Source organism: Staurois parvus, unplaced genomic scaffold (genome assembly GCF_062004578.1).
Source record: "Staurois parvus isolate SC_StPar_1 unplaced genomic scaffold, SC_StPar_1.0 ptg002447l, whole genome shotgun sequence".
Lineage (NCBI taxonomy): Eukaryota > Metazoa > Chordata > Amphibia > Anura > Ranidae > Staurois > Staurois parvus.
Genome location: NW_028320243.1, coordinates 51,025 through 180,662, shown reverse-complemented (window position 1 = coordinate 180,662; position 129,638 = coordinate 51,025). Strand labels below are relative to the sequence as shown.

Here is a 129,638-nt window from a genome sequence, read left to right as displayed (position 1 = left end):
CCACTGATACCAATGATGGGGCACTATTCCTCCCACTGATACCAATGATGGGGCACTATTCCTCCCACTGACACCAATGATGAGGCACTATTCCTCCCACTGATACCAATGATGGGGCACTATTCCTCCCACTGATACCAATGATGGGGCACTATTCCTCCCACTGACACCAATGATGAGGCACTATTCCCCCCACTGACACCAATAATGGGGCACTATTCCTCCCACTGATACCAATGATGGGGCACTATTCCTCCCACTGACACCAATGATGGGGCACTATTTCTCCCACTGATACCAATGATGGGGCACTATTCCTCCCACTGATACCAATGATGGGGCACTATCCCTCCCACTGACACCAATGACGGGGCACTATTCCTCCCACTGACACCAATGATGGGGCACTATTCCTCCCACTGATACCAATGATGGGGCACTATCCCTCCCACTGACACCAATGACGGGGCACTATTCCTCCCACTGACACCAATGATGGGGCACTATTCCTCCCACTGACACCAATGATGGGGCACTATTCCTCCCACTGATACCAATGACGGGGCACTATTCCTCCCACTGACACCAATGACGGGGCACTATTCCTCCCACTGACACCAATGATGGGGCACTATTCCTCCCACTGACACCAATGACGGGGCACTATTCCTCCCACTGACACCAATGACGGGGCACTATTCCTCCCACTGACACCACTGATGGGGCACTATTCCTTCCCCCACTGATACCAATGATGGGACACTATTCCTCCCACTGATACCAATGATGGGACACTATTCCTCCCACTGATACCAATGATGGGGCACTATTCCTCCCACTGACACCAATGATGGGACACTATTCCTCCCACTGACACCAATGATGGGGCATTATTCCTCCCACTGACGCCAATGATGGGGCACTATTCCTCCCACTGACACCAATGATGGGGCACTATTCCTCCCACTGACGCCAATGATGGGGCACTATTCCTCCCACTGACACCAATGATGGGGCACTATTCCTCCCACTGATACCAATGATGGGGCACTATTCCTCCCACTGACACCAATGATGGGGCACTATTCTTCCCACTGACACCAATGATGGGGCACTATTCCTCCCACTGACGCCAATGATGGGGCACTATTCCTCCCACTGACACCAATGATGGGGCACTATTCCTCCCACTGACACCAATGATGGGGCACTATTCCTCCCACTGATACCAATGATGGGGCACTATTCCTCCCACTGACACCAATGATGGGGCACTATTCCTCCCACTGATACCAATGATGGGGCACTATTCCTCCCACTGACACCAATGATGGGGCACTATTCCTCCCACTGATACCAATGATGATGGCCTTACTGTCATAAACCTCTACAGGAAACCTAAGGGGGGGTGTTGAGGTGATGCAACAGATGGTAAGTAAGGTGCAGGAATCGAGCCCCCTATCAGAAGTTCACAATAATATTAAAAATTATTGTAGGCCCAAAATAGCCATCACAATACCAGCCCTGGTTTCTTCTGCAGCCCGATTTCCACAAAAGATGAAGTAAAAACATGGGCAGAGGGTTTATGAGCATCTCCGATGGTCCCGGTGTCCTGGTGAAGGAGATCCATAAACCTCTATCCAAATGTTATTACACAAACCCCGCATCCACAGAATCCTAAACCCGAAGGTAACCCAGAAGAAGGTAGAAACTCTTACATAGCGTGGACCAAAATGATCAAGAAAAAACATCGTTCCTGATCCTCTGGGGCAGAGGTCTCCTTACAATAATCGGTCTTCTGATTATTTTTCAGTTTTTGCAAAAGAAATTATACTGTCTAAGGTATCTCTGTCCAGTAAGAAGAACAGCACTGAGGTGAAGCAAACAGAAGATCCAACCAAGTGTGCCGTAACCGAAGAGGAGTATGAGCCGTGGTGGAGGGCCGAACTGCGTACAACCTTTAAAATTCACTCCGTGGCACTGACCAATAGAGGTGGCTCCGATCTCAGGGGGGCAGAGATTCGTGTTGGACACAATGGCTCAGACTGGAGGAATAGCAGCATGTAAGAACCTGTTTTTTGCTTGGTTTAGTACATTCAATGACCAGAATACATGGAGCCGTGGGGCTCGTTTACACTTGCTTCAAAATATGGCATTGGACACGCTTTGTTAAAGCGCTCTGAATGCCAGTCAAAGCTCCTGTCTCTAAATAAAATAGTTACCTTACAGCAGTGTTTCTCAACTCCAGTCCTCATGGACCCCCAACAGGTCATGTTTTCAGGATTTCCCTCAGATGAAACAGCTGTGGTAATTACTAAGGCAGTGAAACTGATCAAATCACCTGTGCAAAATAATGGAAATCCTGAAAACATGACCTGTTGGGGGTCCATGAGGACTGGAGTTGAGAAACACTGCCTTACAGTCTTATTCACATGTTGCATTTGCTTTGCTTCAAAATTATCCCCCATGTTCCTTTCTTGGTGCTTCAAAGCATCTCCAAAGCCTCCACAGAAGTCTATGACAACGGTCACTAACAGCACTTGCAGCATTTGAGAGGCTTTTATTCATCTTTAGCGGAGCTTTGTTTTGGAGGCATTGCAGACGTCACATCTGGTGTGCAGCGTGGAGCAGCAGGAAGGTCAGTGGGACCTTCCGGACCAGAGCAGAGCAACTAGCAGACGGCACACGTGGTGTGCAACATGGGAACGCTATAATGGAAGGTGAGTGGGGACTGGAGAAAGAGGACTGAGAGGCAGAAGATCAGCAGAGCTGGGGGACCGGAGCAGGAGAAACTAGCAATGTCTCACATGGTGCGCAGCATGGGAGCAATATAGCGGGAACCAGATAGAGAGGAGGATCATCAAACCACAGGATCAGCAGAGCTGGGACTTCCTACTGATGGAGAGATCAGCAGAGCTGGGACTTCCTACTGATGGAGAGATCAGCAGAGCTGGGGGTTACTACTGATGGAGAGATTTATTTATTTATTTATTTCAGGTACTTATATATAGCGCCATCAATTTACGCAGCGCTTTTACACACACATATATATATTGTACATTCACATCAGTCCCTAACCCTCAAGGGGCGTACAATCTAAGGTCCCTAACTCACATTCATACATACACATAGTAGGGCCAATTTAGACAGGAGCCAATTAACCTACCAGCATGTCTTTGGAGTGTGGGAGGAAACCAGAGTACTCGGAGGAAACCCACGCAGGCACAGGGAGAACATGCAAACTCCAGGCAGGTGGTGCCATGGCTGGGATTCTAACCAACGAGCCGAGTACTGCCAGGCGGAAGTGCTAACCATTTAGCCACTGTGCTGAGAGATCAGCAGAGCTGGGGGTTACTACTGATTGAGAGATCAGCAGAACTGAGGGTTACTACTGAGTGGGGGATCAGCAGAACTGAGGGTTACTACTGAGTGGGGGATCAGCAGAACTGAGGGTTACTACTGAGTGGGGGATCAGCAGAGCTGGGGGTTACTGCTCATGGAGAGATCAGCAGAGCTGGGGGTTACTACTGATTTAGAGATCAGCAGAACTGGAGGTTACTACTGAGTGGGGGATCAGCAGAGCTGGGGGTTACTGCTCATGGAGAGATCAGCAGAGCTGGGGATTACTACTGAGTGGGGGATCAGCAGAGCTGGGGGTTACTACTGAGCAGGGGATCAGCAGAACTGGGGGTAACTACTGAGTGGGGGATCAGCAGAGCTGGGGGTTACTAATAAGTTGGGGATCAGCAGAGCTGGGGGTTACTACTGAGCAGGGGATCAGTAGAGCTGGGGGTTACTACTGAGCAGGGGATCAGTAGAGCTGGGGGTTACTACTGATGGAGAGATCAGCAGAACTGGGGGTTACTACTGAGTGGGAGATCAGCAGAGCTGGGGCTACTACTGAGCAGGGGATCTGCTGAAGGAGGATACCAATGAGCGGGGGATCTTCCAAACAGGGGTACTAATGAGCTGAGGATCTGCTGAGTGGGGGTACTGCTGAGTTGAGGTTCTACTGGGTCCCTTTAAAACAAATAGAAAATTAACACACACATCGGGCATTTGCCAAGCATCATTAAAGCTTCAAAAAAGCATCAGGGAAGCTTCAGAAAACCGTCAAAAAAGCATGTTAAAGCCAAAGGAGTTTTTATGTGTGTTGAAGTCAAAGCAAATGTGAATGAGCCCTTATGCATTAAAATGGTGGACACTGGGTAGGAGCACGTATGGGTTACAATTGGTTGCTGACCAATAATATTGATAAATAAATAAAATTTCTTCTAAAGCAGTGTTTCTCAAGCTAGTCTTCAGAAGATATTTATAGGTGGCAACCCCTCAAGTATGACATGGGCATTCAGGGGGTTCCTGGGAAAAGCAAGTCCAGTTCTACATTTCCATGCACATATAATCAGAATACTTGGTGCTGTCATGAAGGATTCCTGAAAGGGTTTTAGGGAACCATATCTATCGGATTCTAAAATGTCAGTTGCAAGAGTGACCTGCAGAATCATTTTTGACCCTTTTTACACTTTGACTTGCTTGTTGTATCAGATTTTGTACAACTTATAGTTTTACATACAAAGCAACCATTCTCAACCAAGGCTCTGTGGAACCCTCAAGGCTCCTTAAGAGTTTGCTAGGGGTAGTGAATTGTCCATGGACCCTTCACCAATGACCACCAATGTAAAGGGGCCTTTCTCCAGTGACCACATTAAAGGGGCCCTTCTCCACTGATCAGAAATGTAAGGGGACCCTTCTTTGCTGAGCACCAATGTAATGGGGCACTTCTACACTATACACCTAGCAAAGGAATCCCTTCCCATACACCTCCACAATACCAAGAGAGACTTTCCCCTCTGACTGCTAGGGTTGAGCTTTGAGGTCGTGTCAACCATGAGATCGAACTAAGCGCAAGCTGAATGGGTGAACTTAATGGACAGATTTGGCCAGCTTGCCCACCTTCCTGAAATCTCCGGCTACTCCAACTGGTAGTCATTCATTGAGTGGTGATATTACTATGGCCACTAATTTAGGTTTCTGGCCACCCATCCGCCATCTTGTTTAAAATTGTAAACAAGCCGGTGAGCGTCCAGGGTAACATCACTGGTCAATGGCTTCAACTGGATGGTTTGTTGACATTCAGCTCCTGGCCAGTGAGAGTCCAGCAAGAGAGTATTGCCCACAAGGAGGGCTTGAGTTTGTGTAGGCGAATCAACGGAGCATCGTTCATTGCGATTGAAGAAGGATCTACATTGCTGGATGATGCGATTGATGTTGGGTTTGCGTTAAACATTGTGGACTTTTTTTTATTATATGGTGTCTTGAAACATTTTTGTGAAAAGGTAACAGCCCTGCACTCATTCACATGAGTGTAGGGGGGGGGGTTATCTGAGTGCACCGTTACCTCAGGGCAGGGGCAGACTGACCATTCTAGCACTCGGGCACTGCCCGAGGGCCCGGAGTCAGTAGGCGGGTCCCATAAAATGCCCCTGGTACCTTTTTATAGGTTTTTTTGGGTATGTTTTGAGTGTGGGCAAGGACACAGGGGCCCCATGATCCCCAACTGCCTGGGGGCCCCATGAGTTGTCAGTCCGCCCCTGCTCAGGGGGCTTCCAGATTCTGATGTTTCCTTTCACAGATTTGCATATCAGCCAGGTCCCATCCTTTCCTGGATGCCCAGATAAGGAGGTTGTATAGATTTTGGGAGGGGTATGCCATTTTTTTTTCTTTGCCTAGACAAATAATTTTAGTTGCCTCCCCTTTCCAGCTGCAGCACAGTCTCCTCCATTGGACTTGCTGAAACCTACTTATTTACGTGTCATTTGCTGGAAGGAAAATTCATCACCATAGTTATCCCAGACAAGATGGCATCACTTGCCCTGTGTGAAGTCCAGGTCTTTGTTCAAGAAGCTGAAGGATCCGGTAAGTTCATGGGACATTTTGGTGCTCACCCCAAATAATGTCAGAATCGAGTATCGCAAGTTATATACTATGTGTCACGTACCTGGTCGAAGGCCGAAGTAATGAGGGCTCCCCTTGAAGATGGTGACAGTAGGAGCTGCGCCCAAAGAAGCACAGGTTGCCAGCTACGTGGTTGCCCAACGGTCTTGGAGGGACTCCTTATGAAGCTGGACCACAATCACTGTAGGCCAGATGACCCTTGGATGAGAAGGCGGGTCTGAGCAACAGGCTACAACAGAAGGCTTAGTCAGGAGTCAGTGCCAGGGTCATATACAGAGGATCAGTGAGGAACAGATGCAAAAGCAAAGTCGGGCACCAGCTAGGGTAATACACTGGGAGCAAGAAGAAGCAGAGTCTGTGAGAGCGAGCCGAGGTCAGAGCCAGGAGAGGACCTGAAGACAGGTCCAGGGAACAGGTAATCCAAGAGTATAGAGCACGCAGCAAAACAGGATACAGGAAGCTGATGATAAACCAGCAACTTCTGAGCAAGATTATAGTCTTTATAAAGGCCATTGGGCGCCAGTAACTAGTGCACGCTGTTGCGCATGAACGCTAGCCACGCATTCCTGCGCATATTCGAATGGACATGTTGAAGATTGGCACATCTGCCAGGTCTACGACTATTCAGGTTAGACCTTTGACACAAAGGGGGACCTTTACTATAACTGGAGCACTCAGAATCTGGGGCAGCTGTGCATGGCAGCCAATCAGCTTCTAACTTCAACTTGTTCAAATAAGCTACAACAACGAAATCTGGAAACTGATTGGCTCCCATGCACAGCTGCCCCAGATTTTGGACAGTTGGCAACTTCTGCGCACTGTGCGCTCTGTCATGTGACGTGGCCTACCACTTGGTGGCTGAGTGGCTGTTGTTCCCAGTTGCTTCCACTTTGTTATAATCCCACTAACAGTTGAGCGTGGAATATTTAGTAGCCAGGAAATGTCACGGATGGACTTATTGCCCAGGTGGCCACCTATCACGGGACCACGCTTGGAGTCACTGAGCTTCTGAGAGTGACCCATTCTTTCACCAATGTTTGTAGAAGCCGTCTGCATGCCTAGGGGCATGATTGTATACACCTGTGTCCATGGAGGGGATTGGAACACCTGAATCACATGATTGGGAGGGGATTGGAACACCTGAATCACATGATATGGAGGGGATTGGAGCACCTGAATCACATGATAAGGAGGGGATTGGAACACCTGAATCACATGATATGGAGGGGATTGGAACACCTGAATCACATGATTGGGAGGGGATTGGAACACCTGAATCACATGATATGGAGGGGATTGGAACACCTGAATCACATGATATGGAGGGGATTGGAACACCTGAATCACATGATATGGAGGGGATTGGAACACCTGAATCACATGATTTGGAGGGCGGGCCCAATACTTTTGGCAATATACTGTAAATATCTGCCCGGTTCTTTATATATATCATAAACTTTAAATATTTACAGATTCATTGTTAAGCCTGGAAACAGGTTTTCTGTTATGATGGCCGTCTCCTGAGACCCCCCCCCCACCTTCCCCCATTTCTACAGGAAAGTTTCTGCAATATAAAATGTATTATCGGTGTGCCATTGGGCAGTATGTCGCCTCGTGTAGCTGCTTGTTATTGTTCTGCTTCAGTTGAATGAATCGAAGCCGTGAGGATCGTTCCTTTCGGTGATCTCAATATCTCATTGTGTTTGAACTCCTTAGGTGATGGTCCAAGTTCGGTTGGAGATGAGGAGTTCCAGCAGCCAAATCATGGAGGTAATGGCTTACATGAAGGACTGGTCACCATTGGCTGATAGTTTACTTCAAAACTCACCCTACGTCTCAGGACACACTAGTTCCCAGGGCTTTCTTTCAGAGGGAATGCAGGAGAACGCAGTTCCAGCACCGAATGTATGTAATCGTATGGGGAGCTGGGGAGTGCTGGGGGGTCTATTAATGCTGGTCTATTGTTACTGGAAGGGATATACTGTTGAGGACGGAGTCTATTGTTTCTGGCTGCTGGGAAATCTGTTGTCGCTGGGGGGTATTTTGTTGTGCGGGTCCATTGTTGCTGGGGATATCTGTCTGCAGTCTCCGGTCATCTCCTGTACTGTGTCTGCAGTCTCTGGTCATCTCCTGTACTATGTCCGCAGTCTCTGATCATCTCCTGTACTGTGTCCGCACTCTCTGATCATCTCCTGTACTGTGTCCGCAGTCTCTGGTCATCTCCTGTACTGTGTCCGCAGTCTCTGGTCATCTCCTGTACTGTGTCCGCAGTCTCTGATCATCTCCTGTACTGTGTCCGCAGTCTCTGGTCATCTCCTGTACTGTGTCCGTAGTCTCTGGTCATCTCCTGTACTGTGTCCGCAGTCTCTGGTCATCTCCTGTACTGTGTCCGCAGTCTCTGATCATCTCCTGTACTGTGTCCGCAGTCTCTGGTCATCTCCTGTACTATGTCCGCAGTCTCTGGTCATCTCCTGTACTATGTCCGCAGTCTCTGGTCATCTCCTGTACTATGTCCGCAGTCTCTGGTAATCTCCTGTACTATGTCCGCAGTCTCTGATCATCTCCTGTACTGTGTCCGCACTCTCTGATCATCTCCTGTACTATGTCCGCAGTCTCTGGTCATCTCCTGTACTGTGTCTGCAGTCTCTGGTCATCTCCTGTACTATGTCCGCAGTCTCTGATCATCTCCTGTACTGTGTCCGCACTCTCTGATCATCTCCTGTACTGTGTCCGCAGTCTCTGGTCATCTCCTGTACTGTGTCCGCAGTCTCCGGCCATCTCCTGTACTGTGTCTGCAGTCTCTGACCATCTCCTGTACTGTGTCCGCAGTCTCTGGTCATCTCCTGTACTATGTCCGCAGTCTCTGGTCATCTCCTGTACTATGTCCGCAGTCTCTGGTCATCTCCTGTACTGTGTCTGCAGTCTCTGGTCATCTCCTGTACTGTGTCTGCAGTCTCTGGTCATCTCCTGTACTATGTTTGCAGTCTCCGGTCATCTCCTGTACTGTGTCCGCAGTCTTCGGTCATCTCCTGTACTGTGTCCGCAGTCTCCGGTCATCTCCTGTACTGTGTCCGCAGTCTCCGGTCATCCCCTGTACTGTGTCTGCAGTCTCTGGTCATCTCCTGTACTGTGTCTGCAGTCTCTGGTCATCTCCTGTACTGTGTCTGCAGTCTCTGGTCATCTCCTGTACTGTGTCTGCAGTCTCTGGTCATCTCCTGTACTATGTCCGCAGTCTCTGGTCATCCCCTGTACTGTGTCTGCAGTCTCTGGTCATCTCCTGTACTGTGTCTGCAGTCTCTGGTCATCTCCTGTACTGTGTCTGCAGTCTCTGGTCATCCCCTGTACTATGTCTGCAGTCTCTGGTCATCCCCTGTACTATGTCCGCAGTCTCTGGTCATCTCCTGTACTGTGTCCGCAGTCTCTGGTCATCTCCTGTACTGTTCGCAGTCTCTGGTCATCCCCTGTACTATGTCCGCAGTCTCTGGTCATCTCCTGTACTGTGTCCGCAGTCTCTGGTCATCTCCTGTACTGTCCGCAGTCTCTGGTCATCTCCTGTACTATGTCCGCAGTCTCTGGTCATCTCCTGTACTATGTCCGCAGTCTCTGGTCATCTCCTGTACTATGTCCGCAGTCTCTGGTCATCTCCTGTACTGTGTCGGCAGTCTCTGGTCATCTCCTGTACTGTGTCCGCAGTCTCTGGTCATCTCCTATACTGTGTCTGCAGTCTCTGGTCATCTCCTGTACTGTGTCTGCAGTCTCTGACCATCTCCTGTACTGTGTCCGCAGTCTCTGGTCATCTCCTGTACTGTGTCCGCAGTCTCTGGTCATCTCCTGTACTGTGTCCGCAGTCTCTGGTCATCTCCTGTACTATGTCCGCAGTCTCTGGTCATCTCCTGTACTGTGTCCGCAGTCTCTGGTCATCTCCTGCACTGTGTCTGCAGTCTCTGGTCATCTCCTGTACTGTGTCCGCAGTCTCTGGTCATCCTTGTACTATGTCCGCAGTCTCTGGTCATCTCCTGTACTATGTCCGCAGTCTCTGGTCATCTCCTGTACTATGTCTGCAGTCCATTGGTTCAGAATATTTTTTTTCCTCTCCTAAAACCCAGGTGCGTCTTATGGAGTAAATATGCAATAGATGAATTAGTCCATTATCCATCGGGTGTCTCGGATGTCATTTGCAGACGGGAGGAAAACAGCAACAGACATCTATAAGATAACAAAAATGACAATACAGGAAAAAAAAGTAAAAATAGAACACTTTACAAAAACATCTTCTAACTGTAGAGAAACCATTTGTACAGAAGTGGTAAAGCAATAATAAAGGCCTAGGCCAGGGGTAGGCAACCTGCGGCTCTCCAGCTGTTGCAGGACTACAAGTTCCATCATGCCTCTGCAAGTCATAGCTGTAACTGTCAATTTTGCAATGTCTCATGGGAAATGTAGTTCCACAACAGCTAGAGAGCCGCAGGTTGCCTACCCCTGGCCTAGTGCATGTGCCAGACTGATGAAGGACCTGATCTATTGGTAATTGGTTTCAAACCTTTAATTTCAGGTGTAAATGTTGCTCCACGGGGTTTCTGCTCCCAGTCCAGCTACTATGATCATACCCGACCTGCTAATATAGCCGTTGATGGGGACAAATCTGCAAATTATTATGACAGAAGCTGCATCCACACACACAATGATCTTGGTCCTTGGTGGCGTGTCGACCTACTAAGCAAAATGCGAGTCTTTTCTGTTGCCATCACCAACCGCGGAGACTGCTGTGGAAGCCGCTTGAATGGAGCGGAGATCCTTATCGGAGACTCTGAGGAGCGAGGCGGTATTAATAACCCCAGGTAAGGTGAATGCTGTCACAAAATCCGCAACATCTCCACAACATGCCCCTTTTCACCACTGACACCACAAAGCTTCTAATTCACTCCCTGGTCATCTCTCGCCTTGCCTACTGCAACTCCCTCCTCATTGGATTACCTTTACATAGGCTACACCCCCTCCAGTCCATCAGATTCATCCACCTTACCAACCATTCAGTGTCTAGTACATCTCTCTACCAATCCCTCCACTGGCCTCCATTCAGTGTCCTCCACCCCTCTCTGCCAATCCCTCCACTGGCCTCCATTCAGTGTCCTCCACCCGTCTCTGCCAATCCCTCCACTTGTCTTCATTCAGTGTCCTCCACCCGTCTCTGCCAATCCCTCCACTTGTCTCCATTCAGTGTCCTCCACCCGTCTCTGCCAACCCCTCCACTGGTCTCCATTCAGTGTCCTCCACCCATCTCTGCAAATCTCTCCACTGGCCTTCATTCAGTGTCCTCCACCCGTCTCTGCCAATCCCTCCACTTGTCTCCATTCAGTGTCCTCCACCCCTCTCTGCCAATCCCTCCACTGGCCTCCATTCAGTGTCCTCCACCCGTCTCTGCCAATCCCTCCACTGGTCTCCATTCAGTGTCCTCCACCCGTCTCTGCCATTCCCTCCACTTGTCTCCATTCAGTGTCCTCCACCCGTCTCTGCCAACCCCTCCACTGGTCTCCATTCAGTGTCCTCCACCCATTTCTGCAAATCTCTCCACTGGCCTCCATTCAGTGTCCTCCACCCGTCTCTGCCAATCCCTCCACTTGTCTCCATTCAGTGTCCTCCACCCCCCTCTGCCAACCCCTCCACTGGTCTCCATTCAGTGTCCTCCACCCATCTCTGCAAATCTCTCCACTGGCCTCCATTCAGTGTCCTCCACCCCTCTGCCAATCCCTGCATTGGCCTCCATTCAATGTCCTCCACCCCCCTCTGCCAACCCCTCCACTGGTCTCCATTCAGTGTCCTCCACCCATCTCTGCAAATCTCTCCACTGGCCTCCATTCAGTGTCCTCCACCCGTCTCTGCCAATCCCTCCACTTGTCTCCATTCAGTGTCCTCCACCCCCCTCTGCCAACCCCTCCACTGGTCTCCATTCAGTGTCCTCCACCCATCTCTGCAAATCTCTCCACTGGCCTCCATTCAGTGTCCTCCACCCCTCTGCCAATCCCTGCATTGGCCTCCATTCAATGTCCTCCACCCCCCTCTGCCAACCCCTCCACTGGTCTCCATTCAGTGTCCTCCACCCATCTCTGCAAATCTCTCCACTGGCCTCCATTCAATGTCCTCCACCCATCTCTGCCAATCTCTCCACTGGCATCCATTCAGTATCCTCCACCTCTCTCTTCCAATCCCTCCACTGGTCTCCATTCAGTTTCCTCCACCTCTCTCTGCCAATCCCTCCACTGATCTCCATTCAGTGTCCTCCACTCCTCTCAGCCAATCCCTCCACTGGTCTCCATTCAGTGTCCTCCACTCATCTCTGCCAATCCCTCCACTGGCCCCCATTCAGTGTCCTCCACCCCTCTCTGCCAATCCCTCCACTGGCCTCCACTCTGTGTCCTCCACCCCTCTCTGCCAATCCCTCCACTTGTCTCCATTCAGTGTCCTCCACCCCTCTCTGCCAATCCCTCCACTGGCCCCCATTCAGTGTCCTCCACCCCTCTCTGCCAATCCCTCCACTGGCCTGCACTCTGTGTCCTCCACCCCTCTCTGCCAATCCCTCCACTTGTCTCCATTCAGTGTCCTCCACCCCTCTCTTCCAATCCCTCCATTGGCTTTCACTCACCCAACAAATAAAATTCAACAATAACAACAGCTTACAAAACCATCCACAACTCAGCCCCCAGCTACATCACTAACTTAGTCTCGAAACACCAACCAAAATGCTCTCTTTGGTCCTCCTGCTCTCTAGTTCCCGTGTCTCCTCCTCCCATGCTTGCCTTCAGGACTTCTGCTTAGCTTCCCCTATCCTATGGAACTCCCTACCCCAAACTGTCCAACTATCTCCTATTCTAACCACCTTTAGAAGATCCCTGAAAACCCTTCTCCTCAGAGAGGTCTATCCTGCCCCCACCTAACAACTGTATTTCCACTTTCTCCATCAGCTCATCCCCCACAGCTATTACCTTTTGTATCACTTGACCCTCCCTCTTAGATTGTAAGCTCTCAGGATCAGGCCCCTCTGTATCCTCTTCTTCTCATGTCCCCTATCGGGTGCCCCCATAGCAAGCAGCTTGCTATGGGGGCACCTGACCAGACACGCTCTTGAGCCGCTGCTCCATGTGTCCATTCACACACAGAGCTGTAGCTAGGACAGCCCCCTCTGTATCCTTAATGGCTTACTGGCTGTGATTGACAGCAGTGGGAGTCAATGGCTCCTGCTACTGTCTCAGCCAATGAGGAGGTAGACACCTGGGACAGCTGAGGTACTTGTGCACATCGCTGGCTTGATCACCTCTGTGGGCGGGGTGAAACGCATCATAGGGCATGGCCAGAACAATGAATGAGGCCATTCTTCAACATTGGACTCCTGGGGTCTGTTGAGCAGCATTCATCCCTTCACTTGTATTGGCTGACCCCCCCCCCCCCCCCAAAGGGCCTGATATAGATTGTGGGGGGCCCTATGCTGTTTTTTTTATTTTTTTTTTTAATGCTGACAATTGTTTGCTTACATTCTGCTGTCAGCAGGGAATCCCACTGACGGCAGATGAGCCATGGTTGTTAAGGACAGGGCGGCCTCCCGCTCCTTAGCAACCAGCTATTCTGAATTAAACTAAACAAATGCCGAAGATACGAAACAGATTCCGAAAATACCAAATGCATCTGAAATGAAATTCTTCAATTAACGAATGGATCCAAAATGAAGATTTGCGGCATGCACATGTTCAGTGCCATATAGAAGTCCAATCATCTGGGACTAAACAACCCTGTGTCTATAAAGCAGGAAAAATGAGAAAAAAAAAATCACACTTTCTTTCTCCATGCTGAGATGTTCTGTTCTCCCCCACAAGTGTTTGTGATCAGAAACTCCATAATTGAAGCATTTTTTTCTATTGTACCCCTTTTTACTGCCACTAGCATTGTCCATCGTGATGCCCAGTCCAATGTTCTCCTTCTTTCATTTCCAGGTGTGCTAAGATTGCCTCCATCCCCAATGGACAGACCTTCATCTATGACTGCGATGGGATGGAAGGACGGTTTGTCACTGTTGTTGTACCCAAAAAAAAAGAACATTTGAATTTATGTGAAGTTCAAGTGTTTGCTGAGCAAGTTGAAGAGCGAAGAGAAGAAATGTGTATGTAAGATAAGGATTGTGCCTTAGACTCTAGCTTACTGTGTGTGTTAGCGAGGGCTCTCTGTTCATTGGCTTCAGGGACTGGAATATCTCCGAAGGTTCACTATATGAGCAGATAAAGATGTCTTCTTATTATTCATTATTAAAATGAATTATTTTTTAAAAAGGAATAAAAGGCCTATATAATAAGTATATATGGAGAAAATGCAAGAGGGCTTTTTTGCCGGGTGTCAAGGTCACGTACCTTGGTTGGAGGCCAAAGTGACAAGAAGGCTTTGTAACGGAACCCGACCCAGACTGCACTAGGGTATTTCCGTTAGAAACCGCTTCCCTGTCCGAACACAGATCCACGGACACCACCGCTGACCATACGAGACTAGACAAGACCAGTCTTGAAATAAATCAGGAAATAGACTCCTTTATTTTAACACAGATACAAGATATATACACAGGGCGGGGCAATACACACCCAGTAACAAGAGACTTCAGCAGACACCCCCCACCAAGCCAATACACAAACACATACATCCCATAATAGTTTGCTCCCAAGCAAGACACACAATAGAACAATGGGATGCAACCACATGACATTAAACAATGACAACCCCCACACTCCACCTATACATGCCTACACAATATCAGGACATCTCACACTGCACCCCTAACAGACACAGGGTGACTTACACATAAGAGGGATATGGGGAGCTGAGACAGGGGTCTCCCGACCTCTCCAAAGTGAGCTGTGTTCCATGGGCCCCCCACCCAAAGTGACTTCCGCCACAGGCTTCCTCATGCAGCACTGGTCCAAGTACCCCTGAGTGTGGGAACAGGGGCACAGGACACAAGGAAGTATGGGTGCCAGTAATCAGGTAGCAGTTGTTTCAGGAAAGCAGTCAGAAGCAGTGTAGGCACACAAGAGAAAGTCCAAGGATGGTGACCCACAGGAAGGCACCCTGAAACTGGACCTTGAAAGCTAGGTACAGGGACTACGAGGACTCACAGTCAGAGGTAGATGGGATCAATAACATGGGCAGATGGTGAGTCAGGGTCAGCAGGGATGGACAGCAAGGACATAGTCAGTAGCCAAGCCAGAGTCATACACAAGGAGCAGGAGTGAGCGTAGTCAAGCAGCAGGCCAAGGTTGATACCAGGAAGACAGTAGAGTGTGAACAGAGGCAAGCCAGGGTCAGAGTCCAGAATCCACCAAGCAAGGTCAGAAGCAGGCTAGGTCAGCAATGAGAGGTCAGATAACAAGAGCAGGTTCACAGGAACACAGGTCACGGGTAGCTGAAGAACGTCCAGAGATTGGCACATATCAAGACCTCCTTTAAAAAGGCAGCTTGGCACCATAACTAGGATTGAACATGTGTGGACGAGCACAATGATGCACACGGATACATCAACATGTCAGTGAATGCTGGTTCCTGATCCCTCTATCCTTCCTCTTTTAAGATTTTTTTTTGTGTTCTCACTTTTAGTTTATGTAAATTTTTATTAATCAAATATTTTAGTTATTATATCGGCATTTACTAACTGGCTCAGCAGTATTATTTATCATTGATTGGATCTCACGCTGTCCCATTATGAGGCTTGGTGCACTTTAGCCAATGGAATCCATAAGGAGGCTTATGTACATACTGTTTATATAAATATGCGATGACCCAGTATGGCGCCCATGCCCCAGACAACGTCAGTTGTGACGAAACGTGTAGGGCGGAGCCTGCTGTGACGTCATCGCGTACCGAAGGCCATATTTTCTGCTGGTCATAGTGTTTGCTTATATTTGCTAATGCCGCATTGTACATGTGAGTGCTTTTACCATTTTTAAAAAACTTTGTAGAAAGGTCTTACACTATGTTGGTATCACGTACCTGGTGATGGAGGCCAGTGGAGAGAGGGCTTCCCTTGCGGCTAAGTTCCAGACTCCCCTGAGAGTGGGACAGCGGGAGTCGGGCCCAAAGTTGCACAGGTCGCCTGTAGGAGTGCTGGTTGGTGATCCACTCAGAAGCACAGCTGGTGCACGGAGATAGGTCTGCAGACAGGAGGCGCCTGTGCGTGGTGTGCAAGCCCTTCCAGGATTTAGATGTGCACTGGGTAGTCGGTTCAAGCCAAGGTCAGGTACCAGGTGGGAATCAGAGCAGACGTAGTCAGATGGGATAGCCGAGATCATACACAGAGGAGCGAGAGAGAGAGAGAGAGAGAGAGAGAGTATCCGTTAGCCAGGCCGAGGTCGGATCAGGGGTAAATCAGAGTAGACAGGTCCAGGAGCAAGCCGAGTCGCTAACAGGAAATCACAGGTCAGAATCACAGGAAACAGGAACAGGGCAGGGGGAGCTAGAGATCATCCAGCAACCAGAGGAAGTGATGAGCCTCCTTATAAAGGCCATCTGGCAGCAGACTGAGGCTGATGTGTACTTCTGCGGCCAAGTAGAGTACTGGCAGAAATGCCAGATCTTCCAGAACTCCTGCCGTGAACAGGACCCTGATCAACTTTTTTTTTTCTCTATAGTTGAACTGGATGGGTTTTTGTCTTTTTTTCAGCCAGACTAACTTTGTAACTATATATCTTCTGGGCTGGGAAAGTTGGCTACCATGTATAATAGTCTTCGCCTGACTGTTAACAATTTTAAGTTTCTTAAACAATGGCAGGGAGGTGTTGTCACCACAGACCCTGAGAGATGTTAGAGGAGTATTATTAGGATTTATGGCGTCAACAGTGTCCTCAGCGCTTTACAATATAACGGGAGACAATACAGAAACAATACAGTTCAATACAAGAGGGAGCTTACAATCTAGGAGGGAGGGGCTGGTGGTACAAAAAGGTAGTAACTGTGGGGGATGGAGTGGTTGGAAGAGTAGAAGATTCCATTAGTAGCTGAGGGCGGGATAGGCTTCCCTGAAGAAATAGGTTTTCAGAGATCGCCTTAAAGTGAGCAGAGTAGGCAATAGTCTGATAAATTGGGGTAGAAAGTTTCAGAGAATGGGGGAGGCTCTGGAGAAGTCCTGGAGATGAGCATGGGAGGAGGAGACAAGGGAGCTAGAGAGTAGGAGGTCTTGCGAGGAGCGGAGAGTACAGTTTGGGTGATATTTGGAGACAAGATTGGTGATGTAATTTGGGGCAGAGTTATAAATGGCTTTATATGTTATTGTTAGTGTTTTGAATTTTATCCGTTGGGCAATGGGAAGCCAGTGGAGGGATTGGCAGAGAGGGGTGGAGGACACGGAGTGGATGCCAGTGGAGGGATTGGCAGAGAGGGGTGGAGGACACTGAGTGGAAGCCAGTGGAGGGATTGGCAGAGAGGGGTGGAGGACACTGAATGGAGGCCAGTGGAGGGATTGGCAGAGAGGGGTGGAGGACACTGAGTGGAGACCAGTGGAGGGATTGGCAGAGAGGGGTGGAGGACACTGAATGGAGATCAGTGGAGGGATTGGCAGAGAGGGTTGGAGGACACTGAGTGGAAGCCAGTGGAGGGATTGGCAGAGAGGGGTGGAGGACACTGAATGGGGGCCAGTGGAGGGATTGGCAGAGAGGGGTGGAGGACACTGAATGGGGGCCAGTGGAGGGATTGGCAGAGAGGGATGGAGGACACTGAGTGGAAGCAGGTGGAGGGATTGGCAGAGAGGGGTGGAGGACACTGAATGGGGGCCAGTGGAGGGATTGGCAGAGAGGGGTGGAGGACACTGAATGGAAGCCAATGGAGGGATTGGCAGAGAGGGGTGGCAGATACAGAACGGTTGGTAAGGTGGATGAGTCTGGCAGCAGCATTCATGATAGACTGAAGAGGGGATAGCCTGCGATGAGGTCAGCCAATGAGGAGGGAGTTACAATAGTCAAGGTGAGAGATAACAAGGGAGTGAATAAGTTGCTTGGTGGTTTCCGAGGTTAGGAACGGTTGTATCTTGGAGATGTTGCGGAGGTGAAGTCTACACGATTTGGACAGTGATTGGATTTGGAGCTGAAAGGACAGATGGGAGTCTAGGATTATGCCTAGTATTGATATAGATTTTGAAGTTTCTTGGGAATAAGTAAGTGAGATATATTGAGTCATCAGCAGGTTAAATATACGAATGTATGATCCTTGAAAAGAAATATTGGGAACCTTCAAAGAGACTGAAGGTAACAAAAAGTGTATCCCAGTTACTGTTTGTGAACGATATACATTTGGGGATTTGGGTCTTGTATAATCTTTGTGAAAGTTTTGGTTAACGTTTCAATTCGGTATCTCTCCAGTTCGGAATGTAGCCCTGAATGGCACGGCCTCCCAGTCCAGCACATTTTCTTCTTCTGGAGAAGCTGGTAACGCCAATGATGGCTCCCTGGCCAATAATCACATCGTGGGGCAATGTTCGATCACCCAAAGAGAGCTGTCGCCTTGGTGGATGGTGGACCTGAAAGCAGCCTACCAGATCTTCTCCGTCGTCATCACTAATCGGGTGCTGGAATGTTGCAAAGAGAGAATTATTGGAGCGGAAATTCGTATTGGGAACTCGGTGGAAAATGGAGGAGTGTCAAATCCAAGGTCAGGTTTACTTGGAAAGTAACAGTTTTTAGAAAAAAATATTAGGAATGCCTTACTTTTTATTTCTTGAGCAGTTAGCAATTTCTGCCTCTCAGATAGTTAACCGCTGACAACAATGATCTTAGGGATAGAGTTCTCCCCAATGATCAAAAGTGTAAGAAGCATTCTTCCCAGTGGCCGTTGTGCTGATGTACTGTGAACTGTATGTAGCATCCCCCTCTAGACAGCCAGGGGGCGCCAGATAGGTGTTTTTTTACTAAGAAAGGCTGAGTAGCAGCCTGGGCATGAGTTAGCCTGGATGTGAGTCAGCCAAGTCAATTTAGGTCAGGGCTGAGGGCTCTGCAGGCCACTTCCCTCATACCTCCCCCTGATCTAGAGACTTGGAGAAGTCTCTGGAACTCAGTGGTTGGGGGTGAGGAGGGGCTGGCCTGCACACTTAAGGGACCCTGGCCAATCCCCAAGCAGGAGGCTTGGCATGGGGCCAGGGCAGCCTTTATGTGTGACAGAGCCTACTCAGCAGCAGGAGAGTTCAGGTGGAAGATGAAGTGAGAGGTGGAATGCAGGAGCCAGGGAGGGGGCCCATAGGGAAAGGGGCCCACCTCCAGGCTGAGGCTGGAAAAAAGGATCTCTCAACTTCAGCAGTCCCATGAGAGAGGACCATCTGTGCAGCAGGGAAGGAGCCAGACCAGCAGAAGGCCTGAAGGCAACCACCAACCAAACAAGCTCACAGGAGAGGAAGAGTGAGTACTCTTACACTCCCTGGGCCGGATAAGGGGAAAAGGCATTTGGGTGGGAAACCTGACTAACCCACTTTTGGAACTGTTTGGTCTAAAGAGACAGATTTTAGGTCCCTTTGCCCAGGGATTCACCCAGTACAGCTGGATGAGGAGAGGATTCATCTGGGGTCTGGGGTGGTACATCAGGGGAAGCTGGAGAGCTCTCCAGGAAGAAAACCTTTTTTGCTGTAAAGAAACTTGTACACAGTTGCTAAAGAGTTGTCCTCAGTTGCAGATGAGCATCCCATACACCCCTCAACCCCATCCAAGTCCAATACCCCTAATAAAACTTAAAAAAAAAAAACAAGCTCGAGGACTGTTTACTGTGAAAAATTGTCTGGCTGTGCAGGACTATAGGGGAACCCAAAACTTCAGTGACTCCTACAGGGGCAGTGCTACATGTAGATATAGTATATATTATTCCCTGGAACCAGAAAGTTATTTCAAAGGCTCTTCTATGTTAAAAAGGTTCAGTAAGGCTGATCTATACCAGCCTCTCTCAACCAGAGTGCCCGGGCTCCCTGGGGTGCCTTGAGGCTTCTTCAGGGGTGCCTTGAGGCCCCTTGTAGCCGCCAGCGTCCTGACAACCAATGACATCATCAGGTGATAAGGAGGATGTCAGCTGCATGCACAGCATCCTTGTTTGCCCCTCCCCTGCATCTGTCCATCAGTGCTGGGGTCACATTATCTCAGTGATGGAGAAAAACGGAGGGAGAAGGGAAACATTGGAATACTAGTCAGTACCAGTGTGCAATTGAAGGAGAAGGGAAACATTGGAATACTAGTCAGTACCAGTGTGCAATTGAAGGAGAAGGGAAACAATGGAATACTAGTCAGTACCAGCGTGCAACTGAGGGAGAAGGGAAACATTGGAATACTAGTCAGTACCAGCGTGCAACTGAGGGAGAAGGGAAACATTGGAATACTAGTCAGTACCAGCGTGCAACTGAGGGAGAAGGGAAACATTGGAATACTAGTCAGTACTAGCGTGCAATTGAAGGAGAAGGGAAACATTGGAATACTAGTCAGTACCAGCATGCAACTGAGGGAGAAGAGAAACATTGGCATACTAGTCAGTACCAGCGTGCAACTGAGGGAGAAGGGAAACATTGGAATACTGGTCAGTACTAGCGTGCAATTGAAGAAGAAGGGAAACATTGGAATACTAGTCAGTACCAGTGTACTGTAATATATATATAGTGAAGGAAATGCATATTTGCTCCCCGGCTGATGCTGAATGTTCGCCCCTCACACAGAAATGATCGGTCTAACAATGGAATGTTCGCCCCTCACACAGAAATGATCGGTCTAACAATGGAATGTTCGGTGTAACACTGAGACACAGAATACAACAACAAATTCAGCAGAAATGCGTCTAACAAATGATGACTGATCTGCATGTTTATGAGGGAAAGAAGGATTTGATCCCCTTCACAAAACATGACTTAGTACTTGGTGGCAAATCCCTTGCTGGCAATCACAGAGGTCAGACATTTCCTGGAGTTGGCCCCCAGGTTCGCACACATCTCAGGAGGGATTTTGGCCCACTCCTCTTGGCAGATCCTCTCCAAGTCATTAAGGTTTGGTGGCTGACGTTTGTGGAGGAAGCTTAACATTCGTTGCCAGATTTTCAAATCAGATGAAGGTCTGGAGACTGGCTAGGCCACTCCAGGACCTCAATGTGCTTCTTCTTGAGCCGCTCCTTTGTTGCCTTGGCCGTGTGTTTTGGGTCATTGTCATGCTGGAACACCCATCCACCACCCATTTTCAATGCCCTGACTGAGGGAAGAAGGTTCTCACCCAAGATTTGAGGGTATGTTGCCCTGTCCATCGTCCCTTTGATGCAGTGCAGTTGTCCTGTCCCCTTAGCAGAAAAACACCCCCAAAGCAGAATGTTTCCACCACCATGTTTCACAGTTGGGATGGTGTTCTTGGGGTCATAGGCAGCATTCCTCCTCCTCCAAACACGATGAGTTGAGTTGATGCCAAAGAGATGGATTTTGGTCTCCTCTGACCACAACACTTCCCACCAGTCCTCCTCCATCATTCAGATGTTCAGTGGCAGACTTCAGACGGGCCTGGACATGGGCTTTCTTGAGCAGAGGGACCTTGCGGGCACTGCAGGATTTCAGTCCTTGTCGGCGTAGTGTGTTACCAATTGTTTTCTTGGTGACTGTGGTCCCAGCTGCCTGGAGATCATTGACAAGATCCTCACGTGTAGTTCTGGGATGATTCCTCACTGTTCTCATGATCATTGACACCCCACGAGGTGAGATCTTGCATGGTGCACCAGACCTAGGGAGACTGACACTTGTTTTGTGTTTCTTCCATTTGTGAATGATTGCACCAACTGTTGTCACCTTCTCACCAAGCTGCTTGGCCATAGTTTGGTAGCCCAGTCCAGCCTTGTGTAGGTCTACCATCTTGTCCCTGACATCCTTGGACAGCTCTTTGGTCTTTGCCATGGTGGACAGTTTGGAATGCACATCTTTTATGTAGCGGTATTTATTTGATTGATTATTGTTTATGATTTTTTAGTGTACAACGCACTAATTGTTTGTATACATAAATGCGGTTGGACTTTGATTTTTACGCCCTGCTCATCATCAGGTGTGGGGTGATAACTTCTATGGAATCTGGAGAGTCCCTCTTCTTCTCTTGTAATGGAATGGTTGGCCGATATGTGACGGTGACAGTCCCGAGGCGGACCGAACATCTCATCCTGTGCGAAGTTCAGGTCTTCGGATTGCCTGAGACATCTAACGGTAGGATTTGTCACTTGTCCTTCAAATGACTGAAGCTACGGGAAAATGGCGACCGACCAGCGCACAGACTCGTGCGTTGTAAATGCAAAATGAATGCAAATGAATGGCCTCCGTTGGGTCCCCCACCGTGGCAGAACGACTTTTAGTCCATTTTGCCCTTAATCGTAGAGGTCACATGGGCTCGGCCTGAGGGGGTTCTTCTGGGGGTCGAGTGGAAGCCATTCCTCAATCATTTTGCATTGACAATGTAGAAACAAAATACACCAAGGAGGGCGCCCGGCGCACGATCAACATGACCGAATAATATGAATAAATACTCACAAAAGTAAAAGTAGTGAGAGCATTGTACACAAACCGAGGAACCGGAGGATCTCACACACGGGACAGCTCTTCTGGTTCAAAAGAGTGTTTCGGGGAACAGGACCCCTTTTATTTTTTTCTTCCAAATACGACATGAATGCGCCTTTCACAAATCGGCGGCTACAGCTTTTGATCACGGGGTCCTGGCCGGAGATTACCCACCAGCACCCAGCGATCGCCGAGGAACACAATACAGATCTCTCCCCTGTCAGCAAGGACATGCTGCTTTGTATGGCTCTGTATAGCAGCATGCCCACAGTGAAGCAAACACACAGCACACAGTTAACCCTTTGATCCCCAAGATATTAACCCCTCCCTGCCCAGTGCCATTAGTAAAGTGTCAGGGCTTTTTATTAGCACTGATCACTGTATTGGTGTCACTGGGGATGTCAGTGACACCAAGTCAGTCCCCCCCTTCAGTGTCAGAATGCCCGCCGCAGTCCCGCTATAAGTCATGATCACCGGCATTACTAGTTAAGACAGTTAAGACTAGTTTAGCGCAGACAGGAGTGGGAGACATTTTGGCCGAAATTTGACTTTTTAATTTTTTTTACTGGATGTGTTTAATAGCAAAAAAGTCAAAAATGTTTTTTTTTTTCAAAATTGTCGGTCTTTTTTTTGTTTATGGTGCAAAAAATGTAAAACCCGTACAGATGAAATACCACTGAAAGAAAGCTCTATTTGTGGGGGGAAAAGGACATCATTTTAATTTGGGTGCTGCGCTGCACGACCGCGCAATTGTCATGGAAAGTAATGCAGTGCCGTATCGCAAAAAGTGGCCTGGTCAGGAAGAGGGGGGAATCCTCTGGAGGGGAGTGGGGGATCCCCTGGAGGGGGAGGGGGGAATCCTCTGGAGGGCAAGGGGGGGGGAATCCTCTGGAGGGGGAGAATCCTCTGGAGGGGGAGGGGGGAATCCTCTGGAGGGGGAGGGGGGAATCATCTGGAGGGCGAGGGGGGAATCCTCTGGAGGGCGAGGGGGGAGGATCATCTGGAAGCACAGGAGAGGGATCCTCTGGAGGGCGAGAGGGGGAATGCTCTGGAGGGGGGATCCTCTGGAGGGCGAGGGCGGGGAATCCTCTGGAGGGGGATCCTCTGGAGGGCGAGGGCAGGGAATCCTCTGGAGGGGGAGGGGGGATCCTCTGGAGGGCAAGGGGGGGGGAATCCTCTGGAGGGGGAGAATCCTCTGGAGGGCGAGGGCGGGGAATCCTCTGGAGGGGAAGGGGGATCCTCTGGAGGGTGAGGGGGGGAAAATCCTCTGGAGGGGGGGAATCCTCTGGAGGGGGGGATCCTCTGGAGGGGGAGAGGGGGAATCCTCTGGAGGGCGAGGAGGGGGAATCCTCTGGAGGGTGAGGGGGGGAAATCTCCTCTGGAGGGCAAGGGCTGAAAATCCTCTGGAGGGCGATGGGGGGGAAATCTCCTCTACAGGGCGAGGGGGGAAAATCCTCTGGAGGGCGAGGGGGGAAAATCCTCTGGAGGGGGAGGGAGGAAAATCCTCTGGAGGGGGAGGGGGGGAATCCTCTGAAGGGGGCAGGGGGATCATCTGGAGGGGGAGGGGTCTATTTTAATGCAGTGAAGTCTAGAACTATGTCAGATATGAAACGTTTTTCCCGTCACTTTTGTTTTCCAGGAAAACTCATCAGTATGGATGCCAACCTACCAGAAGTTCCAGATGGAGGTAAGTTTCCTTTCCATCGGGAGTCTCCAGACTGTGGCCCCAGGGCGGAATGAGGCTCTTTGCTTGCCTTTATGTGGCCTTTGGGGCATTATTTCCTCCTACTGACAACAACAATAAGGCGCCATTCTTTCCACCGACACCAACAGTGGGGCTATGATTGCCGACCCCCAGCACCAGGATGATGCCGGCATCATCTCGGTATAACCGCTGAAATTCCAATGATGTGATTTGGCGACCCGGTCACACTGCCACGCGACTTGCAAGTCACACCCCGTTTTCCTCCTCAATTAAAGCGGTCCTATTGGTGCGATTCCCACCTGCTTGGAGCGCACCGATTTCTCTAGTAGTTCATGCGCCACTTCAGGTGCGACCTGCATAGACCTCTAGGCTCGATGCCTTGCCAGTCGCACCTCAAGTTGGAATAACATCCGAAATGGTGCGACTTCCCCGGAAGTCAGATGGGTGTGACCGCAGGGTAAGGGGTTTATAAATACGAGACCCACACAAGTACCGTTAGGGTTCAGGTCCCTCCGGGAACATTTCTAACTCTATTGTTTTTTTTTGTTTACCTTTTCAGCACCTAATGTGGCCCTAAAAGGAGTCTCCTCCCAGTCCAGCCTCTACAACCATTTTGGGGATTCCAGGAACTCCATTGGTGGGTCTCTTTCCGGCGACTATTCCAAGATGCAGTGCAGCCAAACTATCTTTGAATTACGTCCTTGGTGGACAGTAGATCTGAAGGAGGTCCATGTAGTCTTCTCTGTGGGTGTCACCAACAGGGAGGACTGTTGTTGGGAGCGGATCAACGAGGCCGAGATCCGGATAGGAGATTCCAGAGAATGGGGGACCAATCCCAGGTGGGTATGAAATAAAAATAATCAAAATGCTTTCCTATGTTAAGAAAAAAGCCCAAAAGCTAATTTTAGAACCTAAAACATCTTTTGGACCCACAACATACTATGTGTCAATCATTCGGGACCGACACCTGACCTCCACCCTACTGGTCACCTTTGGGTTGAATTGGAAGGCTGATGGTGAGCCAGGCCTTCTCATCCAACATCAGTGCCGGACCTCACAAATGTTCCTTCAGCTCTGGGGTCCCCAGACTTTCTAAACAAAAGGGGCCAATTTACTGTCCTTCAGACTTTGAGGGCCAATGGAAGTAGAAAAGGTCCTGACGTCAGTGGGAAAGAAATAATGCCCCGTTGTTTGGTGTCATTGGGGGAATTGTGTCCCATTGTTGATGTCATTGGACCCTATCATTTGTGTCACTGGAAGGGATTGTGCCCCATCATTGGTGTCATTGAACCCTATCATTTGTGTCACTGGAAGGAATTGTGCACCGTCATTGGACCCTATCATTTTGACACTGAGGAGAATTCTGCCTCATCAATGGTGTCATTGGACCCTATCATTTGTGTCACTGGAAGGGATTGTGCCCCATCATTGGTGTCATCGGATCCTATCATTTGTGACACTGAGGAGAATTCTGCCTCATCAATGGTGTCATTGGACCCTATCATTTGTGTCACTGGAAGGAATTGTGCCCCATGATTGGTGTCATTGGCCCGTATCATTTGTGTCACTGGAAGGAATTGTGCCCCCTGTATTTATTGCAATATGTTTCCATTTTGAATTTGATTCGAAAATAACAAATATTCAAAAGAAATTCCAATATACAAAACAAATTCTGAAAACAAATGTTTCTGGTTTGTTCGATTCCTTTCTAATCTATTCTATTTTATGTTTATATCTTCTTCTCTATATTTTATTTTATTCAGCAGCCTAAGTAGGAATCCTCATCTTCAGGGGCGGACTGACAACTCATAGGGCCCACGGGCAATAGGGGATCATGGGACCCATGTCCTTGCCCAAACTCAAAAAAGCCTATGAAAAAAAAAGGTACCAGAGGCATCTCATGGGGCCCCCTACTGACCCCAGGCTCTCGGGAAGTGCCCGAGTTTCCCAATGGTCAGTCCGCCCCTGATCATCTTACGCTACTTTTATACCTTACTGTATTTATTGCAATATGATCCATTTCAAATTTGCATTCATTTTTTAATTCAAAATTGTTTTCCAATTTGAATAAATCAAATATTTTATTTTGGTCTATTCTTTTATGTTCTGTTTTACTCTCTAGTGTATTCTATTTTTTATTATTTTATATTCTATGTTTTATTCTATTGTATTCAGCAGCCTAAGTAGGAATCTTCACCTTGTACGCCTTACTGTATTTTCATATCTATTTTGGGTTCGTTGAAATTGGTTACTATTGTGATTGGGAAATTTGGAAAATTCCGAAAAAATTTGATTCTTTAAATGTGGTATTTGGACAGGTGTGCGGTCATCTATTCGCTGGGCCCCGGAGAGACCGCCATGTTCAACTGTAAAGGAATGAAGGGGAAATACGTGACGGTGATCATACCGGACCGGGAAGAGAAGCTCTCTCTCTGCGAAGTCCAAGTGTTCGGTCTGCCGGCGCCCCCCGAAGGTGAGATGTCTGGAGGTTGTAACAGCACAAGTACAATGACCCGGCATATCAATCGTCACTTCTGGGGCCCTACTGTCCCTTTCCTCCGCCTCCGTGGAGGAAGGAGCTAAGGGAGTGCGGTCCACACTGCATTACCTTCACTGGAGGACAGCTGAGACATCAGGGGTCTTTTGGACCCCTGATGTCTCATTAAGGAGAACCTATCATCAAAAAAAATGCATCATATAAGGGACATTAGTATGTTGTAAAAAAATTAAACCCAAATACACTATATTGCAAAAAGTTTTGGCCCCGCCCTCCAAATCATTAGATTCACAGTTACATAGTTAGTCTGGCTGAAAAAAGACAAAAGTCCATCCAGTTCAACCATAGAATAAAAAAAATGTTATAATCCTACACCCATAGTTGATCCAGGAGGAACACTCTTTTTACAAATTATATGAAAAATATTTTTAAAAAATGTTCAAATATACTGTAGGTCTTTAAAACTACAAATCTACATTTTTGGAATGCATTTACAAATATAAGTAAAAATACATGTTAATATCACTTTTTATGTGGAAAAAAAAATCAATCTGAATATGTTTAAAAAGTTTTTAAAAATATATTCAGATTTTTTTTAACATATAAAAAAGTCATTTTAGCGTATATTTTTACATAGATTTGTAAACGCATTCCAAAAATGTAGATTTGTAGTTTTAAAGACATACGGTATATTTGAAATGTATTTTTTTTTGCAAATATTTTGTAATGAAAACACATTTCAACATGATATATATATTTTTTTTATTATTTATGAAATATATTTAATACGGCCAAAATTGTAGCATTTCAAATATATGACAATATATTTGGGAAGAATATTTTTAAAATACATTTCAAATATTTTTCTTCCATAAAGACATACAGTATATTTAAATGTATTTTTTAATTGTTTGCATATATTTTGTAATAAAAACACATTTCAAACCACACACAAAAAACTGGAACTATCACTGTTCTCTTGAGTGTCTGCTTTCAGAACGAAATAGGTTTTGGGGTTTTATGTAATCTTCTGATCTAAAATTTTTTCTCTTTTTAATGCAAGCAAAAAATGCAAAAGAAATTCCGATAGAAGAGTTAAAGTAGCTCTGAAATGATGAAAAATTATTTTCCATGGAAGCAGTTGGAGGAACAGTGTGACCGTTTTGTTTACATCTTCAAAAACGCTTGTTGTATCTTTTTCACTTTCAGAAAATCCTCTGCCGGAAATAACCGAGAAGGTAGTAATGAGAGAAGGTAAGTCCCAGATCTGGTCTCTAGTCCATTGACAATCATTTCTGTAGCTTTGCATTCCTCCTACTACAGGTTTCCTTTAAAGCAAGAAACAAAGTCCCACCTTGAAGACTGCTTTAGACATTTTTGGTGTCCTCCTTAGTGTGTTCCTTTAGTGGCCATCCAAGTCCTCCTTGGTGTGCTCCTTTTGTGGCCATCCAAGCCCTTTTTGGTGTGCTCCTTTAGAGTCCCTGCAAGTCTTCTTTCCTGTGCTCCGTTAGTGTCCATCCAAGTCATCCTTGGTGTGCTCCTTAGTGGCCATCAAAGTCCTCCTTGGTGTACTCTTTTAGTAGCCATGCAAGTCCACTTTGGTGTGCTTCTTTAGTGGCCATCCAAGTCTTCCTTAGTGTATTCCTTTAGTGGCCATGCAAGTCCTCCTTGGTGTGCTCCTTTAGAGGCCCTGCAAGTCCTACTTGGTGTACTCCTTTAGAGGCCATGCAAGTCCTCCTTGGTGTACTCCTTTAGTGGCCATGAAAGTCTTCCTTAGTGTGCTCCTTCAGTGGCCATGCAAGTCCTCTTTGGTGTGCTCCTTTAGCGGCCATCCAAATCCTCCTTGGTGTGCTCCTTTAGAGGCCATGCAAGTCCTCCTTGGTGTGCTCCTTTAGAGGCCATCCAAGTCCTCCTTGGTGTGCTCCTTTAGAAGCCCTGCAAGTCCTCCTTGGTGTATTCCTTTCGAAGCCCTGCAAGTCCTCCTTAATGTGCTCCTTTAGTGGCCATGCAAGTACTCCTTGGTTCCCCAGAACAAGCAGCTTGCTATGGGGGCACTTGAGCAGGCTCGCTCCTGAGCTTCTGCTCTGTGTCTATTCACACAATAGAGTGCGGCTTGGCCCCACCCCTGCTCTCTCCTCATTGGTTCACTGGCTGTGATTGACAGTGGGAGGAGGTACAGACCCAGGAGAGCTGAGAATCTCATACACACTTGATCAGGATTGGACTTTTTTTTTTTTTTTTTTATACGTGATGGTCAAAAACCTTGAGCCTGTAGAGCCACTTTAATATTTGTGCTTTTTCTTCAGGTCTTAGTGGACAATCATTAGTATTTCCAGAGGAAGGCATTCAGGATTACGCAGTCTTACACCCAAGTGTACCGATAGACTTGACCAAGTTCACCCTTTGTCTCCGCGTCTCCACCGAGTTGTCCGGCCGCCGGGAGGTCATCCTCTTCTCCTATCACAATGACCGAGATGAGTTAAATGTTTGGAGAGAACTAGACGGCCAGCTTTCCCTGTATCTCGGCAGCAGTGAACTTGCAGCAAAATTCTCCTTACCCAGCCTCAGCACCTTTGGGAATCATATCTGCGTGACCTGGGAGTCTTCGTCAGGCTTGACGGCCTTTTGGTTCGATGGCAAGCGCTCTGCCAGTAAAATTTACCGGAAAGGTCATCAGGTTCTTCCAGGTGGAAGGGTGATCCTGGGCCAAGACCAAGACAAATTCGGGTCCAGTTTTGACGCCAAACAAAGCTTGGTGGGTGAAATTTCAGATGTCCAACTGTGGAATTATGTTTTACCTCCCCATGCCATCCAAAAGGTCTACAAAGGAAATTCTGGGACTTCAGGGAACATCATCAACTGGAATTCTATTAAGTACGCTTTATATGGAAATGTCATTACGCAGTAATTGCAGATGTATCAGCGCCAGTTCATGGTCAATGTTCTCGCTGGCTGTCATTTGTTTTTTTAATTTTCTTTACAATTTGTGGAACACGACTTCCATGTTCCCAGTTCATCACAGATATATCAGGATATGGACAACCTGAGGGATATTTGGTGTTCAGCATTTCAGTTTGTTCTCTTCCACACTTGGTGAGGGAAGTAATATTCCTCCTTGTTTTGTAAATGGAATCTTTTGTGTTCTTTTCATATGAATCACACCGATACTAATAAAGTGATACATTCTGAGAGTGTACTGGTCTGACTTCTAGCAACAAAATGCTTTATAAACTGTCTTTGTAGCATTATTCACATCATGTGACTCCACAGGATTACCTCTCGTGGCATCCAATGGCAGAGCAGCACGGAGAAGGAGAAAAGGAAAAACTTTCTGCTAAATGGGGGAGGGGGGCATCAAAATCCAGGTTCACTCAATATGACATATACTGTAACATGACGTATACAGTGGGGCAAAAAAGTATTTAGTCCCCACCAATTGTGCAAGTTCTCCCACTTACAAAGAAGAGAGAGGCCTGTAATTGGCATCATAGGGAGACCTCAACTATGAGAGACAAAATGAGAAAACAAATCCAGACAATCTCATTGGCTGATCTGGAAAGAATTTATTTGCAAATTACGGTGGAAAATAAGTATTTGGTCACCTACAAACAAGCAAGATTTCTGGCTCTCACAGACCTGGACCTTCTTCTTTAAGAGGCTCCTCTGTCCTGCACTCATTACCTGTATCAATGGCTCCTGTTTGAACTTGTTATCAGTATAAAAGACACCTGTCCACAACCTCAAACAGTCACACTCCAAACTCCACTATGGTGAAGACCAAAGAGCTGTCAAAGGACACCAGAATCAAAATTGTAGACCTGCACCAGGCTGGGAAGACTGAATCTGCAATAGGCAAGCAGCTTGGTGTGAACAAATCAACTGTGGGAGCAATAATTAGAAAATGGAAGACATACAAGACCACTGATAATCTCCCTCGATCTGGGGCTCCACGCAAGATCTCACCCCGTGGGGTCAAAATGATCACAAGAACGGTGAGCAAAAATCCCAGGACCACACGGGGGGACCTAGTGAATGACCTGCAGAGAGCTGGGACCAACGTAACAAAGGCTACCATCAGTAACACACTATGCCGCCAGGGACTCAGATCCTGCAGTGCCAGACGTGTCCCCCTGCTTAAGCCAGTACATGTCCGGCCCGTCTGAAGTTTGCTAGAGAGCATTTGGATGATCCAGAAGAGGATTGGGAGAATGTCATATGGTCAGATGAAACCAAAATAGAACGGTTTGGTAGAAACACAACTTGTCATGTTTGGAGGAGAGAGAATGCTGAGTTGCATCCAAAGAACACCATACCTACTGTGAAGCATGGGGGTGGCAACATCATGTTTTGGGGCTGTTTCTCCACAAAGGGACCAGGACGACTGATCCATGTACAGGACAGAATGAATGGGGCCATGTATCGTGAGATTTTGAGTGCAAACCTCCTTCCATCAGCAAGGGCATTGAAGATGAAACGTGGCTGGGTCTTCCAACATGACAATGATCCCAAACATACCGCCCGGGCAACAAAGGAGTGGCTTCGTAAGAAGCATTTCAAGGTCCTGGAGTGGCCTAGCCAGTCTCCAGATCTCAACCCCATAGAAAACCTTTGGAGGGAGTTGAAAGTCCGTGTTGCCCAGCGACAGCCCCAAAACATCACTGCTCTAGAGGAGATCTGCATGGAGGATGGGCCAACATACCAGCAACAGTGTGTGCCAAACTTGTGAAGACTTCCAGGAAACGTCTGACCTCTGTCATTGCCAACAAAGGATATATAACAAAGTATTGAGATGAACTTTTCATATTCACCAAATACTTATTTTCCACCATAATTTGCAAATATATTCTTTCCAGATCAGCCAATGGGATTGTCTGGATTTGTTTTCTCATTTTGTCTCTCATAGTTGAGGTCTCCCTATGATGCCAATTACAGGCCTCTCTCATCTTTGTAAGTGGGAGAACTTGTACAATTGGTGGCGGACTAAATACTTTTTTGCCCCACTGTGTGTATGTTAAGCGCAGCATACTAAGGCGGTACTCCCCTTGACAACGCTTTTATGTAGAAGGAAAGTGCCGTCTGTGTTTAGGCACAGGTATATTAAAAAAATAAAATTAAAAAATGACAAAGCATAAGTAAAAAAAAAAATATATATATATACACACACAGCTATTTTCAGTGGGAATGCGGGGTAACGCAGTTCCAGAACATCCAGCACTGAATGTAGTACAGTGCATGGCACACAGCAGGGTACAGGGCACAGAACATGGCACATGACATACAGCAGGGTACACAGCATAGTACAGGTCACACACACACACACAACAGGGCACACAGCAAGGCACACAGCAGAGCACACAGCAGGGCACACAGCAAGGCACACAGCAAGGCACAGGGCACACAGCAGGGCACACAGCAAGGCATAGGGCACACGGCAGGGCACACAGCAAGGCACAGGGCACACAGCAAGGCACACAGCAGAGCACACAGCAGGGTACACAGCAAGGCACACAGCAGAGCACACAGCAGGGCACAGGGCACATAGCAGGGAACACAGCAAGGCACAGGGCACACGGCAGGGCACACAGCAAGGCACAGGGCACACAGCAAGACACAGGGCACACAGCAAGGCACACAGCAGGGCACAGGGCACACAGCAAGGCACAGGGCACACAGCAAGGCACACAGCAGGGCACAGGGCACACAGCAAGGCACAGGGCACACAGCAAGGCACAGGGCACACAGCAAGGCACACAGCAGGGCACAGGGCACACAGCAAGGCACACAGCAAGGCACAGGGCACACAGCAAGGCACACAGCAGGGCACAGGGCACACAGCAGGGCACAGGGCACACAGCAAGGCACACAGCAAGGCACAGGGCACACAGCAAGGCACACAGCAGGGCACAGGGCACACAGCAAGGCACACAGCAGGGCACAGGGCACACAGCAAGGCCCAGGGCACACAGCAGGGCACACAGCACACAAAGCGACACTTTATTTGTATTTACTGACATCAGCGGGGGGGCAGAATGTGAGTGAGCTCAGCGGGGGGGCAGAACTGTAACAGCAGGTTTTCCTTGGAACAGAAGGAGAGAGGGGGGGGGGGGGTGTCACTGTATGTGAACACAGCCACGGATTTCTCATATATCTCAGGCAAAAAATGATGAAACAAAAAAAAAAAAAAACTAAGACCAGTGGATGATAAATTCCACCCAAACACATCCTGAAGGGGCCCCATCCAAATGCACCGTCAACAAGATTACCTGCTGGCTGGTACTGATAGGACAGTGCTGCAATGTAAATAATAAAAAGCAATATTAATATCAATTGTATATAAAACCCTCCAGACATTTTAAGAACTAGACGCACCTACTATGAGTGCGAAGCGATGACCACAAGGAATTTGTGTGAGAAAATGATAATCTGATAAAAATCAGGATTGAAATGTGAAAGACAGCCCAATATGGGGCAATATACCTAAAGAAGAAAACGTGTGCAAACCATTATAGTAAATTAAAAAAAATAAAAACAGAAAACTAATAATAATAATAATAATAATATAAAAAAAGAAACTAAAGAAATAAAACACAAAAAAAAAAAAAAACCCTTATTACCATGTGTGGCACAGAGACCTAAAACCAAAAACACCCTTACTAACCATGTGTTACAAGAAACAAAAAAATATTTTTAAGTGAATAAATAAATAAATGCATAAATATAAATAAATAAAACAAAGAGTTGCAAAAACTAAGTGGACTATATGATAAACCCACAGGTCTATCCAAAGAAGCATGCTTGATGGCTGTGAGCGAAAAAAAATGAGCTTATTAGCCCTGATTATATATAGCTAGGGTGGCTTGAAAAAGCTCCAATCAGCTGCAGTCAAAAATTGTTCCAATCAAACGGACCAATAACATTTTGTTCTGATAAAAATCAGGATTGAGATGTGAAAGACAACCCAATATGGGGCAATATACCTAAAGAAAAAAATGTGTGCAAACCATTATCGTAATAATAATAACAAAAAAAAATTAAAAAAAAGAAAACAAACTAATAATAATATAAGAAAAAGAAATGTAAAAAAACAAAACAAAAAAACTAACAAAAAACACCCTTATTGCCCATGTGTGGCACAAAGACCAAAAACCAAAAACACCCTTACTACCCATGTGTTACAAGAAACAAAAAAAAATACAAAAAGAAAATATTTAAGTGAATAAATTATTAAATAAATAAATGCATAAATATAAAAAAATAAATAATAAAAGAAAAAAAAGGAAAAAAAATAAAAAAGGGTTTGCTAAATTTAAGTGAAATATATGATAAACCCACCGGGTCTATATGATTGGACAGCACAATGCTCATTGACTTATATCGGAAGTTCGGGCATCACCAGGGATATCATACAATTAGTTTTGGTTCAGACACCATGGGGGAGTTATTTACTAAAACTGGAGAGTGCAGAGCCTGGTCAATGAGCGTTGTGCCATCCAATCATTTCCCCCCTGATGAAGCCACGTGACCCGGTGGCGTAACGCGTAGGGGAGGGGCTCTGACGTCACGATGCTTAAAGGAAAATACACAGCAAGTATACGGAGTGTGGAAAACACATAGAGCATTCTATATCATTGCATTTTATGAATTTTAAAATGTGAGTGCGTTATATGAAGCCTAATAAATACTTTTAAAAGGAGATAAGGCGCTATATTATATTCTTTCATTTCATAACCCTCTTCCTGCCTACCGGGCACTTCTACCTCCTTCCTGCCTACCGGGCACTTCTACCTCCTTCCTGCCTGCCGGGCACTTCTACCCTCTTCCTGCCTACCGGGCACTTCTACCCCCTTCCTGCCTACCGGGCACTTCTACCCCCTTCCTGCCTGCCAGGCACTTCTACCCTCTTCCTGCCTACCGGGCACTTCTACCTCCTTCCTGCCTACCGGACACTTCTACCCTCTTCCTGCCTACCGGGCACTTCTACCCCCTTCCTGCCTACCGGGCACTTCTACCTCCTTCCTGCCTGCCGGGCACTTCTACCCTCTTCCTGCCTACCGGGCACTTCTACCTCCTTCCTGCCTACCGGACACTTCTACCCTCTTCCTGCCTACCGGGCACTTCTACCCTCTTCCTGCCTGCCGGACACTTCTACCCTCTTCCTGCCTACCGGGCACTTCTACCCTCTTCCTGCCCACCGGGCACTTCTACCCCCTTCCTGCCTACAGGACACTTCTACCCTCTTCCTGCCTACCGGGCACTTCTACCCTCTTCCTGCCCACCGGGCGCTTCTACCCTCTTCCTGGCCACCGGACACTTCTACCCCCTTCCTGCCTACCGGGCACTTCTACCCTCTTCCTGCCCACCGGACACTTCTACCCCCTTCCTACCTACCGGGCACTTCTACCCTCTTCCTGCCCACCGGGCACTTCTACCCTCTTCCTGCCCACCGGACACTTCTACCCCCTTCCTGCCTACCGGGCACTTCTACCCCCTTCCTGCCTACCGGGCGCTTCTACCCCCTTCCTGCCTACCGGGCGCTTCTACCCCCTTCCTGCCTACTGGGCGCTTCTACCCCCTTCCTGCCTACCGGGCACTTCTACCCCCTTCCTGCCTATTATGCCCCTTACCCCCTTATGCACATGGAGAGATCAATCTATAAGGAGAGAGACACCCCCCCCCCCCCAGAGGAGAGTGGGATAAGTCCATCCATCCACCCGAATCCAGGAAACTAGGTCTCTAGAAAACAGCAAGACCCCCTGCTGTAAAAAGGGAAATACTCCACTCATCCACTCATCCATCCGTCTGGGACAGGGATATGTATCTCCATTCATCTACAAGTCCATGTAAAGGGACACAAGCTGTTTTTGATCTCACTTGACGGTTTGGTCATAGAAATCAGGTGAGCGCACTCTGGTGAAGGAGCACAGGAGGAGAACGAATCACTGTGTGGACTATTTTTATATATTTTTTTATCATTTTGTATTTTTCACGGATTGTTTTGTGGAAATCAGCACGTATTTGTAGTAGGATTACACACCTAAGCCAGACTCACATATGTTATTTAACCCCTCGCCTACCGGGCACTTCTACCCCCTTCCTGCCCACCGGGCACTTCTACCCCCTTCCTGCCTACAGGGAACTTCTACCTCCTTCCTGCCTACCGGGCACTTCTACCCCCTTCCTGCCTACCGGGCACTTCTACCCTCTTCCTGCCCACCGGGCACTTCTACCCCCTTCCTGCCTACAGGGCACTTCTACCCTCTTCCTGCCTACAGGACACTTCTACCCCCTTCCTGCCTACCGGGCACTTCTACCCCCTTCCTGCCTACCGGGCACTTCTACCTCCTTCCTGCCTACCAGGCACTTCTACCCTCTTCCTGCCTACCGGGCACTTCTACCCTCTTCCTGCCCACTGGGCACTTCTACCCCCTTCCTGCCTACAGGACACTTCTACCCTCTTCCTGCCCACCGGGCACTTCTACCCTCTTCCTGCCCACCGGACACTTCTACCCCCTTCCTGCCTACCGGGCACTTCTACCCTCTTCCTGCCCACCGGGCACTTCTACCCTCTTCCTGCCCACCGGACACTTCTACCCCCTTCCTGCCTACCGGGCACTTCTACCCTCTTCCTGCCCACCGGGCACTTCTACCCTCTTCCTGCCTACCGGGCGCTTCTACCCTCTTCCTGCCCACCGGGCGCTTCTACCCTCTTCCTGCCCACCGGACACTTATACCCCCTTCCTGCCTACCGGGCACTTCTACCCTCTTCCTGCCCACCGGGCACTTCTACCCTCTTCCTGCCCACCGGACACTTCTACCCCCTTCCTGCCTACCGGGCACTTCTACCCTCTTCCTGCCCACCGGGCACTTCTACCCTCTTCCTGCCCACCGGACACTTCTACCCCCTTCCTGCCTACCGGGCACTTCTACCCCCTTCCTGCCCACCGGGCACTTCTACCCCCTTCCTGCCTACAGGGCACTTCTACCCTCTTCCTGCCTACAGGACACTTCTACCCCCCTCCTGCCTACCGGGCACTTCTACCCCCTTCCTGCCTACCGGGCACTTCTACCTCCTTCCTGCCTGCCGGGCACTTCTACCCTCTTCCTGCCTACCGGGCACTTCTACCTCCTTCCTGCCTACCGGGCACTTCTACCTCCTTCCTGCCTGCCGGGCACTTCTACCCTCTTCCTGCCTACCGGACACTTCTACCCCCTTCCTGCCTGCTGGACACTTCTACCCCCTTCCTGCCTACCAGGCACTTCTACCCTCTTCCTGCCTACCGGGCACTTCTACCCTCTTCCTGCCCACTGGGCACTTCTACCCCCTTCCTGCCTACAGGACACTTCTACCCTCTTCCTGCCCACCGGGCGCTTCTACCCTCTTCCTGCCCACCGGACACTTCTACCCCCTTCCTGCCTACCGGGCACTTCTACCCTCTTCCTGCCCACCGGGCACTTCTACCCTCTTCCTGCCCACCGGACACTTCTACCCCCTTCCTGCCTACTGGGCACTTCTACCCTCTTCCTGCCCACCGGGCACTTCTACCCTCTTCCTGCCTACCGGGCGCTTCTACCCTCTTCCTGCCCACCGGGCGCTTCTACCCCCTTCCTGCCTACCGGGCGCTTCTACCCCCTTCCTGCCTACCGGGCACTTCTACCCCCTTCCTGCCTACCGGGCACTTCTACCTCCTTCCTGCCTACCGGGCACTTCTACCTCCTTCCTGCCTGCCGGGCACTTCTACCCTCTTCCTGCCTACCGGGCACTTCTACCCCCTTCCTGCCTACCGGGCACTTCTACCTCCTTCCTGCCTGCCGGGCACTTCTACCCTCTTCCTGCCTGCCGGGCACTTCTACCTCCTTCCTGCCTACCGGACATTTCTACCCTCTTCCTGCCTACCGGGCACTTCTACCCCCTTCCTGCCTGCCGGACACTTCTACCCTCTTCCTGCCTACCGGGCACTTCTGCCCTCTTCCTGCCCACCGGGCACTTCTACCCCCTTCCTGCCTACAGGACACTTCTACCCTCTTCCTGCCTACCGGGCACTTCTACCCTCTTCCTGCCCACTGGGCGCTTCTACCCTCTTCCTGGCCACCGGACACTTCTACCCCCTTCCTGCCTACCGGGCACTTCTACCCTCTTCCTGCCCACCGGGCACTTCTACCCTCTTCCTGCCCACCGGACACTTCTACCCCCTTCCTACCTACCGGCACTTCTACCCTCTTCCTGCCCACCGGGCACTTCTACCCTCTTCCTGCCCACCGGACACTTCTACCCCCTTCCTGCCTACCGGGCACTTCTACCCCCTTCCTGCCTACCGGGCGCTTCTACCCCCTTCCTGCCTACCGGGCGCTTCTACCCCCTTCCTGCCTACCGGGCGCTTCTACCCCCTTCCTGCCTACCGGGCACTTCTACCTCCTTCCTGCCTGCCGGGCACTTCTACCCTCTTCCTGCCTACCGGGCACTTCTACCTCCTTCCTGCCTACCGGGCACTTCTACCTCCTTCCTGCCTGCCGGGCACTTCTACCCTCTTCCTGCCTACCGGACACTTCTACCCCCTTCCTGCCTGCTGGACACTTCTACCCCCTTCCTTCCTACCAGGCACTTCTACCCTCTTCCTGCCTACCGGGCACTTCTACCCTCTTCCTGCCCACTGGGCACTTCTACCCCCTTCCTGCCTACAGGACACTTCTACCCTCTTCCTGCCCACCGGGCGCTTCTACCCTCTTCCTGCCCACCGGACACTTCTACCCCCTTCCTGCCTACCGGGCACTTCTACCCTCTTCCTGCCCACCGGGCACTTCTACCCTCTTCCTGCCCACCGGACACTTCTACCCCCTTCCTGCCTACCGGGCACTTCTACCCTCTTCCTGCCCACCGGGCACTTCTACCCTCTTCCTGCCTACCGGGCGCTTCTACCCTCTTCCTGCCCACCGGGCGCTTCTACCCCCTTCCTGCCTACCGGGCGCTTCTACCCCCTTCCTGCCGACCGGGCACTTCTACCCCCTTCCTGCCTACCGGGCACTTCTACCTCCTTCCTGCCTACTGGGCACTTCTACCTCCTTCCTGCCTGCCGGGCACTTCTACCCTCTTCCTGCCTACCGGGCACTTCTACCCCCTTCCTGCCTACCGGGCACTTCTACCTCCTTCCTGCCTGCCGGGCACTTCTACCCTCTTCCTGCCTGCCGGGCACTTCTACCTCCTTCCTGCCTACCGGACATTTCTACCCTCTTCCTGCCTACCGAGCACTTCTACCCCCTTCCTGCCTGCCGGACACTTCTACACTCTTCCTGCCTACCGGGCACTTCTGCCCTCTTCCTGCCCACCGGGCACTTCTACCCCCTTCCTGCCTACAGGACACTTCTACCCTCTTCCTGCCTACCGGGCACTTCTACCCTCTTCCTGCCCACTGGGCGCTTCTACCCTCTTCCTGGCCACCGGACACTTCTACCCCCTTCCTGCCTACCGGGCACTTCTACCCTCTTCCTGCCCACCGGGCACTTCTACCCTCTTCCTGCCCACCGGACACTTCTACCCCCTTCCTACCTACCGGGCACTTCTACCCTCTTCCTGCCCACCGGGCACTTCTACCCTCTTCCTGCCCACCGGACACTTCTACCCCCTTCCTGCCTACCGGGCACTTCTACCCCCTTCCTGCCTACCGGGCGCTTCTACCCCCTTCCTGCCTACCGGGCGCTTCTACCCCCTTCCTGCCTACCGGGCACTTCTACTTCCTTCCTGCCTGCCGGGCACTTCTACCCTCTTCCTGCCTACCGGGCACTTCTACCTCCTTCCTGCCTACCGGGCACTTCTACCTCCTTCCTGCCTGCCGGGCACTTCTACCCTCTTCCTGCCTACCGGACACTTCTACCCCCTTCCTGCCTGCTGGACACTTCTACCCCCTTCCTGCCTACCAGGCACTTCTACCCTCTTCCTGCCTACCGGGCACTTCTACCCTCTTCCTGCCCACTGGGCACTTCTACCCCCTTCCTGCCTACAGGACACTTCTACCCTCTTCCTGCCCACCGGGCGCTTCTACCCTCTTCCTGCCCACCGGACACTTCTACCCCCTTCCTGCCTACCGGGCACTTCTACCCTCTTCCTGCCCACCGGGCACTTCTACCCTCTTCCTGCCTACCGGGCACTTCTACCCTCTTCCTGCCCACTGGGCACTTCTACCCCCTTCCTGCCTACAGGACACTTCTACCCTCTTCCTGCCTACCGGGCACTTCTACCCTCTTCCTGCCCACTGGGCGCTTCTACCCTCTTCCTGCCCACCGGACACTTCTACCCCCTTCCTGCCTACTGGGCACTTCTACCCTCTTCTTGCCCACCGGGCACTTCTACCCTCTTCCTGCCCACCGGACACTTCTACCCCCTTCCTGCCTACCGGGCACTTCTACCCTCTTCCTGCCCACCGGGCACTTCTACCCCCTTCCTGCCTACAGGGCACTTCTACCCTCTTCCTGCCTACAGGACACTTCTACCCCCTTCCTGCCTACCGGGCACTTCTACCCCCTTCCTGCCTACCGGGCACTTCTACCTCCTTCCTGCCTGCCGGGCACTTCTACCCTCTTCCTGCCTACCGGGCACTTCTACCTCCTTCCTGCCTACCGGGCACTTCTACCTCCTTCCTGCCTGCCGGGCACTTTTACCCTCTTCCTGCCTACCGGACACTTCTACCCCCTTCCTGCCTGCTGGACACTTCTACCCCCTTCCTGCCTACCAGGCACTTCTACCCTCTTCCTGCCTACCGGGCACTTCTACCCTCTTCCTGCCCACTGGGCACTTCTACCCCCTTCCTGCCTACAGGACACTTCTACCCTCTTCCTGCCCACCGGGCGCTTCTACCCTCTTCCTGCCCACCGGACACTTCTACCCCCTTCCTGCCTACCGGGCACTTCTACCCTCTTCCTGCCCACCGGGCACTTCTACCCTCTTCCTGCCCACCGGACACTTCTACCCCCTTCCTGCCTACCGGGCACTTCTACCCTCTTCCTGCCCACCGGGCACTTCTACCCCCTTCCTGCCTACCGGGCACTTCTACCCTCTTCCTGCCCACCGGGCACTTCTACCCCCTTCCTGCCTACCGGGCACTTCTACCCCCTTCCTGCCTACCGGGCGCTTCTACCCCCTTCCTGCCTACCGGGCACTTCTACCTCCTTCCTGCCTGCCGGGCACTTCTACCTCCTTCCTGCCTGCCGGGCACTTCTACCCTCTTCCTGCCTACCGGGCACTTCTACCCCCTTCCTGCCTACCGGGCACTTCTACCCCCCTTCCTGCCTGCCAGGCACTTCTACCCTCTTCCTGCCTACCGGGCACTTCTACCTCATTCCTGCCTACCGGACACTTCTACCCTCTTCCTGCCTACCGGGCACTTCTACCCTCTTCCTGCCTACCGGGCACTTCTACCTCCTTCCTGCCTGCCGGGCACTTCTACCCCCTTCCTGCCTACCGGGCACTTCTACCTCCTTCCTGCCTACCGGACACTTCTACCCCCTTCCTGCCTACCGGGCACTTCTACCCTCTTCCTGCCTGCCGGACACTTCTACCCTCTTCCTGCCTACCGGGCACTTCTACCCTCTTCCTGCCCACCGGGCACTTCTACCCCCTTCCTGCCTACAGGACACTTCTACCCTCTTCCTGCCTACCGGGCACTTCTACCCTCTTCCTGCCCACTGGGCGCTTCTACCCTCTTCCTGCCCACCGGACACTTCTACCCCCTTCCTGCCTACTGGGCACTTCTACCCTCTTCTTGCCCACCGGGCACTTCTACCCTCTTCCTGCCCACCGGACACTTCTACCCCCTTCCTGCCTACCGGGCACTTCTACCCTCGTCCTGCCCACCGGGCACTTCTACCCCCTTCCTGCCTACAGGGCACTTCTACCCTCTTCCTGCCTACAGGACACTTCTACCCCCTTCCTGCCTACCGGGCACTTCTACCCCCTTCCTGCCTACCGGGCACTTCTACCTCCTTCCTGCCTGCCGGGCACTTCTACCCTCTTCCTGCCTACCGGGCACTTCTACCTCCTTCCTGCCTACCGGGCACTTCTACCTCCTTCCTGCCTGCCGGGCACTTTTACCCTCTTCCTGCCTACCGGACACTTCTACCCCCTTCCTGCCTGCTGGACACTTCTACCCCCTTCCTGCCTACCAGGCACTTCTACCCTCTTCCTGCCTACCGGGCACTTCTACCCTCTTCCTGCCCACTGGGCACTTCTACCCCCTTCCTGCCTACAGGACACTTCTACCCTCTTCCTGCCCACCGGGCGCTTCTACCCTCTTCCTGCCCACCGGACACTTCTACCCCCTTCCTGCCTACCGGGCACTTCTACCCTCTTCCTGCCCACCGGGCACTTCTACCCTCTTCCTGCCCACCGGACACTTCTACCCCCTTCCTGCCTACCGGGCACTTCTACCCTCTTCCTGCCCACCGGGCACTTCTACCCCCTTCCTGCCTACCGGGCACTTCTACCCTCTTCCTGCCCACCGGGCACTTCTACCCCCTTCCTGCCTACCGGGCACTTCTACCCCCTTCCTGCCTACCGGGCGCTTCTACCCCCTTCCTGCCTACCGGGCACTTCTACCTCCTTCCTGCCTACCGGGCACTTCTACCTCCTTCCTGCCTGCCGGGCACTTCTACCCTCTTCCTGCCTACCGGGCACTTCTACCCCCTTCCTGCCTACCGGGCACTTCTACCCCCCTTCCTGCCTGCCAGGCACTTCTACCCTCTTCCTGCCTACCGGGCACTTCTACCTCATTCCTGCCTACCGGACACTTCTACCCTCTTCCTGCCTACCGGGCACTTCTACCCTCTTCCTGCCTACCGGGCACTTCTACCTCCTTCCTGCCTGCCGGGCACTTCTACCCCCTTCCTGCCTACCGGGCACTTCTACCTCCTTCCTGCCTACCGGACACTTCTACCCCCTTCCTGCCTACCGGGCACTTCTACCCTCTTCCTGCCTGCCGGACACTTCTACCCTCTTCCTGCCTACCGGGCACTTCTACCCTCTTCCTGCCCACCGGGCACTTCTACCCCCTTCCTGCCTACAGGACACTTCTACCCTCTTCCTGCCTACCGGGCACTTCTACCCTCTTCCTGCCCACCGGGCGCTTCTACCCTCTTCCTGGCCACCGGACACTTCTACCCCCTTCCTGCCTACCGGGCACTTCTACCCTCTTCCTGCCCACCGGACACTTCTACCCCCTTCCTGCCTACCGGGCGCTTCTACCCCCTTCCTGCCTACCGGGCGCTTCTACCCCCTTCCTGCCTACTGGGCGCTTCTACCCCCTTCCTGCCTACCGGGCACTTCTACCCCCTTCCTGCCTACCGGACACTTCAACCCTGTTCCTGCCTACCGGGCACTTCTACCCCCTTCCTGCCTACCGGACAATTCTACCCCCTTCCTGCCTACCGGGCGCTTCTACCCCCTTCCTGCCTACCGGGCGCTTCTACCCCCTTCCTGCCTACCGGGCGCTTCTACCCCCTTCCTGCCTACTGGGCGCTTCTACCCCCTTCCTGCCTACCGGGCACTTCTACCCCCTTCCTGCCTACCGGGCGCTTCTACCCCCTTCCTGCCTACCGGGCACTTCTACCTCCTTCCTGCCTACCGGGCACTTCTACCTCCTTCCTGCCTGCCGGGCACTTCTACCCTCTTCCTGCCTACCGGGCACTTCTACCCCCTTCCTGCCTACCGGGCACTTCTACCCCCCTTCCTGCCTGCCAGGCACTTCTACCCTCTTCCTGCCTACCGGGCACTTCTACCTCATTCCTGCCTACCGGACACTTCTACCCTCTTCCTGCCTACCGGGCACTTCTACCCTCTTCCTGCCTACCGGGCACTTCTACCTCCTTCCTGCCTGCCGGGCACTTCTACCCCCTTCCTGCCTACCGGGCACTTCTACCTCCTTCCTGCCTACCGGACACTTCTACCCCCTTCCTGCCTACCGGGCACTTCTACCCTCTTCCTGCCTGCCGGACACTTCTACCCTCTTCCTGCCTGCCGGGCACTTCTACCCTCTTCCTGCCCACCGGGCACTTCTACCCCCTTCCTGCCTACAGGACACTTCTACCCTCTTCCTGCCTACCGGGCACTTCTACCCTCTTCCTGCCCACCGGGCGCTTCTACCCTCTTCCTGGCCACCGGACACTTCTACCCCCTTCCTGCCTACCGGGCACTTCTACCCTCTTCCTGCCCACCGGACACTTCTACCCCCTTCCTGCCTACCGGGCGCTTCTACCCCCTTCCTGCCTACCGGGCGCTTCTACCCCCTTCCTGCCTACTGGGCGCTTCTACCCCCTTCCTGCCTACCGGGCACTTCTACCCCCTTCCTGCCTACCAGACACTTCAACCCTGTTCCTGCCTACCGGGCACTTCTACCCCCTTCCTGCCTACCGGACAATTCTACCCCCTTCCTGCCTACCGGGCGCTTCTACCCCCTTCCTGCCTACCGGGCGCTTCTACCCCCTTCCTGCCTACCGGGCGCTTCTACCCCCTTCCTGCCTACTGGGCGCTTCTACCCCCTTCCTGCCTACCGGGCACTTCTACCCCCTTCCTGCCTACAGGACACTTCTACCCCCTTCCTGCCTACCAGACACTTCTACCCTGTTCCTGCCTACCGGGCACTTCTACCCCCTTCCTGCCTACCGGACAATTCTACCCCCTTCCTGCCTACCGGGCGCTTCTACCCCCTTCCTGCCTACAGGACACTTCTACCCCCTTCCTGCCTACCGGGCGCTTCTACCCCCTTCCTGCCTACAGGACACTTCTACCCCCTTCCTGCCTACAGGGCGCTTCTACCCCCTTCCTGCCTACAGGACACTTCTACCCCCTTCCTGCCTACCGGGCACTTCTACCCCCTTCCTGCCTACCGGACACTTCTACCCCCTTCCTGTCCAGGTCAATTTTCAGCTTTCAGTGTTATCACACTTTGAATGACAATTGCGCGGTCATGCAACACTGTACCCGTATGAAATTTTTATACTTTTTTTTTTGAGACAGATAGAGCTTTATTTTGGTGGTATTTAATCACCTCGGGGATTTTTATTTTTTTCGCTAAACAAACCAAAAACCACTGAAAATTGTGAAAAAAAGTTTTTTTTTAGTTTGTGTTATAAAATTTTGTAATAAGTGATTTCTCGCCTTCACTGATGTGCGCTAATGAGGCTGCAGTGATGGGCACTGATAGGCTGCACTGATGGACACTGATAGGCTGCACTGATGGACACTGATAGGCGGCACTGATAGGCGACACTGACTGGCACTGATAGGCGGCACTGATGGGCACTGATAGGCTGCACTGACTGGCACTGATAGGCTGCACTGACTGGCACTGATAGGCGGCACTGATGGGCACTGTTAGGCGGCACTGACTGGCACTGATAGTCTGCACTGATTGGCGGCACTGATAGGTGGCACTGGCTGGCACTGATAGGTGGCACTGAAGGCAGCTCAGATGGGCACTGACATGTGGCATTGATGAGGCATTGATAAGGCATTGATGAGCACTGACAGCTGGCACTGATGGACACTGACAGGTGGCACTGCTGGGGCTACACTGATCATCAGTGCCCTGATGATCAGTGCACATGTGCCCTCTGAGGAATGCCAATTACCAGCTCTCCTCTCCTCTGTCAGTGTGACGGCTCTTGAGGAGAGAAATGCCGATAACCGGCGCTTCCCTATTTACATGTGACACAGCTGATCACATGACCGAGCCAACATCTTCGGCTCTTTTGGTTGATCGGTGATCCTAGGGACACAGCGCACCACTAATCACCACGCTGCGCGCTCCCGGAGCCACGCATGCGCGGTTAGAATGGGAGGACATCATATGACGTCCTCCCTGAACGAGAGAACCGCCTTACGCCCGTCATTGCCTTATATGGCGGGTGGGAGGCGGTTAAAATTATTTAAAATTATATTTTTTTGAATCATATACTGTTTATATATCCTTTGAGTATATCATATGTAATTTAAATGCATATTAGTGGAACGCGACACGATTTATTTGCTTTTTGATCCTAGTGACGCGTGTATGAGCGTGTGTAGAGTGTATGAGCGTGTGTAGGGTGTATGAGCGTGTGTAGGGTGTATGAGCGTGTGTAGGGTGTATGACCATGTATGAGCGTGTGTAGGGTGTATGAGCGTGTGTAGAGTGTATGAGCGTGTGTAGGGTGTTAGAGCGTGTGTAGGGTGTATGAGCGTGTGTATGAGCGTGTATGAGCGTGTGTAGGGTGTATGAGCGTGTATGAGCGTGTATGAGCGTGTGTAGGGTGTATGAGCGTGTATGAGCGTGTGTAGGGTGTATGAGCGTGTGTAGGGTGTATGAGCATGTGTAGGGTGTATGACCGTATATGAGCGTGTATGAGCGTGTGTAGGGTGTATGAGCGTGTGTATGAGCGCGTGTATGAGCGTGTGTAGGGTGTATGAGCGTGTATGAGCGTGTGTAGGGTGTATGAGCGTGTATGAGCGTGTATGAGCGTGTGTAGGGTGTATGAGCGTGTGTAGGGTATATGAGCGTGTGTAGGGTGTATAAGCGTGTGTAGGGTGTATGAGCGTGTGTAGGGTGTATGAGCGTGTGTAGGGTGTATGAGCATGTGTAGGGTGTATGACCGTGTATGAGCGTGTATGAGCGTGTGTAGGGTGTATGAGCGTGTGTATGAGCGCGTGTATGAGCGTGTATGAGCGTGTGTAGGGTGTATGAGCGTGTGTAGGGTGTATGAGCGTGTGTATGAGCGTGTATGAGCGTGTGTAGGGTGTATGAGCGTGTATGAGCGTGTGTAGGGTGTATGAGCGTGTATGAGCGTGTATGAGCGTGTGTAGGGTGTATGAGCGTGTGTAGGGTGTATGAGCGTGTGTAGTGTGTATGAGCGTGTGTAGGGTGTATGAGCGTGTGTAGTGTGTATGAGCGTGTGTAGGGTGTATGAGCGTGTGTAGGGTGTATAAGCGTGTGTAGGGTGTATGAGCGTGTGTAGGGTGTATGAGCGTGTGTAGGGTGTATGAGCATGTGTAGGGTGTATGACCGTGTATGAGCGTGTATGAGCGTGTGTAGGGTGTATGAGCGTGTGTATGAGCGCGTGTATGAGCGTGTGTAGGGTGTATGAGCGTGTGTAGGGTGTATGAGCGTGTGTATGAGCGTGTATGAGCGTGTGTAGGGTGTATGAGCGTGTATGAGCGTGTGTAGGGTGTATGAGCGTGTATGAGCGTGTATGAGCGTGTGTAGGGTGTATGAGCGTGTAGGAGCGTGTATGAGCGTGTGTAGGGTGTATGAGCGTGTGTAGGGTGTATGAGCGTGTGTATGAGCGTGTATGAGCGTGTGTAGGGTGTATGAGCGTGTATGAGCGTGTGTAGGGTGTATGAGCGTGTGTAGGGTGTATGAGCGCGTGTAGGGTGTATGAGCGCGTGTAGGGTGTATGAGTGTGTGTAGGGTGTATGAGCGTGTGTATGAGCGTGTGTAGGGTGTATGAGCGTGTGTAGGGTGTATGAGCGTGTGTAGGGTGTATGAGCGTGTATGAGCGTGTGTAGGGTGTATGAGCGTGTATGAGCGTGTGTAGGGTGTATGAGCGTGTGTAGGGTGTATGAGCGTGTGTATGAGCGTGTGTAGGGTGTATGAGCGTGTGTAGGGTGTATGAGCGTGTGTAGGGTGTATGAGCGTGTGTATGAGCGTGTGTAGGGTGTATGAGCGTGTGTAGGGTGTATGAGCGTGTGTATGAGCGTGTGTAGGGTGTATGAGCGTGTGTAGGGTGTATGAGCGTGTGTAGGGTGTATGAGGGTGTGTAGGGTGTATGAGCGTGTGTAGGGTGTATGAGTGTGTATGAGCGTGTGTAGTGTGTATGAGCGTGTGTAGGGTGTATGAGGGTGTGTAGGGTGTATGAGCGTGTGTAGGGTGTATGAGCGTGTGTAGGGTGTATGAGCGTGTGTAGGGTGTATGAGCGTGTGTAGGGTGTATGAGCGTGTGTAGTGTGTATGAGCGTGTGTAGGGTGTATGAGGGTGTGTAGGGTGTATGAGCGTGTGTAGGGTGTATGAGGGTGTGTAGGGTGTATGAGCGTGTATGAGTGTGTATGAGGGTGTGTAGTGTGTATGAGCGTGTGTAGGTTGTATGAGGGTGTGTAGGGTGTATGAGCGTGTGTAGGGTGTATGAGCGTGTGTAGTGTGTATGAGCGTGTGTAGGGTGTATGAGCGTGTGTAGGGTGTATGAGGGTGTGTAGGGTGTATGAGCGTGTGTAGGGTGTATGAGTGTGTATGAGCGTGTGTAGTGTGTATGAGCGTGTGTAGGGTGTATGAGCGTGCGTAGGGTGTATGAGCGTGCGTAGGGTGTATGAGGGTGCGTAGGGTGTATGAGCGTGTGTAGGGTGTATGAGCGTGTGTAGGGTGTATGAGCGTGTGTAGTGTGTATGAGCGTGTGTAGGGTGTATGAGGGTGTGTAGGGTGTATGAGCGTGTGTAGGGTGTATGAGGGTGTGTAGGGTGTATGAGCGTGTATGAGTGTGTATGAGGGTGTGTAGTGTGTATGAGCGTGTGTAGGTTGTATGAGGGTGTGTAGGGTGTATGAGCGTGTGTAGGGTGTATGAGCGTGTGTAGTGTGTATGAGCGTGTGTAGGGTGTATGAGCGTGTGTAGGGTGTATGAGGGTGTGTAGGGTGTATGAGCGTGTGTAGGGTGTATGAGCGTGTGTAGGGTGTATGAGGGTGTGTAGGGTGTATGAGGGTGTGTAGGGTGTATGAGCGTGTGTATGAGTGTGTATGAGCGTGCGTAGGGTGTATGAGTGTGTATGAGCGTGTGTAGGGTGTATGAGCGTGTGTAGGGTGTATGAGCGTGTGTAGTGTGTATGAGCGTGTGTAGGGTGTATGAGCGTGTGTAGGGTGTATGAGGGTGTGTAGGGTGTATGAGGGTGCGTAGGGTGTATGAGGGTGCGTAGGGTGTATGAGCGTGCGTAGTGTGTATGAGCGTGCGTAGGGTGTATGAGCGTGCGTAGGGTGTATGAGCGTGCGTAGGGTGTATGAGCGTGCGTAGGGTGTATGAGGGTGCGTAGGGTGTATGAGCGTGCGTAGGGTGTATGAGTGTGTATGAGCGTGTGTAGTGTGTATGAGCGTGTGTAGGGTGTATGAGCGTGTGTAGGGTGTATGAGCGTGTGTAGGGTGTATGAGCGTGTGTAGTGTGTATGAGCGTGTGTAGGGTGTATGAGGGTGTGTAGGGTGTATGAGCGTGTGTAGGGTGTATGAGGGTGTGTAGGGTGTATGAGCGTGTATGAGTGTGTATGAGGGTGTGTAGTGTGTATGAGCGTGTGTAGGTTGTATGAGGGTGTGTAGGGTGTATGAGCGTGTGTAGGGTGTATGAGCGTGTGTAGTGTGTATGAGCGTGTGTAGGGTGTATGAGCGTGTGTAGGGTGTATGAGGGTGTGTAGGGTGTATGAGCGTGTGTAGGGTGTATGAGCGTGTGTAGGGTGTATGAGGGTGTGTAGGGTGTATGAGGGTGTGTAGGGTGTATGAGCGTGTGTATGAGTGTGTATGAGCGTGCGTAGGGTGTATGAGTGTGTATGAGCGTGTGTAGGGTGTATGAGCGTGTGTAGGGTGTATGAGCGTGTGTAGTGTGTATGAGCGTGTGTAGGGTGTATGAGCGTGTGTAGGGTGTATGAGGGTGCGTAGGGTGTATGAGGGTGCGTAGGGTGTATGAGGGTGCGTAGGGTGTATGAGCGTGCGTAGGGTGTATGAGCGTGCGTAGTGTGTATGAGCGTGCGTAGGGTGTATGAGCGTGCGTAGGGTGTATGAGGGTGCGTAGGGTGTATGAGCGTGCGTAGGGTGTATGAGGGTGCGTAGGGTGTATGAGGGTGCGTAGGGTGTATGAGGGTGCGTAGGGTGTATGAGGGTGCGTAGGGTGTAGGCGACCCACATATTTGTTTTTCTTACAATCACTTTTCGCATGGCACACACCAGCAGGTTTAATTACACAACTTTTAATGGTTAATCGTTTTATTTATTCACCTCACAAAGACATGAATGCATAAAATACACCATCGCAGCTCACAAGAATCACGTTTTTATGAATAAAAGACTTCTGATTGGTCAAAAGCTATTTCTGCCGTCTTCAGTTCTTTTCCACAAAACGGTGACCGGGCCAAAGTCAACTTTTTTTTAAAAAAAAGAGATTTGTTTGCTTGGATTCCCCTTGAACATTGGACTTGCAAAATCCATGTCCAAAATCGATGAAGTGGTTGTAAAGGCTCAAAGATTTTTACCTTTATGCATTCTATGCGTGATGATAAAATACCTTCTCTGTGCAGCAACACCCCCCCCCCTCCTCTCCCCTCCCCCACTACTCACCTAAGCCAGCTCTCCATCCGGCGATGTGCACTGGAGTCTCAGCTATCCCAGGACCCCTGTACACTGCCCAACATACTACTGACCCCTGGACGCTGTCCAACATACTACTGGCCCCTGGACGCTGTCCAACATACTACTGACCCCTGGACGCTGTCCAACATACTACTGACCCCTGGATGCTGCCCAACATACTACTGACCCCTGGACGCTGCCCAACATACTACTGACCCCTGGACGCTGCCCAACATACTACTGACCCCTGGATGCTGCCCAACATACTACTGACCCCTGGACGCTGCCCAACATACTACTGACCCCTGGACGCTGCCCAACATACTACTGACCCCTGGACGCTGTCCAACATACTACTGACCCCTGGATGCTGCCCAACATACTACTGACCCCTGGACGCTGCCCAACATACTACTGACCCCTGGATGCTGCCCAACATACTACTGACCCCTGGACGCTGCCCAACATACTACTGACCCCTGGACGCTGCCCAACATACTACTGACCCCTGGATGCTGCCCAACATACTACTGACCCCTGGACGCTGTCCAACATACTACTGACCCCTGGACGCTGTCCAACATACTACTGGCCCCTGGACGCTGTCCAACATACTACTGACCCCTGGACGCTGTCCAACATACTACTGACCCCTGGACGCTGCCCAACATACTACTGACCCCTGGACGCTGCCCAACATACTACTGACCCCTGGACGCTGCCCAACATACTACTGACCCCTGGACGCTGCCCAACATACTACTGACCCCTGGATGCTGCCCAACATACTACTGACCCCTGGACGCTGCCCAACATACTACTGACCCCTGGATGCTGCCCAACATACTACTGACCCCTGGACGCTGTCCAACATACTACTGGCCCCTGGACGCTGTCCAACATACTACTGACCCCTGGACGCTGTCCAACATACTACTGACCCCTGGACGCTGTCCAACATACTACTGGCCCCTGGACGCTGTCCAACATACTACTGACCCCTGGACGCTGTCCAACATACTACTGACCCCTGGACGCTGTCCAACATACTACTGGCCCCTGGACGCTGTCCAACATACTACTGGCCCCTGGACGCTGTCCAACATACTACTGACCCCTGGACGCTGCCCAACATACTACTGACCCCTGGACGCTGCCCAACATACTACTGGCCCCTGGACGCTGTCCAACATACTACTGACCCCTGTACACTGCCCAACATACTACTGACCCTGTACACTGCCCAACATACTACTGACCCTGTACACTGCCCAACATACTACTGACCCCTGTACACTGCCCAACATACTACTGACCCTGTACACTGCCCAACATACTACTGACCCCTGTACACTGCCCTACATACTACTGACCCTGTACACTGCCCAACATACTACTGACCCCTGTACACTGCCCTACATACTACTGACCCTGTACACTGCCCAACATACTACTGACCCCTGTACACTGCCCTACATTCTACTGACCCTGTACACTGCCCAACATACTACTGACCCCTGTACACTGCCCTACATACTACTGACCCTGTACACTGCCCTACATACTACTGACCCCTGTACACTGCCCTACATACTACTGACCCCTGTACACTGCCCAACATACTACTGACCCCTGTACACTGCCCAACATACTACTGACCCCTGTACACTGCCCAACATACTACTGACCCCTGTACACTGCCCAACATACTACTGACCCCTGTACACTGCCCTACATACTACTGACCCTGTACACTGCCCAACATACTACTGACCCCTGTACACTGCCCTACATACTACTGACCCTGTACACTGCCCAACATACTACTGACCCCTGTACACTGCCCTACATACTACTGACCCCTGTACACTGCCCTACATACTACTGACCCTGTACACTGCCCTACATACTACTGACCCTGTACACTGCCCTACATACTACTGACCCCTGTACACTGCCCAACATACTACTGACCCCTGTACACTGCCCTACATACTACTGACCCCTGTACACTGCCCTACATACTACTGACCCCTGTACACTGCCCAACATACTACTGACCCCTGGACACTGTCCAACATACTACTGACCCCTGGACACTGCCCAACATACTACTGACCCCTGGACACTGCCCAACATACTACTGACCCCTGGACACTGCCCTACATACTACTGACCCCTGTACACTGCCCAACATACTACTGACCCATGTACACTGCCCTGCATACTACTGACCCTGTACACTGCCCTACATACTACTGACCCCTGTACACTGCCCTACATACTACTGACCCCTGTACACTGCCCTGCATACTACTGACCCATGTACACTGCCCTGCATACTACTGACCTCTGTACACTGCCCTACATACTACTGACCCCTGTACACTGCCCTACATACTACTGACCCCTGTACACTGCCCAACATACTACTGACCCATGTACACTGCCCTGCATACTACTGACCCTGTACACTGCCCTACATACTACTGACCCCTGTACACTGCCCTACATACTACTGACCCCTGTACACTGCCCTGCATACTACTGACCCATGTACACTGCCCTGCATACTACTGACCCCTGTACACTGGCCTACATACTACTGACCCCTTTACACTGCCCTACATACTACTGACCCCTGTACACTGCCCTACATTTTACTGACCCCTGTACACTGCCCTACATACTACTGACCCCTGTACACTGCCCTGCATACTACTGACCCCTGTACACTGGCCTACATACTACTGACCCCTGTACACTGCCCAACATACTACTGACCCTGTACACTGCCCAACATACTACTGACCCCTGTACACTGCCCTACATACTACTGACCCTGTACACTGCCCAACATACTACTGACCCCTGTACACTGCTCTACATACTACTGACCCTGTACACTGCCCAACATACTACTGACCCCTGTACACTGCCCTACATTCTACTGACCCTGTACACTGCCCAACATACTACTGACCCCTGTACACTGCCCTACATACTACTGACCCTGTACACTGCCCTACATACTACTGACCCCTGTACACTGCCCTACATACTACTGACCCCTGTACACTGCCCAACATACTACTGACCCCTGTACACTGCCCAACATACTACTGACCCCTGTACACTGCCCAACATACTACTGACCCCTGTACACTGCCCAACATACTACTGACCCCTGTACACTGCCCTACATACTACTGACCCTGTACACTGCCCAACATACTACTGACCCCTGTACACTGCCCTACATACTACTGACCCTGTACACTGCCCAACATACTACTGACCCCTGTACACTGCCCTACATACTACTGACCCCTGTACACTGCCCTACATACTACTGACCCTGTACACTGCCCTACATACTACTGACCCTGTACACTGCCCTACATACTACTGACCCCTGTACACTGCCCAACATACTACTGACCCCTGTACACTGCCCTACATACTACTGACCCCTGGACACTGCCCAACATACTACTGACCCCTGGACACTGTCCAACATACTACTGACCCCTGGACACTGCCCAACATACTACTGACCCCTAGACACTGCCCAACATACTACTGACCCCTGTACACTGCCCCACATACTACTGACCCCTGTACACTGCCCTACATACTACTGACCCCTGTACACTGCCCAACATACTACTGACCCCTGTACACTGCCCTACATACTACTGACCCTGTACACTGCCCTACATACTACTGACCCCTGTACACTGCCCTACATACTACTGACCCCTGTACACTGCCCTGCATACTACTGACCCCTGTACACTGCCCTGCATACTACTGACCCCTGTACACTGGCCTACATACTACTGACCCCTTTACACTGCCCTACATACTACTGACCCCTGTACACTGCCCTACATATTACTGACCCCTGTACACTGCCCTACATACTACTGACCCCTGTACACTGCCCTGCATACTACTGACCCCTGTACACTGGCCTACATACTACTGACCCCTGTACACTGCCCTACATACTACTGACCCCTGTACACTGCCCTACATATTACTGACCCCTGTACACTGCCCTACATACTACTGACCCCTGTACACTGCCCAACATACTACTGACCCCTGTACACTGCCCTACATACTACTGACCCCTGTACACTGCCCTACATACTACTGACCCCTGTACACTGCATTACATACTACTGACCCCTGTACACTGCCCTACATATTACTGACCCCTGTACACTGCCCTACATACTACTGACCCCTGTACACTGCCCTACATACTACTGATCCCTGTACACTGCCCAACATACTACTGACCCCTGGACACCATCCAACATACTACTGACCCCTGGACACCGTCCAACATACTACTGACCCCTGTACACTGCCCTACATACCACTGACCCCTGTACACTGCCTAACATAGTACTGACCCTGGACACTGTCCAACATACCACTGACCCCTGTACACTGCCCAACATAGTACTGACCCCTGTACACTGTCCAACACAGTACTGACCCCTGTACACTGCCCTACATACTACTGACCCCTGGAAACTACCCAACATACTACTGGCCCCTGGACACTGTCCAACATACTACTGGCCCCTGGACACTGTCCAACATACTACTGGCCCCTGGACACTGTCCAACATACCACTGGCCCCTGGACACTGTCCAACATACCACTGACCCCTGGACACTGCCCAACATACTACTGGCCCCTGGACACTGTCCAACATACCACTGGCCCCTGGACACTGTCCAACATACTACTGGCCCCTGGACACTGTCCAACATACTACTGACCCCTGGACACTGCCCAACATACTACTGACCCCTGGATACTGCCCAACATACTACTGACCCCTGGACACTGCCCAACATACTAATGACCCTTGAACACTGCTATACATACTGCTGACCCCTGTACACTGCCCCACCTACCACTGACCCCTGTACACTGCCCCACCTACCACTGACCCATGTATACTGACCTACATACCACTGACCCCTGGACACTGTCCAACATACTACTGGCCCCTGGACACTGCCCAACATACTATTGACCCCTGTACACTGCCCTACCTACCACTGACCCCTGTACACTGCCCTACATACTAATGACCCCTGTACACTGCCCTACCTACCACTGACCCCTGTACACTGCCCTACCTACCACTGACCCCTGTACACTGCCCTACCTACCACTGACCCCTGTACACTGACCTACCTACCACTGACCCCTGTACACTGCCCTACCTACCACTGACCCCTGTACACTGACCTACCTACCACTGACCCCTGTACACTGCCCTACATACTAATGACCCCTGTACACTGCCCCACCTACCACTGACCCCTGTACACTGACCTACATACCACTGACCTCTGTACACTAACCTACCTACCACTGACCCCTGTACACTGACCTACCTACCACTGACCCCTGTACACTGACCTACCTACCACTGACCCCTGTACACTAACCTACCTACCACTGACCCCTGTACACTGACCTACCTACCACTGACCCCTGTACACTGACCTACCTACCACTGACCCCTGTACACTGCCCTGCACACATTTTACATTGGCCAAAACAGAGCAAACAGCCAGGCTAACATTGAGGCCAGCTTGGACTGGAACTAGTGGAGCCGTCAGCCTGCAGTGCCAGATGGTCTTTCTTCACGATGTGTCAGTAATTTTCAGACATGAAAAGGAAGATTGAATGAAAGTGAATGAAAGTGAATGAAAGTGAATGCCGAGATTGATGCTTAAGCTACATTTTAAGCCAGGCCAAGTTTATATTTTTACAGAGACTTTCGTTTTACTAGATCTTTATTGGTCTTCTTCATGCCAACTCTACTTTTTCTTACTAGCGAACTTCTTGAAAAAAAATAGAGGGGGGGGATGTCTTTGCTCTCTTCCATGTTGGTCAGGTAGATCTCCCCCTCTCATAGGTCACCCACCCTTGGTTTAGACGGAACCTTGAGCTCTTCCCAATTCTCAACATTTTACCATGAAGGAATCCTTGAAAGTCTCAGGGAACTCCGGCCAAAAGTCATACTAGCGACAGTTCATGGAACATTCCCTGACCAGCGACTTGTCCATATAACAGGACATACCAGAACGGTCGCAATGCTGCTCACGCAACAATTGTTTTTATATTTGGGAGATCTATGGAGAACCATCTCTCTTGAATTCCCCTCACTGCAGACGCCAGGTGCCAATCCCCGCAGCCTCCCCACGTTCAATATTCACACATCCCGATGACATCACTGCTATCTCAGCTTATGCATCCATGAACAGCAACAGACACAACCCCACCTGAAGACCACGTCTCTACACAAGATGAGTGGCCTTCATGTGGGGTTACAGAATGTCTGTTGCTGTTCAGGGCTGAAAAAATGGAGATTCCAGAGATGTAATCAGAGTGTGAACTGTCTGTGTGCATCAACTATTCATATATAAGAAGAATGCCCCTTACATTGGAGGTCAGTTGGGAAAATGTCCCTTACATTGGGGGGGGAGTCAGTGGGAAGAATGTCCCTTACATTGGGGGGGGAGTCAGTGGGAGGAATGTCCCTTACATTGGGGGTCAGTGGGAAGAATGTCCCTTACATTGGTGGTCAGTGAGAAGAATGTCCCTTACATTGGGGGTCAGTGGGAAGAATGTCCCTTACATTGGGGGTCAGTGGGAAGAATGTCCCTTACATTGGGGGGGAGTCAGTGGGAAGAATGTCCCTTAAATTGGGGGGGAGTCAATGGGAAGAATGTCCTTTAAATTGGGGGTGAGTCAGTGGGAGGAATGTCCTTTACATTGGGGGGGAGTCAGTGGGAAGAATGTCCCTTACATTGGTGGTCAGTGGGAAGAATGTCCCTTACATTGGTGGTCAGTGGGAAGAATGTCCCTTACATTGGGGGTCAGTGGGAAGAATGTCCCTTACATTGGGGATCAGTGGGAAGAATGACCCTTACATTGGTGATCAGTGGGAAGAATGACCCTTACATTGGTGGTCAGAGGGAAGAATGTCCGTTACATTGGGGGTCAGTGGGAAGAATGTCCGTTACATTGGGGGTCAGTGGGAAGAATGTCCCTTACATTGGTGGTCAGTGGGAAGACTGTCCCTTACATTGGGGGGGAGTCAGTGGGAAGAATGTCCCTTACATTGGTGATCAGTGGGAAGAATGTCCCTTACATTGGTGGTCAGTGGGAAGAATGTCCCTTACATTGGGGGTCAGTGGGAAGAATGTCCCTTACATTGGGGGGGTCAGTGGGAAGAATGTCCCTTACATTGGTGATCAGTGGGAAGAATGTCCCTTACATTGGGGGGTCAGTGGGAAGAATGTCCCTTACATTGGGGGTCAGTGGGAAGAATGTCCCTTACATTGGGGGGGGCAGGGGGGAAGAATGTCCCTTACATTGGTGATCAGTGGGAAGAATGTCCCTTACATTGGGGGATCAGTGGGAAGAATGTCCCTTACATTGGGGGTCAGTGGGAAGAATGTCCCTTACATTGGTGGTCAGTGGGAAGAATGTCCCTTACATTGGTGGTCAGTGGGAAGAATGTCCCTTACATTGGGGGTCAGTGGGAAGAATGTCCCTTACATTGGAGGTCAGTGGGAAGAATGTCCCTTACATTGGGGGGGGGGGTCAGTGGGAAGAATGTCCCTTACATTGGGGGTCAGTGGGAAGAATGTCCCTTACATTGGGGGTCAGTGGGAAGAATGTCCCTTACATTGGGGGTCAGTGGGAAGAATGTCCCTTACATTGGGGGTCAGTGGGAAGAATGTCCCTTACATTGCGGGGGAGTCAGTGGGAAGAATGTCCCTTACATTGGGGGGAATCAGTGGGAAGAATGTCCCTTACATTGGGGGGGAGTCAGTGGGAAGAATGTCCCTTACATTGGGGGGGAGTCAGTGGGAAGAATGTCCCTTACATTGGGGGGGGTACAAGAAAAATAAAACAGTAATAGAGGTGAAATCTTCCAATGGGGGCAATTGTTCTGGTGACAACTGTCTAAGTGGGGATTCCCTCTTCAGTCTATGGATATTTCCTCTCACTCCCTGTTGTGTCTCCAGAAGGGAACACGAGGAGGAATCTCCCATAATGGACACAGACAGGGTATAAGGCCCGGGTTTAACCCTTCCCTACTTTATCCTAAAGTTAGAAATAGTTTTGGGGCTTTAAATAAACTTTCACCTGTGTGAAGAAGAAAACTATAAATCTGGATGCAATGTTCGGGGGGGGTCTGTTCTGCAGGTCGGTCTCCTCCGTGTCCTCAATGACACCAGAGATAATGGATCTGTATTTGCAGCAAAAGACTTCATAAAAGGATTTGGGCACAACGTGAGCAAACTGAACGTCAGCAAACAGAACTGCTACTTTGCCCTTTTCTGAGAGCGGAATGTTTGTTTTACGAAACATATAAAACCAAAGAGAGCGAAAAATCTGATTCACCAGAAGCTGCAGGAAGAGCTCCGCACCATGGAATCCTCCATCTGGAAACTCCTTCTTCTGGCTGCTCTGTATGGGGCAAACATAGGTCAGCCACCGACAGACATAGATGGATAGATAGATATTAGATAGATAGATAGATAGATAGATAGATAGATAGATAATAGATAGATAGATAGATAGATAGATAGATAGATAGATAGATAGATAGATAAATAATAGATATATAGATAGATAGATAGATAGATAGATAGATAGATAGATAGATAATAGATAGATAGATAGATAGATAGATAGATAGATAGATAGATAGATAAATAATAGATAGATAGATAGATAGATAATAGATAGATAGATAGATAGATAGATAGATAATAGATAGATAGATAGATAGATAGATAATAGATAGATAGATAGATAATAGATAGATAGATAGATAGATAGATAAATAATAGATAGATAGATAGATAGATAGATAGATAGATAGATAGATAATAGATAGATAGATAATAGATAGATAATAGATAGATAATAGATAGATAGATAGATAGATAATAGATAGATAGATAGATAGATAGATAGATAGATAGATAGATAGATAGATAATAGATAGATAATAGATAGATAGATAGATAGATAGATAGATAGATAGATAGATAGATAGATAATAGATAGATAATAGATAGATAGATAGATAATAGATAGATAATAGATAGATAGATAGATAGATAGATAGATAGATAGATAGATAGATAATAGATAGATAGATAGATAGATAGATAGATAGATAGATAATAGATAGATAGATAGATAGATAGATAGATAGATAGATAGATAGATAATAGATAGATAGATAGATAGATAGGTAGATAGATAGATAGATAATAGATAGATAATAGATAGATAGATAGATAGATAGATAGATAGATAGATAGATAGATAATAGATAGATAGATAGATAGATAGATAGATAGATAGATAGATAATAGATAGATAGATAATAGATAGATAGATAGATAGATAATAGATAGATAGATAGATAGATAGATAGATAGATAGATAGATAATAGATAGATAGATAGATAGATAGATAGATAGATAGATAGATAATAGATAGATAGATAGATAGATAGATAGATAGATAATAGATAGATAATAGATAGATAGATAGATAGATAGATAGATAGATAATAGATAGATAGATAGATAGATAGATAGATAGATAGATAGATAGATAATAGATAGATAGATAGATAGATAGATAGATAGATAATAGATAGATAGATAGATAGATAGATAGATAGATAGATAGATAGATAATAGATAGATAGATAGATAGATAATAGATAGATAGATAGATAGATAGATAGATAGATAGATAATAGATAGATAGATAATAGATAGATAGATAGATAGATAGATAGATAGATAGATAGATAGATAATAGATAGATAGATAGATAGATAGATAGATAGATAATAGATAGATAGATAGATAGATAGATAGATAATAGATAGATAGATAGATAGATAGATAGATAGATAGATAGATAATAGATAGATAGATAGATAGATAGATAGATAGATAGATAGATAGATAGATAGATAATAGATAGATAGATAATAGATAGATAATAGATAGATAGATAGATAGATAGATAGATAGATAGATAGATAATAGATAGATAGATAGATAGATAGATAGATAATAGATAGATAGATAGATAGATAGATAGATAGATAGATAATAGATAGATAGATAATAGATAGATAGATAGATAGATAGATAGATAGATAGATAGATAGATAGATAGATAATAGATAGATAGATAATAGATAGATAGATAGATAGATAGATAGATAGATAGATAGATAATAGATAGATAGATAGATAATAGATAGATAGATAGATAGATAGATAGATAGATAATAGATAGATAGATAATAGATAGATAATAGATAGATAATAGATAATAGATAGATAGATAGATAGATAGATAGATAGATAGATAGATAGATAGATAATAGATAGATAGATAATAGATAGATAGATAGATAGATAGATAGATAGATAGATAGATAGATAGATAGATAGATAATAGATAATAGATGATAGATAGATAGATAATAGATAATAGATAGATAGATAATAGATAATAGATAGATAGATAGATAGATAGATAATAGATAGATAGATGATGGATAGATAGATGATGGATAGATGGATGAATGGATGGATGGATGAATAGATAGATGGATGGATGGATGGATGGATGGATGGATAGACAGATGAATCGATAAAACCTCTGTAATGTATCATGTGATCTCTCCAGATGCGGTGATCCCTCCTTCAGAGATGAACGCTCAGCCAGGTGAGAGAATTGTATTTGTTTCTATATTTTGTATTCGGATTATCTCTGCACAATGCGAGTCGCAGACATGGGCAGGTTGCGATGATTTTGCTGATTTTGGGACATGGCGCTCTCACTGCTCATTGTTCTAGTTGTAGGGATGACTCCTTTGTACCCCCCTCCCCTCTGTGATTGGTGATCTGCAGTCACATGGTTCGGCAGTTCAGCCCGATTAGCCCATCTGGAATATTGAACCCAGGAATGACTAGACATTGTTACATTGTACATATTATTATTATTATTATTATTATTATTATACAGTATTTATAAAGCGCCGATAGTTGGCTCAGCGCTGTACATTACAGAGGGGGACAGAACATGTGACAGAACAATACCAATACAATGCAAAACATGAGGGGATTGAGGGCCCTGCTCCTTGGAGCTTACAATCTTGGGCCTTTGTAGATGTGATGGAGATATTGGTGATCCCACAGTGCTGTGTATAGGATGAATCCCTCACACATTGTTATTCTGTATCTCAGCTCCAAACGTGGCTCTTCGTGGCATTCCCACCCAATCCAGCACCATGTCTTATTATGGAAGCCCACGGAACGCCAATGACGGCTCTTTGGCCCGGAACTACCTGAGGGCTCAGTGCTCCCATACCAAGCAGGATGATGGGCCCTGGTGGATGGTGGACCTTAAAAGACCTCACAAGATTATGTCTGTGGCCGTCACCAACCGCGTCCTGGAATGTTGCAAGGAACGGATTTTTGGGGCAGAGATCCGAATCGGGAACAATGCAACCAAAGGAGGGACAGCGAACCCCAGGTGAGCCTTCTATGTGTTGTGTTTGTGGCTTTGTTAGCTCTTTATTAGTGATGGATCAAACCCCCCCCCCCCCCCGTGCGGTTCATGGTCCAACATCCAAACCCAACAAAAGTTTGATGGTGAACTTCAAACAGAGGAGACAATTCAATAAGCAGCATCTGAGTACGGGGTAAAAACATTCTTTATTGTTTCAGCTGTCAGTGGGGTTGGCCACAATTAAATAAAAAAAAAAAAAGAATAGTTCCCCATTGTTGGTTTCAGTGATAAGAATGGTGCCCCTATGTTGGTGTCAGTGGAAGGAGTTGTTGGTTTGAGCAGGAAGAATAGTATCCCATTGTTAGTGTCAGTGGGAGATATTTTGCCCCATTGTTGGTGTCAGTGGGAGGTTTTGTGCCCCTTCATTGGTGTCAGCGGGAGGAATAGTGCCCCATCATTGGTGTCAGTGGGAGGAATAGTGCCCCATCATTGGTGTCAGTGGGAGGAATAGTGCCCCATCGTTGGTGTCAGTAGAAGGAATAGTGCTCCATCGTTGGTGTCAGTGGGAGGAATAGTGCCCCATCATTGGTGTCAGTGGGGGGAATAGTGCCCCATCGTTGGTGTCAGTAGAAGGAATAGTGCCCCATCGTTGGTGTCAGTAGAAGGAATAGTGCCCCATCGTTGGTGTCAGTGCACGGAATAGTACCCCATCGTTGGTTTCAGTGGGAACAATAGTGTCCCCTTGTTGGTGTCAATGGAAGGTGTAGTGCCCCATCTATGGTATCAGTGGGAGGAATTGTGACCCATTCCTGGTATCAGTGGGAAGAATTAATGCCTTATGTCAAGTGGAGGAATAGTGTCCCATTGTTGGTGTCAGTAGAAGGAATATTCCCTTATCATTGGTGTTAGTGGAAGGAATGGCACTTTATTGCTGGTATCAGTGGAAGGAATAGTGCCCCATCATTGGTATCAGTGGGAGGAATGGCACTTTATTGCTGGTATCAGTGGAAGGAATATTCCCTTATCATTGGTGTCAGTGGAAGGAATGGCACTTTATTGCTGGTATCAGTGGAAGGAATAGTGCCCCATCATTGGTCAGTGGAAGGAATGGTGCTTTATTGTTGGTGTCAGTGACAGAAATGGTGCCCTAAGGCCTGGATAAAGGCAAGCAAAGGGCCACATTTGGCAGTTTGGCGCTCACTTGCTGACTCTGACTACTCTTCTCACCAGATGTGCGGGAGTATAGAAGTAATATAGACGCACTTTGTAAAGAGAAGCGGCACTATGGAAGAGGCACCCAAAAAAGACAAGCAGAGGACGAAGCCTGGCCACCAGTATTGCCCGTGGTCTCCCTGCAGTCAATCATTAACCCCCAATATACATACCATGCCTTGCTTCGCACTGTTCAATGGAGGGGAGGTGCCAGATACAAAATATTTTGTAGATAACGGAAAGTCTTTAGTTTGGCCTAAAATAGCCTGGGTGTCACAGATCAAAGCAAGGGTCTTCCCAATCCAGGGGGTCACCAGCTGTGGGTAATCTACGTGTAGTCGAGCACCAGAGACACGTGATGAGAGTCCGAGAGTGAATTTCATTCATCCACAAATGACAAAAATACGACCACAAGAATCCAACGCGTTTCGGGGGGCCAACTAGCATCCCCCATCAGGACTTTAACATCCATCACAGTACCTACTGGACTCAAATAATGACACCCTGGGTTGTGTGAGTGCAGGAGAAGTATATTATACCGGTGCAGGGGAGGACTGACCATTCGAGCACTAGGGCACTGCCCGAGGGCCCGGAGTCAGTAGGGGGCCCCATGAGATGCCCCTGGTACCTTTTATAGGCTGTTTTGGGTGTGCTTTGAGTGTGGGCAAGGACACAGGGGCCCCATGATCCCCTATTGCCCAGGGGCCCCATGATTTGTCAGTCCGCCCCTGTACCAGTGCCATCGTTGCATTGACTGTGCTCTATCATTGTGCGTTGTGTCTCTGTTCGGAGGTAACCACGTTCTTAGAGGAGCAGGGCTTTGCTTCCACATATTAGAGCTTCCCCCACTCCTTCAATCACTGGTGGTTTGCAGACGGGTGGGAAAATCAGAAAGAGCAGGAGAAGCGTGGGCAGCACAGTGGCTGTGGTTAACATTTCTGTCTATGGTCGTTGGTTTGACTCCCAGCCATGGCACCACATGCCTGGAGTTTGCATGTTGTCCCTGTGCCTGTGTGGGTTTCCTCCGGGTACTCCCACACTCCAAAGGCATGCTGGTAGGTTAATTGAATCCTGTCTAATTTGGCCGTAGTATTTGTGAATGTGAGTTAGAAATGTTGGATTGTAGGCTCCTTGAAGGCAGGGACTGCTGTGAATGTACTATATGTACGCAAAGCACTGTGTAAATTGGCAGCGTTATATAAGTATGTGTAATAAATAAATAAGTGGATGAAGCACAGGACCACAGAATGGAAAAAGCCAACGCAGGGAGATCCTTGTACTGCAGGTCCTCAGGTACAGCTTCCTCTCCAGCAAGAACAACAATGAGCAGCACAGTAGTGCCAACACCAAATCTCCTGAGACTACCAGGGTTGGAAGCAAGGAGATCCTTGCACTGCAGGTCCTCAGGTACAGCGTCCTCTTCAGCAAGGAGAACAATGAGCAGCACAGTAGTGCCATCACCAAATCTCCTGAGACCATCAGGTTTAAAAGCAGGGAGATCTTTGCACTGTATGCCCTCAAGTACAGCTTCCTCTCTAGTAAGGACAACCATGAGCAGCACAGCAGTGACATCATCAAATCTCCTGACACTACCAGGATTGGAAGCAGGTCCACAGGTATAGCTTCCTCTCCAGGAAGGAGAACAGTGAGCAGCACAGTAGTAACTTCACCGAATCTCCTGAGACTACCATATTTTGAAGCAGGGAGATCCTTGCACTGCAGGTCCTCAAGTACAGCTTCCTCTCCAGCAAGGAGAACATTAATCAGCACAGTATTGACGTCATCAAATCTCCTTAGATTATAGATTTGGAAGCAGGGAGGTCCATGCACTGCAGGTCCTCAAGTACAGTTTCCTCTCCAGCAAGGAGAACAGTGAGCAGCACAGTAGTGACATCACCAAATCTCCTGAGACTACCAGGATTGGAAGCAAGGAGATCCTTGCACTGCATGTCCACAGGTACAGCTTCCTCTCCAGCAAGGACAACAGTGAACAGCACTGTAGTGGCATCAATAGTCAGACAGAGAGTGCCTTAGATGATCTCACACTGCCCATATACAGCTATGAGGTTACAGAACAGGAGTGTCTGGGCAGAGCACTGCTATTTTTCCAGGAGGCATTCAAATAAATTCTAAGGTTACTGCTGGGGTAGTGATTTTTGATTTGAGGCTTAATTTTTGAGTTCAGGTACGCTTTATATTTCAAGGATTTTATTCAGTAAAACAAGCCAAGAGTACAGACATGTACAATGAGATCGCATATCAACTCTTAATGGCAGTATAGAAGGAAACACACAAGAAATCATGATGGTAAAACGGGGGGGGGGGAATCACAAAAGACCAATGTTCAGTGGAACAAACATATCAAAATGCATTACAGAACACTCAATGGAGGATAATGAACAAATCCTGCTACAGGTAATGATATGGCAAACACAAGCACAGCATACATAAATAAACCGGTAAAACTCTTTTGTATGAGTGGACCCCCAAATAGGGGAACTGTAAAAATGAGGGGGGGGAAAAAAAAGGCTTTTTGAAAATGGGTTTGGGAATAGGCCAGGAAGCACGTCCACTTCCCCTCGGGAAAGAAAGAGGTATAGGATCTGGGGTCCAGATTCGCTAAGTGAACTAGGTGCATGTAGACTTGTCGTTCAGATAATCTGCTGAGTCTTGATAATGGAACCAAGAGGCCCGTATATGGGTGAATTTAGTCGGGGTGTCATGTGCTATGTGTAACGGAACCGACCCAGACTGCATTTGGGTACTTTAGTTAGACTACCGCTTTCCCGTCTGAACACCGACCACAGACCACAGCAGACCATACAAGACTAGACGACACCAGTTTTGAAGTAATCCAGAAGGTAGACTACTTTATTTGAACACAGATACAAGACATATACACTCAGGGTACAATCCCCCCTCCCTGCATAATGACACAGGGCGGGGCAATCTACATTTAGTAACAAGAGACACACAGGTATTCAAACTTCACACCAGCAGACAGTCCCATCAGGAGGGAGGGCTGCTGGAGACACCCCCCACACACACACACACTAAGCCAATACACAAACACATACATCCAATAATAGTTTGCTCCCAAGCAAGACACACAACAGAACAATGGGATGCAACCACACAACACCAGACAATCCAGAACCCTCACCTATCTCCTAGACATGTCTACACAATATTAGGACAGATCACCCTGTACCCCTAACAGGCACAGGGTGACTTACACATAAGAGGGATATGGGGAGCTGAGACAGGGGTCTCCCCACCTCTCCAAAGTGAGCTGTGTTCCATGGGTCCCTCACCCAAAGTGACTCCCGTCACACTATGTGTATACGTTCCTCCATTTCGGCTATATGACTGATACGTTGGAACCATTCCGCTACAGTCGGGGGATGTGTGGAGTTCCATTTCAATGGAATGCATCGTCTGGCAGCATTTACAAGGTGCATAGCTAAGGATCTATGGTAAACAGAACGGGAGCAAAGATGAATGATGCAGGAGGCATTGGGCAGGTGTGTAATCTAGGTTATATGTAGTGATCCTAGCAATGAGAGCATGTACCGTAGACCAATATCGTCGTCATTTGGGACATTCCCACCAAATATGCAACCGGGAGCCTGGGGAGGAACCACACCGCCAACAGAGAGGTGAAAGAGAGCTGGAAGTTTTGTGGAGGAGTTTGGGGGCTTTATACCAGGCAGAAAATAATTTGTATCCAGTTTCTTGCGTATTCACGTTGACCGAACCCCTATGGGTATGGAACAAGACTCTTCAGTAAGATCTAGAGATAAGCACCTTTCCCACCGCTGACACAGTCTACTGGCCTTCAGATGTAGTATGAGAATGGAAACATGTCCGCTTTAAGAAAACGTCCTCTTGTTGTTTCAGTTGTGGCGTCATCTCATCCATTGAATCAGGAGAGACGCTCTCCTTCTCTTGCCAAGGAATGATAGGCCAGTTTGTGACCATCACCATCCCAGGACGGGTTGAACATCTTGTCTTGTGTGAAGTCCAGGTCTTTGGATTCCCAGCAAGCAGTGGAGGTAAGGTGCAGGATTTCACAAAAAAGAAAATGAATGACAATGAACAAAGGATAACGAAAAAAGGAAAACAACAAATTCTCTTTCCACCATTACCCTAGATGAAGTGACGGCCCCAAATGTGTTAAAGACTCCAAATGGAGGTAAGGTGAATTGTTTGGTGTGTGTATCGATCTGTGGCTATCTCATACTCTTCGTTAGTATTTGTTGGAAGAATTAGATTTTCTATTGAGTTTGAACTTTTTGCAGCTCCAAACGTGGCTGTCCATGGTGTCCCTCAGCAATCCAGCCTCTATAACATGTATGGAGAAGCCAAAAACGCCATTGACGGGTCTCTAGACAGCAACTACCTTTACATCCAGTGTAGCGGCACCTCCGAGCAGGACAACCCCTGGTGGACGGTCGATCTCAAGGGACAATTTAAGGTCTTCACAGTCGCAGTGACCAATCGAGGAGACTGCTGTGCAGACAAGATCAACGGGGCCCAGATAAGAATTGGAAACTCGGCTGAAGATGGAGGAACCAACAATCCCATGTAAGTCATTTTTTTTTCTTTTAGTTTATTCACCTTCTAGTATGTAAACTGTCCTTGAAAAAGTTCAAAGGTCTTTCTGTGTTTGAACGAGTAGGCGTTCTATAAATGTCCAAAGTATGTTTGTCTCTGTTGAAATGTTGGAAACAAAAACATTCTCACTTACAAGTTACAACCTCATTTATCAAAGTAGATGTAGATGCCCTTAACCCGATGACCTTCAGTTCCATGTGCATGGTGCATCGTAGACACATTCCAAGCTTTGTTTTTTTAGCCACTCACCTACCGGGCACTTCTACCCCCTTCCTGCCTACCAGGCACTTCTACCCCCTTCCTGCCTACAGGGCACTTCTACCCCCGTCCTGCGTACCGGGCACTTCTACCCCCTTCCTGCCTACAGGGCACTTCTACCCCCTTCCTGCCTACCGGGCACTTCTACCCCCTTCCTGCCTACCGGGCACTTCTACCCCCTTCCTGCCTACCAGGCACTTCTACCCCCTTCCTGCCTACCGGACATTTCTACCCCCTTCCTGCCTACCGGGCACTTCTACCCCCTTCCTGCCTACCGGGCAATTCTACCCCCTTCCTGCCTACCGGGCAATTCTACCCCCTTCCTGCCTACCGGGCACTTCTACCCCCTTCCTGCCTACCGGGCACTTCTACCCCCTTCCTGCCTACCGGGCACTTCTACCCCCTTCCTGCCCACAGGACACTTCTACCCCCTTCCTGCCCACCGGGCACTTCTACCCCCTTCCTGCCCACCGGGCACTTCTACCCCCTTCCTGCCCACCGGGCACTTCTACCCCCTTCCTGCCTACAGTACACTTCTACCCCCTTCCTGCCTACAGGGCACTTCTACCCCCTTCCTGCCTACAGGGCACTTCTACTCCCTTCCTGCCTACAGGGCACTTCTACCCCCTTCCTGCCTACCGGACACTTCTACCCCCTTCCTGCCTACCGGACACTTCTACCCCCTTCCTGCCTACAGGACACTTCTGCCCCCTTCCTGCCTACAGGACACTTCTGCCCCCTTCCTGCCTACAGGACACTTCTGCCCCCTTCCTGCCTACCGGACACTTCTGCCCCCTTCCTGCCTACCGGACACTTCTACCCCCTTCCTGCCTACCGGACACTTCTACCCCCTTCCTGCCTACCGGACACTTCTGCCCCCTTCCTGCCTACAGGACACTTCTGCCCCCTTCCTGCCTACAGGACACTTCTGCCCCCTTCCTGCCTACAGGACACTTCTGCCCCCTTCCTGCCTACAGGACACTTCTGCCCCCTTCCTGCCTACAGGACACTTCTGCCCCCTTCCTGCCCACCGGACACTTCTACCCCCTTCCTGCCCACCGGACACTTCTACCCCCTTCCTGCCCACCGGACACTTCTACCCCCTTCCTGCCTACCGGGCACTTCTACCCCCTTCCTGCCTACCGGGCACTTCTACCCCCTTCCTGCCCAGGCCAATTTTCAGCTTTCAGCGCTGCCACACTTTGAATGACAATTGCACGGTCATGCAACCCTGCACCCATATTAAAGTTTTATCATTTTTTTCACACAAACAGAGCCTTCTTTTGGTGGTATTTACTGGCCACTGGGGGTTTTATTTTTTGCACTATAAACAAAAAAAAGCAAAACGTTTGAAAAAAAAAGTTTTTTTGCTTCTGTTATAAAATTTTGCAAACAAGTAATTTTTCTCCTTCACTGATCTGTGTTGATGAGGCTGCACTAATAGGCAGTACTGATGGGCACTGATGGGCGGCACTGATGGGCGGCACTGATGGGCGGCACTGTTGAGCTGGCACTGATGATGGGCACGGACTGGCGGCACGGCTAAGCAATGATGGGTTGCACTGACTGCTGGGCACTGACTGGTGGCACTGCTCGGCACTGATTGGCAGCACTGCTGGGCACTGATGGGTTGCACTGCTGGGCAGCACTGATGGATGGTACTGCTAGGCTGCACTGATGGGCACTGCTGGACACAGGTGGGCGGCACTGCTGAGCACTTGTGGGTGGAACTGGTGGGTGTCACTGCTGGGCAACGATCATTAGGGCACTGATGATCGGTGCTGATCCCTCCACTGACAACTGCTGGTTCTCGGCAGTACTTTCCTCACGCTGTCCCGGTGATCAGCCTGTCATTGGACATAACTGATCATGTAGTAAAAGGCTGCTGTGATTGGCCTTTTACCATATCACGTGATCAGCTCTGTCCGTAGGACACAGCGATCACAGAGATTGCCAGGTGCACACCCCCGGGGTAGGTTGGACCATGCCTGTATAATGCGCATTCCTAGGTATACCCTAGCCCAGGTATACCCGTTGCTTTTGCAGGGGAACCACCTGCAGCCCTGAATGTATGTAATGATAAGGGGTGTGCTGGAGGGTCTACTGATGCTGGCTGCTGAGGGGATCTATTGTTGCAGGGGGTTTAATATTGCTGGGGAGGTTTATTGTTGCTGGTGGGAGATCTTTTTCTAGGGGGGTTATGTTGCTGAGGGGGGTCGATTATTGTTGGAAGGGGTCTACTGTTGAGGGAGGGGTCTATTGTTGCTGGCTGCTGGAGGGACTATTGATGATGGATGTTGGGAGATCTATTGTTGCTGGGAGCTTTCTTATTGCTGGGGTGGACCTATTGTTGCTGGGGGGGGGATTTGTTGAAGGGAGGATCTATTGTTGCTCAGAGGATCTGGTGTTGCTGAGGGAATCTTTTGTTGCTGTTAGGGGGTCTATTGTTGCTGGCTGCAGGGGATCTATTTTAGTACTTTTGGTGTTATCATTAAAAGAGAAGTTGAGGTTTTTTTGTTTTTTTTTTTAATCATCATTATCTAGATGGATGCTGCATTTGTCCCAAACCCCCCCCCCCCCCCCCCCCGCCGCCAGGTCAAAGACCACTGATCGCTCCATGCTCTGTGAGTAGAGAGCTGGTGCCAGTCACCATTCTCTGATCTGCCCCCCCCCCCCCCCCACACACACACTCACTGGAGCGCTGGACTGTGGAGGGGGCAGGAGGACGTGGCTCAGGCTCTCAGCGGAGTGCTGGTCCAGGGATCTGGTCGGATCCCGACTTTAAAGTCAGGATGTTTCTCCAGCCTGGACCAGCTGAATGACGGCAGCCAACAGGGAACAAGAGGCGGGCTCTGCATACACCATCAAGCAGTTGCAAGTCTCTCTCAGCTCCCATCTGGTCCCCATGCCTCAAGCATCCCTTCTTCCGGTGGGCTGTAAGATGGGAAACAGCTGTCATTGTTAGAATACTGTGTGAAGTAAATTAGAGAGTGTCCTGACTGACGTTATGCAGTTTGGCCACAAGATGTAACTGTTTCTAACACAGCCTCAGACTGCATAGATATTTCTATATTCAATAAGGGGTGGGGTTTTCTCAAGGAGAGTGAACAGGAAGAGAAAGAGAAGCCATACTGGAGAGAGAAGAAGGCTGAGTGATCGGAAAATCCGTTGCCATCCAGCTGTGGAGACTGCCCTCCGTAATCAGAAATCCCATTGTGTGAAGCTGATGGTGTTCAAGACGCTAATCCTGTTCAAAGAGGGGAAGATTTGCTGAAAGGAAGCTGATGAGGACACAGGAGCAAAGCAACACACATTGCTGATAATCTTGCATGCTCAGTGGAGAGACATTTGTTCTGTTCAGAGTCACCAGCGGATACAAAGCAGACCCGGGTCGGTAAGATCGTGCGCGCACCTCATTTCAGTGTTGGCGCCTCCAGAGACTGAGTCCAGGCCTATAGTTAGTTAGGGTCTCTGTTTGTGTCAGGCCGCAAGTGTTGTTACTGATCATTGGAAGGACTCCACAACTTAAAGTGACATTTCACATTGGAGAGCTGATAAAATCCTACAAACTCAAGCCAGACTGGTGTTTTGCTCAGAAGGAATACTCAGGCACGTGCTACAGGACCAGTTATGGGGGGGGGGAATACTGTAGATTTGTGTAAGATTGTAAGCTGTTGTGCTGCACCGCAGGCTAGCCCATACCGTACACCCATACACTGATTCCTGCTCTGTAGGGGTAATAACAGGTAAGGTGTGGCAGCTTAGTTGTGCCCCCCAGTAGGTAAATTACTTCACTTTCTACCTTCATCCATCAGAAGGTGCCATGCTGTGCAGCACAAGGGTCTCAGCCTTAGGTAAAATTCTGTTGTGACAAAAGCTGGTGTTGGGGTTGCTTTCCTCGTTCGTGACTTCACTGTATCCTGGGGAGCCCACCCCGGTACACGGCTTACAGGGCGGTGCTTCACCCCTGGAAAATGCCACCCTAGGCAACTGCCTTGTTTGCCTTGTGGTAAATACGCCCTGCCAACAGCAGACTTTATCCCACTGTCAGCTGCAAACAAGTCCCAGGAGTTCAGAACGAAGCACTGGCACCACAAAATAATCATTGGTTCTGTATTCTCTAAAAGGGGCCATACTGGAAGGTGTATAGGGGATAAAACCAAGGGAAGGTGCTCGGAGGTGGGTAGGGAATGGATGCAAGGGGCAACTTGGAAGGGGGGAATTATCTGCACCTACTTTCTGAGGAAAAAAAAACCCAGGGTACATCTCATTGCGAAGTGACGTGCAAGGACCAAATTGGTTCAACGTAGCCATAGATGTACAAGCATGCCCCACCCAAACCCTACCATTCCACTTGCTTTCAAGATGAATTAGGGGACCTTGTCAAGGGGAAAGGTGGGTAGGGGATGGATACAAAGGGTGACTTTTTTTTCCACTTCAGCTTTGAGTGAAGTTTTTTTGAGGGTCAGTCAAGGAATGGCCATATACTCCAGCTCTTCCTAGACAGTCCCAAGGCATTCTCAGGATAGCTGGGAAATATACACTCACTGCTAGGGGCACAAAGTAGTCCAGCGCCGGCCCTGCCGGTCAGTCCCTCCTGTTCCATTTTGAGGGTTTTGCCCCAGCTGTATACAGCCGCTCCAAGGATGAACATATTCCCGTCTTTGATGAGTCTGAGACATAAGAATGGTAGAACTTCGTGTAACGTAGCCACAATGTATTTTGAAGCTGACTCCTCTTTCTCTTTGCTTATCAATTTCCAGATGTGGAACAATTCCAACAATGGCAAGCGGTGAGACCCTGGCCTTTGAATGTGACGGCATGGTTGGACAATATGTGACCATCTTTATCCCTGGAAAAATGACCTCATTAACTCTCTGTGAGGTCCAAGTGTTTGGACTACCGAGCGTCGTCTCAGGTGATTATATACTGTAGATACAACAACAAACCTTCAAACGGTAGAGTCTGCAAAAGAACCACACTACTCGAACCACACTACTCGAACCACACTACTCGAACCACACTACTCGAACCACACTACTCTAGACTCCAAAATTCTCATCTGCTGGGGGTGCACTAGGGTGCTGGCCATATGTTAGGTGCCGCCTGGCAGTGTCTCTAGCAGCCCACAGCACGGATTTCCTCAGGGCGCGGGGTCTAAGTCCCAGCCTGCTATTCACCAGGGCCCCTGATGGTGGGGATGGACTTGGTGCAGACTGGAACCAGGTCGCGACCCCCGAGTGCGTCCGGCTGTGGTAGAGTGTACTGGCAGGGGAGTGCAGGAACGGAGTCTGATGGGAAGAGGCAGGCAGACTTACTAAAGGTGATCTGTGCGGGATGGATGGATCGTCGGGTGAAGTAAGCGTAGTCAGACAGGCCGGGTCGGTATAGTGCGGGCAGCGTGGTACAGGAGGAGCAAGCAGAGAATGGTCGGGGTCACAAGCCAGGTTCAGCAGGTAGCAGGCAGCGCGGTACCAAGGATCAGGCAGAAGGATGGTCAGGCAAGCCAGGGGTTAATCAGGAGAATAGGCAGGGTCAGGAACAAACAGAGGTCGGCAACGGATAACACAGGAACGCAAATCAGGAACAGAACAGGTAAGACCAAACGGCAACTTGACATACCTGTTCCATGTTTAAATAGCCCGCCCCGCGCTGTCATTGGTGCTGGGCGCGTGTCCGTGCTCGCAAGTGCGCATGCACGAATACCGCCGCTGCTGTGCACGCCCAGGTCTCGTCGCTCGTGCGCTAGTGAGGACTGGTGTTCTGCGCATGCGACGCCCGGCGCGACACTGCAGAGCACCAGCGTCCTGAAACCAGAGCAGCCTATCCCTGTTTTTTGTGTCCTCCATACAAGAAATTAAAAGGCTTGGGCGCCAATGATGTCAGAAAATGGTATTAAACCAGGTAGGTTCGCTGTGAGTCCCCACCTGAGATCCACCCGTCACGTACCTGATGGGAGACGGAATTGACGAGGTCGGCCTCACTTGTGTCACTAATCCTGAGCCCGCTGAGGTTGGAACGGAGGGCGTCTAAGGACCAGGGGGACAAGAGCACCAGGGTTTTTGCAGATGACCTTGGTAAGCAGGATATCCACTGATTCGGACACTGTAGAAATAGACCAGGCAGGTACAGTGGATTGCCAGATGCACAGCAGAGCCAGGTATGTAGCCAGGACACAGGATTGGAGCGGAGTCATAGGATAGCCAGGGTCATAACAGTCGGGCAGCGTGGTACAGGATCAGGAGGAAAAGCCAAAGTCAGAATCAGAGCCGAAGTCAGGAACCGGGGGGGCAGAAGAGAACTCAGTCGGGTCAGGAACAAGCCGGGTCAGCACCAAAGGAATCGCACAGGAAACAAGCAGGACACGGGGGGGGGGGGAGCTAAAGACCAGTCAGCACTGAATCAGCACCGAGGTGTTCTTTAAATAGCCCGCCCAGCGCCGAGAGGCGCGCCTGGGTCCTAGTGCCTGCCCGGTGCCGTCATTGGTGACAGGCGCGCCTGGATCCCAGTGGCCGCCTGCCTTGTCGGGATCCTGCGCCTGCACAGATTCATGCGCTGCGGCGATCTTCTTGTTCCCTGATAACCCCTCTTCATGCGTTTCACCTTCACAGGCTTAGTCATGTCTCTACACCTAAGCCTCTAAGAGCGAAATGCGTCGGCAAGGGGCGGTTCTCAGACAGGGACTCACAGCAAACCTACCTGGTTCGATAACAATTTTTTACACCGAGTAACAAATGTTCAAACACATCTGAAGTCATATTCGCTTTTTATGTGGAAGCTGTTCAAGCTGATCTACTATAGAGGAAATTGCGCTTACATTTGTAGCTCGTTTTCACAGCGCAAACATTGGGCTCGGTAATCCATTTTTAAGTCGGAGGGTTTTGCTTCGGATACATTTGCAATCCTTAACAGAACAATTTGAGAGCAAGCTGTCATGTGATAACACAAAAACCCGTGAGCTTTCAACTGGAAGCTCATCCCTCATCATGCTGTACAGTAACGGGCAGGGGTGGACTGACTATTTTAGCCACTCAGGCACTGCCCGAGGGCCCGGGGTCAGTAAGGGCCCCCATGAGATGCCCCTGGTACCTTTCATGGGCTTTTGTGGGTGTGGTTTGAGTGTGGTCGAGGACACAGGGGCCCCATGATCCCATATTGCCCAGGGGGGCCCAGGAGTTGTCAGTCCACCCCTGGTCCTAATGGATAATTGTACTTTTAGGCTTTTTGCACTAATTCAAAGAATCCCTAACTACCCTTCCATGAAGGTCCTCGTTCCAGTGATTCTACTTATAGGTTGACAACTGTCACTCGACCGTGCTCCTGAACTGCCACCCTGTCCTAGGCACCCCTGACGAAGACTAGGCACATCCATAGGAATGCGCATTATACAGGCATGGTCCAACCTATCAGGAACGGCATGCCGGTGAGGAACGGCAATGAACAGCCAATGGTTGAGCGAGTGCACGTTGTGGCTTTCAGGGGATGAAGGAGGACAGCAGTACAAAGGTGCAACAAAGGATGATAAAAAATTAAAAACGTTATTAACCTCTTGCTGACCGCAGATAGCCGAATGACGGCTGCACTGCGGCCGGCTGGTTCTGGGTGGAAGTCATATGACGTCCTCCCAGAACACGCTGGGTGAGGACACAGGAGGCCCATGATTTCCTATTGCCCGGGGGCCCCATGAGTTGTCAGTCCGTCCCTGGTAACGGGTATTATGATTCAGAAACGCTCCACCTACTATAGTAAAAACCCATCCTTGAGGTCCAGTCAGTGACTTTGCCAAGGCTGAGATGATGTCATCAGTCCGATGCGGGCAGGGAGAACATGAAGTATTAAACTCTTTGTTATATTTTATTAGAAATAATTTATTGCATTTATGTGTTTCTATATTCCTAGATGACACTCCAAAGATCAATGAAGGTAAGTTCATTTATCTATGTATTCCTTCAAACCTTTAAATTCTTATCTTTACCAATAATAGGAAAAACAATTGTGTGAATATTTACACCCATCAGCCATAACTATATGACCACCCACCTAGTGTTTAGTAGAGCCCCATTTTGCTGCCAAATCATCCCTGACCCATCCCACCATGGACTCCACCAGACCTGTGAAGGTACACTGTGGTATCTGGCACCAAGCCGTCGGTAACAGATCTTGTAAGTTGTTAGGTGGGGCCTCCATGGATCGGATTTGTTTTTGCAGCATATCCCACAGATGATCGATGATTGGATTGAGATGTGGAGAACCTGGAGACCAAGTCAACACGTCAAACTCATTGCTGTGTTCCTCCAACCTTTCTTGAACCATTTTTTTCAGTGTGGGAGGGTGAATTATCCTGCTGAAAGAGGTCACTGCCATCGGGGAATACCATTTCCATGAAGGGGTGTAGTTGGTCACCAACAATGTTTAGGTAGGTGGTAAGTGTCACATAACATCCACATGAATGGCAGGATCCAAGGTTTCCCAGCAGAACATCGCCCAAAGCATCACCCTGCCTCCACCGGCTTGTCTTCTTCCCATACTGCATCCTGGTACCATCTCTTCCCTGTGTACGTGACACACACATGTGGCCAACCATATGATGTAAAAGGAAACGTGATTTATCAGACCAGGCCACCTTCTTCCATTGCTCTGTGCTCCAGTTCTGATGCTCACGTGCCCATTGTAGGCACTTTTGGCTGTGGACACGGCTCAGCATGGACCCCCTGACTGGTCTGCGGCTAAACAGCCTCATACAAAACAAACTGCGATGCTTTGTGTGTCCTGACACCTTTCTATCAGAAGAAGCATTCACTTTTTCAGCAATTTGAGCTCCAGTAGCTCTTATATTGGATCGGACTACACAGACCAGCCTTCCCTCCCCTCCTCCATCAATGAGCCTTTCCTCCCCACCTCCATCAATGAGCCTTCCCTCCCCACCTCCATCAATGAGCCTTTCCTCCCCACCTCCATCAATGAGCCTTCCCTCCCCACCTCCATCAATGAGCCTTTCCTCCCCACCTCCATCAATGAGATTTCCCTCCCCACCTCCATCAATTAGCCTTCCCTCCCCACCTCCATCAATGACCCTTCCATGCCCTCCTCCATCAATGAGCCTTTCCTCTCCCACTTCCAGCCAAGAGCCTTCCTTCCCCCATCTCCATCAATGAGCCTTCACTCCCCCACCTCCATCAATGAGCCTTCACTTCCCCACGTGCATCAATGAACCTGTCCCCCCACCTCCATCCAAGAGCCTTCCCTCCCCCCACATCCATCAATAAGCCTTCCCTCCCCAAATCCATCAATGAGCCTTCCCTCCCCACTTCCATCAATGAGCCTTCACTTCCCGCGTGCATCAATGAGACTTCCCCCCATCTCCATCCAAAAGCCTTCCCTCCCCCCACCTCCAGCCAAGAGTCTTGCTTCCCCCACCTCCATGAATGAGCCTTCCCTTCCCCCAGCCTTCCCTCCCCCACCTCCATCAATGAGACTTCCCCCCACCTCCATCCAAAAGCCTTCCCTCCCCCCACCTCCAGCCAAGAGACTTCCTTCCCCCATCTCCATCAATGAGCCTTCACTTCCCATGTGCCTCAATGAGCCTTTCCCCCCACCTCCATCCAAGAGCCTTCCTTGCTCCCACCTCCATCCAAAAGCCTTCCCTCCCCCCACCTCCAGTCAAGAGCCTTCCCTCCCCTACCTCCATGAATGAGCCTTCCCTCCCCCACCTCCATCAATGAGACTTCCCTCCCCCACCTCCATCCATGAGCCTTCCCTCTCCACCTCCATCAATGAGCCTTCCCTCCCCCACCTCCATCAATGAACCTTCCCTCCCCAAATCCATCAATGAGCCTTCCCTCCCCACTTCCATCAATGAGCCTTCACTTCCCGCGTGCATCAATGAGACTTCCCCCCATCTCCATCCAAAAGCCTTCCCTCCCCCCACCTCCAGCCAAGAGTCTTGCTTCCCCCACCTCCATGAATGAGCCTTCCCTTCCCCCAGCCTTCCCTCCCCCACCTCCATCAATGAGACTTCCCCCCACCTCCATCCAAAAGCCTTCCCTCCCCCCACCTCCAGCCAAGAGACTTCCTTCCCCCATCTCCATCAATGAGCCTTCACTTCCCATGTGCCTCAATGAGCCTTTCCCCCCACCTCCATCCAAGAGCCTTCCTTGCTCCCACCTCCATCCAAAAGCCTTCCCTCCCCCCACCTCCAGTCAAGAGCCTTCCCTCCCCTACCTCCATGAATGAGCCTTCCCTCCCCCACCTCCATCAATGAGACTTCCCCCACAGCCATCCAAGAGCCTTCCCTCCCCCTACCTCCATCCAAGAGCCTTCCTTCCCCCATCTTCATCAGTGAGCCTTCCCTCTCCCCCACCTCCATCAATGAGCCTTCCCTGCCCATGTGCATCAATGAGCCTTACCCCCACCTCCATCCAAGAGTCTTCCCTCTCCACCTCCATCAATGAGCCTTCCCTCCCCCACCTCCATCAATGAACCTTCCCTCTCCATCTCCATCAATGAGCCTTCCCTCCCCCACCTCCATCAATGAGCCTTCCCTCTCCACCTCCAATGAGCCTTCTCTCCCCACCTCCATCCAAGAGCCTTCCCTCTCCACCTCCATCAATGAGCCTTCCCTCCCCCACCTCCATCAATGAGCCTTCCCTCCCCCACCTCCATCAATGAACCTTCCCTCTCCATCTCCATCAATGAGCCTTCCCTCCCCCACCTCCATCAATGAGCCTTCCCTCTCCACCTCCAATGAGCCTTCTCTCCCCCCCCCATCAATGAGCCTTCCCTCCCCACCTCCATCCATGACCCTGGTTCCAGTTAGACGGTTTTCCTTACTTGGACCACTTTTTGGTCCTGACCACCGCAGACTGAGAACATCCCACAAGAGCTGCAGTTTTGGAGTTGCTCTGACCCAGTCATCCAGACATTACAATTTGGTCCTTGTCAAAGTCCCTCCAATCCTTACACTCGGCCATTATTTCTGCTTTCAACACATATATATACATAATATATCCCACCTGCTTTCAGAAGCCATTGTCACCAGATAATCCATGTTATTCCCTTTACCTGTCATTGGTCATCAAGTTGTGTCTGACGGGTGCAAGTTCATCATTTATTGTTCTGGCTGCAAGATGTGATACTTTGTGTCTTCTTACCCTCGCTATGTATCCTTTACAGCTCTCGTGAGTATCTCCAACGCCACCAAATGGACATGTAAGGCTTCTTTCTGTAACATTCTATTCCTGCACATAATCTGTGGGGCCTTAAAGGGGATCTCCAGACAATCCGTAGTTTAGTTTGGAGTGGGGGAGGTGACTGTTATTTCTACGGGATGGAAATACCAATTCCAACAGCAATGAGGAGGTCCAATGAAAAGAAAAACTTTGTCTGGAGTCTCACTTTATTTATTTTTGTTTTTTTTATCTGCGGGGTAACATAAGGCAGGAGGAGAACTTAACCTGCGACCTGCCTCCAGTGCATTTATTGTATTTATCTATTTCGGGTACTTTGTATAGCGCCATAAATGTACGCAGCGCTTTATATATATATATTGTACATTCACAGCAGTCCCCGCCCCCGAGGAGCATACAGTCTAAGGTCCCCCACATGGAAGAAAAATATATTTGAAATATATTCTAAAAATATTCTTCCCAAATCTATTGACATATATTTGAAATACTACAATTTTGACCGTGTTCAGTATATTTCAAAATATATGTCAATAGATTATAATATATGTAATGTACAGTACATGGGGGGCTGACCCTCTCAACAAAAATCAGAGAAAACTGTTCTAAGACACCACAACAAACCATCATGATACATTTTTAATAATGCCACAGCTTCACGATCAAAGTCATTTGGTTGGTTGTTGTTATATATATATATATATATATATTTTTTTTTTTTTATATATATTTTCAAATATACTGCATGTCTTTAAAAATACATTTAATCTACATTTTTGGAATGCCTTTACAAATATATGTAAAAATATATGTTAAAATGACTTTTTTATATGTTAAAATAAATCTGAAGAATATATTTAAAAAATATATATTAAAAAAAAATATTTTTCATATATTTTGTTATATATAAAAAAACGCTATTCAATATATATATATTGTATGTTGACATGCTTTTTTATTACAAAATATATGAAAAATATTTTTAAAAATATTTTTCATATAATTTGGAATTTAGGACGAATGCATTTCAACATGCAGTGTGTGGATATATATATATATACACTGTATGTTGAAGTGCTTTTTTTTATATATTGCAGAATATATGAAAAATATTTTTAAAAATACATTTTCAAATATACTGCATGTCATTAAAAATACATTTAATCTACATTTTTGGAATGCATTTACAAATATATGTAAAAATATATGTTAAAATGACTTTTTTATATGTTAAAATAAATCTGAAGAATATATTTTAAAAAAATATATTTTAAAAAATGTTTTTCATATATTTTGTTATATATAAAAAATGCAATTCAACATGCAGTGTGTGTAAATATATGTATGTATATACAGTCATGGCCGAAATTGTTGGCACCCTTGATATTTTTCCTGAAAATCAAGTATTTCACACAAAAAAGGTATTGCATTAACACATGTTTTGCTATACACATGTTTATTCCCTTTGTATGTATTGGAACAAATATAAAACAGAGGCAGAAAAGCAAATATGACATAATGTCACACAAAACCCCAAAAATGGGCTGGACAAAAGTATTGGCACCCTTAACTTAATATTTGGTTGCACACCCTTTGGAAAACATAACTGAAATCAGTCGCTTCCTATAACCATCAATAAGCTTCTGACACCTCTCACCCGGAATTTTGGACCACTCTTCCTTTGCAAACAGCTCCAGGTCTCTCTTATTGGAAGGACACCTTTTCCCAACAGCAATTTTAAGATCTCTCCACAGGTGTTCAATGGGATTTAGATCTGGGCTCATTGCTGGCCACTTCAGAACTCTCCAGCGCTTCTTTGCCATCCATTTCTGAGTGCTTTTTGACGTATGTTTGGGGTCATTGTCCTGCTGGAAGACCCAGGATCTTGGACGCAAACCCAGCTTTCTGACACTGGGCCCTACAGTGCGACCCAAAATCCTTTGGTAATCCTCAGATTTCATGATGCCTTGCACACAGTCAAGGCACCCAGTGCCAGAGGCAGCAAAACAACCCCAAAACATCATTGAACCTCCACCATATTTTACCGTAGGTACTGTGTTTTGTTCTTTGTAGGCCTCATTCCGTTTTCGGTAAACAGTAGAATGATGTGCTTTACCGAAAAGCTCTATCTTGGTCTCATCTGTCCACAAGACGTTTTCCCAGAAGGCTTTTGGCTTACTCAAGTACATTTTGGCAAACTGTAGTCTTGCTTTTTTATGTCTCTGTGTCAGCAGTGGGGTCCTCCTGGGTCTCCTGCCATAGCGTTTCATTTCATTTAAATGTCGACGGATAGTTCGCGCTGACACTGATGCTCCCTGAGCCTGCAGGACAGCTTGAATGTCTTTGGAACATGTTTGGGGCTGCTTATCCACCATCCGGACTATTCTGCGTTGCAATCTTTCATCAATTTTCCTCATCCGTCCACGACCAGGGAGATTAGCTACAGTGCCATGGGTTGCAAACTTCTTGATAATGTTGCGCACTGTGGACAAAGGCAAATCTAGTTCTCTGGAGATGGACTTGTAACCTTGAGATTGTTGATATTTTGCCACAATTTTGGTTCTCAGGTCCTCAGACAGTTCTCGTCTCCTCTTTCTGTTGTCCATGCTTAGTGTGGCACAGACAGACACACAATGCAAAGGTTAAGTGAACGTCTCTCCTTTTTATCTGCTTTCAGGTGTGATTTCTATATTGCCCACACCTGTTACTTGCCCCAGGTGAGTTTACAGGAGCATCACATGCTTGTAACATTCTTATTTATCCGCAGTTGTGAAAGGGTGCCAATACTTTTGTCCAGCCCATTTTTGGAGGTTTGTGTGACATTATGTCGAATTTGCTTTCTTTCCTCCCTTTTTTTGTTTTGTCCCAATACACACAAAGGGAATAAACATGTGTATAGCAAAACATGTGTTAATGCAATACGTTTCGTGAGAAATACATGATTTCCTGGAGAAATATCAAGGGTGCCAACAATTTCGGCCATGACTGTATGTATGTATATGTGCATGTATATGTGTATATATGTATGTATATGTGTATATATGTATGTATGTGTATATATGTATGTATATGTGTATATTTGTATGTATATATGTATGTATATGTGTATATATGTATGTATATGTGTATATATGTATGTATATGTATGTATATGTGTATGTATGTGTATATACTGTATGTATGTATATGTATGTATATGTGTATATATGTATGTATATGTGTATATATGTATGTATGTGTATATATGTATGTATATGTGTATGTATGTATATATGTATGTATGTATATGTATGTATATGTATGTATATGTGTATGTATGTGTATATATGTATGTATGTATGTATATATGTATGTATATGTGTATATATGTATATATGTATGTATGTATGTATATGTATGTATATGTGTATACATATGTATGTATGTATATATATATATATGTATTTGTGACAGGAGAGGTGAAGGGCCTCATGAAATGGCCAGACGGGCTTGATTCAGGGTGTTTGACACCCGCACCCTAGTGCGAAAGAAAATGTTTTAAGTGAAGTGAACTGGTGCAAGGAATGTGGTACTGACATGCGTTGTTGTCCTTGCAGTTGACTATCTCTGGGGTCTATTAGTTGATGAGGACGACGCCACCGACTACCTGGACTTCAGTGAGTATTTATTTGTTATTGGCCGGAGGGGAGAAGGGTTGGAACCCTCTGTGACCTACACAATGTCAACGTCACCCTGTGCAGTGATTTTCCATCGTGGAAACAATTTAAGTGTCAGCAGAATGAGAGTGACCGTTGCAGGGGGGCAGGTCAACCGTACAATTAACCCTTTACACACACACGCGGTAGCTGCCACCACAAGTTTTAGTAGAAGTTTTCACCATTCACAGCATCTGCTGTTACAATTCGGGCATTTAAAAAAAATGTGCATTACTCTCTGCCACACCCAGACAGGAAAGTAGCAGACTTCTGACTACGGCAGCTTCTTCAGTGAGGCAGAATTCCTTAGTTTCTAGTTGGCTCATTTAGAGATTTATTATTATTATACAGGTACTTATAGCGCCGTCAATTTACGCAGTGCTTTACATATATATTGTACATTCACATCAGTCCCTACATACACATACCAGGGCTGCTTAAAGTGTTACTAAACCCCCAACAGTACAATCAGTCTGTATAGGCAATAAAGCATGCTTGTTATACTCATTGTGGAACCTAAGGGGTTAATCCTCAGCATTGTGTAAAAAGGTTGCTTGATCCTGTCTTGTCTGATCCTCCCCTTCTTCTACTGTCCCCAATCCATCTGCTGATAATACAGAGCCATAGGAGACACTCTACACATGCTCAGTTTAGTGTATATTGCTAGAGAGGTTTTTTTTTTTTTTTTGGGGGGGGGGGGAGTAGATGTGATTGGCGAAAGACCAATCAGCACTGTCCAGACATAGGATCAGGGGTCATACAGCCTCCTAGGAAAGTCAGAGGAGAAAGAAAGGAGGAGAGCGGATAAAGTGAATGTGGGGTCCGGGGAGAGTGGATATAGTGAATGCGGGATCCGGGGAGAGGGGATATAGTGAATGCGGGGTCCGGGGAGAGCGGATATAGTGAATGCGGGGTCCGGGGAGAGCGGATATAGTGAATGCGGGGTTCGGGGAGAGCGGATATAGTGAATGCGGGGTCCGGGGAGAGCGGATATAGTGAATGCGGGGTCCGGGGAGAGCGGATATAGTGAATGCGGGGTCCGGGGAGAGCGGATATAGTGAATGCGGGGTCCGGGGAGAGTGGATATAGTGAATGCGGGGTCCGGGGAGAGTGGATATAGTGAATGCGGGATCCGGGGAGAGCGGATATAGTGAATGCGGGGTCCGGGGAGAGCGGATATAGTGAATGCGGGGTCCGGGGAGAGCGGATATAGTGAATGCGGGGTCCGGGGAGAGCGGATATAGTGAATGCGGGGTCCGGGGAGAGCGGATATAGTGAATGCGGGGTCCAGGGAGAGCGCATATAGTGAATGCGGGGTCCGGAGAGAGCGGATATAGTGAATGCGGAGTCCAGGGAGAGCGCATATAGTGAATGCTGGGTCCGGAGAGAGCGGATATAGTGAATGCAGGGTCCGGGGAGAGCGGATATAGTGAATGCGGGGTCCAGGGAGAGCGCATATAGTGAATGCGGGGTCCGGAGAGAGCGGATATAGTGAATGCGGAGTCCAGGGAGAGCGCATATAGTGAATGCTAGGTCCGGAGAGAGCGGATATAGTGAATGCAGGATCCGGGGAGGGCGTCATGTGTACAATGATGATGTTTTTGGGCTTGTGTAGCACATCCAAAGTCTGAAACTAGTTAAAATGTTCATGGTCTTGCTACAACATTGGCCATTGGCTTTATTTAATTTTTTTTTTTTTTTTTCTGATTTTCAGTACTTGGAGACAAAGAAGAAGATGGTGGTAAGCCAGATGAAGCTTTAAAAGCTATAAATTTAATAGCTTATAGATGTTTATGTGAAAGAATTATGGAAAGTAGATTGTAGTTCCTGTCACAGTATCTGCTGTTGCAATTCTGAACTGTAAAAAAAAAACAAGTGTGTATTACTCGCTGTCACACTCAGACAGGAATGTAACAAGGTTAAGGTTATGGTAGCTTCTTCTTGACCATAAACGTCTTTCTCAATTTCATTTTTGGCAATGACTCCTGACTACATATTTTACAGGGTTGCTGTTTAAAGTACAGAGGAGAATGCTGTCTGTGAGAAAGAAATACAGGTTGCTGATTTGGGAAATGAAAAGAAAAGACGGGAGCAGGATTGGATAAAAATGGAGAATTTAGAAATAAAACATTGGCATTTGCATTACACTTATTAAAAAGAAGCTTGCAAAAATGTTTGTTTAAATTGTTTGTGTCGTTGTAACATTGCATTTTTACCATTTTTGTCTTTTCTGATTTTCAGTAATTGTGGCCCAAGAGAGTACAAAAGATGAAGGTAAGCCAGATAAAGATTTAAAACAGCAACTTTAAGAGCTTACAGATGTTTAAGTGAAATGAAAGAATTATAGAGGGTAGATTGTAGTTCCTGTCTTCATTTGTAGGTCATTGTTTATAATACACATGGGAACTGCAATGGGTGTATTCCATATTCCACATCCTCAATGCCAACACCTACTACATACTCATGAGTACAGAATTGAAAATAAGCCAGGAAAGCTTTAAAACTGCAAATTCAACAGCTTACAACTGTTTAAGAGAAATGAAAGAATTATGGAAAATAGATTGTAGTTCCTGTCTTCATTTGTAGGTCATTGTTTATAATACACATGGGAACTGCAATGGGTGTATCCCATAGTCCACATCCTCAATGTTACCTTTTCAATATTCTTCTGAATTGGTAATATAAGTTGTGTGTGAACTGAACTTTGAATTAATGCTATTCAATAAATTGTTACAATATATGGTCAAAAGTCTGTGAACGCCTGACCATTAACACCTACTATATACCCCTGAGTACAGAAATTGAAAGTAAGCCAGAAAAGCTTTAAAACTGCAAATTCAACAGCTTACAGATGTTTAGCTGAAATGAAAGAATTATAGACGGTAGATTGTAGTTCCTGTCTTTTTTTGTAGGCCTTTGTTTATAATACACATGGGAACTGCAATGGGTGTATCCCATAGTCCACAGCCAAATTCAACAGCTTACAACAGTTTAAGAGAAATGAAAGAATTATGGAAAGTAGATTGTAGTTCCTGTCTCCATTTGTAGGCCTTTGTTTATAATACACATGGGAACTGCAATGGGTGTATCCCATAGTCCACATCCTCAATGTTACCTTTTCAATATTCTTCTGAAATGGTAATATAAGTTGTGTGTGAACTGAACTTTGAATTAATGCTATTCAATAAATTGTTACAATATACAGCCAAAAGTCTGTGAACTCCTGACCAATAAGATCTACTATATACCCATGAGTACAGAAATTGAAAGTAAGCCAGAAAAGCTTTAAATCTGCAAATTCATCAGCTTACAGATGTTTAAGTGAAATGAACGGGGACGTGATCTTAAACTAACTGGAGGAAAGTTCAAAACTAATCTCAGAAAGTACTATTTTACTGAAAAAGTAGTTGATGCTTGGAATAAATTTCCAGCAGAGGTAGTGAGCCAGTCAACAGTAAATAGCTTCAAAGATGCTTGGGACAAGCATAGATCTATACTCAGACAAAAAAGTTAACAAAAAAACACATACAGAAAAAATAATAGGTAGACTTGATGGACCACTCGGTCTTTTTCTGCCGTCCCTTTTCTATGTGTCTATGAAAGAATTATGGAAGGTAGATTGTAGTTCCTGTCTTCATTGGTAGGTAATTGTTCATAATACACATGGGAACTGCAATGGGTGTATCCCATGGCCTGCATCCTCAATGTTACCTTTTCAATAGTCTTCTGAAATGGTAATATAAATTGTGTGTGAACTGAACTTTGAACTAATGCTATTCAATAAATTGTTACAATATATGGCCAAAAGCCTGTGGACTCCTGACCAATAACACCTGCTATATACCCCTGAGTACAGAAGATGAAAGTAAGCCAGAAATGCTTTAAAACTGTGAATTCAACAGCTTAAAGTTATTTAAGTGAAATGAAAGAATTATGTAAAGTAGATTGTAGTTCCTGTCTTCATTTGTAGGTCATTGTTCATAATACACATGGGAACTGCAATGGGTGTATTCCATAGTCCACATCCTCAAAGTTACCTTTTCAATATTCTTCTGAAACTGTGATATGTTGTGTGTGAACTAAACTTTGAGCTAATACTATTCAATAAATTGTTACAATATATGGCCAAAAATATGCGGACTCCTGACCATTAACACCTACTACAGTATATACCCATGAGTACAGAAATTGAAAGTAATCCAGAAAAGTTTTAAAACTGCAAATTCAACAGCTTACAGATGTTTAAGTGAAATGAATGGGGACGTGACCTTAAACTAACTGGAGGAAAGTTCAAAACTAATCTCAGAAAGTACTATTTTACTGAAAAAGTAGTTGATGCTTGGAATAAATTTCCAGCAGAGGTAGTGAGCCAGTCAACAGTAAATATCTTCAAAGATGCTTGGGACAAGCATAGATCTATTCTCAGACAAAAAAGTTAACAAAAAAACACATAAAAAAAAAGATATGGGCAGACTTCATGGACCACTCGGTCTTTTTCTGTCGTCACTTTTCTGTTTCTATGAAGAATGATGGAAGGTAGACTGTAGTTCCTGTCTTCATTTGTAGGTCATTGTTCATAATACACATGGCAACTGCAATGGGTGTATTCCATAGTCCACATCCTCAATGTTACTTTTTCAATATTCTTCTGAAATGCTAATATACGTTGTGTGTGAACTGAACTTTGATCTAATATGATCCAATAAATTGTTACAATATATGGCCAAAAGCCTGTGGACTCCTGACCATTAACACCTACTCATGAGTACAGAAATTGAAAGTAATCCAGAAACACTTTAAAACTTCAAATTCCACAGCTTAAAGTTATTTAAATGAAATTAAGGAATTATTTAAAGTAGATTGTAGTTCCTGTCTGCATTTGTAGGTCATTGTTCATAATACACATGGGAACTGCAATGGGTGTATTCCATAGTCCACATCCTCAAAGTTACCTTTTCAATATTCTTCTGAAACTGTGATATGTTGTGTGTGAACTAAACTTTGAGCTAATACTATTCAATAAATTGTTACAATATATGGCCAAAAATATGCGGACTCCTGACCATTAACACCTACTACAGTATATACCCATGAGTACAGAAATTGAAAGTAATCCAGAAAAGTTTTAAAACTGCAAATTCAACAGCTTACAGATGTTCAAGTGAAATTAATGGGGACATGACCTTAAACTAACTGGAGGAAAGTTCAAAACTAATCTCAGAAAGTACTATTTTACTGAAAAAGTAGTTGATGCTTGGAATAAATTTCCAGCAGAGGTAGTGAGCCAGTCAACAGTAAATATCTTCAAAGATGCTTGGGACAAGCATAGATCTATTCTCAGACAAAAAAGTTAACAAAAAAACACATAAAAAAAAAGATATGGGCAGACTTCATGGACCACTCGGTCTTTTTCTGTCGTCACTTTTCTGTTTCTATGAAGAATGATGGAAGGTAGACTGTAGTTCCTGTCTTCATTTGTAGGTCATTGTTCATAATACACATGGCAACTGCAATGGGTGTATTCCATAGTCCACATCCTCAATGTTACTTTTTCAATATTCTTCTGAAATGCTAATATACGTTGTGTGTGAACTGAACTTTGATCTAATATGATCCAATAAATTGTTACAATATATGGCCAAAAGCCTGTGGACTCCTGACCATTAACACCTACTCATGAGTACAGAAATTGAAAGTAATCCAGAAACACTTTAAAACTTCAAATTCCACAGCTTAAAGTTATTTAAATGAAATTAAGGAATTATTTAAAGTAGATTGTAGTTCCTGTCTGCATTTGTAGGTCATTGTTCATAATACACATGGGAACTGCAATGGGTGTATCCCATAGTCCACATCCTCAATGTTACCTTTTCAATATGCTTCTGAAACGATAATATAAGTTGTGTGGGAATTGAACTTTGATCTAATACGATCCAATAAATTGTTACAATATGCGGCCAAAAGTCTGTGGACTCCTGACCATTAACACCTACTATATACTCATGAGTACAGAAGATGAAAGTAAGCCAGAAAAGCTTTAAAACTGCAAATTCATCTGCTTACAGAGGTTTAAGTGAAATGAATGGGGACATGATCTTAGACTAACTGGAGGAAAGTTCAAAACTAAGTTCAGAAAGTACTATTTTACTGAAAAAGTAGATGCTTGGAGTAAACTTCCAGCAGAGGTAGTAAGTCAGTCAGCAGTAAGTGGCTTCAAACATGCATGGGACAGCATAGCTCTACACAAAAAAGTTAACAAAAAAACACATTAAAAAAAAATATGGGCAGACTTGATGGACCACTCGGCCTTTTTCAGCCGCCGTCACTTTTCTACGTTTCTATGAAAGAATGAAGGAAGGTAGATTGTAGTTCCTGTCTTCCTTTGTAGGTCATTGTTTATAATACACATGGGAACTGCAATGGGTGTATTCCATAGTCCACATCCTCAATGTTACTTTTTCAATATTCTTGTTGAATATTCTCAATATTCTAAGCCAGAAAAGCTTTAAAACTGCAAATTCCACAGCTTACAGATGTTTAGGTGAAATGAAAGAATTATGGAAAGTAGAATGTAGTTCCTGTCTTCCTTTGTAGGTCATTGTTTATAATACACATGGGAACTGCAATGGGTGTACTTCATGGTCCATGTCCTTTTCAATATTCATCTACAACTGTGATATAAATTGTGTGTGAGCTGAAGTTTGATCTAATGCCATTCAATATATTGTTACAATATTTGTGAACACCTAACCATCACACCTACTGTATCCCCGAAGGCATGTAGAAACCCCTAAAAATAACTAAGTTCAGATGCTTCCAGTGAAGGGTTTGGTTAATACGAAGGCCTACAAAGACATTTTAGACACATGTGGTAACAGTTTTGGAATGGTCCTTTCCTGTTTCAGAATGTTTGTGCCCCCGTGTACAAAGCCAGCTACATAAAGACATAATTTGACCTGTTTGGTGTTGAGGAACATGAGTGGCCTGTACCTCAACCCAGTAGAACCCATTTGGGATTAACTGGAATATCGATTGCAATCCAAGTCTTCTCAGCCAGCGTCAGGTCTTGACCTCATAAATGATCTTTTGACTGAATGGCCACGAATGACCACAGACCCACTTCAAAATCTTTTGGAAAATCTTCCTAAATAAGTGGAGGATTTTATAGACCCAAAGTATCACGTACCTGGTGATGGAGGCCAATAGAGAGAGGGCTTCCCTTGCGGCTAAGTTCCGGACTCTCCTGAGAGTGGGACAGCGGAAGTCTGGCCCAAAGTTGCACAGGTCACCTGTAGGAGTGCTGGTTGGTGATCCACTCAGAAGCACAGCTGGTGCACGGAGATAGGTCTGCAGACAGGAGGCGCCTGTGCGTGGTTTGCAAGCCCTTCCTGGATTTAGATGTGCACTGGGTAGTCGGTTCAAGCTAAGGTCAGGTACCAGGTGGGAATCAGAGCAGACGTAGTCAGATGGGATAGCCGAGGTCATACACAGAGGAGCGAGAGAGAGAGTATCCGTAATCCAAGTCGAGGTCAGGTCAGGGGTAAATCGGAGTAGACAGGTCCAGGAGCAAGCCGAGTCGGTAACAGGAAATCACAGGTAAGAATCACAGGAAACAGGAACCAGGAACAGGGCACAGGGAGCTAGAGATCATCCAGCAACTTGGTAAAGTGATGAGCCTCTGGCACCAGACTGAGGCTGATGAGTACTTCTGCGGCCATGCAGAGTACTGGCAGAAATGCCAGATCTTCCAGAACTTCTGCCGTAGACAGGACCCTGACACAAAGGTTTTTTTTGGTGTTGCAGTGGGATGACTAACAAGGTATGATGGTCATGTGTCCACAAACTTAGACACATGAGCGATAAAGTTTATAAAGAAGTAACTAAATAATCTTTGGCTCTTTCAAGGTGAAAATCTTGCTTTCCGAGGAATCAGCTCTCAGTCCAGCACTTACGATAAGTTTGGAGCTCCAGAAAATGCCATCGACGGCTCTACAAATACCAATTACATGTCCAAACACTGCTCCCACACTGACCTGGACATAGAGCCCTGGTGGAGGGTGGACCTTACCAAAGTCTGCAACGTCACCAAAGTCAAAATCCTAAACAGAGGCGACTGCTGCAAAGAGCGGATCGAAGGGGCTGAGCTCAGAATCGGAACATCTTCTGAGAGAGGAGGCACACGAAACCCAAGGTGAAGCCTTCAAACTTGATGTGGGCCATGATAGCGCTTCCCACCACCTTTCCTAATTTCTTTTTGAGGAAATATGACGTGATTTGGATTGTGGCCCGGCTGCATAAAGACTTACCTGTGAGACTGAACTGGCAAGCAGATATAAACACATTTAGGCCTCATGTACGTCGGACAATAAAAAAACGCTGGTAGCATTAGCCGTAGAATGTTGCACTAAAAACACGAGTTTTGACACCTTTTTTAGTGGTTTTGCGTTAGCGTCTTTCAGACTTTTGCATTTTTTTAGCATTTTTAGCAAAAGCTCAAAAACGCTGGATAGCCGTGTTTTCCAACTGAAGAAGCTCTCCTCAAACGCAGTAGTTCTGGGGAGGTTTTTTCCAGCCTGACCATTCGGGCTCTTGGGCACTGTCCGAGGGCCCAGGGTCAGTAGGGGGCCCCATGAGATGCCCCTAGTACCTTTCATAGGCTTTTTTAGGTGTGGTCTGAGTGTGGGTGAGGACACAGGGGCCCCATGCTCCCCTATTCCCTGGGGGCCCCATGCGTTGTCAGTCCGTCCCTGACAGCAAGTGAGCTAATGAGAAGAGAGAGAGGGCTGAGCCGCGGCTCCGTGTGTGAGCAGCGGGTGCCCCCATAGCAATCCGCTTGCTGTGGGGGCACCCGACAGGAGAGAGGAGCCGGTAGAGCCTGCGGGGGACCCGAGAAGAGGAGGATCCAGGCTGCTCTGTGCAAAACCACTGCCCACAGCAGGTAAAGATAGACTTTTTTTTTTTTTTTTTTTTTTTTTTTTTATTACGCCTTTAGAATCACTCTAACTCTACAGATAACCCTTTACACGCACAAAATGGTAGCTTCCACCATACATTTTAATTGAGACTCCTACCATTCACAGAATCTGCTGTTGCAATTTCCACCTTTTTTTAAAAAAAAAAAAAAAGTCTGTATTACTTGCTGCCACGCCCAGACAGGAATGTAACAGAGTCAACAATGCGGTAGCATCTCCAAACAGGCAATACAGTAAGTTAAAGCGGAGTTCCAGGGAAAATAAAAAAAATAAATAAAAGTCAGCGGCTACAAAACTGTAGCTGCTGACTTTTAGAAAACGGACACTCACCTGTCCCTCGGTCCCCCCTGCAGCCTGTTTCACCGGCCGCCCTGTTTTCCCAGCTCCGGCATCTTCAGTGTGGTCACCCGGCTGTGACAGCTTGCGGCTTTACAGCCGAGTGCCCACTGCGCTTTCTGAATGGTCCCGTAGTCTTCTGGGACCTGTCACGTGTCCCAGAAATCTACGGGGAGGGAGGAGAGGAGGACAATGTCCAATGTCCATTTCCGCTCGCCTAGGTCAGGGGTGTCAAACTGGTGGCCCTCCAGCTGTTGCAAAACTACAAGTCCCATCATGCCTCTGCCTTTTGGGAGTCATGCTTGTAACTGTCAGACGTGCAATGACTCATGGGACTAGACGTTCTGAAGCAGGGGTGCCAAACTGGCGGCCCTCCAGCTGTTACAAAACTACAAGTCCCATCATGCCTCTGCCTTTTGGGAGTCATGCTTGTAACTGTCAGACGTGCAATGACTCATGGGACTAGACGTTCTGAAGCAGGGGTGCCAAACTGGCGGCCCTCCAGCTGTTGCAAAACTACAAGTCCCATCATGCCTCTGCCTTTTGGGAGTCATGCTTGTAACTGTCAGACGTGCAATGCCTCATTGGACTAGACGTTCTGAAGCAGGGGTGCCAAACTGGAGGCCCTCCAGCTGTTGCGAAACTACAACTACTACTCTATCCTGGAAGAAAAAATGACTGTAGGGCATTATTATATGATTTTTATGATGTATTATATAATGTACAGCAAGTATATCACTCTTTCACTCAGATGTGCGAAAATTACATCTCTGGACCTGGGGAAGGAGCAAGAGTACGTGTGTGGGATGGTTGGTCAGTACGTCACGGTTACCATACCGGGGAGAGCCGGTTATCTGACGCTGTGCGAGGTGAAAGTTTACGGCTCAGACCTCCCAGATAATTATGAAGGTAAGAAAAATATCAAAGAGGTCATCGTTTATGTGAAAATCTCTTTTCCCTCCCAATAATATAATAACTTTGTCCTTTCAGTCATGCCGGTCTACAGCGACTCCTCCGACAGTGCAGAACACGAGAGTAAGTCCACCATTTATATTCAGAATTATGTCAGAAATCACCAAAATGTTTATAATTAGACCCATCACATCTACAGTTGTGGCCAAAATTATTCAACCCCCACTGAAATTGAGTGTTTTGGCCAGTTTGACATTGCTTTTGATCATTCAGTCATCTTGCTTACATTTACATTAAAGAGGCACTTGTAGGTCAGACAAATATAACATAACAGTTATAATGAAATAACCACAAATGTCTTTTCTGTGCTCACAGCATTATCAGTTTTATTCAACCCCCAAGTGACATTCAATCTTAGTACTTAGTACAGCATCCTTTTACAGTTATAACAGCTTTTAAACGTGAAGCATAGCTTGACACAAGTGTCTTGCAGCGATCTACGGGTATCTTCGCCCATTCTTCATGGGCAAAGGCCTCCAGTTCAGTCACATTCTTAGGCTTGCGCACTGCAACTGCTTTCTTTAAGTCCCACCAGAGGTTCTCAATCGGATTTAAGTCTGGTGACTGCGATGGCCACTCCAAAATGTTCCAGCCTTTCCTCTGCAACCATGCTCTAGTGGACTTGGAGGTATGCTTGGGATCATTGTCCTGTTGAAAGGTCCAACGTCTCCCAAGCCTCAGGTGTGTGACGGACTGCATCACGTTTCCATCCAATATCTCCTGGTACTGAAGAGAATTCATGGTACCTTGCACACGCTGAAGCTTCCCTGTACCTGCAGAAGCAAAACAGCCCCAAAGCATGATTGACCCTCCACCATGCTTCACAGTAGGCAAGGTGTTCTTTTCATCATAGGCCTTGTTCTTCCTCCTCCAAACATAGCGTTGATCCATGGGCCCAAACAGTTCTAATTTTGTTTCATCAGTCCACAGAACACTATCCCACAACTTTTGTGGTTTGTCCACATGGCTTTTGGCATACTGCAGTCGACTCTTCTTATTCTTTGGAGACAGCAAGGGGGTACGCCTGGGAGTTCTGGCACGGAGGCCTTCATTACGCAGTGTGCGTCTTATTGTCTGGGCTGAAACTTCTGTACCCACATCTGACAAATCTTTTCTCAGTTCCTCAGCAGTCACACGGGGACTTCTCTCCACTCTATGCTTCAGGTAGCGCACAGCAGTCGAAGTCAGCATCTTCTTTCTGCCACGACCAGGTAGCGTTTCAACAGTGCCCTTTGCCTTGAATTTGCGAATGATGCTTCCTAAGGTGTCTCTTGGTATGTTTAACATCTTTGCAATCTTCTTATAGCCATTGCCCTTCCTGTGAAGAGAAATCACCTCTTCTCTTGTCTTCCTGGACCATTCTCTTGCCTTCACCATGTTTGTAACCACACCAGTAAATGTCTAGAAGGAGCTGAGTATCACAGTCATTTTAAAGCTGCCTAATTGGTGCTTATTATGCTTGATTGCTGCTCGGTGACATCCACAGGTGTTTTCAATACCTGATGGAAAGCACCTGTATGAACCTCTGTTCTTCAGAGTGGTAGTCTTTAAGGGGTTGAATAATTGTGGCAATGAAGAAACCACATAAGAACCATTTACTACTGTATTACATAAACAATTGATGTCATTTTAGTTGCATTTGGGTAGTTACAACGTCCTTGTAGGATTTGATTCTGAATACAATTCCAAATGTACACTATAGTCCCTAAACCCCTTTACAGCATTGGGGGTTGAATAATTTTGGCCACAACTGTACATGTAAGTTCCATGCCCACCCTCTGCCAAATCTCTTGTTCATTTTTATTATTAATAATTCAATTTAAGACACGGTTCTCAGAATACAAGGAGCGGTAAGAGAAAATATCAGGATACTGTGAGGACCTGGATCACCTGCTGGTGGCGCTGTGCTTCCCAAAGTCAAAATGTTTGTAATTGAACTCATCACATCTACATGTAGCTTTCCCAAAGTAGAAGGTTGTAGTTCTTGTGTCCACCAGCGGGTGTCTCCCAGCAGCCAGCAGATCCCAGTAATCGGTTTCCAACTGATGCTGGCTGCTGGGAGGGTATTTAGGTCCTCCCTTACCAGTGCTGGGCCAAGGTCTTCTGGCACCCATCAACATGGAGACAAGATGATTTGTTATGGGGGGGGGTCACCCCTGGATAATGTACCACCTTGGGGTCCTACCACATTTTTTTTCTTTGGGGGGGGGGTATTCCTTTTAAATTCATACCAGACTTAAAGGGCCTGCTCTAAATAAGGGAGGGAACCTCTGGCCTGGGACCAGGCAGCTGACATCACCAGTTCATAAGGACTTTGCACCAGCTGGGTCCTTCACCTCCTGTCCTAAGGTGACAACCAGAGGCGGACTGACAAATCATGGGGCCCCTGGGCAAGAGGGGATCATGGGGCCCCTGTGTCCTCGCCCACACTCAAACCACACCCAAAAAAGCCTATAAAAGGTACCAGGGGCATCTCATGCCAAATCATGGGGCCCCTGTGCAATAGGGGATCATGGGGCCCCTGTGTCCTCGCCCACACTCAAACCACACCCAAAAAAGCCTATGAAAGGTACCAGGGGCATCTCATGCCAAATCATGGGGCCCCTGGGCAAGAGGGGATCATGGGGCCCCTGTGTCCTCGCCCACACTCAAACCACACCCAAAAAAGCCTATGAAAGGTACCAGGGGCATCTCATGCCAAATCATGGGGCCCCTGTGCAATAGGGGATCATGGGGCCCCTGTGTCCTCGCCCACACTCAAACCACACCCAAAAAAGCCTATGAAAGGTACCAGGGGCATCTCATGGGGCCCCCTACTGACCCCGGGCCCTCCAGCAGTGCCTGAGTTCCCAAATGGTCAGTGACACCATAGAAAAGGTGTGTTTTAGGACTCTAGATCCCCTCCCCTCTCCATATAATAGGGGGAGGTGTTTTGTAGTCAATGGAGATTGCTGAGCGTATGCGCACAGGGAGGGACCACCTCACGGGACTTCAGGCTGGACGAACTTTCATTCATTTCATTAAATGTTGCTTTGATGTCCTCTAATATTTTTTTTTTGATCGAATTTCTTTACTGCAGGTGCCAAGGAGTTGATGAATATTCTGAAGCATTCCAGTGCTGGTAAGGACTGAACAATATTGACAAGATTCGCCCCTGTACCTGATGGGAGACTACAAGTCCCAGCAAGTCCTGCGGAAATGTCCTGAGACTAGTAGTCCCCCAGCAGCATCAAATACTACTTCAAGTAGGGAAGAGATAAAGTCCCTGTTGTTTGCTGCATGGATCTCATGTGTGAGATGGTCCCTGCACCCCCTGTCCTGTCTAACCGTAGTCAACATATTTCAAGGATCGGCATCACTGTCAGGACCTGGATCACCTGCTGGTGGCACTGTGGTTCCCTGGGTGGAGGGTTGTAGTTCCACTGTCTACCACTAGGTGTCTCCCCAGCGACCGACATATGGTGGAGACTGGTTACGGGAAGCTACTGTCTGCTAGTTCCAGTGTCCACACGCTGGTGGACACTGGAACTGCAACCTTCCACCCACAAAACCACAGTGCCACCAGCAGGTTATCCAGGTCCTGACAATCACCTTCTTCAGGGATGATTGATGTGGTCAAAAACACTTAGCCTGTGACTCCAAATATTTTTCTTAGAAAGTTGTCTCTCTAGTGAGTGTCCCCACTGGAAGGTGGAAATGTAGAATTATGGATTCCCATCACTTCCTGCCTTGGTGACAACGGTGTCCTGGACAAATAGAGAGGGTGAATCCTGTGTAATGTAACACTGAGAGACAGAATACAACAACAAATTCAGCAGAAATGCATCTAACAAATGATGACTGATCTGCATGTTCATGAGGGAAAGAAGGATTTGATCCCCTATCATTCAGCAGGATTTCTGGCTCCCAGGTGTCTCTCATACAGGTAACAAGCTGAGATTAGAAGCAGTCTCTTAAAGGGAGTGCTGCTAATCTCATTGTGTTACCTGTATAAAAGACACCTGTCCACAGGAGCCATCAAACCATCAGATTCCAAACTCTCCACCATGGCAAAGACCAAAGAGCTGTCCAAGGATGTCAGGGACAAGATGGTAGACCTACACAAGGCTGGACTGGGCTACCAAACTATGGCCAAGCAGCTTGGTGAGACGGTGACAACAGTTGGTGCAATCATTCACAAATGGAAGAAACACAAAACAAGTGTCAGTCTCCCTAGGTCTGGTGCACCATGCAAGATCTCACCTCGTGGAGTGTCAATGATCATGAGAACAGTGAGGAATCATCCCAGAACTACACGTGAGGATCTTGTCAATGATCTCCAGGCAGCTGGGACCACAGTCACCAAGAAAACAATTGGTAACACACTACGCCGACAAGGACTGAAATCCTGCAGTGCCCGCACGGTCCCTCTGCTCAAGAAAGCCCATGTCCAGGCCCGTCTGAAGTCTGCCACTGAACATCTGAATGATGCAGAGGAGGACTGGTGGGAAGTGTGGTCAGATGAGACCAAAATCCAGCTCTTTGGCATCAACTCAACTCGCCGTGTTTGGTGGAAGAGGAATGCTGCCTATGACCCCAAGAACACCATCCCAACTGTGAAACATGGTGGAAACATTCTGCTTTGGGGGGGTTTCTGCTAAGGGGACAGGACAACTGCACCGCATCAAAGGGACGATGGACGGGGCAATGTACCATCAAATCTTGGGTGAGAAACTTCTTCCCTCAGCCAGGGCATTGAAAATGGGTGGTGGATGGGTGTTCCAGCATGACAATGACCCAAAACACACGGCCAAGGCAACAAAGGAGCGGCTCAAGAAGAAGCACATTAAGGTCCTGGAGTGGCCTAGCCAGTCTGCAGACCTTCATCTGATTGAAAATCTGTGGAGGGAGCTGAAAGTTCGAGTTGCCAAACATCAGCCACCGAACCTTAATGACTTGGAGAGGATCTGCCAAGAGGAGTGGGCCAAAATCCCTCCTGAGATGTGTGCGAATATAATTTATAATTAATTTATATACATTTTTTAATTTATAAAAAAATTATTTTTCTTTAGCTTTTTTTTTTTATAATATTTTTTATAAAAGTTATTTTTGTGTATTAATCTGTTCTTGTAATTTTTTTTTGAAATAAGTATGCAAACACTGTTTAGGCTGACTTTGGTAGGAGGTTATTTTCTGTCCCATTCATTTGTATATCTCATCTGTTTGAATTGAATTTATAATAAAATTATAATTAAATTTAAATTCAAATGAATTATTTTCTTTCTTTTCACTTTCCCCTGTGGGAACACCTACTGAAGTCCAAGCTGAACCCGATGTATCTTTTTAATACTGGTTGAGCCGTCCAATGCTCCTGAATTGATGATGAATTATGGAGCAATAAAATCTTGACTGGGTTTTAGCAAATAGTTTTGTTTTTGGATAAACGTTTCAGAAATTTGTTGTTTCCTTTTGTATTCTTAGATTGGAATTTTCCTTTAAAGTGTCAGATGATAATAACGATTACCGCAATAATAATTTTGGATGTTTTGTATCTTCTTCAGCACCTAACATAGCGCCTAATGGTAAGACCTCCCAACTGACCACGGATGGAGGTGACTCCAGCAAAGCCACCGATGGCGACCTATCCACCTGTACTCAGACCACGGTGGAGAGTAACCCCTGGTGGCTTCTCGACCTGAAATCAACCCACAAAGTCTTCTTCGTGGCATTGACCAGCAGGAAGAACTCCGAATCCGGAAGCCTTGATGGAGCCGAGATCCATGTAGGAACCTCTGCTACGGCCTGGAAGAAGAACCCAGTGTACGCCTCACGTTTAATCCCTACTTATGTTAGCTATGGAACTCAAAGGTGCCCATGAGACCCTACAGGTCATTTTCACCAAGTGCTGCCAACACACCACATCGAATGAAAAAAACCCCCCATGTATGACCCTTTTATTACCAAAGCAGCCCACCACAACAAAGGTAATAAAAGGGTCATGCATGGGTTTTTTTCATTCGTTATGGTGGGCTGCCTTGGTCGTAAAAGGGTCAAGCATGTTTGTTTTTTCATTCGTTGTGGTGGGCTGCCTTGGTCATGCATGGGTTTTTTCATTCGTTGTGGTGGGCTGCCTTGGTCATAAAAGGGTCTTGCATGGGTTTTTTTTCAAAGGCAGCCCACCATAACGAATGAAAAAAACACCATATATGATCCTTTTATTACCAAGGCAGCCCACCACAACGAACGAAAAAAACCCATATATGACCCTTTTATTACCAAAGCAGCCCACCACAACAAAGGTAATAAAAAGGTCATACATGGGTTTTTTTCATCCGTTGTGGTGGGCTGCCTTGGTAATATAAGGGTCATACATGGTTTTTTTTCATTCGTTGTGGTGGTCTGCCTTCATAATAAAAGGGTCATAGTTTTTTTTCATTCGTTGTGGTGGGCTGCCTTGGTAATAAAAGGGTCATGCATGGGTTTTTTTTTTAATTTGTTGTGGTGGGCTGCCTTTGTAATAAAAGGGTCATATATGGGTTTTTTTTAATTTGTTGTGGTGGGCTGCCTTGGTAATAAAAGGGTCATACATGTTTTTTTTCATTCGTTGTGGTGGGCTGCCTTGGTAATAAAAGGGTCATGCATGGGGTTTTTTTCATTCGTTGTGTTGGGCTGCCTTCGTAATAAAAGGGTCATGCATGGTTTTTTTTTTTCATTTGTTGTGGTGGGCTGCCTTGGTACTAAAAGGGTCATATATGGGGTTTTTTTTCATTTGTTGTGGTGGGCTGCCTTCGTAATAAAAGGGTCATGCATGGGTTTTTTTTCAAAGGCAGCCCACCACAACGAATGCAAAAAAGCCCATGCATGACCCTTTTATTACAAAGGCAGCCCAACACAACGAATGAAAAAAACCCCATGCATGACCCTTTTATTACCAAGGCAGCCCACCACAACGAATGAAAAAAAACCCATGTATGACCCTTTTATTTCAAAGGCAGCCCACCACAACAAATGAAAAAAACCCATATATGACCCTTTTATTGCCAAGGCAGCCCACCACAACGAATGAAAAAGAAACCACGCATGACCCTTTTATTACCAAGGCAGCCCACCACAACGCCCGGTGGAACTTTAGCCACTCTATTAGACCCCTGATCTCTCCTCTGCTCTCAAAAGCTTCTGATCGAACAGAAATTGGTTGGATCAGATGCTTTACAACGGGGAACAAACCAAAACTGTAAGAGATGAAATTCTCATTGCTTCTGGGTTCTGATGTCAGAGAGGAGGGGCGGGTACAGATGTGCGCGCATTTCCTCTTTAGGTAGATGCCTGACAGACAGGTCGTAGTGGTACTGGGCTCCATGATGGGTAGAGAGTGGCGGTGGGAAAGGGGGCCCCTTCCATGGCATGTGGAAGTGATCCAGTGGCTGTAGAGCTGCTTGGATCACTTCTACAGGAAAGCCCATCGCCGACCACAAATTTTGAGGCTAGGATAAATGTAGCCATGTAGAACCTGTTCAACCTGAAGATGTACAGCTACGACCTAAGCGGTGAAGTGGGGAAATAATAACTAGGAAGAGAATGTGTAGGTACATCCTAAGGGTGATAGAACGTGCAGGTACATCCTAAGGGTGGTAGAACGTGCAGGTTCATCCTAAAGGTGGTAGAACGTGCAGGTACATCCTAAGGGTGATAGAACATGTAGGTACATCCTAAGGGTGATAGAACGTGCAGGTACATCCTAAGGGTGATAGAACATGCAGGTACATCCTAAGGGTGATAGAACGTGCAGGTACATCCTAAGGGTGATAGAATGTGCAGGTACGTCCTAGGGGTGATGGAACGTGCAGGTACATCCTAAGGGTGATAGAATGTGCAGGTACGTCCTAGGGGTGATGGAACGTGCAGGTACGTCCTAAGGGTGATAGAATGTGCAGGTACGTCCTAGGGGTGATGGAACGTGCAGGTACATCCTAAAGGTGGTAGAACGTGCAGGTACATCCTAAGGGTGATGGAATGTGCAGGTATGTCCTAAGGGTGATGGAACATGTAGGTACATCCTAAGGGTGATGGAATGTGCAGGTACGTCCTAAGGGTGATGGAACATGCAGGTACGTCCTAAGGGTGGTAGAACGTGTAGGTACGTCCTAAGGGTGATGGAACATGTAGGTACGTCCTAAGGGTGATGGAACATGTAGGTACGTCCTAAGGGTGGTAGAACGTGTAGGTACATCCTAAGGGTGATAGAACATGTAGGTATGTCCTAAGGGTGGTAGAACGTGTAGGTACATCCTAAGGGTGATAGAACATGTAGGTATGTTCTAAGGGTGATGGAATGTGCAGGTATGTCCTAAGGGTGATAGAACATGTAGGTACATCCTAAGGGTGATGGAATGTGCAGGTACGTCCTAAGGGTGATGGAACATGCAGGTACGTCCTAAGGGTGGTAGAACGTGTAGGTACATCCTAAGGGTGATAGAACATGTAGGTATGTTCTAAGGGTGATGGAATGTGCAGGTACGTCCTAAGGGTGGTAGAACATGTAGGTATGTCCTAAGGGTGGTAGAACGTGTAGGTACATCCTAAGGGTGATAGAACATGTAGGTACGTCCTAAGGGTGATGGAACATGTAGGTACGTCCTAAGGGTGATGGAACGTGCAGGTATGTCCTAAGGGTGATGGAACATGTAGGTACGTCCTAAGGGTGATGGAACATGTAGGTACGTCCTAAGGGTGATGGAACATGTAGGTACGTCCTAAGGGTGATGGAACGTGCAGGTACGTCCTAAGGGTGATGGAACATGTAGGTACGTCCTAAGTGGTGAAGTGGGTAAACAATAATTAAGAAGAGGATGTACCGGCAGTGGGGTATTTTTCTCTTGTGCTGCTCTAGGCAACGCTAAAATTCAGTGCCCCCCACCACTAGCACCCCCCTGGCCCCAACACCACTAGCACCCCCCTGGCCCCCACCACCACTAGCACCCCCCTGGCCCCACCACCACTATCACCCCCCTGGCCCCCACCACCACTAGCACCCCCCTGGCCTCCACCAACACTGAAAACTCTGCTTTTCTGATTGGTTGACGTGTATTACAATGGTTTTAGGGGCGGGCAAAGTCAACAGATGACAAAAAAAAAAGGCAGCCGAAATAAGATGTACAGTACAAAGCGATCGTTGTCTTTTTGAGCGATACATCAGATCTATACATTGAAGACAGAAATGTTCATATAAATCCCGGAATCACCATCATTGCCCTCCTTATCATGCAGGTGTGGGACGGTGTCATCCATCGGCCCCGGAGAATCCTTCTCTTTTAACTGTGACGGGATGGAGGGCCGATACATCAATATCGTCATCCCGGACAAGGAGACACGCCTGGAACTGTGTGAAGTTCAAGTGTTCGGTCTTCACATCGATACCCCGAGTAAGATTTAATGTGTTCCCTTTAAGGATTGTTTAACCAGTTGTAGTCTCACTCCTCTACACCATCCGTGGAGCCGAGCCATTCTTACCTTTCCATCAGAGGTCTCCAAACTGCGGCCCATGGGTCAAATGCAGCCCTTTGCTTGCCTTTATCCGGTCCTGGGGGGACCATTCCTCCTCCTGACTCCTGCAATGGGGCACTATTCCTCCCACTGACACCAATGATGGGGTACTATTCCTCCCACTGACACCAATGATGGGATACTATTCCACTGACACCAATGATGGGGCACTATTCCTCCCACTGACACCAATGATGAGGCACTATTCCTCCTACTGATACCAATGATGGGGCACTATTCCTCCCACTGACACCAATGATGGGGCACTATTCCTCCCACTGACACCAATGATGGGGCACTATTCCTCCCACTGACACCAATGATGGGGCACTATTCCTCCCACTGACACCAATGATGGGATACTATTCCACTGACACCAATGATGGGGCACTATTCCTCCCACTGACACCAATGATGAGGCACTATTCCTCCTACTGATACCAATGATGGGGCACTATTCCTCCCACTGACACCAATGATGGGGCACTATTCCTCCCACTGACACCAATGATGAGGCACTATTCCTCCTCCTGATACCAATGATGGGACACTATTCCTCCCACTAACACCAATGATGAGGCACTATTCCTCCCACTGACACCAATGATGGGGCACTATTCCTCCCACTGACACCAATGATGGGGCACTATTCCTCCCACTGACACCAATGATGGGGTACTATTCCTCCTACTGATACCAATGATGGGGCACTATTCCTCCCACTGACACCAATGATGGGACACTATTCCTCCCACTGACACCAATGATGGGACACTATTCCTCCCACTGATACCAATGATGGGGCGCTATTCCTCCCACTGACACCAATGATGGGGCACTATTCCTTCCACTGATACCAATGATGGGGCACTATTCCTCCCACTGACACCAATGATGGGACACTATTCCTCTTACTGACACCAATGATGGAGCACTATTCCTTCCACTGATACCAATGATGGGGCACTCGTCCTCTCACTGACACCAATGATAGGCACTATTCCTCCTACTGACACCAATGATGGAGCACTATTCCTTCCACTGATACCAACAATAGGGTACTATTCCTCCCACTGACACCAATGATAGGGCACTATTCCTCCCACTAACACCAATGATGGGGCACTATTCCTCCCACTGACACCAATGATGGGGCACTATTCCTCCCACTGACACCAATGATGGGGTACTATTCCTCCCACTGACACCAATGATGGGGCACTATTCCTCCCACTGACACCAATGATGGGGCACTATTCCTCCCACTAACACCAACAATAGGGTACTATTTCTCCCATTGATACCAACGATGGGACATTATTCTTTTCACTGATACCAACAATGGGGTCTCAACCTCCAGAAATTACTATTCAGTCTTGACCAACCCCCACCCAGACAGATGTAACAATCTCTGGCTGCAGACAACAATGTATTCTCATCGTAGGAGGTCACATTGACAGTTATTATTCCTCTTCCACCTCATCCAATCCATTACTAGACTTTGTAGCTCCTCTCCATATGTAGAGCCCCCTCGTGTAGGCCTAACTCTGAAGAAGGGGGCACGCCCTCGAAACTCGTCAGTTGCTGGCACAGTGGGGTTGTCTGTCAGGTTAGAACTGAGCTAACAGAATGGCCACCACAGAAAGTGGCTTCTTATGGTGTCACACCGAGAAGAAGATAAGTCAGGAGCGCCAGCGGGAGACCCGAGAAGAAGATAAGTCAGGAGTGCCAGCGGGGGACCCGAGAAGAAGATAAGTCAGGAGTGCCAGCGGGGGACCCGAGAAGAAAAGCCAGGAGTACCAGCGGGGGACTCGAGAAGAAGATAAGTCAGGAGTGCCAGCGGGGGACCCGAGAAGAAGATAAGTCAGGAGTGCCAGCGGGGGACCCGAGAAGAAGTTAAGCTAGGAGTGCCAGCGGGGGACCCGAGAAGAAAAGCCAGGAGTGCCAGCGGGGGACCCGAGAAGAAGTTAAGCTAGGAGTGCCAGCGGGGGACCCGAGAAGAAAAGCCAGGAGTGCCAGCGGGGGACCCGAGAAGAAGATAAGCCAGGAGCGCCAGCGGGGGACCCGAGAAGAAGATAAGTCAGGAGTGCCAGCGGGGGACCCGAGAAGAAGATAAGTCAGGAGTGCCAGCGGGGGACCCGAGAAGAAGTTAAGCTAGGAGTGCCAGCGGGGGACCCGAGAAGAAAAGCCAGGAGTGCCAGCGGGGGACCCGAGAAGAAAAGTCAGGAGCACCAGCGGGGCACCCGAGAAGAAGATAAGTCAGGAGTGCCAGCGGGGGACCCGAGAAGAAGATAAGTCAGGAGTGCCAGCGGGGGACCCGAGAAGAAGTTAAGCTAGGAGTGCCAGCGGGGGACCCGAGAAGAAAAGCCAGGAGTGCCAGCGGGGGACCCGAGAAGAAGTTAAGCTAGGAGTGCCAGCGGGGGACCCAAGAAGAAAAGCCAGGAGTGCCAGCGGGGGACCCGAGAAGAAGATAAGCCAGGAGCGCCAGCGGGGGACCCGAGAAGAAGATAAGCCAGGAGCGCCAGCGGGGGACCCGAGAAGAAGATAAGTCAGGAGCGCCAGCGGGGGACCCGAGAAGAAGATAAGCCAGGAGCGCCAGCGGGGGACCCGAGAAGAAGATAAGCCAGGAGCGCCAGCGGGGGACCCGAGAAGAAGATAAGTCAGGAGCGCCAGCGGGGGACCCGAGAAGAAGATAAGCCAGGAGCGCCAGCGGGGGACCCGAGAAGAAGATAAGCCAGGAGCGCCAGCGGGGGACCCGAGAAGAAGATAAGTCAGGAGCGCCAGCGGGGGACCCGAGAAGAAGATAAGTCAGGAGCGCCAGCGGGGGACCCGAGAAGAAGATAAGTCAGGAGCGCCAGCGGGGGACCCGAGAAGAAGATAAGCCAGGAGCGCCAGCGGGGGACCCGAGAAGAAGATAAGTCAGGAGCGCCAGCGGGGGACCCGAGAAGAAGATAAGTCAGGAGCGCCAGCGGGGGACCCGAGAAGAAGATAAGTCAGGAGCGCCAGCGGGGGACCCGAGAAGAAGATAAGTCAGGAGCGCCAGCGGGGGACCCGAGAAGAAGATAAGTCAGGAGCGCCAGCGGGGGACCCGAGAAGATAAGCCAGGAGCGCCAGCGGGGGACCCGAGAAGAAGATAAGTCAGGAGCGCCAGCGGGGGACCCGAGAAGAAGATAAGCCAGGAGCGCCAGCGGGGGACCCGAGAAGATAAGCCAGGAGTGCCAGCGGGGGACCCGAAACGAGGAGGATCGGTCTGCAGATGAGTATAGCCGGTTTGCTATTTTTTAAAAAATGACTTTACAATCACTAATCTTTATTTCTGTAATTCATTCTCAGGCGAAGGTTGGAACGGGGATCTCGAGCTCCAGAAACAACATCATGGAGGTAAAGGTCATCCAATATATTGGAATTACCGACAAAAGAACAGAGAATGAGAGGGGGAGGGGGAGCAAATGCTTGAAGAGTCAATGAGAGAGGAGAGGGAAAGAGATAGAAAAGATAGCAAATGAGAGATATGGGGAGGGGGGGAGAGGAAGAGGAAAAGGATAGGGAAGATGATGAAGAAGAGGAAGAGGACAGGTAGAGGGAGAGGAGAGGATAGGAAAAATTAGAGAGAGAGGATGATGGAGAGGAGAAGAGAGGAAAGGAGAGGAAGATGGAGAGGGAGAGAAAAATAGAGAGGCGAGGAAGATGGCGAGGGAGAGAAAGAGATAGAAAAGATAGCAAAGGAGAGATATGGGGATGGGGGGGGGAGAGGAAGAGGGATAGGACAGGGAAGAGGATGAAGAAGAGGATAGGGAAGAGGATGAAGAAGAGGACAGGTAGAGGGAGAGGAGAGGATAGGAAAAAATAGAGAGAGAGGATGATGGAGAGGAGAAGAGAGGGAGAAGAAAGAAGAGGAAGATGGAGAGGAGTGGAGAAGAAAGGAGAGGGAGATGGAGATGAGAGGAAGATAGAGAGGAGAGGAAGATGGAGAGGAGAGGAGAGGAAGACAAAAATGTAGAGGAAGATGGATAGGTGAGGAGAGGAAGATGGAGAGAAGAGGGAGAGAAAAATAGAAAGGAGAGGAGAGAAAGATGGAGAGGTGAGGGAAGAGGGAGATGAGACTAAAATGGAGAGGAGAGGGAGAGGACTATGGAAAGGAGAGGGAGAGGACTATGGAAAGGAGAGGGAGAGGACTATGGAAAGGAGAGGGAGAGGACTATGGAAAGGAGAGGGAGAGGACTATGGAAAGGAGAGGGAGAGGACTATGGAAAGGAGAGGGAGAAGAGTGAAAGATGGAGAGGAGAGGAAAGGAGAGGGAGAGGATGATGGAAAGGAGAGGGAGAGGAGTGAAAGATGGAGAGGTGAGCAGAGGAGAGGTGAGGAAGATGGAGAGGGAAGAGGGAGAGGAGAGGATAGGAAAAAATAGAGAGAGAGGATGATGGAGAGGAGAAGAGAGGGAGAATAAAGAAGAGGAAGATGGAGAGGAGTGGAGAAGAAAGGAGAGGGAGATGGAGATGAGAGGAAGATAGAAAGGAGAGGAAGATGGAGAGGAGAGGAAGACAAAAATAGAGAGGAAGATGGAGAGGTGAGGAGAGGAAGATGGAGAGAAGAGGGAGAGAAAAATTAGAAAGGAGAGGAAGATGGAGAGGGAGAGAAAGATGGAGAGGTGAGGGAAGAGGGAGATGAGAGGAAAATGGAGAGGAAAGGAAAGGAGAGGGAGAGGACTATGGAAAGGAGAGGAAGATGGAGAGGAGAGGAAGATTGAGAGGAGAAGATGATGGGGAGGAGAGGGAGAGAAAAATAGAGAGGAGAGGAAAGGAAGATGGTGAGGGAGGGAAGAGGGAGATGAGAGGAAAATGGAGAGGAGAGGAAAGGAGAGGGAGAGGATGATGGAAAGGAGAGGGAGAGGAGTGAAAGATGGAGAGGAGAGCAGAGGAGAGGAAGATGGAGAGGGAAGAGGGAGATGAGAGGAAAGGAGAGGGAAAGGACAATAGAGAGGGAGAGGAAGATGGAGAGTCGAGGAGAGGGAGAGGAATCGAGGTAAATTCTAAGGATTTTTATATATCCAACAGTGAAGAATGTGGCTCTAAGAGGCCTTCCCTCCCAGTCATCCTTTTACAGCCCCCGAGATCACCCGGGAAGAGCCATTGATGGATCCCTGCAGAGTAATTCCATGCTCCATCAGTGCACTCACACTAAGTATGACAAGAACCCCTGGTGGAAAGTGAATTTGAAATCCCCCCATCGCATCCAATCCGTGGCCATCACCAATCGTGGTGACTGCTGTCGAGAGAGAATTAATGGTGCTGAGATCCGTATTGGAAATTCTACAGACAAGGGAGGAATCGGCAACCCCAGGTAGGTAATATTGTAGAACAATCACTGAAACCATCAACCTGCAGTGTGCAGAGAGGAGCTCCAGAGAAGGAGGACAACAACCCAACATGTAGCTTCTAAATCAGGTGAGTAGCTGCAGCTCCCATCATGACAGGTTCACTTTATTTCATCTTGCAGATGCGAAACAATATTCAAAATGAATTATGGGGAGACAATGGCCTTTAACTGCAGAGGAATGGAGGGCCAGTACGTTTCCATTCATTTGCCCAATGAAAAAAAATACTTAACCCTCTGTGAAGTCCAAGTATTTGGGGAACCTGTTGCTCAGCAAGGTATGTACAGAGAGTTACTTTTATCATTCTAAAGAAGTGTTTTGTTTCAAATATTGTGCGCCTGTGTCTAAAAAGTCAGCTGATTCATTGGTTTTTGAGGGATGGGGGAGGTTGGGATACTTTAATTTATAACAGGCAGACAGGATAATGCATTTTATATGGAAGTATGGAAATTGTGTTTATAACTGATAAGGGCCCCAAAAAACAAAGGAGAACATAGATCTGTACGTGGTCAGGATGGAGGACATAGATATGTACGTGGTCTGGATGGAAGACATAGATATGTACATGGTCATGATGGAGGACATAGATCTGTACGTGGTCAGGATGGAGGACATAGATATGTACATGGTCAAGATGGAGGACAAATCTCTGTACATGGTCAGGATGGAGGACATACTGTATATCTGTACATGGTCATGATGGAGGACATAGATCTGTACATGGTCAGGATGGAGGACAAATCTCTGTACATGGTCAGGATGGAGGACATACTGTATATCTGTACATGGTCATGATGGAGGACATAGATCTGTACATGGTCAGGATGGAGGACATAGATCTGTACGTGGTCAGGATGGAAGACATAGATATGTACGTGGTCAGGATGGAGGACATAGATCTGTACATGGTCAGGATGGAGGAAAAATCTCTGTACATGGTCAGGAAGGAGGACATAGATCTGTACATGGTCAGGATGGAGGATATAGATCTGTCATGGTCAGGATGGAGGACATAGATATGTACATAGTAAGGATGGAGAACATATATCTATACATGGTCAGGATGGAGGACATAGATATGTACATGGTCAGGATGAAAGACATAGATTTGTACATGGTCAGGATGGAGGACATATATCTGTATATGGTCATGATGGAGGACATAGATATGTAATGGTCAGGATGGAGGACATAAATATGTAATGGTCAGGATGGAGGACATAGATATGTAATGGTCAGGATGGAAGACATAGATCTGTACATGGTCAGGATGGAGGACATAGATATGTACATGGTCAGGATGGAGGACATAGATCTGTACATGGCCAGGATGGAGGACATATATCAGTACATGGTCAGGATGGAGGACATAGATCTGTACATGGTCAGGATGGAGGACATAGATCTGTACATGGTCAGGATGGAGGACATAGATCTGTACATGGTCAGGATGGAGGACATAGATCTGTACATGGTCAGGATGGAGGACATAGATCTGTACATGGTCAGGATGGAGGACATAGATATGTACATGGTCAGGATGGAGGACATAGATCTGTACATGGTCAGGATGGAGGACATATATCAGTACATGATCAGGATGGAGGACATAGATCTGTACATGGTCATGATGGAGGACATAGATCTGTACATGGTCAGGATGGAGGACATAGATCTGTACATGGTCAGGATGGAGGACATAGATCTGTACGTGGTCAGGATGGAGGATATAAATCTGTATGTTTTCTGTTTTTTGTTTAGTTGTCTCGGAACCTCAAGCCACAGAAGCTCCAGGTAAGTTTTTCTAATTTTTGTTCAGTTCTAAGTTGTAGTTCATTTGATAAACATAACTGACTGCTATTGATGGCCCCTATGGGTAGAATATTAGAATGATTAGAGAATTTATTATCATTTTTGTTTGTCATCTGTACATGGTCAAGTTGGAGGACATAGATCTGTACATGGTCAGGATGGAGGATATAGATCTGTCATGGTCAGGATGGAGGACATAGATATGTACATAGTAAGGATGGAGAACATATATCTATACATGGTCAGGATGAAAGACATAGATTTGTACATGGTCAGGATGGAGGACATATATCTGTATATGGTCATGATGGAGGACATAGATAGGTAATGGTCAGGATGGAGGACATAGATCTGTACATGGTCAGGATGGAGGACATAGATCTGTACATGATCAGGATGGAGGATATAGATCTGTACGTGGTCAGGATGGAGGACATAGATCTGTTCGTGGTCAGGATGGAGGACATAGATCTGTACGTGGTCAGGATGGAGGACATAGATCTGTACGTGGTCAGGATGGAGGACATAGATCTGTACGTGGTCAGGATGGAGGACATAGATCTGTACGTGGTCAGGATGGAGGACATAGATCTGTACGTGGTCAGGATGGAGGACATAGATCTGTACGTGGTCAGGATGGAGGACATAGATCTGTACGTGGTCAGGATGGAGGACATAGATCTGTACGTGGTCAGGATGGAGGACATAGATCTGTACGTGGTCAGGATGGAGGACATAGATCTGTACGTGGTCAGGATGGAGGACATAGATCTGTACGTGGTCAGGATGGAGGATATACAATATATCTGTACATGGTCAGGATGGAGGACATAGATATGTACATAGTCAGGATGGAGGATATACAATATATCTGTACATGGACAGGATGGGGGACATAGATCTGTACATGGTCGGGATGGAGGACATAGATCTGTACATGGTTGGGATGGAGGACATAGATCTGTACATGGTCAGAATGCAAGACATAGATCTGTACATGGTCAGGTTGGAGGACATAGATCTGTACATGGTCAGGTTGGAGGACATATATCCTGACCATGTACTGATCTATGTCCTCCATCCTGACCATGTACAGATCTATGCCCTCCATTCTGACCATGTACAGATCTATGTCCTCCATCCTGACCATGTACAGATCTATGTCCTCCATCCTGACCATGTACAGATCTATGTCCTCCATCCTGACCATGTATAGATCTATGTTCTGCCATCCTGACCATGTACAGATCTATGCCCTCCATTCTGACCATGTATAGATCTATGTCCTCCATCCTGACCATGTACAGATCTACAGTTGTGGCCAAAATTATTCAACCCCCAATGCTGTAAAGGGGTTTAGGGACTATAGTGTACATTTGGAATTGTATTCAGAATCAAATCCTACAAGGACGTTGTAACTACCCAAATGCAACTAAAATGACATCAATTGTTTATGTAATACAGTAGTAAATGGTTCTTATGTGGTTTCTTCATTGCCACAATTATTCAACCCCTTAAAGACTACCACTCTGAAGAACAGAGGTTCATACAGGTGCTTTCCATCAGGTATTGAAAACACCTGTGGATGTCACCGAGCAGCAATCAAGCATAATAAGCACCAATTAGGCAGCTTTAAAATGACTGTGATACTCAGCTCCTTCTAGACATTTACTGGTGTGGTTACAAACATGGTGAAGGCAAGAGAATGGTCCAGGAAGACAAGAGAAGAGGTGATTTCTCTTCACAGGAAGGGCAATGGCTATAAGAAGATTGCAAAGATGTTAAACATACCAAGAGACACCTTAGGAAGCATCATTCGCAAATTCAAGGCAAAGGGCACTGTTGAAACGCTACCTGGTCGTGGCAGAAAGAAGATGCTGACTTCGACTGCTGTGCGCTACCTGAAGCGTAGAGTGGAGAGAAGTCCCCGTGTGACTGCTGAGGAACTGAGAAAAGATTTGTCAGATGTGGGTACAGAAGTTTCAGCCCAGACAATAAGACGCACACTGCGTAATGAAGGCCTCCGTGCCAGAACTCCCAGGCGTACCCCCTTGCTGTCTCCAAAGAATAAGAAGAGTCGACTGCAGTATGCCAAAAGCCATGTGGACAAACCACAAAAGTTGTGGGATAGTGTTCTGTGGACTGATGAAACAAAATTAGAACTGTTTGGGCCCATGGATCAACGCTATGTTTGGAGGAGGAAGAACAAGGCCTATGATGAAAAGAACACCTTGCCTACTGTGAAGCATGGTGGAGGGTCAATCATGCTTTGGGGCTGTTTTGCTTCTGCAGGTACAGGGAAGCTTCAGCGTGTGCAAGGTACCATGAATTCTCTTCAGTACCAGGAGATATTGGATGGAAACGTGATGCAGTCCGTCACACACCTGAGGCTTGGGAGACGTTGGACCTTTCAACAGGACAATGATCCCAAGCATACCTCCAAGTCCACTAGAGCATGGTTGCAGAGGAAAGGCTGGAACATTTTGGAGTGGCCATCGCAGTCACCAGACTTAAATCCGATTGAGAACCTCTGGTGGGACTTAAAGAAAGCAGTTGCAGTGCGCAAGCCTAAGAATGTGACTGAACTGGAGGCCTTTGCCCATGAAGAATGGGCGAAGATACCCGTAGATCGCTGCAAGACACTTGTGTCAAGCTATGCTTCACGTTTAAAAGCTGTTATAACTGTAAAAGGATGCTGTACTAAGTACTAAGATTGAATGTCACTTGGGGGTTGAATAAAACTGATAATGCTGTGAGCACAGAAAAGACATTTGTGGTTATTTCATTATAACTGTTATGTTATATTTGTCTGACCTACAAGTGCCTCTTTAATGTAAATGTAAGCAAGATGACTGAATGATCAAAAGCAATGTCAAACTGGCCAAAACACTCAATTTCAGTGGGGGTTGAATAATTTTGGCCACAACTGTATGTCCTCCATCCTGACCATGTACAGATCTATATCCTCCATCCTGACCATGTACAGATCTATGTCCTCCATCCTGACCATGTACAGATCTATGTCCTCCATCCTGACCATGTACAGATCTATGTCCTCCATCCTGACCATGTACAGATCTATGTACCTGCCCTGGGTGCTTGTAAGATAGAATGTTTTCTGGGTAGGTTTTCGGTGATGAAGACAAATGTTTTCTGTTTTTTGTTAAGTTGCCTCGGAACCTCAAGCCGCAGTAGCTCCAGGTAAGTTTTTCCAATTTTCGTTCAGTTTTAAGTTGTAGTTCATTTGATAAACATAACTGACTGATATTGATGGCCCCTATGGGTAGAATATTAGAATGATTGGAGAATTTATTATCATTTTTGTTTGTCATTGAGTGTGTTTTATGTAATGTTGGAGAAGCTGCAGGACTTGTACCCATAGGATCCGGCACAAATTTTAAGTTATATTTAGAAAATGTAAACCTGCCCCGTGTGTCCACCGGCTCATTATTCCTTACCTATTTTTACTTTTACATCTTTCTCCCAGGCAGTGAAGAGTCTGAAAAATCGATAGCATCTGGTATGTTTTTTCAGTTACTTTAACACCTTCCAGTCCGCCCCAATTCTGACCTTTCTCCTACATGTAAAAAGCATCATTTTTTTTTGCTAGAAAACTACTTAGAATCCCCAAACATTATATATATATTTTCAAGCAGTGGTCTCCAAACTGTGGCCCGGGGGCCAGATACGGCCGTTTTCTAAAACTGACCCTTGGAGCACTATTTCATCCACTGCCACCAGCCCCCCCTAAAGTCTGAAGAACAATAAACTGTCTCTTTGTATAAAACGTTTGGTGACCTCTGCCCTAGAGAATAAAATGGTGGTCGTTGCCTATTCATATGTCACATGATATTTGTGCAGTGTTTTTTTTTCCAGAAGCAAATTTTCTGAAAAAATTCACGATTTCGTGAATTTTAATGCGCAAAAACACGACACCCAATTTTCGGTAACATGTAAAAGATGGATGTTATGCCGTGTAAGTAGATACCAAACATGATGTTTTAAAATTGTGTACGCCCTCGGAACGCCACCAAACTACGGTACCTGAAAAGCCTCCATCGGTAAAGGGGCTAGAGAGAGAGAGGGGGGGAGGGGGGAGGAGAGAGAGAGAGAGGGAGGGGGAGAGAGAGGGGGGAGGAGAGAGAGAGGGAGGGGGAGAGGGCACAGAGAGAGGGGAGAGAGATGGAGAGAGAGGGAGAGAGAGGGGGGGTGGGAGAGGGAGAGAGAGTGAGAGAGGCGAAGGGGAGGGGGAGAGGGGGGAGAGTGAGAGAGGGGGAGGGGAAGGAGGGAGAGTGAGAGAGGGGGAGGGGAGGGGGAGGAGAGAGAGGGGGAGGGGGAGAGGGCACAGAGAGAGGGGAGAGAGAGGGAGAGAGGGGGGAGGGAGAGGGAGGGAGAGTGAAAGAGGGGGAGGGGAGGGAGAGAGAGAGAGGGGGGAAGGGGAGGGAGAGTGAGAGAGGGGGAGGGGAAGGAGGGAGAGTGATAGAGGGGGAGGGGAGGGAGAGAGAGAGGGGGAGGGAGAGAAAGGGGGGGATATGGGGAGGGGAGGGAGGGAGAGAGAGGGGAGGTGGGACGAGAGAGAGGGGGGAGATGGAGGGGAGAGAGGGCAGAGAAAGAGGGAGAGGGGGGGAGAGAGAGAGAGAGAGAGGGGGGGGGAGAGAGAGGGGTGGAGAGAGAGTGGGGGGGGAGAGATAGGGGAGAGAGGGGGTGAGAGAGAGAGGGGGGAGAGGGGGAGAAAGGGAGAGAGAGCGGGGGAGAGAGAGAGGGGGGAGAGAGGGGGGGAGAGAGGGAAGGAGAGAGAGCATCCCTGTAAATAAAAGGTATTCATGACTGATACAAAACATGTATTTGTTTGAGTCCTTTCGGCAGCTGATGACAGACTCTTCTTTTTAACAGTTTGGTCCAAAAACAAATGTATATTTTGCATCAGTCCAGTATATGTTGTCTTTCATTTCAAGCCCCGATGAAGGGGGTGTCCTCAGACCCCCGAAGCGTGTGAACTTTGTAATGCAGTTGTATCTTGGAACAAATCTATATCTAGATGGCTATACCTTGGTGTGGCCAGTACTGGGACAGTATTGTCCAGTGCTCAGGGCAAGGATGCAAAACTGTGCCCCCCCCCCCCAACACATGCCGTAGAATGGGTGTACCACCTTGTGCCTATTCTTTGACCCTTGCTCTGGCTGTTTATGGTTGGCATGGAGTACACACTGCCCATTCGTGGCCAAACGCTTGTTTCCTTACGTAGCTGGAAGGTAGCTGCACATGCGTGGTTTGTTCTTGTGTCAGCTGTGGCTGGAGAGCTGGTATGTTGGAGCACAACGTGACAGCAGTAGCTGTCAGAGCAGACATGAAGCTGCAGCCTACTGGTTGTCAGCCATTGATGTGGACCTTGTGCACAGTGAGGGGGCGCCCTCCCCTATCTCTCTACCCTGGGCGGCTGCCCCTCCTGCCCACCCCTTGGGTGCAACTTCAGTCTACATGAAGACCAGGGTCTTCTTCCCTTTTGGATATGGTCCCAGCAGTGGGCAGTCAGTGATATAGGGTTAGGGTTAGAGTTGGGGTCAGTCCATTGCTGCATTCACCAACACAGGCGTAACCTTCCTCCCTGAAACTTTCCAATCAGCGAATCACAGTGCAGTTTTATTTGGTATCTGCTCACCTGAGTCCATTTCAGCGCAGTCAGAATTCCTAAGCCCTAATGAAGGGGCCCCCCGAAACACGTTGGCTCTATTTTGCTATGAATCAATTTTATCACTGAATTTTCTTGGATTCTTGGACGTTTGTTTGGCGCTTCCTTTGGATTGTAGCTTTCACTAAGAGGGCATCCCCATGACATCCTGCACAAAGTCCATTGAAACCACGGGGCCCCATACAACCAACCTGACAAGGCCCCCCAAACCACGGTGCCCCATACAGCCAACCTTACAAGGCCCCCCACACCACGGGGCCCCATACAGCCAACCTGACAAGGCCCACCACACCACGGTGCCCCATACAGCCAACCTGACAAGGCCCCCCAAACCACAGTGCCCCATACAGCCAACCTTACAAGGCCCCCCACACCACGGGGCCCCATACAGCCAACCTGACAAGGCCCCCCACACCACGGTGCCCCATACAGCCAACCTGACAAGGCCCCCCACACCACGGTGCCCCATACAGCCAACCTGACAAGGCCCCCCAAACCACGGTGCCCCATACAGCCAACCTGACAAGGCCCCCCACACCACGGGGCCCCATACACCCAACCTGACAAGGCCCCCCACACCACGGGGCCCCATACAGCCAACCTGACAAGGCCCCCCACACCACGGTGCCCCATACAGCCAACCTGACAAGGCCCCCCACACCACGGTGCCCCATACAGCCAACCTGACAAGGCCCCCCACACCACGGTGCCCCATACAGCCAACCTGACAAGGCCCCCCACACCACGGGGCCCCATACAGCCAACCTGACAAGGCCCCCCAAACCACGGTGCCCCATACAGCCAACCTTACAAGCCCTCTCCTCCCCACAAAAAAAAAAAGTTTACTAAGCTTCAATTATGAATGAACATAATGAGTGATTTTTACCGATCATTCATTGTGTTCATTCAGGAAAGGAATGGGCTTGGCAAATGTGACATATTTACCAGACCCTTCCTTCCGCTCTCCATCCTGATGATCCTGTTGTGTGCTTGCAGCTGCCGGTGGGAAGGAGAGGAGGGAAGTTGGCAACACTGCAGGGGTGGTGGCAGCAGATGGAAATGTATGGTGCACAGGGAGGGTGATGGGTGTGTCAGGAGGCAATTACTGTAACAGATCCCCTGTATGGCTCCCTCTGCAGCAGCTGAAAGCCAGTGGGAGAGAGAGGAATAGCAAGCTTTCAGCCTCTGCAGAGGGAGCCACACAGGGGATCAGTTCCAGTACTTGCCCCTCCCCCACCATGCTGATCATCCTTCCTGCCCACATCCAATTTACACAGCTGCCTGGGCCCCGTACAGGAGGACTGGTGGTACCCCCTTATCCACGGCCCTGAGGCCATATGCATACTTTTTTCAATAGACCCCTATCATAGTTTTTTTGGTTGCATCCTTTTGACCAATTTTAACCCAATACTTCCTTTTCTTTTTCAGATCTTACAGGAAAATACTTCCTGTTCCCCGAAGAAAGTAACAGCAGTTACATCGACTTGTCCCCTGCCCTGCCGCTGAAATTAAACGCCTTCACCCTCAGCATGAAAGTGTCTTTAAATGTTCCAAAAAACAGGGAAACCATCCTATTCTCTTACCGCACTCTCTTCTACGACGAGCTGAATTTGTGGCTGGAAAAGTCCGGGAAGCTGGGGTTCTACATGAGCGGAGACGGCCTCATGTTCCCAACGCTGGACAGGAGCAAAGAGTGGCAGCACATCTGCCTGACGTGGGAGTCGAAGAACGGGCGCAGCGAGGTGTGGGTGAACGGGAGAAGGTACGCCAACAGGGTTTATAGCAAGGGACACAAGGTGCGACCAGGAGGCATCGCCATGCTCGGCCAGGACCAAGACTCCCTTGGGCACGACTTCGACGGCTCGCAAAGCTTTGTGGGAAAAATCAAAGACCTGAACATGTGGAATAAAGTTCTGTCGCTCAAGACTTTGCGGTCAATGTTCAGAGGAAAGGAGAAGACCAAAGGGAACGTCTTCGACTGGAGCCAGCTGACGTTCTCTAAGAAAGGCAACGTGCAAATCGTGGAGGCCGTCTGACATCTATCTGAGACATTGTACCTCCTAATATGTCCGGAATTAAAAAATGACTTGAATCACTTTGGCTTACTCGATTCTTTTTTTTTTTTAACATTTTAAATTAAGAAAATAAAAAAATAAACGGAATTTACTGGTACCAAGAACACAAGAATTATATAATTAATTACATAGGTCGCCTATCGTTACAGGTGTCTTTTTCTCCACCCCTGGCTTGCATACAATTTCTGGGCAATGTTTAGGTGTTCTGCTAAGGCACCCCTGAAGAAACCTGGAGGCACCCCATCAGATTTCAGGGTGTATTTTCACGAGTACTCGGTATCGGCACCTCTGTGCATCCCTAGTTACAACATAATCTATGTTATCAATGCTATGTTGGAACATCTGTTTTTATAGATGGGTCATATTCCTGCCGATCCTCAAGAATTTAATAGGTTGAGTGATACATCGACTTCCTGCTGATTGCAAAAGAGAAAACCCATCCCGTGAATATTCCAGAGAGGGAGCTGGCCACTGGAGGGTGTAGACCTTACCAATCCTTCCTAAAACATTTGTTGGAGGATCTACCGATCTCTTGATATCGCTGTCTTAATCACCTCTAGAACTTGTAGAGACAAAAAAGTACCTTACCAATCCTTCCTAAAACATTCGTTGGAGGATCTACTGATCTCCTGACACCGCTGTCTTGATCACCTCTAGAACTTGTAGAGACTAAAAAGTACCTTACCAATCCTTCCTAAAACATTCGTTGGAGGATCTACTGATCTCCTGACACCACTGTCTTGATCACCTCTAGAACTTGTAGAGACAAAAAAGTACCTTACTAATCTTTCCTAAAATATTCATTGGAAGATCTACTGATCTCCTGACACCGCTGTCTTGATCACCTCTAAAACTTGTAGAGGCAAAAAAGTACCTTACCAATTCTTCCTAAAACATTCGTTGGAGGATCTACCGATCTCCTGACACCGCTGTCTTGATCACTTCTAGAACTTGTAGAGACAAAAAAGTACTAATGGAGATAAAGTAGTCCATCACATTAACACCGGCCAATTACAACGTACCACAAAAAAACCCCAAAAATATAAAAACATATAATAAATTTTATTTGTAACATTTTTTTGAGATAACCAAACAGGGAAAAGGATTTTGTTTTCAGTGTTTGGTGCCAGTCGTTGAAAGTTCCACATGTAGGACATATCTGGTGAAGGACCTAACAAAAGAGCCCAAAGGGTAAACCTATAGAACATCTTTGACGTTCCATCCAGTATAATACGGTGGTATATAATAGATAGAAACATGGAAAGGCAGGAACAGGTGTCCCCCTCCGTTGATGTGTTTTTTGGGTTTTTACCCGTTTCTTCCAGACGATTAGGTGCTGTTCTACGTAAGACGCCACAATGTAATTGTATACAAAAGTGCAAGAAATATTCATAATAATTTGAAATAATAAACACACAATGACAACCTCCAACCAACAGATTACGAAAGTAAAAAAACAGTGGCACTATATTAAAAAAAATGAAATCACTGAGGTGAATGAAATATCAGTCCAACACGTTCATATGTCATGTGACCAAAAGGACCAGCATAGCATCAACATGTGATAATGACACGCCACATGAAGTATGACATCCTCTGTGATCCAACATTGACCCTCCAGCTTCTTACCAGAAGTGATGACCCATAAATGAACACAAATCGTGCCTCCAGTGGAGGTCTAATAGACTCCTGATGTCTCCATATAGAGGACCTGTCACCACCCCAATGCTATCAGATAGCAGCTTCTTGGCGCCTTGTAATAGCAATAACGTAAGAAAAAAATAAAATGTGTAGAAAAAAACAACAACAAATATATATATACTGTATATACACTTTATTAGGTCCACCTCTTAAATTGCTTGGTAACACAAATTGCTAATCAGCCAATCACGTTGCAGCAACTCAATGCATTTAGGCATCTGGACATGGTGAAGACGACTTGCTGAAGTTCAAACTGGGCATCAGAATGGGGAAGAAAGGGGATTGAAGTGACTTTGAACGTGGCATGGTGGTTGGCACCAGACGGGCCGGTCTGAGTATTTCAAAAACTGCTGATCTACTCGGATTTTCCCTCACAGCCATCTCTAGGGTTTACAGAGAATGGTCCGAAAAAGAGAAAATGTCCAGTGAGTGGCAGTTGTGTAGAGGAAAATGCCTTGTTGAGGTCAGAGGTCAGAGGAGAACGGGCAGACTGGTTTCAGATGATAGAAAGGCAACAGTAACTCCAATAACCCCTCGTTACACCCAAGGTATGCAGAATCCCATCTCTGAATGCACAACACGTCCAACTTTGAAGCAGATGGGCTACAGCAGCAGAAGACCACACCGGGTGCCACTCCTGTCATCAGCAGACCACACCAGGTGCCACTCCTGTCATCAGACCACACCGGGTGCCACTCCTGTCATCAGAAGACCACACCGGGTGCCACTTCTGCCATCAGAAGACTACACTGGGTGCCACTCCTGTCATCAGAAGACCACACCGGGTGCCACTCCTGTCATCAGAAGACCACACTGGGTGCCACTCCTGTCATCAGAAGACCACACCGGGTGCCACTCCTGTCATCAGACCACACCGGGTGCCACTCCTGTCATCAGAAGACCACTCCGGGTGCCACTTCTGCCATCAGAAGACTACACTGGGTGCCACTCCTGTCATCAGAAGACCACACCGGGTGCCACTCCTGTCATCAGAAGACCACACTGGGTGCCACTCCTGTCATCAGAAGACCACACCGGGTGCCACTCCTGTCATCAGAAGACCACACTGGGTGCCACTCCTGTCATCAGAAGACCACACCGGGTGCCACTCCTGTCATCAGACCACACCGGGTGCCACTCCTGTCATCAGAAGACCACACTGGGTGCCACTCCTGTCATCAGAAGACCACACTGGGTGCCACTCCTGTCATCTAAGAACAGGAAACGGAGGCTACAATTTGCACAGTACGAAAAGTCCCGCAGAACACATTAAATATGTAAACCGAGGTACGCCTGTAAATAAAACGTGCGGGGATCACTACTTTGCAGCAACTGTACTCCTATGGGGTGTTGAAAACATACCAACAACTCTGTATGGACTACGACTTGGGTCAAAGATGGGTTTTTTTTTTTCAATATCTACAATTCAGACTTGCTCTGAACACCCAATGTTTGGCTCCGACCGCTTTTGTTTTTATTTTGGTCCCTATTTTGGACGGTATAGTACAAGGAAGTCATTCTACGGGTCTCATTTTTAAGGCCTATGGGGGATTGTTATCTGAACCGCTTCTTGAGTTTAAGACTTATTATTATTATACAGGATTTATGGCGCCAACAGTGTGCTCAGCACTTTACAATATAAAGGGAGACAGTACAGCAACAATACAGTTCAATACAAGAGGGATAGGAGGGCCTGATCCTGGGAGCTTACAATCTAGGAGGGAGGGGCTGGTGGTACAAAAGGTAGCAACTTTGGGGGATGGACTGGTTGGAAGAGTAGAAGATTCCATTATTAGCTGAGGGCAGGATAGGCTTCCCTGAAGAGATCGGTTTTCAGAGATCGCCTAAAAGTGAGCAGAGTAGGTGATAGTCTGATAAATTGGGGTAGAGAGTTCCAGAGGATGGGGGAAGCTCTGCAGAAGTCCTGGAGATGAGCATGGGAGGAGGAGACAAGGGAGCTAGAGAGCAGGAGGTTGTGGGAGGAGCAGAGAGTACGGTTTGGGTGAAATGTGGAGACAAGGTCGGTGATGTAATTTGGGGTGGAGTTATAAATGTCTTTATACGTTATTGTTAATGTTTTGAATTTTATCCGTTGGGCAATGGGAAGCCAGTGGAGGGATTGGCAGAGAGGGGTGGAGGACACTGAGTGGAGGCCAGTGGAGGGATTGGCAGAGAGGGGTGGAGGACACTGAGTGGAGACCAGTGGAGGGATTGGCAGAGAGGGGTGGAGGACACTGAGTGGTGGCCAGTGGAGGGATTGGCAGAGACGGGTGGAGGACACTGAATGGAGGCCAGTGGAGGGATTGGCAGAGAGGGGTGGAGGACACTGAATGGAGGCCAGTGGAGGGATTGGCAGAGAGGGGTGGAGGACACTGAGTGGAGGGCAGTGGAGGGATTGGCACAGAGGGGTGGAGGACACTGAATGGAGGCCAGTGGAAAGATTGGCAGAGAGGGGTGGAGGACACTGATTGGAGGCCAGTGGAGGGATTGGCAGAGAGGGGTGGAGGACACTGAGTGGAGGGATTGGCAGAGAGGGTTGGAGGACACTGAGTGGAGGCCAGTGGAGGGATTGGCAGAGAGGGGTGGAGGACACTGAATGGAGGCCAGTGGAGGGATTGGCAAAGAGGGATCGAGGACACTGAGTGGAGACCAGGGCCCCTGACTTCAGAAAAATAAATGATTTTTTGGGGGGGTTACAGTAAATTTTATCAAAAAATGATTTAAATTAAATAATAATGTAGACAAGCGGCTATTTTTCCTGCTGACCAGCACTTTTTTGCGGTGATACGTACAGACAGAAATGTGGATCGGGTGATGGGGTTTGTTTTGGTCTTTAGGTGAATGAGGAGATATGGCTTCTTATTTTTATTTCTATTATATTCATCAGATTTATGGTTTTTTTTGTTTTTATTTTTGCTCCTTTCTGGCTCTCGCCTGGTTGCTGAGCAACGGACCGGCGCTTCCCTGTACTATTGTTACGTTCAAGTCGTGCAGCGACGTGATGACATCATTTCGGGGCGCCGCGCCCTCTTGATGTGCGTCGGGCCAAATGGCGCCGGCGGTTTGCGTTCCACGGTGAAACGCTATTCCGCGGTTGCCACGGCTTTCCGGTGAACGTGGCGCTGGGGCTGCGGGGCGATGGCTGCCTTACTTCTCTATCTCTCTGCTAGGGTGGTGGGGGGTTGGTGTTTGGGGACCAGAGGCTGTTTCTTGCCCTGGTTCCAGAGGTGATGTCACTTCCGGCTTGGACCGGAAGCGGGGAGGGGCGAAGTTGTGGGCTCCTCCTAGCTGGGAGGACGGAGATCTCCGGTGATTTTTAGTCTGGAGCTCCTCTCTTGTCAGTGTAGCAGGTATGAAGGGTTCATTTCTGGGATTTTCCTGGTTTCTGGCTGCTTCGTGACGCTTAGTCTTTGCGCATGCCCGCGAGCCGCGCCAATGTACTATTTTCAGTGCTTTTTTAACCCCTCCCCCTACAGAGGATTACCCCCCCCCCCCCCATTCCAAAGGATTCCCCCTCCAGATGATTCCCCCTCCAGATGCTTTCTCCTCCCCTTCCAGAGGATCCCCCCCCCTGCTCCCCTTCCAAAGGATTCCCCTCTGCTTCAGAGGATTTCCCCTCCAGATTATTTCTCCTCCCCCTCCAGAGGATTCCCCCTTATTCCTTCCCAGAGGATTTCCCCCCCTCCAGATGATTTCTCCTCCCCCTCCAGAGGATCCCCCCCTGCCTCCCTTCCAAACGATTCCCCCTCTGCTCCAGAGGATTCCCCCTGCAGATGATTCCCCCCCCCCTCCAGAGGACTCCCCCCCCCCCTCCAAAGGATTCCCCTCTGCTCCAGAGGATTCCCCCTCCAGAGGATTTCCCCTCCAGAGGATTTCCCCTCCAGAGGATTTTTTTTTATCACTTTCATTCCCCCTCCAGATGATTTCTCCTCCCCCTCCAGAGGATTTCCCCCTCTCCTCCCCTTCCAAAGGATTCCCTCTCCAGAGGATTTCCCCCCCTCCAAAGGATTCCCCCTTATTCCTCCCCAGAGGATTCTCCCCCTCCCCCTCCAGAGGATTTTTTATCACTTTCATTCCTATCACAAGAAATGTAAACATCTCTTGTGATAGAAATACGGCGTGACAAGTTGTCTTTATCCGCTTCCCCTCCGGAGGATTCCCCCCCTTCCTGACCAGACCATTTTTTGCGATATGGCACTGCGTTACTTTGACAATTGCGCGGTCCTGCAACTCTGCACCCAAATTAAATTTACGTCCTTCTCTTCGTGGTATTTGATCGCCTGTGCTGTTTTTATATTTTGCGCTATAAACAATTTTGAAAAAAAACAAACAATATTTTTGACTTTTTGATATAAAACACATCCAGGAAAAAAAAATAAAAATCAAATTTCATCATAAATTTCGGCCAAAATGTCTCCCGCTCCGTGTCTTTGCTAAAAAAAAAATCCCAATATGTGTAAATTAATTGGTTTAGGTGAACGTTATAGCGTCTACAAATGGCGGTACAGATACTGGGATTTTTTTTTTATACTAATAATGGTGGCGATCAGGCCCATTGATGGAGGTGGGGAGGGAAAGGCCCATTGATGGAGGTGGGGAGGGAAAGGCCCATTGATGGAGGTGGGGAGGGAAAGGCCCATTGATGGAGGTGGGGTAGGGAAGGCCCATTGATGGAGGTGGGGTAGGGAAGGCCCATTGATGGAGGTGGGGTAGGGAAGGCTCATGATGAAGGTAGGGGAGGGAAGGCTCATTGGTGGAGGTGGGGCGGGAAAGGCTCATTGAAGGAGGTGGGGAGGGAAAGGCCCATTGCTGGAGGTGGGGAGGGAAAGGCCCATTGCTGGAGGTGGGGAGGGAAAGGCCCAATGCTGGAGGTGGAGAGGAAAAGGCCCATTGCTGGAGGTGGGGTAGGGAAGGCCCATTGATGGAGGTGGGGTAGGGAAGGCCCATTGATGGAGGTGGGGTAGGGAAGGCTCATTGGTGTAGGCTCATTGGTGGAGGTGGGGAGGGAAAGGCCCATTGGTGGAGGTGGGGAGGGAAAGGCCCATTGATGGAGGTGGGGAGGGAAAGGACCATTGGTGGAGGTGGGGTAGGGAAGGCCCATTGGTGGAGGTGGGGTAGGGAATGCTCATGATGGAGGTGGGGAGGGAAAGCTCATTGAAGGAGGTGGGGGGAAGGCTCATAGATTGGTGGGGGGGGGGGGGCTCATTGATGGAGGTGGGGGAAGACTCATTGATGGAGGTGGAGAGGGAATGCTTATTATTGGAGGTAGGGGAGGGAAGGTTCATTGATGAAGGTGGGGGAGGGAAGGTTCATTGATGGAGGAGGGGAAGAAAGGCTCATTGATGGAGGTGGGGAGGGAAGGCTCATTGATGGAGGTGGGGAGGGAAGGCTCACTGATGGAGATAGGGGAGGGAAGGCTCATTGATGGAGATAGGGGAGGGAAGGCTTATTGATGGAGATAGGGGAGGGAAGGCTTATTGATGGAGGGGGGACATAAACCCCTTTTCCATCCACCTGGGAGGATGGCAGGTCTCAGTGTTTGGCCTTTTTCCCTGCTCTGGCTGGCTTACAGACACTGAGGCCTCGTTCACACAGGTGTACTACATCTACGTGAGGGCCATGTTTGCCCACAGTATGCGTTCAGTACACTTGCACGGCTGTCAGATTAGGAGTGGTGGAATGAATGGGACTTCCTGCACGAGGATGCTCAGAACGCATGTGTATCCCCATGTGGGTGAACACCGCCCTGGCACAGTATATACTATAGTAGGCGCATGTGAACGAGGCCTTACTCAGCCTTTTCCATCCATTTTCTAGGTATTCTACAGGCCGGGGGAGGGACGAGAGATATGCACATGTGTATCCTGTCATGCTGTTCTCTGATCACACCGACTTCCGTTGGTCGGAGTTCGTCATTGTGTATTTATCATTTCAGGTCACGACGGATGTGCTGAAAGCAGAAGAAATGGGGAAGGGTAAGGATCTGAGCGACTTTGACAAGGGCCAAATTGTGATGGCCAGACGACTGGGCCAGAGCATCGCCGAAACTGCCGCTCTTGTGGGATGTTCTCGGTCTGCTGTGGTCGGGATCTACCAAAAGTGCTTACAGGAGGGAGAACCGGTCAACCGGCGCCAGGGTCACGGGCGGCCAAGGCTTATTGATTCATGTGGGGAGCAAAGGCTGACCGACGTAGTCCAATCCAATAGAGGAGCTACCGTATCTGAAATTGCTGAAAAAGTAAACGCTGGTTCCAATAGAAAGGTGTCGGAACACACGGTGCATCGTAGTTTGTTGCGTATGGGGATGCGTAGGCGCAGATCGGTGCGGGAGCCCATGCTGACCTACAGCCAAAAGCGCCTACAATGGGCACACGAGTATGAGAAATGGACCACGGAGCGATGGAAGAACGTGGCCTGGTCTGATGAATCACGGTTCTTTTTACACGAGGTGGATGGCCAGGTGTGTGTGCGTCGCGTGCCTGGGGAAGAGATGGGTTTAGGAGGCAGCGGAGGCAGTGTCATGCTTTGGGCCATGTTCTGCTGGCAAACCTTGGGTCCTGCCATTCACGTGGATGGAAGTACCACCTATTTAAACATTGTTGCTGACCAAGTACACCCCTTCATGCAAACGGTATTCCCTGATGGCAGTGGCCTTTTTCAGCAGGCTAATGCACCCTACCACACTGCAAAAATGGTTCAAGAATGGTTTGAGGAACACAACAATGAGTTTGAGGTGTTGACTTGGCCTCCAAATTCTCCAGATCTCAATCCAATCGAGCATCTGTGGGAGGTGCTGGAAAAACAAGTCCAATCCATGGAGGCCCCACCTCGCCACTTACAAGACTTGAAGGACCTGCTACTGACAGCTTGGTGCCAGATACCACAGCATACCTTCAGAGGTCTAGTGGAGTCCATGCCGAGACGGGTCAGGGCTGTTTTGGCAGCGGAAGGGGGACCTACTCAATATTAGTTGGGTGGTTGTAAGTGTGCGGCTCTAACGTCAGTGTGTTCTGTATGTTTAGCCATTGGGCTGTTTCATTAGGCTCTTCGCAGAATATTTTGTACATGTGGAAATATTACCTACCGGTATTAAACTGTAAGAAATCCCTTTCCCAGTTTTTTTTTTTTTATTCCTAAATATTACTTGTGTACGAATAAAACTTAAAAATGTTTTCATATATTTTTTTGTTGTAATTGACTGGTGTTTATATGATAGATTACCTTATCTCCATTAGTAATTTTTACTCATTGGCCAGCAGGGAGGAACAGGCTCATCTAAAAGGGATACCAAGTATTTGATCTTTCACTTGGGCTTAGATAAAGTCAGCAGGGAGAATTATGCTCATCTAAAGGGATACCAAAGATGTGTTTTTTTCACTTGGGCTGAAATAAATTCTGCACCATTCAGTGGTCAGCAGGGAGGAACATGCTCAACTAAAGGGATACCTAGGATCTGTTCTTTCATCCGGGCTCGTTTTTATAAATTATATTCTCTGCTCTCAGTTCATCTGAATGGTGGCTACAAAGAGAGATAGAGGGCTTTAACTCATCTGGAACAAGCAGATTAGGACTGTCAATGAAAAGACAGGCCTTCTCACTATACTTGCTCTAGGGTTGGGGGCCCAAAGTATTCAAAGCAGTCTGTGCCAGCATTAGATCCAGGCAACTAGCATTTTCCGAAGAGGACAGTGATGGCCCATGTGTCTCGGACCTTGTTGGAGGCCAAAGTGAAGAGCGGGCTTCCCTGGCAGCTCTGGTCTGAACACCCCTGGAGGTGGATGCAGGCAGTGGAAGGAACAAAGGGGCACAGATGCCAATAGACCAGTTTTCTGGTGGCTGCTCCTGAAGGTGATCAGCAGGGTAGCTCTCAGGAGAGGAGTCTCTTGAAGTACACTGTAGATGAGCAGGTCAGGCCCAGCAGCTGGTGGAATGCCAACACCTGCAGTAGGCAGGGGGGATGCAGGAAATGGCCAGCAGAAAAGAACTGGATTGAGGTCAGGAGCCAAACAGATCGTTGAAGGGAAGTCAGTAGGATTGAAGGTAAGAGGGTGGTCAGGAGCCCAAGCCAGGGTCAAAGACGGGTGGTCAGTAGAATTGAAGGTAAGAGGGTGGTCAGGAGCCCAAGCCAGGGTCATAGACGGGTGGTCAGTAGGATTGAAGGTAAGAGGGTGGTCAGGAGCCCAAGCCAGGGTCAAAGACGGGTGGTCAGTAGAATTGAAGGTAAGAGGGTGGTCAGGAGCCCAAGCCAGGGTCATAGACGGGTGCTCAGTAGGATTGAAGGTAAGAGGGTGGTCAGGAGCCCAAGCCAGGGTCATAGACAGGTGGTCAGTAGGGTTGAAAATAGAGTGATCAGGAGATAAAGCCAGGGTCATAGACAGGTGGTCAGCAGGACTGAAGATAACAGAATGGTCAAGGTCATAGATGGGTGATCAGTAGGATAACAAAATGGTCAGGAGCCAAGTTAAGGTCATACACAGGTGGTCAGTAGGACTGAAGAGTACAGAAGGGTCAGGAGCCCAAGACAGGGTCATAGACGTGTGTTCAGTAGGACTGAAGATAACAGAATGGTCAAAGTCATAGATGGGTGACCAGTAGGATAAAGTGGTCAGGAGCCGAACTCATACACGGGTGTTCAGTAGGATTGAATATAACAGAATGGTCAGGAGTCCAAGTCAGGGTCATACACAGGTGTCATTAAGATGAGAGTGGTCAGGGTCATAGATGGGTGGTCAGTAGGACTGAAGATAACAGAGTGGTCAGGGTCATAGATGGGTGGTCAGTAGGACTGAAGATAACAGAGTGGTCAGGGTCATAGATGGGAGGTCAGTAGGACTGAAGATAACAGAGTGGTCAGGGTCATAGATGGGTGATCAGTAGGATTAAAGATAAAGTGGTCAGGAGCCAAGCCAAGGTCATACACAGGTGGTCAGTAAAAATTATTACAGAACGGTCAGGAGTCCAAGTCAGGGTCATACACAGGTGTCATTAAGACGAGAGTGGTCAGGGTCATAGACGGGTGGTCGGTATGATTGAAGATAAGAGAGAGGTCAGGGTCATAGATGGGTGGTCAGTAGGACTGAAGATAACAGAGTGGTCAGGGTCATAGATGGGAGGTCAGTAGGACTGAAGATAACAGAGTGGTCAGGGTCATAGATGGGTGGTCAGTAGGACTGAAGATAACAGAGTGGTCAGGGTCATAGATGGGTGGTCAGTAGGACTGAAGATAACAGAGTGGTCAGGGTCATACACAGGTGTCATTAAGACGAGAGTGGTCAGGGTCATAGATGGGTGATCAGTAGGATTAAAGATAAAGTGGTCAGGAGCCAAGCCAAGGTCATACACAGGTGGTCAGTAAAAATTATTACAGAACGGTCAGGAGTCCAAGTCAGGGTCATACACAGGTGTCATTAAGACGAGAGTGGTCAGGGTCATAGACGGGTGGTCGGTATGATTGAAGATAAGAGAGAGGTCAGGGTCATAGATGGGTGGTCAGTAGGACTGAAGATAACAGAGTGGTCAGGATCATAGATGGGAGGTCAGTAGGACTGAAGATAACAGAGTGGTCAGGGTCATAGATGGGAGGTCAGTAGGACTGAAGATAACAGGGTGGTCAGGATCATAGACCAGAAGGGTTAAAGCTAAAGTCAGGAGCCAAGCGAGGTCATACACAGGTGGTCAATAGGAATGAAGATGAGGTCTCAAGGGAGCGTGCCCACGCAGGACCTGGCAGAAGTGCCTAGCCTGTTTGTTGACATACACGCTCCTCTTTCATGGATGGTGTCCTGACACCAAGTGTTACCCTCATGAGATTTCCTGACCCCGGCCTGGACCCTTCTGCATGGGTCTATTGGCGCCTAAGTATGATGGGAGGTTTGGAGGAGCAAATCCAGGAATCAACAGAAAGTGATGAGACGTACCAATTGCACTGCCTTGCGCCCCAGGAAGGGATAATTCGCTGCAAATGACTTTTCCACGTACATAATAAGCGATATTCACACACCAACCCCCAACCAATCAAAATGTATTCCAACAAATAATGGCACCATCCCTCCCACCGACACCAGTGAGATGACACCATTCCGTGCAGTCATCAGTAATCAAGAATCTCCTTCCTGTCATTTGTAGGCGGGACAGAGCGGAAATCTCTGTGCTGTCAATCAGTCCTTGCAGTCATTGGTGGGCGGGACAGAGCGGGAATCTGTGCAGCCCAGGTCCTAGGTTGGTGGGACGGACTGGGAATCTGTGTACTCCAGGTCCTTGGTGGGCGGGACGGACTGGGAATCTGTGTACCCCAGGTCCTTGGTGGGTGGGATGGACTGGGAATCTGTGTACCCCAGGTCCTTGGTGGGTGGGATGGACTGGGAATCTGTGTACCCCAGGTCCTTGGTGGGTGGGACGGACTGAGAATCTGTGTACCCCAGGTCCTTGGTGGGTGGGACGGACTGGGAATCTGTGTACCCCAGGTCCTTGGTGGGTGGGATGGACTGGGAATCTGTGCAGCCCAGGTCCTTGGTGGGTGGGATGGACTGGGAATCTGTGTACCCCAGGTCCTTGGTTGGTGGG

The 129,638-nt window shown here is 48.4% G+C and overlaps 2 protein-coding genes across 2 annotated transcripts; both read left to right on the top strand.

The window, feature by feature from the left end:
- Positions 1–1,742: 1,742 nt before the first annotated feature.
- Positions 1,743–29,906, top strand: LOC149430868 (uncharacterized; the record flags this gene model as incomplete). The annotated part of the gene is made up of 12 exons (XM_089665977.1): positions 1,743–2,063; positions 5,762–5,916; positions 7,672–7,725; positions 10,508–10,793; positions 13,938–14,104; positions 18,336–18,624; positions 22,011–22,165; positions 24,153–24,200; positions 24,778–25,057; positions 26,537–26,691; positions 27,925–27,969; positions 29,022–29,906. Coding segments are annotated over 12 exons (2,557 nt in total), but the record flags the coding sequence as incomplete, so codon positions are not given.
- A 28,595-nt stretch (positions 29,907–58,501) lies between these two features.
- On the top strand, positions 58,502–117,394 carry LOC149430867 (uncharacterized). The gene is made up of 25 exons (XM_089665978.1): positions 58,502–58,588; positions 60,833–60,871; positions 61,393–61,681; positions 66,770–66,924; positions 67,023–67,064; positions 67,171–67,456; positions 72,508–72,662; positions 75,644–75,667; positions 78,917–78,952; positions 82,524–82,583; positions 84,337–84,363; positions 84,864–84,896; positions 90,528–90,813; positions 92,682–92,839; positions 92,921–92,965; positions 95,982–96,023; positions 98,443–98,701; positions 102,149–102,303; positions 105,758–105,805; positions 107,479–107,764; positions 107,921–108,075; positions 109,560–109,592; positions 112,779–112,811; positions 113,098–113,130; positions 116,728–117,394. The coding sequence occupies exons 1-25, from the start codon at positions 58,531–58,533 to the stop codon at positions 117,333–117,335; spliced, it is 3,345 nt and encodes a 1,114-aa protein (XP_089522104.1). The 5' UTR covers positions 58,502–58,530; the 3' UTR covers positions 117,336–117,394.
- Positions 117,395–129,638: the final 12,244 nt, after the last annotated feature.

Coding starts and splice junctions, on each gene's coding strand:
- LOC149430867 (XM_089665978.1), top strand. CDS start 58,531: ATGGAATCCTCCATCTGGAAACTCCTTCTTCTGGCTGCTCTGTATGGG. Junction 61,682..66,769: donor GGAGGGACAGCGAACCCCAG/GTGAGCCTTCTA, acceptor TTGTTGTTTCAG/TTGTGGCGTCATCTCATCCA. Junction 67,065..67,170: donor GTTAAAGACTCCAAATGGAG/GTAAGGTGAATT, acceptor AACTTTTTGCAG/CTCCAAACGTGGCTGTCCAT.